This window comes from Strongylocentrotus purpuratus, unplaced genomic scaffold, assembly GCF_000002235.5.
Source record: "Strongylocentrotus purpuratus isolate Spur 01 unplaced genomic scaffold, Spur_5.0 spur5_scaffold_4, whole genome shotgun sequence".
Classification (NCBI taxonomy): domain Eukaryota; kingdom Metazoa; phylum Echinodermata; class Echinoidea; order Camarodonta; family Strongylocentrotidae; genus Strongylocentrotus; species Strongylocentrotus purpuratus.
Genome location: NW_022145610.1, coordinates 7,263,327 through 7,407,505, shown reverse-complemented (window position 1 = coordinate 7,407,505; position 144,179 = coordinate 7,263,327). Strand labels below are relative to the sequence as shown.

At 37.1% G+C, this 144,179-nt stretch overlaps 3 protein-coding genes across 6 annotated transcripts in view; 2 read left to right on the top strand and 1 right to left on the bottom strand.

Moving 5' to 3' along the window:
• Positions 1–27,756: 27,756 nt before the first annotated feature.
• On the bottom strand, positions 27,757–90,753 carry LOC762398 (laminin subunit beta-1). 2 transcript variants are annotated; one of them, XM_030998051.1, is made up of 36 exons: positions 90,594–90,753; positions 88,950–89,672; positions 86,945–87,145; positions 86,058–86,178; positions 84,866–85,033; positions 83,066–83,104; positions 81,465–81,620; positions 79,307–79,419; positions 76,922–77,140; positions 76,045–76,191; positions 74,970–75,111; positions 74,478–74,587; positions 73,335–73,515; positions 71,528–71,677; positions 70,400–70,531; positions 68,813–68,936; positions 65,397–65,536; positions 64,225–64,453; positions 62,580–62,835; positions 61,937–62,059; positions 61,231–61,356; positions 59,939–60,155; positions 55,939–56,099; positions 54,352–54,508; positions 52,964–53,160; positions 52,110–52,203; positions 51,153–51,296; positions 50,505–50,537; positions 49,374–49,478; positions 46,335–46,486; positions 44,465–45,097; positions 43,920–44,200; positions 42,144–42,285; positions 35,585–35,761; positions 34,507–34,669; positions 27,757–29,778 (listed from the first exon to the last, which is right to left on the bottom strand). In XM_030998051.1, exons 1-36 carry the CDS (start codon positions 90,612–90,614, stop codon positions 29,639–29,641), a joined length of 6,417 nt encoding a protein of 2,138 aa, XP_030853911.1. In that variant the 5' UTR covers positions 90,615–90,753; the 3' UTR covers positions 27,757–29,638. The 2 variants fall into 2 exon arrangements, with proteins under 2 accessions (XP_030853911.1, XP_030853912.1); XM_030998052.1 differs by lacking the exon at positions 83,066–83,104 and having other exon boundaries at positions 90,594–90,752.
• Positions 90,754–93,208: 2,455 nt separating this feature from the next.
• LOC588438 (laminin subunit alpha-2) lies at positions 93,209–128,515 on the top strand. 3 transcript variants are annotated; one of them, XM_030998190.1, is made up of 26 exons: positions 93,209–93,339; positions 98,165–98,770; positions 102,802–103,430; positions 103,872–104,056; positions 105,115–105,282; positions 106,143–106,328; positions 106,841–106,989; positions 107,457–107,608; positions 108,420–108,569; positions 109,323–109,648; positions 110,791–110,922; positions 111,763–111,909; positions 112,251–112,572; positions 113,029–113,271; positions 113,491–113,861; positions 114,291–114,470; positions 116,027–116,287; positions 116,832–116,975; positions 117,288–117,463; positions 118,557–118,779; positions 119,368–119,549; positions 120,251–120,520; positions 121,299–121,536; positions 122,027–122,205; positions 123,086–123,275; positions 124,022–128,515. In XM_030998190.1, exons 2-26 carry the CDS (start codon positions 98,453–98,455, stop codon positions 124,309–124,311), a joined length of 5,811 nt encoding a protein of 1,936 aa, XP_030854050.1. In that variant the 5' UTR covers positions 93,209–93,339; positions 98,165–98,452; the 3' UTR covers positions 124,312–128,515. The 3 variants fall into 3 exon arrangements, with proteins under 3 accessions (XP_030854050.1, XP_030854052.1, XP_030854051.1); XM_030998192.1 differs by lacking the exon at positions 93,209–93,339 and adding an exon at positions 93,438–93,614; XM_030998191.1 differs by lacking the exon at positions 93,209–93,339 and adding an exon at positions 93,438–93,652.
• Positions 128,516–141,558: 13,043 nt separating this feature from the next.
• The window catches only part of LOC100890536 (kinetochore-associated protein DSN1 homolog), a 15,030-nt gene continuing 12,409 nt past the window's right edge, over positions 141,559–144,179 (top strand). Inside the window, exons 1-3 of the mRNA XM_030997819.1 lie at positions 141,559–141,732; positions 143,219–143,258; positions 144,118–144,179. The exon at positions 144,118–144,179 is cut by the window's right edge and continues 44 nt beyond it. Of these exons, the coding sequence (XP_030853679.1) occupies positions 141,707–141,732; positions 143,219–143,258; positions 144,118–144,179 (128 nt within the window). The 5' untranslated portion in view covers positions 141,559–141,706. The remainder of the gene's footprint in view (positions 141,733–143,218; positions 143,259–144,117) is intronic.

The window sequence follows — 144,179 nt, the reverse complement described above, 5'->3', positions numbered from 1 at the left end:
ATAAATCATGAAATAAGCTGATTTGCATATGTTAATAATAAGTGAATCCATATTCAGGTAGGTATTAGAACACACCAAAGTTTCTAACAGTATCAGATGGGGTTATGGTAAACTCGCCAACTGATACTACGCAACCTGAATTTAGAAACCTGGCGTGGAGTACCAATGACCAAAATTTCTGTTCGTTATCATTTAACACATAATGCTAAATATATTACTCATTGCGGATGTAGTATCGAAAATAATATTGCTAGTAAGATTCGTTTGTCTCGCAATGTGGTCAATAAGGGATCTAAAGATCACGACGTTTCGTGCGCCGCTGCAACACTTCGTCAGGTTTCTAATTCAGAAATACAATGATCCTCAGCCGGTGTGCTAGGACAGCGTCCTACCTAGAACAACTAGTCCTAGTCCCACATCCAATTTCCAGTATGTCTAGTAGGTCCTCAAACAACTGGTTCCATACACACTCAATTGCTATTACATCTAGGTGGTCCTCCAAATAGTCATACATCCCATTATGATTATGATCGATGGCTCTTCTTGGTTCTAAGTCCAATTAGTTATATGTATTGTATTATCATAAACTAATGTCACATCCCTATAGTCCTGCGTCCAGTAGATATCGGTCCCAATAAAAAAAAATAAAAAGAAACATTAACCTCCCAGAATCCTACATGGCTGGAAGAAAAGGTTTCTGAGCCGCTACCACATAACAAACGTGGACAGACGCAACTTCGGATTCAATTGCCAACACGTTTGTTGCAGAATCAACAAAAATGCCATGAATGTCCTCTCGTGCTCTAGATTTTGAGATTTTGGTGAAAAGAAAGTCGAACAAATTATAAATTAATGACATTTTGGGATTTCCCCTTTTGGACAATAAGTAGGGAAAGTAATAATAGCGATTATACTATTTGAGGATATTTATACAAATGAGAAATAAAATGATATCTTGTGCTTTGTGACAGAAAGTGGTGTAAAGTTTTCCAAGGGAAATGTAGGTCACCTTTTATATGTTAATGATATCCTTTAGTACCAGTACAAAAGAAAATGTTTGTCAGAAGCCTACTCTGTAATCTTACGCTATAAATCACAGGGAATTACACCTTTTCTAAGTGCTTTACAATCCATCATAATCCATTCCTCCCGGTGTGCTTAACCGAAAGCGTTATTTTCATATAGCAGCGGCTCTATAAAAATAAAACATGTATAGGCAAAAAGGTTTCCAAACTCTCAGTTTTCCATTTGATTACCCTTCGACAATGTGTTTGGATATTCATGGGGAGGTACTTTATTGATAATTTATATTTATCATTAGCTATATTTATACCTGATTTAGAAATTGAGTCGATTCATGAAATACGATGACTAAATGTTGTTTCGTCATCTTCATCATATTCATTATCATTAATTGGCAGGTATGTAACAACATCGGCGGTCATGGCCCTCCATTCCTGTTCATTTCTGTCTAGTACCTGCTATTCTTAAAATTGCTAAGTTCAGTTTTGGTTGCCCAATTGTTCAGGCTTTGCAAATATGTGAGGCGTTACCTTCCCCTGCGTCTCTTTCCAGCAACCTTCCCTTCCTTGTTTTCCTAGATTATCATTTCTGCACACGTGACCAACAATTGCATTTGCCCTTTTGGTATTGTGTTTATGAGTGATGGTCTTACTCCTCCTTTTCTTCATTTGTTATCTTAGCTCTCAATGAAATATTCATCATTTTTCTCAAGAACCAGGTCTCTATAGCCTCTAATCTTCTTTCAAGCCTTTTTGCTTACTGTCCAACAGCCTCACAGCCGTAGAGAACGACTGACCAGATATATGACTTTAAGACACGGATTTCGGTATGCTTATTAATGTTCTTATTTTTTGTTACAGGTTTCTTCTGAGTAGATGTATCCCATGCCATTCCATTTATTTTCTTTTTCTCATGAACAATTTCCCATTTAATGATTTAGTATAAACCCAAGATATTTAAAAGGGTGAGTTTGCTTTATTGTTTCTCTTGTTTTATATACAGATAGCGTGGGGGTGTCTCAGTCTTTAAACAAAATCAAACACTCTATTTTCGTGTTGTTTAAATCTAAGCCTATATTCATAATGTATTTTGATACCACATACAAAATGGCGATCTTTTTTGGATTCTTTGCATAGCGAAGGTTGTATATATTCGGTCCTCCAACCTTAAAGGGTACTCGGTAACATTGCCTCAGATTCTGAAACAGAATCCTGGATTTAGCTCATGCTGCAATCATAATAAGCCTTTAGGTCAGTCAGGAATCACATGACTTTTATAAGCCGATCACCTGTCTGATTAATCAAGATAATTATGTATGATTGGATACCGACATTTTATTTTTCGTGTTTCTAACGTTTTTCAATTGGGGAAAGGAGTATGGTAAAAATCGGTCACTCAAAGATTTTCACTTTTTTGAGGCACTTCATGATCATTTTGAAGCGCATTTTTTTAGGGCTTCCAGTATAGTATACCATATTACAGACAAGTAAATGTTAAAGAGATCTGGTGACAACACAAAACCATCAAACTGTGTCGTTTACTTTCACACAAAAATAGCATAGGCTAGCTTATTCAAGATGCTCCTGAAAATCCATGGCAAATGGGTTACGTATTTGACCACATCACGGGATCGAACCCATAACCACGCGCATGAGAATCTTAATCAATATGTCACACTTTTCCCACGACTTTGCAGTGGCTTTAAATTTCAATATTGACTGTGAAATCGTGTATTAAAGTAGGCGAGAATCAAGGCCGCCAACAAATTTAGTTAAGTGTATATCGCAGAAGTGTTGTATTCGAGTAGTTAAACACTTGATTGGGGATTCGAAGGTCATGGGGTCCCCTCAGATCTCGGTAACCGAAACTCCGATCCACTCCAAATTTGGCATGGTGATAAATGTCCATGAGATCTATAATATTGCATAGTCAAAATGTTTTTGTAATTTGGATATGCTAATTAGAGCTAATTAATTATGCCAACAAAACATTTTGTATTTTTCATGTACTCGAGAGGATGTGAATGACAATGTGGTTTGATGAGCGTGATGCACGTCTATCATATAGCGCTTGGCCGACCACCGGAGTATTACTCTTAGGTGTATTCTTAAAGCGTTTGGAGTCATTGCACTGTAGATCTAACGCAGTACCAATATACAGTTAACAACTAAATTATTCATACCCTGACCAACTTTAGTAAATATTTTTATGAGCATATGAACATTAAAACTATGCAACAGGAGGCTCTAATTCAACCAGTCCATCTTTCATTCTTGAGCTACGAAAAATAAAAACAAAACATCAATTTTAGAAGTGGTATGGATGATTTAGTTTTTAACTGCACTTATTACCCATGTGTCGCAGGAGCTTCAGATCGGGCACGGTATATGTTTATTGAGTCAGATATAACGAGAGTGAGCAAGTGAGATTACGTGTGAATAATATATACTCAGTTGAGACAAGTTTGGATTCATCCTCCAGGCTCCCAATAACGATTGTCAAAGCGGAAAATAAACAGATTAAAGTGAAATGTAACCAGAGATACATGTAGTGTGGTTAAAAAATAACCATGAATTACCGTTTTGATCGATATGAAAATAGCATGTTCCACAAAGGGGTAGTAAAATGTTTATGGGTGGGGGGGTGCCGATAAGTTTCCCGAAAGCTCAACTAGCCGTAAAGATGTTCGGATCTGCGACAGGGGTAACTAGTAAACGCGTAAACAAGCAAGCAAGAAAAAGCAAAATAAAAGAAACCTAAAAACACGCAAAAAACTAAACATCGGTTCAAAGTATGTCCACAGTTCTACTCATAAAAAAGAGTAAAAAGGGGTCTTTAAATATCTTCAAAATCCGCCCTCATTTTCATTTTTTGCAGCAAAGTTGAAAATGTCCTTGAATATATTAAGCATGCTAGAAAGTAAGCAAACAATAAAAGGCGAGAATAAAGCAAAGACAAAAGCACAAACTACTCAAAATATATGTCCCGAGTTCTATTTGTTCAAACATGGGTAATAGGTCCTAATAAAATGCTTATCATGGGTAAAAGTTTCGATCCGAAAGGTACGCAAAAGATATGAATCAGATTTTCTTCGGAGAGTATCCCAAAATCAAAATGTTAACAATCCTGGTTTCCCCCCTTGTATGGATGTAAATCGTGTTTTTACTCTTACCAAACTAGGCGGAAAAAACTCTACTCGCTGAAGGAAATGGTTGAAACAACATAGTACTTGGGCAAAGCATATCAAATTTACCCTATACAGAGAAAATAATCTGGTTCAGTGAATCTTTTACTCAAGCTCAATTTCATCGTAAGGGCGTGGATGATTGAATCGACCGTCACCTTTCTCCAAACTGTCAGCTAAAAATGTTCACTCTCTCTCTCTCTCTCTCTCTCTCTCTCTCTCTCTCTCTCAATTATAAGTGGGTATTATCATAACAGGGTATATTCTCATGTTAGAAAATCACAAAGTCATGGGGAAAAGAGTGGAATGGAAGTGGCGGTATTTATTTTTCTTCTTGCTTTGTTTCTCCTGTCTTTTGCATCTATTAAAAGCGATTTATTTTTGGAGTGGACTTGGCCTTAAAAGTCTGCATCCTAACTTACAATATGAGCACCATAAGGGGTAAATTTTCTGGGTTCAGTTTAGGGTTCAACTGTTTCATGTGACCTTTAAAGATGCACGTTTGTATCTCACGATGCTCACTCATGGTTAAGTTTTCACGTCATTAGAAGCAACCCAAAATACAAAATTGTAAGAAGAAAAAAAAAACATCATTGAAACATCTAATCGTATATTGTCAGAAGATATATTATCACGAAACTGTATAAATGTATGATAGTATGAAATGAAGAAGGATAAAAAAATATTTAAAAAACGCAAAAGGGTACCAAAACACAATTCCAGAATTTAGTTTGGACAATCCAATTGCTCCTAGTCCTCTCCTCCACTGATGGAGAGCTAGTGGTTATTTTAGGAGTAAAAAAAGTCTGAGGAAAAAAATGACATTGGCAAAAATCTGTCGATAACAAGCAATTTGCAACCAGCCTCCCTCCCCTCATTTCCAATCGTCTATCCTTTTGACGTTTCTAATCTTGCATGGTATTAAAAGGCAATTAAAATACTAACCCACCAACACGGCTTAAACCCACATTTAACTTGCTCCTTTTGAAATGAAAAGGGAGCTAGTCATTACCCCTGCAGGTTTGGACAGATCCTAATACTTAGTGATTGTATCCTGGAGCACCTTTATATGGCCAGTGAACCACCGAGTGTTTGTATCTTATTATTTTTCCTGTATGCGCTTTCTACTCCAATTTTGGGGGGAAAGGAAAGAAAGGGAACATTTATTGGAAAGTGTCCTTCATGCTATTAATTCCGCACGAAATAATAATGGAATCTAAAAGGTCTATTTAAAATAATTTTCATTTAATTACAATGCAATGCGCTTGTTCCCAAATCCCTATATAGGAGAAACTCAAATGATTACCAATATAAAACGAGCATAAAGGGAAGAAATATCATACAATAAGACCCACAAGGACCTCGGAGTTATCTTCCGTTTTATATCCACTCGCAATCGGTGTCACCCTTTAAAGGTTTCAATGTTGTCATCCATCTTGTAATATCTCTTTACCGAGGCAAAATTCGAGGCTTATCTTCTCCAGTATGGTGTTTCGATTCAGGGCAAATATGTATTTGGTGTTTGGTGCCAGCAAGTATATCATGACTTGAACTGGGTTAATTGGGTTTATATTAATCTAAAAATTTGCATGATGATGATGGCACCAAATCAACGTATCAGAAAAGAAAGTGGCATTTTTTAGAGATTTATAAACAGGGGCGGAATACTCTTGGGCGGTAGGGACAAAAGCGCTAGGGGTCTAGGGTCAAACATTCCGATACCCCTTTTCAAAGAAAATATTAAGGCGAACTTCTTCCTCTGTGCCAGATATAGCAAAGTAAAATACAGACAAACAGACAAAATGATTTGTCTGAGGGAAAGCAAACGGTGTATTTTGGCATGAAGCAGTCCGTCATTTACGACAGGTGTTGTGGTGAAGTTGATAAGTTTTCTGGCCTGTGAACCACCACGAAGAATGCTTCGAAGCCAAGTCGTGCAGCCGTGTTCAAGCCGAGGTAGCGCTAGGACTGATCACGTCTTACAAGAACCCATCATACACTGTTGCTCATAACGGTGGAATATTTTTTTTTATCCCAATTTACGGAATTATTTTAAAAATAATTTAAAAATACTAGATCTAGATAATAGTATACAGTCTCAGATTTTATTGAATAATAATTTGCCAATATGTGTTTTGCGTGACTGCTAAAGCATGTATATTATGCTACTATGTTTATCAACTAGGGGACCTATGCCCTTAAGTCATAAATGACAGTAATGAGGATTAATGCCTCACAAAAGGGCTCTGATATAGCACATCGACACGGTGTTGATCCTGGGGCCTCACAGTTACGAGGCCATTGCTTTGTCACTGAACCATGACTGTACGCAGCGGGGGCTAGGGTAGGGGGCAGTTTCCATAAATTAAAAAAAAAACAGAAAATGCAATAAATATTCAATAATTTATTGCATTCTACCCCGGTCCCCAACATAAAAAAAGTCCTCTGGACGGCTATGCATTATGGCTCAAGGCATGGGCACACAGAAGATTTTTTTATGTTGGGGACCGGGGTAGAATGCAATAAATTATTGAAAATTTATTGCATTTTCTGTTTTTTTTTTAATTGATGGAAACTGCCCCCTACCATAGCCCCCGCTGCGTACAGTCATGGTTCAGTGACAAAGCAATGGCCTCGTAACTGTGAGGCCCCAGGATCAACACCGTGTCGATGTGCTATATTAGTGCCCTTTTGTGAGGCATTAATCCTCATTACTGTCATTTATGACTTAAGGGCATAGGTCCCCTAGTTGATAAACATAGTAGCATAATATACATGCTTTAGCAGTCACGCAAAACACATATTGGCAAATTATTATTCAATAAAATCTGAGACTGTATACTATTATCTAGATCTAGTATTTTTAAATTATTTTTAAAATAATTCCATAAATTGGGATAAAAAAAAATATTCCACCGTTATGAGCAACAGTGTATTATTATTATTGTACTATTACATCATTTTTGTATGGAGACAATTAACAATGTTACGATTTGGAGGGCAGGGTAGCAATTAGGAAGATGACGCAATAAGGTTGAAAAGTCACCATACACACAAGCCAATTAATTGGTGGCATGCTCTTATTATTACTCAATAGTGTACAATCAGTAATCCTTGCATCTCAAGTCCAAACAAATTGATGTACTGTATACACGTATAAAATGAATCCATTGAATTTTCAAGAAATCAATTCAAATGAACTTTCGATACCCTTTTCTATTGCCTGTATAGAAATCATGTCAGGATGATGTAATATGTGTGACTAATATTCGTATAGCCCATACGGTCAAGCACGGGGGTATCGGAATTGCTCTCATCGGAAGTACATGGGAAAGCAATAACTTTGTTTCGTTTTTCTCTTATTAACGCACTTTGAAAGCATTAATAACAACAATAATAATAATAATAATAATAATGATAAAAGTGGGCTCTTGTATAGCGCTCATGTCTGTCATACGTGACACTCCTGGCGCTCCCAATTATTACCCTAGCTTTAGTGTATTTGAGGGGGCAAAACGGGTCCATGCCACCGGCCTTCCTTCGAACCCCAATCATGCATACCTTATCTGCACACACAAAAAATGTACCCCTCTGTTTGTCCTTGTCAGATTGTTTTTGTGCTGTTGTTGTTGTTGTTGTTGTGTGTGTGTGTTTTTTTTTTGTTTTTTTTTTTTGGAGGGGGGGGGGGGGGCAGGGGGGAGGGCTGTATTAGTATTTTGAAAAGTAAATACCCCCTGTTTAGTTTCTTGTTAAAGAATTTTCAAAATTGTATCCCCACCCCCCCCCCCCTCCCTCCCCCTCATAACAAAATCCTGAATTCGCCCCTGCTTTAAGGTGTCGCGTAGGCGATTGTAGCGTATGTCGATGACGAACAATTAAATGTTATTTTCTTCCCGCGTGTCTCTGGCTTCTGAGGTTAAGTTTCAGCGGAAAGCGAAGAGTACGTGGATTTATATGACAACTGCCGTGGGCTAGACAGAAATACCAGCTAATGGTTTGTCCACAGGCGAAGCAAAGACACGACGTGTCAATCGGAATCTTTCAGATTTTATTTTACGATCCCATTGGAGTTCCTCTTTTCCTCTTTTTCTTGTTTGCTCTTATGTGTTTTCACCCTGTTATGCTTATTCTATAGCCTTCCATTCCCTTTAGTAATCTGTTTCTAAATCTCATGAATATAAAAACGTATTACTTATATTACTGTTTTATTAGCAGTAGTTTGTTTGTTTGTTTGGTTTAATTTCTGAGTTAAAAAAGATACAAATGCGAACTCAAATTACAAAAATTCGAACAATAACAATTACAATTAATAAAATGTTTACAAAAGTAATTTAATAAATAATCATGCACAATAATATCATACAATAAACATATACGAAGCATGCAAATATATAGTTAATTGTTTTCAATAAATTAGAGAGCTGATTTAGAACACAGGAGACAACTGTCGTAAGTATTATTATTGTAATTATAATTATTATTATCATTATTATTGTCATCATCATCATCAATATTATAATCATGCTCGTCATCTTTATTATTTGGGATTATATAAATATAACGAAATTAAATATATCTCTTTTCTATCATTTCAGTTTCATGTTTCCCTTTCTTTCAACCTAACTGTTTATCATTCTTTTCCAATAGTCTTTATCTGTTTATTTTAGTCTCATTTAAACAAGGTTTATTGCTCTTTCCAATAACTACTCTGCAAATATTGCATGGAATTTCCTTTAACTTCTAGACATTTGAATTGTACTCTAAGGGATTTTCTCATGATTAATTTAATGGCTCTATTCAAGACATCAACTGATATATTAGTACTGCATTGAGCTTTCTTATTCTCCCCCATAGTTGGGAATACTTAACATCCTGCTGTATAATGTCGAATAATCAGTTACACTCGGATTATTAGGGTAAAAACAAGCTATAAATAACATATGGTCTTACTGGAAACAGAAATTAATTAACGTCTTTGTTCTGTGTAAAGAAAACATAAAGCGGTTTTGTGTTAGCGCGAGCTAGAGGCGAACTAAGTTAAGTTGGGAAAAGGGAAATAATCATATTTCCGTGGCTTTTCTTGTATATTTGAGATATTCCAGAATTCTGAATGATTTTTCCTAACGCAAATTTTGACCAAGGTTTGAGAAATGTTGAAAGTAAATATTATACAGTAGAAGAATTTAATTCTAGTTTTAACGATCCTGACTTCAGCCTATTTCACGTTAATAGTAGAAGTATGAATAAGAATTTTGAGTCCGTACAAGAACTTTTTTTTACAATTAAATAACTTCCAGTTTTCCATAATAGGCTTATCTGAAACTTGGCTCCATAAAAATTCCCCACCTCTATTTAATATACCAAACTATCACATGTTTCGTTCTGATCGTGACCATGGTAGAGGGGGCGGAGTAGCGCTATACATACATAATAATTTTAAAACTAAAGTTAGGTCTGACTTACACACTGCAGGTGCTGAAGATTTATATATTGAAATATTAAATGATAAAACCGAAAACATAATAGTTGGCATAATGTATAGACCCCCTAATCATAATGTGGACATTTTCTTGGACAATTTTGATAGATGTCTTGATACTGTTTCCCAAGAAAATAAAGAAGTTTATATAATGGGCCATTTTAACATTAATCTTTTAAATTCTGATGATAACCACATTGTGAAATTTAGTAGTACACTGCAATCTTACGCATTTAACTCACATATCGATAAACCAACAAGAATTTCATGTATTTCTCAAACTCTCATTGACAATATTTTTTCGAATGTAGCTCATAACTTGTTTACAAATGGTCTGTTATATTACGATATTTCAGACCATTTACCGATATTTATTAATTCTAAAGTTCACCTTGTTAAAAAAATGACTAAAAATAATTGTGCAATGCATAGAAAACAAACAAAACATAATATTGTATCATTAAACTTTGATTTAGCCAAAGAAGAATGGGTCGAGGTATTAAGTGCATCTGACGTAAATGTAGCATATGAAAAATTTCTAGAAATTGTATTACATTATTATCATAAGAATAAACCCCTTGTCAAAATAAAAAAAAGGTAAAAAGGCCAAACAACCATTGATTACTAAGGGTATTTTGCGTTCCATAGTCGCCCGTAATAAGTTGTATAAGGAAGCCCTTACAAGTCAATGTAACGACAAGCTTAAGAAGTATAAAACGTATAGAAATCATCTTACATCTCTTATACGATTGTCCAAGAAGTTATATTATTCTAACAACATAGAAAGTAATAAAAGTAACAATAATTTATTATGGAAAACTGTAAAGGAACTCTTAGGCAAGACAAATACAGAAAGTAACAAATGTTTCTTAATCAATTAACAACAAATAACAGATCCAATTAAAATTTCAAAAGCTTTTAATGAGTATTATATAGATGTAGGCCCTAATTTAGCAGCTAATATTGATTCAGGTGACATGGACTACAATAAGTCCTTGAATTTTCCACGTGAAAATTCATTATTTCTTACTCCAACCAATGATTATGAAATTATTAATGTAGTTCAACACCTTAATTCTACAAACTCGAGTGTCCATGATAGTATAAGTGTTCACTTATTGAAACAAATAATCTTTAATATCGTAACCCCCCTGACATATATATTTAATTTATCAATTTCAACGGGTGTATGCCCACATTTGCTTAAAATCGCTAAAGTGATTCCTATTTACAAAAAGGACGATTCCTCAGTAATAAGTAATTATAGGCCAATTTCATTATTACCAAGTATCTCTAAAATTCTCGAAAAAATAATATATAAAAGACTTAACACTTTATTACAAAAAATATAATTCATTGATTCCTAACAAGTTCGGATTAAGAATTGGTCATTCTACCGATTACGCAATTTTGCATATGTATGATAAAATAATTGAGGCTTTTGCGAACAGTGAACATATTGTTGGAGTATTTATGGACTTGTCAGAAGCTTTTGATACGATTGATCATAAAATATTAATTCATAAATTACAATACTATGGCGTAAGAGGTCAAGCTCTTTCATGGTTTACTAATTATTTACAAGACAGACAACAATATGTATCTTTCCAAAATCATGAATCAACAAAATTAACTATTAAATGTGGAGTACCGCAAGGATCTATATTGGGTCCATTGCTTTTTATTATTTATATAAATGATATTATTGAAACCTCTTCACTTTTAAATTGTATCATCTTTGCTGATGATAAGAGTATTTCTTATTCCCATAAAAACTTTGATACGCTCATAACGCGGTTAAACTGTGAATTAATGAAAATTTCTAGGTGGTTTAAATCTAATAAATTGTCATCAAATCTTAGTAAAACAAATTTCATTCATTTTAAACTGACCAACGTACATGATATAAGAAATTGTAATATTGAGATTGATGGCTTGCCTCTCATTGAAAAACAATCTGTTAAATTTTTAGGAATCACTATTGACTCTCATCTAAATTTTAATGAGCATATACGTAATATACATAAATCAATATCAAGGAATATTGGAATACTGTACAAGTTAAAAAAAAATCTTTCTGAAAGATCTATGATTATATTATACAATTCTCTAATTTTATCACATGCGATATATTGTAATATTGTATGGGGTAATTGTAGTTTAACAAGAATTAATTCCCCTATATTGCTTCAAAAGAGAGCGATTCGCATGATCACTAACTAACATTATATATCACACACGGAACCTTTATTTCAGCGTTTAAAAACATTAAAAATACAAGATATTCATATTTTTCAGATATGCATTTTTATGTATAAATATTCTCATAATCAACTACCATCCCTATTTCACAATATTTACAGTTTAAACTCAAACATAGCATTAAATGCTATTTTCTGGTCCCATTTATCCTTTCAATGTTAATTAATCATTCACATTTGATTGTTATATTGATGTACTTTTTGTTTTGGATAATAAACTTCAAACTCAAACTCAAACTCAAACTCAAACTCATTCACACATACCCCACCCGTTGTTCAACAAATTATCACTTAGAAAATCCTAAAATACTTTTAGCACAAAAATCAGTAAGACATCATGGACCAGATGTTTGGAACTACTTACCAAATTCAATAAGGCATTCTTCATCTCTCTATTCTTTTAAAGCATCTCTCAAAAAAACTCTTATACCGAAGTATCTACATAACTGATTTCAACAAGCAGTAGGCAATTGACAAATTTTGGTCACATTGCAACTCAGTTTTGCAAATTTTGTTTTCTATTTCGTATTCTTAGTTTCCTTTATTGTAAAGGCTATATTTGTTTCCAATCCACTATACCACACAGAGCTACGTGCACTTCCACTATTCGTTACAAACACATACAAACAAGCACGCTCGCGTGCACACGCACACACACACACACACACACACACACACACACACACATATATATATATATATATATATACACTTGCACAACACACTCACAAACTCATACACAAAGATCATTTGAACACTTTTTCATTTTAAGGTTTACCTTAAGATTTTTTTTATTTTTATTTTTTTTAATTTTTTTTTTGAGGCCGCCATCCTTGTCAAGCTTTGCTTATGATTGCGGTCTCCTGCACTTTTCCAATAGAAAAGTTCGGATAATACTTTAAATTTATGATTATATGTTATGGAAATATTAAGTTTCGTTATCATATGTACATATATTATGTAAAAAAACATTTTTACATGAAGAAATTATTGTTTGTTTATGTTGTATTATACCTTACATTTATATGTTCTTTGTTATTCAGTTATATTTTATATGGAAAAAATGCAGAAATCAAATCAAATCAAATCAAATCAAAATAATAATTCTTATTTTCTTTACACTTACAATACCTGAAGATAGGACTACCATTATATCCATTCCTCAAGGTGTTTCCATACGATTGTATTATTCCAATATAATTCGATATGCTGTATTTTTGGTCAAGAAGTATTGATTTTTAAGTCCTGCATATACCCGTTATTATTCTTTTCTTTACCTGGTCTACTTATGTCTCATGTTTAATCAATTATTTGGTGTTACAACGAATCCTTCCTTTTCTTTAAATTTTGGTTCTGCAGTTCCATAGGGCACGTGTCCTCCCCCCCCCCCCCCCCAATGATCATGGATTTTGATTCGTAGAAGATAGCTCAGAGATGACGGAACCCATTTCAATAATACTCATAATTTAATTTGAAAAATAGATTTGTATATATGAATACAATGTATTACAAAAATCTGGGGGCGTCTTTTCTCCTCCTTTCCCACTTTCAGTATTTTGACTTCCGAATCTCCTCCCACTCTCTTTTGTCTTTCAGCTTACTTCACCCCCCCCCCCTCTCTCTCTCTCTCTCTCTCTCTCTTCCCCTCTCTATCGCTTCTCATTGACTTTATGTCTTCATCTCTATCCCTTATCTTTCCTACTCTCTTGTCTTTTTTTTCTCTCTCTTCCTCTCTCCCACTCTCTTTCTATCTATCTACCTATCTATCTCTCTCTCTGTCTCTCTCTCTCTCTCTTACTCTCTCTCCATGTCCACTCTCCCACCACCCTGATCACTATCTCTCTCTCTCTCTCTCTGTTATTCTCTTTCTCCATCTCCTTGCTATCCGGTGAATTTTGCTTTTGGGTTAAAATCAAATTATCGCGTTGACAAACAGTCACAGGGGTATCGGCTTTTAACTCAATTATCTGCTCCCAGGAAAAGACAAAAAAAATCCCTCTCGTCTAGATCTTAATGGCATCCCGAACAAGAATCCAAATGCAATTCTAAACAAATAAAATATTTACGACATAAGCTTGTAGATTTGTAATGGCGCGTTGCATGACAGTTGAAAGAGTCTTAAAGGTCGAATTGATTTCTGTTTTAAAAAGTGTTGTTGCCTGGTTGGGAGTGAAATTGATGAATCACTCTTCCCCGCTTTCTGTCTTTAATATCGATGAAAATGGCGATGTGCGAACTACTTGATATCCAGATTTTACGCTGATTTAAGCTATTCATCCAGGAATGATCAATCAGAAAATGTTCGCTAAACCTTTTTTTAAATTATTATGACAGAAATACATACACCCACACCAATAAACCCACCCACCATACACTCACCCCACTCGCACAATCTTGCACATACACCTACGTCATTCGTGTTACTAACGCCCACTGCACTGGCATATACACGACGAAGAGAGTCTCTATAAGTGTCCGTGAATGTTTACAAAGGCGAGGAACAATTTGGACCAATTTCAAAGTTTCTGAAATCCCAGATTAAATGTTATTATGAAAAATCCGGAATTGTTGTTTCGACTTCTAGCTAAACAAAGCGCTTGCTTGAGATTTCGCTTGAGAAACCAAGCATAGTCACTTTAATTTTCGCTCCATACCCAGCATCAAACCTTCTCTTTAAGTATTGAGTGATGTGTACAAAATGGAAATCCGATGGCTAGAAATTTACCAAGACGCCATTATGCATAAAAACAATTTAATTTCTGCGGTCAGGACAGCGTGATGAAATTATCTACACGCAACACCCCAATAGAATGACAAACTCGCCATGTTCACACTTGTCTCATCTGAATCGAATATTTATGTGACGTTCATCAAGCATAACAAGGAATAAAGGATTCAGAAAACCGTCAATTATTGTTCATATCACTTCTTTTTGAAGAAGCGTAAATCTTTACAAAGTTTTGAATAAGTATGAATTCATAATCGTTTATTCATATTTACATTGTTAGATTAAATATGAATCCCAATGAAAGGTAATTATAAGGCTTAGATTGATTGTGAGGGTTCGAAAATGGATCATAGCTCACTTATGTTTTGTTTTATTTATGTACTTGTTCCGGACCCCACGGAAGACCAGCTTTCCCATGTCGGGTAAGCTGAATGTGGGTAACCACCGTATCTCATTGTTACTATGTTTTTATACGGAAATAAATACTACTACTACTACTACTACTACTACTACTACTACTACTACTACTACATTTGTTTTCTATATGGGCCTCGCTTAAATTCAATTAAATTCGAGAACATTTTAGTTACGGCGGGCGTTAGTCCCCTCAGCTCCTTCAATCGCTGATGTGCGACTGGCTGCTACGATTCCCAGAGGAATAGAAATTGTAGATTGTATGTGCCGATGTCACGAATAGCAATTCAATCTAATTATCAGGGGAAAATTTGTAATGAAAAACGATCTGCTCAAAAACATTAAAACCGAACGTTATACTTTATCCATTAATATCATTATTATAGCAGGCCATCCCTATAATGTAAAAACCTCGGTCTGTTTAGGTATTACGCCATTTAACAAAGAACATGTTTAACAAACAACATGTTATCGGTATATTCTGTGACCTGAGTCAAGCGTTTGATACGCTCAATCACGCTATCTTACTTTCCAAACTCAGTAATTTTCAGGATTCGGGGTCAATCACTCTTATGGTTTAAAGATTATTTAACAAACAGAAGACAATATGTTGCATTAAATGGATATAATTCTGCTTCCCTATTAGTCAAATGTGGTGTCCCTCAAGGCCCCATTTTGGGCCCTCTTTTATTTCTTCTCTTTGTCAACGACATTATCAATACACCCCTTCTTTTTTTTCCCCTATGTGCTGGCGACACAAATATCTTATGTTCTCACAAAGACCTTAACTCATTAAGCAATATCTTAAATCATGAAATTGATAAAGTAGCAAACGTGTTTAAGTCTAATAAACGTTTTCTTAATATTAAAAAAGAAAAGACTCATTTCATATATTTTAAACATCATTCTCATAATAGGGACCCACCAGGTATATATTAAGATCGATGATATGACAATAGAGAGGAAGACTAAGTCCAAGTTTTGGGGTGTAGTTATAGATGAAGCTTTGACATGGAATGAGCATCTACGCCATGTTACAATGAGCTTTTCCAAAAGCATTGGGAGAATTTCCAGGTTAAAGTTTCTTCTACCCATGCAACCTTATTCTTATTATATAATACGCTAGAAGTCCCATACATAAAATATTGCAACATCGTATGGGCTAATTGCGGTTCGACTAAAATCAATTCAACTTTTCAATTACAAAGAGAGCTATCCGTATTTGTACAGGATCACATTATTTGGCTAACACTGACCCCATATTATATTTTGATTTGAATACTATTCAAGTAGTAGTTATTATGTTCATGTATTTTAATATACAACTTCCACCATCCTTTGATAACATGTTTAGTATCAATAGTTTTGTTCATTCCTACCATACTCGCATATCTAGAAATTTACATCTGACTTACCCAAATTTATTAATAACGCACAAATTCATTAAACATTGTGGTCCGGATATTTGGAATAATTTTCCCGACAACATCAAATCTTGTTCAACTCTCTTTTCCTTGAAAGCCACACTTAAACGAAAAATAATACAATCATGAGTGCCAAACGCTCTATATTACTATAATAGGTTTGTCCGAAACCATGATTAATTATTCCTTTTACTCAACTGCCATCTGCTGCACCCGTACCTGCAATTGCACTGCACCCACAATGATTACTAGGTTTTACCAAGAGAGCTTTCTTGCTATTTTTTTTCTTCTTTTTTTTTCAAGACGCCGCGGCGTCGTGAAGCGCCGCCATTCATTCCAGCCCAACCGCTCACGATGGCGGTCTCCTGCGTTCTGAAAATTATCTCTTTAGTTCAACTAAAAATGATATACAAATATCCGTTATACTTGTTCGTATCCTTTATATTATGGTTATTGTATAATATTATTAGACATGATTTTCTATGTATATAATACTTATGAAAAAATGTATAACCTTAAAAAAAAAAATCAATCAAACAAACATGGGTTCTTCATACATCGATAGCATCGAGATTTCATTCATCTCATCGAGTTTTTCAGGATTTTTTTTTTGTATTTTCGTAACATGTAGTCACTTAAGTACTATGGGACAGTAAAGGTGCCATGGGGAGGGTGGGGGGGGGGGGCAAACCGTTTTTTTAATTTTTTTTTTTATAGACATGGAATGTTGTAAAAGGTTGTTCTATATCAACGTATTTAGGGAACCTCCATGCATAATGGTCTTGGTGGTCTACCTTCGAAATATGCTGCTGAAAAAAAATATGTGAGGTGTCACAATCATGAAAGAGGATGAAATTTCCTCCAAAATTTCATGCAATAGGCTTGATGATTTGCACTACACTGAATTTTGAGCAGAAAATGTGATTTTAACCATTTCCCCCAAAACTATCAATTGCCCCAAAATACATATTTCTCCATATCTATATATACAAATTAGCATTACTAATGACATGATACTCCCTAGAGAACTGCCCATTGGTATGGTTAGTATCGTGTCCCAATTGCAAGTTTATCGTTTTTTCTATTTAAAAACAAACAAACATAAGTGCTTATAAGTTAATACTTGATATGAGCTAAAATGGCAATTTGGGCTGCCTTCTTCTTATCAAGAAGCGAGATGAAAAATTAAATATATCGCTAATAGATGCTGTCATCTAGCAGATTAATATGTTGATATGACGTTTGATGTCAGGTGATACAGTTTCATCATATTTCAATACGTAAATCTCTCTTAGTTACCGCTGATATGGTAACGATATGCATAGCAACCGATGATGTATGCTCAGTAACCACATTTGTCTACCGGTCGAATGATAGATAAAATAAGACCAGGGTCCAGGTACAATACACAATATGTATTCTGCAACACGTACATACTGCACGGTTGGATTCGCAACTTGCACACCACTCATTCCTCTTGTGAAATGCCTACGCCCCTCCCTCAAAATCAAGGGGAAAACGTGGGGGCATTATGCTGTGTCGGGCATGGTTTGTGTTAAAAAAATGCAGCAAATCAGTAAAGGACACATTCCAAGCGCTAGACATGATTTGCAGTCTGAGACATGAAAATAGTGGTGAAATCCCCCTCGTCCATAGACACTAAAGCATTATCGGGTATTCAATAGACAACCCTAGCTACATGCAGAGATAGGCGGGCACACCTACAGGGAGGGAATATTTAACCACAAAAAACACATTGTTATTCCAGAAACCATGAATAAAAAGAAATTGAATTGATATTTTTAATACTTATTTCTTAGAATACTTTATTTTCCCTTGGTTTTAGGTGTTTTTTTTCTTTTTATATGCAAACGATAATTATGTCTTATAAAACAGAGGTAGGCGGGCACACCTGCTGGAGTGAATAGTTTACAACGGAAAACACGTTATGATTCAAAGAAAATCAATGAAAAGAAGGTGAATTGGTATATTTGAAGGAATTCTGTATCTTAGAAGGCTTTTTACATCATTAATACATCTCGGATGTTCAACAAACAACACTATAGCTTCATGGCTTATTACTCTTCCCTCTTCCCACATGTAGAGATAGGCGGGCACACCTACAGGAAGGGAATATTAACCACGAAAACACATTATTATTCTAGAGACCATCAATAAAAAGAAGTTGAATTGATATTTCTAAAAACTAATGTGTATCTTATGAAGTTTTATTAATTGCCCTTGCTTTAAGGTATTCATATACGAACAATAATTATCTGTCTTAAAACACTTCTCTCTCATTGGGCACATGTGGAGATAGGCGGGCACACCTGCAGGCTATAATCCAAAGAAAATCAATGAAAAGAAGTTGAATTAGTATTTTAAAAGAAATCTGTATCTAAGAAAGCTATATTACAACCTTTACATCTCGGTAATTCAATGCACAACACTAGCTATATGTACTATTCCTACAGGGTGGGAGTGTGTAAGTTTACGATTGATCGGGGTACTTTCGATAAAAATGGATTAACCGCAACTCTTAATAAGACACTGCATTGGACTCATGTTACTGTATTGCAATGTAAAATTTAATTCGGATAACAGTTTGTCAGGATTGTGGATCGATTCCAAGGGAGACAATGAAGAAAATATGAAAAGACTCCCTTTTCCCTATTTCGATGCAAAACACCCCATTATGGTAAAATTGTTATTTCTTGGTGGAAATTACACCAGATTAGTTGTATTCAAGCACCTATAGCTACATATCCGGATATTTTGTCTGGGTATGAGGCGACGGTTGGCCGTCTGCACCACCACCTCGACAGCACTGCATTATATCGTACCCTCGGGGTGCCGGGATGCGGATGCGAGTTCTGATTCCAATAGGCGGTTTGGTTTGGTTTCTTAGCACACATCATCGGTTGTTATGCCTATTTCTATTATAGCAACAGAGATTCAGAGGGATTAATATATTAACATATGATGAATTTGCATCATCTTACATCACGCTTCTTATCAAAATAGTCGTCTGCTTGGTGTATTATATTTTTCATCTCGCTATGTAACCGTTGCTATATAAGGAGAATGCAGAATGTTTCTCGCCTACCATTTCAAAAAGCATGGACCGTATTCTTCAGTCCCACTTTTTAATCAGAATAGTCGTCTGCTTGAAGTATACTATTTTTCATCTCACTATATGTTACCGTTGCTAAGGAGAAGGCAAAACTTTCTCGGCTACCTCTGTAGAGAGCATGGACTGCATTCTTTCGTCACTATTCTTATCAAAATAGTCGTCTTCTTAAAGTATTCTATTTTTCATCTCACTATGTTACCGTTGCTAAGGAGAAGGCAGGACTTTCTTTGCTACCTTTGTAGAGAGCATGGACTGCATTATTCCGTCACTATTCTTATCAAAATAGTTGTCTGCTTGAAGTATTCCCTTTTTTCATCTCACTAATATGTTACCGCTGCTAAGGAGAAGGCAGAATCTTTCTCGGCTACCTTTGAAGAAAGCATGCACTGAGTCCCCCGCCAGTACGCTATCGTTATGATACGTATAGATGTGTGATTACGCTTACATCCAGTGTTTGCGCAGACACCTTTTCCATATTTATTCTCACCCTTCTTGGCGTTTATTTACACGTAGAAGAAGTAGAGGAATAATAATAACAATAATAAGAAGAAAGTGAAGATGAAGAAGAAGAAAAAGAAGAAGAAAGAAGAAGAAGAAGATGGGGAAAAAAAGAAGAAGAAAAAGAAAACGCCTAGGTCATAAATTATGTGAACAAACAATCAACAAAGTAGAATTGAGAGGGCGGGTCACATAAGCTCGGATCTAAAATAGATGTACATGTCCCTGTTCATGGTTACATAATTATGTGGGCAGAATAGCAGAAACCAAACAAGAGGGGAGAACAGAAGAAAATTATGAAAATTAATTAGTCTAGTTCGTGCATGTTTCGTGATTGGATTTGTGTGGCTTCATCAATTAAACTGGTATTCGATTTTAAATGCGTGCTCATTCTTTACAGGCGCGGATCCAGGATTTTCCAATGGGGGGGGGGGGGGGGCCGGAAATTTCGAAATTGCGTAGACCTTTTTTTTAAACTCAACATATCAACAAGGTCATATTAGAAGCACCATACCGGTACAATTTTTGACATTTCCATCGGGGGGGGGGGGGGGTTATAGCCTCTTGCCCGAAAAAGTAATTTTCTGGTTTCACAATTCGGCTAGTGAGCGAAGCGATCGAGCAAAAATTTGAGCATAATATGTATATTGTGAAAGGGTTATTTATCACGAAAATAAACGAGAAAAGATATTAAAAAAAATTCATATTTGGGCAGCTCGCTTCCCCCCCCCCCCCCCCCATTACGCGCGAAGCGCAGAAGCTCTGATGTTTCATGAAATTATTAGAGGAGAGGATTCGTTGAACCATTCTCGACTCTAAATCCTTGTTTGAATTTAGTTTCCCCCCCCCCTCTCGCGCGAAGCGCGCGAAAGCTTTGACCTTTCATTAATTATTAGAGAAAGAAGAATATTAGTTGTACTATTCTCTAAATCCTTGTCCAAATTAAGTTCCCCTCCCCCTACTGCGCGAAGCGCGGAAACTTTGACCTTTCATAGTTTAATGAAATTATTAGAGAAAGAATTAGAAGATTCGTTGTTCCATTCTCGACACTTAATCCTTCTCTGAATTCAGTTTCCCCCCTCCCCCTCCCGCGCAAAGCGCAGAAGCTTAACGTTTTATTAAAATATTAGAGAAAGAAGACGATTCGTTGTACCGTTCTCGACTCTCAATCCTTGTCTGAATTCGGTTTCCTCCCCCCCCCCCCTTCCGCGCGAAGCACGGAAGCTTTGATGTTTCATTAAATTATTGGAGAAAGAAGACGATTCGTTGTACCGTTCTCGACTCTTAATACTTGTCTGAATTGAGTTCCCTCCCCCCCCCCCCCCCCCCTCCCGCGAGAAGCGCGGAAACTGTGACGTTTCACTGAATTATTAGAGAAAGAAGATAATGCCTTGTTCCATTCTCGACTCTAAATCCTTGTTTGAATTTAGTTTCCCCCCCCCCCTCTCGCGCGAAGCGCGGAAGCTTTGACCTTTCATTAATTGTTAGAGAAAGAAGATTAGTTGTACCATTCTCGACTCTTATTACTTGTCTGAATTCAGTTCCCTTCCCCCTCCCGCGCAAAGCGCAGAAGCTTAACGTTTTATTAAATTATTAGAGAAAGAAAACGATTTGTTGTACCATTCTCGGAGAAGCGCGGAAACTTTGATCTTTCATAGTTTAAGGAAATTATTAGAGAAAGAATTCGAAGATTCGTTGTTCCATTCTCGACACTTAATCCTTCTCTGAATTTAGTTCCCCCCCCCCCCCCTCCCGCGCAAAGCGCAGAAGCTTAACGTTTTATTAAATTATTAGAGAAAGAAAACGATTTGTTGTACCATTCTCGTCTTCTAATCTTCTTTGAATTCAGTTCCCCCCCCCCCCCCCTCCCGCGCGAAGCGCGGAAGCTTTGACGTTTCATTAAATTATTAGAGAAAGAAGAGAATTTCTTGTTCCATTCTCGACTCTAAATCCTTGTTTAAAATCAGTTTTCACCCTCCCGCGCGAAGCGCGGAAGCTTCGACCTTTCATTACATTATTAGAGAAAGGAGATGATTCGTTGTTCCATTCTCTATTCTAAATGCTTGTCTGAATTGAGTTCCCTTCCCCCCCCCCCCCCCCCTCCCGCGCGAAGCGCGGAAGCTTTGACGTTTCACTAAATTATTAGAGAAAGAAGATAATTCCTTGTTCCATTCTCGACTCTAAATCCTTGTTTGAATTTAGTTTTTCCCCCCCCCCTCTCGCGCGAAGCGCGGAAGCTTTGACCTTTCATTAATTGTTAGAGAAAGAAGATGATTCGTTGAACCGTTTTCGACTCTTAATACTTGTCTGAATTGAGTTTCCCCCCCCCCCCCTCCCGCGCGAAGCGCGTAAGCTGTGACGCCTCATTCAATTATTAGAGAAAGAAGACGATTCGTTGTACCATTCTCGTCTTCTAATCTTCTTTGAATTCAGTTTCCCCCCCCCCCCCCTCCCGCGCGAAGCGCGGAAGCTTTGACGTTTCATTAAATTATTAGAGAAAGAAGAGAATTTCTTGTTCCATTCTCGACTCTAAATCCTTGTTTAAAATCAGTTTTCACCCTCCCGCGCGAAGCGCGGAAGCTTTGACCTTTCATTACATTATTAGAGAAAGAAGATGATTCGTTGTTCCATTCTCTACTCTAAATACTTGTCTGAATTGAGTCCCTCCCCCCCCCCCCCCCTCCCGCGCGAAGCGCGGATGCTTTGACGTTTCACTAATTATTAGAGAAAGAAGATAATTCCTTGTTCCATTCTCGACTCTAAATCCTTGTTCGAATTGAGTTCCCCCCCCCCCTCCCGCGCGAAGCGCGTAAGCTGTGACGCCTCATTCAATTATTAGAGAAAGAAGACGATTCGTTGTACCATTCTCGTCTTCTAATCTTCTTTGAATTCAGTTTCCCCCCCCCCCCCCCCTCCCGCGCGAAGCGCGGAAGCTTTGACGTTTCATTAAATTATTAGAGAAAGAAGAGAATTTCTTGTTCCATTCTCGACTCTAAATCCTTGTTTAAAATCAGTTTTCACCCTCCCGCGCGAAGCGCGGAAGCTTTGACCTTTCATTACATTATTAGAGAAAGAAGATGATTCGTTGTTCCATTCTCTACTCTAAATACTTGTCTGAATTGAGTTCCCTCCCCCCCCCCCCCTCCCGCGCGAAGCGCGGATGCTTTGACGTTTCACTAAATTATTAGAGAAAGAAGATAATTCCTTGTTCCATTCTCGACTCTAAATCCTTGTTCGAATTTAGTTCCCCCCCCCCCCCTCTCGCGCGAAGCGCGGAAGCTTTGACCTTTCATTAATTGTTAGAGAAAGAAGATTAGTTGTACCATTCTCGACTCTTAATCCTTGTCTGAATTCAGTTCCCCCCTCCCAAGCGAAGCGCGGAAGCTATGACATTTCATTCAATTATTAGAGAAAGAAGACGATTCGTTGTACCGTTCTCGACTTGTCAGAATTTCAAAAATATTTCTTTGCTCCTTTTTCGTCCAATGTCCTTTTACTGCCCCTACCGCCCCTGGCTACGCGCCTGCTCTAAAGGGAAAATGAAACAATCATGATTGTGATAGCACACAATTAGGTTAGTAGAAATCAAAGATGTATTACACCAACCATGGATAAATCTTCTTCAAGTTTTACCAACATGAGTTCAAACACAAGCACAAGCGAGTTGAGCTGAATCCAAATGAAGGGCAAAATAAGAGTTGTGAAGCAGCCCTACCGTTAATTTAAAATTTGACTGTTGAGTATATAGCTTCTATTTAAAAGACATCCAAAATATTATGCCCTTTTCAAATTTCTCACTAAAGAGTGGTGACCTTTGTAGCACAGGGGCTGTTTTAAACGTTTAACTTTGAATCCGCGGCTCGATATTTTATGCGGCCGGCCCGGCCCCCTCTATTCAATGACGTTTGCCAAGCCTACTGAAATGACCCCAAATCTCCCGATTACAGTTTTTCCCTTATTCGTCGTTACTGTCACTTGGCGCCATTTCCTTGTCTTCCCCCTTTCTCACCCGACTCCCCCCCCCCCCCCCCCCACCCACTCAGGTCTAGGGTACGCGCATGTATGTTCCCTCTATTTGAAAGCACCCCCTCTTTCTCCGGTGTGTAACGTCAGTAAGGGCCGGATTTTGTTGCGTGAAAAAGTAACCCTTTTTCGGAGATTTTGGGAACACAAATTGGGGTGGGGGGGGGGGGGGCTTTTTTCGTTTTCTTTTCTCCTTTTCTCTCTCTCTCTCTTTTTCTCTTCTTTCTTTTCTCTTCTCTTTTCTCTTCTCCTTTCTTTTCTCTTCTCCTTTTTTTCTTCTCTTCTCCTTTCTTTTTTCTCTTCTTTTCTTCCTCTTTTTTTCCTTTTTTTTGCGCCGCCAATAGGGGGGCCGCAGCCGTTTCGGCCCCCCTGGATCCGCCACTGCTTTATATTTAAGTCATGACGCAATTTGCTAATTCGTTAAGCATTCCATGCAACGTGACGTATGGTTCCCGATACCCCGTATAGATCTATGAAAAACGCTGTACGGCAGAAAGGAGAAAGCACAAACACGAGGTAGATTTCGCAACATTGAAATAAAAATGTATCACATCAAACCTTAATTGGTTCTCAATTTGTCTGATGAATGTCTTGGGGTTTTTTTTAATAAGAAATATATTCCATGTAAACATCGTTTTTATTCGTGCACAGCTGTAGCGATTTTTCTCTGTGGACGAGTTACCATGACAACGTACCTCGTGATTACGCAGACGTTCATTGTAACTTTAAACGATCCCCGCGCTCGTTACCTAGTGTTTGAAAAGAAATGTCACCCCGTGTTTACCTCAGACAGTCGTCTGGTGCGACACCGAGTGACATAGCTCTAAACAGAGTAGAGTATCATGTAATAGCATTTGGAACATAATATTGGTCACGTTTTCAGTTTGTATTAATACTTTGAAAATAAAAGCTGCACGCCCCAATTATTATACCGGTAGGAGAAGAACGAGGGTTACAGCGATTAACTTCGCTTTTAACCTCGCTCCTAGGCACAGGTGACGCAAACTTAAAACAATTATAGATACAATTTAATAATTGTTGCAAGAGACGCACGTACCGGGAGAAAGCTGGTAAATAGTATGTAGACCGATGACAAACATACATTGCCTTGATTTTAGTATGCTGTGTTTCGTATCAGCATGTATATATTGCTGGTACGATACTGTACAGTGTGAGTCATAAAAAAGTTTACACGTAGAATATTGCTAATTAATTTTAAAAATCATCAATGAACAGTAATTTATTATACATATTATGAAAGAGCGTTTTATCCCAAATCATTTGGTATCCTGTTTGTGTGTTATGTTCAGGCGCGTACGCAGGGGGGGGGGGGGGGGGGTTTGGGGGGTTAAACCCCCCCCCCCCTTTCCCCCCCCCCCCCTTTGGAAATTTTTTGTGTGTAAACCCCCCTAAAAAAACCTAAACCCCCCCCCCCCCCCCCCCCCCCCCCCCCCCCCCCCCCCCCTTTTGGATTTTTTTTTTTTTTTTTTTTTTTTAATTATTAAAAAAAAAAAAAAAAAAAAAAAAATTATTCCCATGGCCGACCTAAAAAAGGTGACCTTACCCCCCCCAACGGAGCAAAATGTCAAATTTCCAAATTTCGAGACCAAAAAAAAAAAAAAAGTGTCCTCTTATCAATATTTATAGGTACATGCCTTTGATCCAAATTTCCGAAGTCTGTGCTAAAATATTGCCGAATAATAATTTTTTCAATGATTTCAATCCTTCTGCATCAGTTAACCGTTTTTTTTTTGTTAATTCCTTTCTGTTGCCTCTAGTTTCCCGACCCTTCTACCTTGAATGGTTTTTGTATTTGTTTTGTTTTACGGCGGTCTTCTCTCTCAACTTTCCTCCCCTTTTCTTTAGAAAAAAACCCAAATGTTTTATGTGATAACAGTTAATGGATGTATGTAATTCCCTACATAAATCTGAAAATGATTAAAAGCAGATACATTTATTATTTATCTGTCTTATACAAACATGGTGCATGAACCACCACCATGCACTACATCAAATGTTGAAATAAATGGATTGCAAAATGAAAAGATACAGAATCGTTTTTTAAATAAATGTTTTACTTTTATTCTTCTATCAAAATGGTATTTCAGCAATAATCTCAGTTTATTTACTCACAATAAGACAAATTGAATGCAGCACACTTATCTACATCTTACTACTAATTCATGTATTTAGTATGAAGTACTCAAGTAAAAACACAATTGATATTGCTCCCTATCATGAAGTTCAAATTCTAAATGATTTGATTATCTCGATTGCAAGCAATACCATGATATTTTATACAGCTATATCTTCTCTTTAAATATCTTATCTTCATTCCATGAACATTCAATGAAAAAAAAAATACAAGTAAACTCCCAGCACATATTTTTGCCTATGACCCAAGTTAAAAAAAAAAACAATTACCTAATTGCGTTCTCATGAAGAGAGAAAGACCAAGATAGAGTCAACCGCCTGTGGAATACATTTTGCCGAATGGAAAAAATTACAACTGATCTTAATATCCATGGTGATATGCAATACCACAATATTTTAGATATTTCAGCATGCCAATCATATCACAAACTTACATATTATACAGACTCTTTTATGAAGCTCAAACTATCTAACTGATGTAAAAATGACATAAAATCATAATTCTCAAAATTTCATAGACTTCTGAGCTGAATATGAATTTTAAAAAAGACATTCAAAATTCTTAGTCATTATTAGAGATAGATTTCCTATCATGAACTACACACATTATTCAAATTTATTTCATGAAATGAAGGAAAATTCATACAAATTTGCTGACATTATTTAAAAAACTTAATTCAAAATTAATGTAAAAGGGCAGGAAAGAATGCTACACAGTTGCATCATAAATACTTATTACCTTTACATTCCAATACATACAATTTATGAAAAGACCCTTGACTAAAATAAATATACTTCACCATATATTCCTTGAGACTGTTTAGTTATACATACATGATCAAGTTCATAACAATTCAAGGTGATAAACTCTTTTTAGTTATACATAAATGGTCAAGATGATATATAAAAAGTCAAGGTGATAAAGTTTTATTGAAAGCATCAAAGATATACAAACTAGATGGGTAAACACACACAGCAATAAAAACATCACAACATTAGCACTTATGACATAAGCATGAGAACAAAACACTTCAACAATGAAGGACTGAATTTCACCTATTTTGTAAGATTATAATAAGACCGACAGGTGTTGAAAGTATAAGGAGTAAAGTGGGAAGATAACATAGAAAGAAAGATACAATAAATATGACAATACTGCTGGCTGCCTGCAGGAAGGCCATACATGCTATGTATTGTCAATGGCAGTCATGACCTACTAGCGGGCAGCTGACGATATGGAGAGAAAGAGAAAAGAAAAAGAGATAGATAGATAGAAGGTAAAACTGAAAGAAAAAGAGAGGGGAGGGACAACAAAGGGGAAGAGAGAAAGAGAGAGAGAAGGGGTAGTGGGAGAGAGAGGGAGAGAGGGAGAGAGAGAGAGAGAGAGAGAGAGAAAGAGAAAGAGAAAAAGAGAGAAGGGGGTAGTTGTAGAGGGAGAGAGAGAGTGAAGGGAAGGAGGAAAAGGGCACTCTACCACACACACATAATTAAACAAACAATATATTCATCAAAATATTTCTTGAAAGATGGAAAAGCAAGAGAATAAAGATGGGTGTATTAACAACTACATTTTCTCAAGATACAATAGACACAAAAACAGTATGAAAAAGCAGAAGATGTGCAAACAATCCCTCATCAGTCATAACACTTTAACCAAACTTGATCAAGGTTGGAGATTAATTATTATCACACTTGAACATTATTACAGAAACACCTTATCAAATTTGATACTTGAAGTGTTTACATGTCATTCCTTCTTGGAAGGAATGTGCTCATCAGACACAAAACAATCGATTTGTGGAAAGTAGAGAGCAAAACAAGGGAGGCTACCTGAAATGTCAATTACTTCAAAAATCATTTGTGTACAGCTAGAATGTTTACAAATAACCTGAAAAAATAACTCTACCCAGCAGTTTGTTGGCCAACAAAAACAGGAGTATGAAAAAAGATAAGGAATAAAATAAAAACCTGGCCCAAAGAACCAAAGTCAGACTTTGGGTACCATGCTGACCCTATTTCGGGTGATGACGGAATTTGAAGAAAATAAGGAATAATATAAAACCCACATAGAAACAAAGTCTGACTTTGGATTCCCATAAAAGCACTATTTTGTGTGATTTTGTACGGCTGTGTCAAGTAGTATATTCCCATGTCACTTGTTTGCTGTTAGTTGAGAGTGTATATGCAATTAAACTAGCTGTCTCTCTTTATAAAAGTAATATTTGAAGCCCTATGTTGATTAAAGTATAGCCACATTGAACATCTAACATACATAACAAAATATTTATTGGTTATTGGTACAATTTAAAAGGAACAAGCTACTTATAAGGATCATAGTACTCGTAACAATTGTCACATATGCTACTTAAAACACACTACATAAAACAGTAGTAAGACACAGATTAGAGACTACTCCATGTATCCACCATATATTTGCAAAAAATGTTTGAGCCTAGCATTTCATTTGCAACATTTGATTTCAGAACAGTCCTATCCGCTGGGAAAAAGGAAATGATACAAAATTGCACATGGAAAGATTCAACATTATTTTGGTAAACCATGCTTAAAAATAATCTGGGATTCCTGTCCGTAGGTTATTCAATCTTAAATGGAGAGAAACGGTTTGCAGGCGAAGAAAGTGTACCACTCTTGATTAAACAGCACACTTTGCTTGGGCCTCAGGGTGCATTTCACACAACCCCAAAGACACCTTTGATGGAGATACTTCTCACACATTCACAGTCATGTATCAGAGGTGATCAAGGATGAACAGGGGAAGAATATATATACAGTGTAACTTGCTTTAGAAACAGACCCACCCGTCTATAAAGACATCTGTTGTTTCACTTTAAAATGCTTTCCTAATGAAACCTACACTTAAGGAACCTAGACATGAAGACCACTTTTCTTGTCTCCCTTGAGCGGGCTTCACACACAGATTGGTACATGCACATGCATCTAGCCAGTCCTGCATGCAATGAAGTTCAGGCAAATTGTATTGCTTTTTAGAAAATCACTCCTCCCTTCCTCCTTCCCTCTCTCCTCTTCCCTTGCTATTCCCCTTCCCACTATCCTCATTAATCTTCTATCAGTTGGGTGTTTGGTAATAAAATCACTGTAGCAAGGTTATATAAACAGGATACATGGATGAAAGTACTACCATTCCTACCCCCCCCCCCTCCCCCTCCCTCCTCGGAAGTGTATGTGTGTGGCTTGTGGTCTCCATATCAATCATTGCTTTGAATTTCACCCACACCCTCTTTCCCCACCCACACCCCCTCCTCAGCAGGGTATGTGTGTGGCTTGTGGTCTCCATATTAATCATTGCATTGAATGTCAGCAGTACTGACTCCCTGGAGGTTTCCTAGGATCGCATCCAGACTTGCCTCCATTCTATCCATGTCTGCAGACAGTCGTTCCATCTCCTGTCTCTGGCCGGTGTACTCTACAATTAAATCTGTAAAAAAGAAAACATCATTATGTCAAGGGTAACAGTATTTTAGTTGTTTGTTTGTTTTTTTGTTTTTTTTACCTGACTGCTAAGAAAGCATGTGTATGTAAACAATCAGGGGACCGAACACTTTAATTCCTCTCAGGGTCAACAACTTTATATCACAAAAGCATACTATGGTGAAGGCCCGGCCCCCCACTCCGAGAACGGACGGACCCCATGCGTGTTGCCAAAATGTCCTTTTCGTAACAAAAGAAAAAGGTTGACCCGTATTGACTTTACACACTGGACTTTTGCTGAAAAGGGGGGGGGGGTGCTGAAAAAGGCTCGTATACAAAAGAAAAAGGTCGAGCCGTATTGACTTTACACACCGGACTTTTGCTGAAAAGGGGGGGGGGGGTTGGTTGGAACACGCATATGCGTACCCTAAATAACACTGAGTGGGGGGGTCGGGGGTGAAAGATTGAGAGACCTTAAATGCCGAACAGAAAGACTGAGAAATAGCACTCTTCCTTACATGGTAAGGACTCTGAACGAACATTTTTTCTGATGTCAATAATCTTGTATGTTTGAGATTCACTCTGCTGTAATATAGAGTGAAATGCATCAAACTCTTTGTGGGGAGTATTTGCCATTAATTGTGCAATAGGTATTTAATCATTGAATTTTTTCATCAATTTTCAATTATTTCATATTTAATTGTGATTTAAAATGTATATTAATAGCATTGAATTTTAAAGAATGAGTAATACTTGAATATGAATGAATTCACACAGATCACCTAGTATTTAGCCAGTGCAATGAGAGAGAGAGAGAGACTTGAATTTTTGAATTTTTTCATCAATTTTCAATTATTTCATATTTAATTGTGATTTAAAATGTATATTAATAGCATTGAATTTTAAAGAATGAGTAATACTTGAATATGAATGAATTCACACTGATCACCTAGTATTTAGCCAGTGCAATATGTTTTTAAAAAAAATTAATTATTATCAACAAATTTCAATATTCTTCGCGAATTTGCAATGTAATTCATTTTATTTCTTAGTCCATTATGAAATTCAATTCCAATATTTCCAATATGTTCTACCAATGACACAAAATCAACCCTTCGGCATGCCATATTCTTAATATAGGATTTCCCTGCCAAATTCGCGTGTTGGTCATTCAAATTCATTTACTTTGCATTTAAGTTAGCGCAGATCGGCTTTGCTATGCCAATTATCATTCAATTTTCCAGTTTTTGTATTTAATTTAGGATTTTGGTCGGAGGGTTTCATAGATCTGTCATTCAATTTAGAAACTGCTCAACTAGCATTCAAATTAATATTCACTTGTCGAAGCGTAATTTTTATCATTAAAATTAACACCTGTCATTCGTAATCGTAATATTTGTATTCAAGTTAGGAATGTTAGGGGGAAGAATTGCAACAAACTTTTACAGTTTTTAAATAATGCAGTTAAACTGCATGATTTGCCATTGGGGTCTAAGCTGTTATTCCATTTATTTATTTTCAGGACAATGCAGATGGGTGTAGTCAGACATAAAGTAAAGAAGGGGCAAAACCAAGGGATATGGCATTTTTGCACGGACATGTTCATATACCCGGGAAAGGTGGGGGTACCCTCAATCCCCCTTTCTACTACAGACTCAGAATTTTACTAAAGTAATTCACATCGTCTCTTATACCCAGCACACCCCTCTGTTTTTCTTAAAGAGTTTCATAGTTTACTTGCCCGCCAGCAGATCGATGGCTAAAGACATGGCTAAATAATGAATCATGTTCAAATTGTTGACTCTACTCCCTACCCCAGTCACAATATTGTACCCTTCTTCCTTAATGAAATTATGATGAAATTATGATAAATTTATGATGAAACATAAGACAAACAACTTCCTTACATGAACATTTACGAAAATATTGAGACCACGAGGTCCGTAGATGGAAGTCGTTTTTTTTTTCTTCTTAACAATCAAACTTAAATGCTGATGAATATCAGATAAATCTAATAAGTATAAGTGTATAAATGCAAAAAAATGAAATATGATGAAATACACATGAAAAAACAATCTTGAAAGAAAAAGAATGAGCTATTAAAAGTGTGTAATTAATGAGAAATGTATATTGACCATCAATTTAAGTGCACAAAGTGCTAATTTGAATGCTACAAATGAAATTGAATGCTAATAGTACACCGTCGCGTTGTCAGAAAATCGTGTTGCGCCAAATCGAATGACCAAATAGCGAAAGAAGCACATTGTTCATTAATTTGAACAAAACATACGTAGATTCTAATGAAAATTCCATAGATTTGAAAACAAGAAAAGGGAATATAAACCCGAGATATACCTGACTGCACTAAAACCGTCGAATTTGAATGCAAGACAAATTAATTTGAATGACAAACTCGCGAATTTGGCTGGGAAATCCTATAGTAATGGTTTTAATGATTAATTCCATAGTATATTTTTAGAATGTTTCAGTTAAGATTTTCATTGCTTATTAATTGAAATTAATGATAGTTGCTATTATAATTGTTATTTGATCACTTTTATTTGAATTTCAATGTTGATTGCCTAGACTGTTTTAACATATTGTTGTATAGTTGCTTTTATCATATACATTGTAAACTGTTGTAACCATTGCAATTCAGTCTTTGGACAGCAAGAATGGATAATTATCAATAAAATACTTTAATCATGCATGATAAGCAATACTTTTTAAGTATTTGAAACAATGTTACTGCTTACAACAATTCTAAAATTATAACTTGGATGCATGTGTAAGGAATTACATTCACAACATCCATTCATGTTGTACATTGTTGTCCCTTACCTTTCTATCAATTCTTAATTCTTTCTAAAAATACATACCATCTACATTTATACCATGTCCTCAATGCTAGGAATATATCCTTCTGTAATTATGTAAACATCTTTCGTGAGGGAACAAAATTGGCAAAATTCAGGTAGGATGTGCATTATTTACTACTAAATTTCAATGTTATAACATTTATTTTTGAAATACATATTGTCAAAGCTGACCATGTCTTAAAAAAAGAACCAAACAAATTCATGTTCTTCTAAGGATTCTCTAATCCGGTCAGTATCGTTCATGGGGGATCGAATTGGCAGCATTCAGTCAACAATATTGTTCATTAATATATAATTCTTTCCTGAAATACACACCCTCTAATTTTGTCCATGTCCTCGATGGTGAGGAGATCTATTTTAAAGGAATCTGTAATCCTGTCAATATCATAAAGTTTTAAGAGGGACCAAATTGGCAACATTTATCTAGATTGTACATTGTTAAGTGCTACATTTCAATATTATAAATTTTATTCTTGAAACATATACCTACTCATGTCTTCAAAGACAAGATCATCTACTAGGGATTCAGTAATCATGTCAACCCCCCTCAAAAGGAATCAAATTAGCCACATCTAGTTAATTATATCCTTCGTTCAGGTAGATTAATTGGGCAAAAAGAATTTCCGTTTTGGTTTAATAAAACTTGCAGTGGACTATTATTATTATTCTTTCTTAAAATACATAACCTCTAATATGACCATGTCCTCGATGGTGAAGAGATCTATTTTAAAGAAAGCTGTAATCCTATCAATATCTTAAAGTTTAAAGAGGGACCAAATTGGGAACATTGATCTAGACCGTACATTGTTAAAGAGAAGGTTGAGTTCTGGGAAGAGGTGAAAAATAATTTGTGAACGTTACTCATTCTTATTATGCAAGTGTGGAAGAACATCAGTAAAGACATGTTCCCTGAAAAGCATGGCTCTTCAAATGCCTTCATATTCTAAATATGCATGTAACATCTTAAAAATTGGGGGGCCGGCTTTTTAACCCCATGTGTTTGTGTAGTCCCATATACATCTTTCTGTGTACAGTGTTTGTAACTTTACCAAGACTTGGCCAAATTTCTTATCATTTTGATGATTCCAGAACCTTGCAATACACACAAATTCTTATATGCTAGATGATCAACCTTTTCTGGTCGGTTCCACACCGTTTCTTTCACAATGCAATCGCATGACCAGAACTCAACTTCATCTTTAAGAGCTTCATTTCATGATTATTAGAAGTTTTATGTATTCTAATCTAATCACGTCTTCAATGACAAGATCATCTCCTAGGGATTTAGTAATCGTGTCAACCTCCTTCATTAAAAGATCAAATTGGCATCATTCAGTCGATTATTTTGTTCATTGGAATATAATTCTTTCCTGAAATACACCTCCACTAATTTGACCATGTCCTTGATGCTGAGGAGATCTATTTCAAATGAAACTGTAATCCTTTCAACATCTTTCAAGAGGTACAAAATTGGCAACATTAAGCTAGACTCTACATATATCAAGTGCTACCTTTCAATATTATATGCTTGAAATACATACTGGTACCTTCTAAGCTGATCAAGTTTTTAAATGAGAAGATCATCTTCTTAGGGATTCAGTAATCATGTCAACCTTACTCATAAGTCATCAAAATTGGCAACATTTAGTCAATCATATCATTCAGTAATATAAGATTATTTAAAAAAAATACATATCATGTAGGTCGACTATGTCCTCAATGCCAAAACAATTTCATTTTAAGGATTCTGTAATCACAAACAACTTTTATGGGATATAAAACTGGCAATATTCAGTAGAAGTGTAAACATGTGTCTCTCTTTCATATACAACCCTTTTTTGTGTGTGCATACATACCGTCTAAATTGGCCATGTCTTCAATGCTGATTAGGGCTCTTTCTAAGGTTTCCGTAATCATATCAACTTCTTTTACAAGGTTTTGATTAACGATGGCTTCATCCTCAGAATCAGTTATCCCCGTTGCCGATTCTTCCACACTAGAAAGAACAAGATTCAGCTCCTGAAAGGGATAAGGAAAAAAAAAATACAAATATGTTTATATGTGTATCCAAAACATGTGTCATGTAAGTACCACAAATTTTCATTGTTAAATGGGCAATAACAATGAACCTTCTGAACCGCAAGAAAGAACATAGTTTTTCTTTAAATAGATGTTTCCATGACATTTATCCTTCCTGTTTATAATTTTGCTACGAAAATACAGTGTATTGCTGCAAAACCATCAACTTCCGGGAGCATCAAATGTCCCTGGATTTTGTGATTGGTTTAGATTTGCAAAAGTTTCATGCCACAAAATAATTATTTCAGCGTTTGAAATATCAATTCTAAATTCTTTGCATTTCGCGATATTTTCTTGCTATGAAAAAGGCCGTCCTTAACGATTCCCAAAAGTTTCATGTTGTGTTAGTTACTGGTTTAACAGTCCCTTATGCTCATGATGACTTAACAAGACAATATAGTAACCTTTAAAGTATTGAATAAAGATGATTTTATTAAAGAAAAAAAAAGAACCTTTAAAGTAAAAGAGAAAACTTACAAGATTATATTATAGAAAACACACCTGACATTTAGTTTCAAATATAAAAACACAACTTTTTTTCAGACTGATATGGATTAAACAAGAAAGGTCAAAGGAAATAAACAAACATTGTACGAAGAAGCGAAACAAACATTTCTAAAAGAAACATACTGTAAACGGTCATTCAGTTAAAAACAAAAGATAATAATAACAATAATTCTGCCCCCTACAGTTAAGGGTTGGCAGAAGCTTCACTACATGATATGATTACCCAAACCTAACCAATCAAAGTTTTCTGGAGACTACATGTACTGTGATGGTGCAAAAATATAATAGGAGGAAAAAGAATAATAAGTTAACTAAAATAAAAACAAAATTTGTATGTCAAAGTCCAACCTGTTGTGTAGCTTCTACATCTTGTTTTGCACTGTCGATTCTACGACCTGCATCCTGCACTTGGGCCCTTTTAGCGCTGAAGCACTCCTGACCATCTACAGCCTCTATTGATAAGTCTCGTACGAGGGCAGAGGTAGCCTGAGCATCACTGGACTTTGTCTCGGACTGAGTCTGGACCTGGAACAGAGAAACAATAAGAGATGGATGTATATCTATCAAGAAGGTAGTAAGAATTATAAAATGGAGATTTACATGTAGAACCTATAATTAAATGATTGGCTGGGAACATACACGTGACCAGGTATTTATTATTCCTAAGAGGAAGTGTCACCTAATATATTATTTACATATACTGTTGTATTTTTAAAATGTGAATATCTCTATTCTGTATCCTGTTTACCTGTCACGGCTACATATCCTCTCTTTTCTCTTCTCTTGTTTATCTATCTTTATATTAATTCTCTCCCCCTCTCTTTCTTTCTTTCTCTTCCTCCCTCTTCTTTTCCTTCTTTGATTTCATCTCTCTTTCCATTTCCTTTCTCCTCTTCTGCCTTTTCCCCCCTTGACTCTACCCAGTGTTATTTTTTTATATTTCTACCCTGGCTCTATACACTTCAATTTATTTGTTTCTCTTTGATACTTTTCTAGTACTAGGAAGTTCCCATTTTCATCAGCTAGGACAGACTCAAATCTAAATTTGACTTGGACTTCACTGTTACACTGATCTAACTTCATAACGTCAGTAAGACTCAGTATAGGTTTGATCTTGGATCTACACATACCTTGACTAGAACTAGTTCATAAATACTGTATGTAATATTTTTAGTAGCTATCTGAGATTGAGACGTTTTAATTTAAGGATGGAAGTGCAGTTCATGTAACTGCAATTGGTACCTGTATATATGTCGTCTCGTGTACATGCAAACAAGCCTTTTGTTAAGTCAAAGCAGACCGGGAGCGAAATATCTGAAAAAGGGGCTCCCGGTCCTTAAATATTTGAGAGAACCAGGAGCCGTTTTTCCAGGTCCAGGAGCCAATTCCAAAATTAATGAAAATATGTATTGTTTTAAATTATTTGGTAACCGTTACCTTTTATTTATTCATTATTCATTGTCATTAGTCTATCAGTACACTATAAAGTAACCCTGTAAGTTGGGGCTTTGATCGGATCGGAAGACTGATCGGAGCGACACCCTAGCTCGAACCTTTGATCGGTATCGGCAAAAAGTATTAGGCCTAGTTCAAATTATTCTTTTTAAAATATAGTTTCTAGACCTACTTCAAATTTTGAGCACTCTAATACCTAAAATCACTCATACCTTGAATAAATCTTTCATTTATAGTTGTTGTAGTTCATGATTAAAACTATTTTCATGCCATTATGTCAAAAAATGGTAAAATGATCGGAATAATCTGTAGAAAAAAAAATTGTAATTTTTTATTATTTTTTTTAATTAGAAAAATGTTCAAGTTTTGGGCTATCAAATAATATAATTGCAAAGCTTGGATTATTTTGTCATTTTGGAGTTGTTGTAGACCATGTTTGTTGATATTAAGTGCCTTTTCATAACTTTGAAATTAAAGATATTAGTCTATGAGAAGATGCAAAACATGCCAGCCTCCATCTTGGATTATAATGACAATGAAAACAAATGTGTGCCTTACATTATAATCCAAATGGCGGCTCTCATGTTTTACCTCTTCTCTTAGACTAATATTGAATTGAATTGAATTGAATTTATTTATTCATCACCATTGAAAACATTGAAACAAAATATAAAGGCACAATGACAATGTCAATATAACATAAATGCATGACATGAATTATAAAAAATACATGTTCTACAGCGATATACATGTACATTATGACAAATATAAAATAAACTTTGCTTTAAGAGTAAGACAATAAATGACTATTCACAATGAGTTTGTGATCGATGGTAAAATAGAGTAAAAAATAGCACATATGCTAGTCGAGTCTGACTCTCGTTATCTAAAGCCTAAAATAAAGTTAATTGAAAAATACATGATGGGTTTCCAAATCTTATAAATAAGATTTGTGTATAATATTAAAATGAGATTGGTTACTATATACAACTATATAGATACAAAGTCATGATTCATGGTTTTCACTTAAGAGTAATTTTGTAAGTTTTTTACGAAAAGATGTTCTTGACCTCTCAATTCTTAGATCAGTAGGAAGCATATTCCAAAAATTACTTCCAACAAACGAAACAGAAAACTTTCCTTGGTCTGTTTTGAATAAAGGAAGACGTAATTGTCGACCAGTTTTTTGTCTTGTGGAATATTCGTGTTGTTTCATACTGCAATAATGTTTAAGGAATGAGGTTATTGTTCATTTATCAAATCAAACACAAAAGTACAAATAGATAATTCATGCAATTTAAAAACATTCAACAATTTGAGGTCATGAAACAGTGCATTAGTATGAGAACAATGTGGCTTGAAAGTTATAGCACGTACAGCCATCTTTTGAGTATAAAATATACAATTCAAGTGTGATTTATAAGTACAAGGTGTACTACCCCAAACCTCGATGACATATGTAATATGTGGCTGTATAAGAGCTTTATACAACAGTATCAATATATGTTTAGGGACAAAGTGCCGTAATTTAAAGAGGATACCGACCTTTCTCCGTATACAGTCATTAACAGATTTTATATGTGAATTCCATGTTAAATGTCTGTCAATGGTAATGCCAACAAATGTCGCTTCCTCCACTTCTCTTAATTCTGCCCCAGATATTTTTAATCTCCCTTTAAGCACAGCCTTTCTACGACTACTGAAGAACATGAAATTGGTTTTTGACGCATTGATAGTAAGCTTATTTGCAGTGCACCAATTCTGTATTGATTTTAAATTTTCATTTACTTCATGACAATGAAAAAATATGCGTGCCTTACATTATAATCCAAATGGCGGCTCGCATGTTTTACCTCTTCTCTTAGACTAATATCATTAATTTCAAAGTCATGAAAAAATACTTAATATCAACAAACACGGACTACTACAACTCCGAATGACAAAATGATCCCAGCTAGGCATTTTTAAAAGTATTTGATAGCCCAAAACTTGAAAATTTGTGCCTTTTTTTTTAATTTTATTTTTTTAATAATTTTTTCTACCGACTATTTTCCGATCATTTTCATTGATCGGCGATCAGAATTTATTATCCGATTTCACCTGATCGGCCGACGATCAGCCCTGATCCGATCATCGGTTGGGGTTCATACCATTTACGGTTAGGCTCGACGCGACTTCATGCGCAAAACTCTGAAATTGTGATCTATTTCCATCATGATTGCCACAATTTTTATATAGTTTTCAGGAACAGAGTTGTGAAATCAAAGCTTGGATTGTCATTTTTCTGGCCATGTACACTGAATTTTGAGAATCGTTTTTCAAAGTAAAGTTTTCACAAAAAGTCAAACTTTTAGACGGAGTGATAGTGTTGCTCGCGCACTCTCGATCTCCGCTCTCCACGCTTGCTAGCTGCCATAGCGGTGGCGCTAGGCAGGGTTGGCATATTTCCCGCTTCGGAGGCTTATTTCCCGGACGCCGGGAAATAAGCGGTATTTACCACTTTTTACCGGGAAATACCGGGAAATATATTTTTCCACTCACTTGTTCATAGGGATTGTCCAATTTTGAACATAATAACAATGGTGGTGAGTATGGTTGCTCTTGTGTGTACTATTTGTGTGTGTGTGTGTGTGTGTGTGTGTTTGTTCATGTGTTTGTCTATGTCTGTAATTATGTAATGCTGGAAAAAAATACAGGAAAAAAATACCAAATATACACTTAATCTAGATATGATGTTCTTCATTAAAGGGAACCAAAACCTTCATACTAAGTTACTTTTATTGTAAAGTTTAAGATATTTGAATAAAATCAGTGAAAAATTGAACAAAATCGGGCAAGGAATAAGGAAGTTAAAGCTTTTTAAAATGACTAGTCACTAGAGGGCGATATTCAATTTTATTTTTTTTTCCATATTTTTCCCTCCACAGGGATTTTATTGATTTTCATTTGAAACACATACAAAAATATATATTCAAGGTAATTTACATAATAACATAAATAAGATAAAATTGGCTTTTCAAGATACAAGTATTGTTGAACTGTTGAGTTAACAGAAAACTAACAAATCAATAATTCATTTCTAACACTCATGGAAAGAAAAACAAATACAGAAAAAATATCATTTTAAGTAAACAAATTCCTGAATTGAAACCATTTTCTTGTGAATTTATTATTTTTACAATTCGAATTTGCAATATACTTTTCGTTTTTGAAGTAATTTATAATCGAAACTCTAATACTATCAAAGTCGGGCAATTGTTTCTTTATTTTGCAAGTATACACCATCTGTCGCACCACAATCAGTATACAATTCAATGCTTAATTATTTGAACCTTTTAAACCAAATAATTTATCTTGTAATGAAAATGTTAATTTATTTCCGGTTCCAGTATTAATCCAGTGTTCTAACCTACCCCAGATATTTTTAACATGCGTACAATCACATAGCAGGTGTATAACTGTTTCAATCTGTTCATTACAAAATGTACATTCTTTTCTTGGGACTAAATTCATTTTAAACAGTAGATCGTTCGTATATAATATGCGTTGCAAGACTTTAAACTGAAACAATCGTAAGCCCACATCAATGGTACAATTAAATCCAATAGCACAATATGTTTCCCAACTCTTATATTCAATTTGATGACATCATTTGTGGACAACTCTCCATGCCTTTTGTACATCAAATTTCGCAAGTCTTTCGTTTTTTTCTTATTTATTTGTGTTCTTGATCAGATTTCATAATATGTGAAGTAGAATATCATTTTCCATTCTATTATCTCAATCACAAGAAAGAAGGAAAAACATGAAATTTGATGTACAAAAGGCATGGAGAGTTGTCCACAAATGATTTTATCAAATTTAATATCGCCCTCTAGTGACTAGTCATTTCAAAAAGCTTTAACTTCCTTATTCCTTGCCCGATTTTGTTCAAATTTTCACTGATTTTATTCAAATATACTTAAACTTTACAATAAAAGTAACTTGTATGAAGGTTTTGGTTCCCAGTTGCTAATTACCATATTCATGAATACCTATTAATTAGCATATGCACAAAATGCCATTTGTTTGGGTGTGTACAATTTTGTATGCAGTGAGGATTTTATAAATCTGTTTGTGTGTTCCTACTGTGAGTATTGTGCTGCTAATTATTTCAGAACAATATTTTCAGTTATGAGGCTAAAAACAAGTAAAATTATTAATAAATAGAGAATTAAAATCATATTTCCCGTTTTTTACATATTTACCGGACGCGCATCTTATTTACCGGACGGTATTTACCGGTATTTACCACCGGTATTTACCGCCCAACCCTGGCGCTAGGAGTAGGAGATAGCGGCTGCTCGTAGTCGTGCTGCAATAGTTTCGGGGCGATTTTAGGATTCTCATTGTAACATTATTTGTTAGGGCTAATTCTGTCCATATTTAACTTGTATTAAGTATGTTTTTTTGTCAGATTTGTTAACCCTTACTGTACTGGGCGGGGGGGGGGCTCGACATTTTCGGAGATTGCGCCGCAACCGCTCAAAATTTTGAATTGTCGCATCAAATTTGCATAAACTATCATTATTAATTATATTAAATAACTATTTTGTGTTAGAAAAGAAGTTTTTTATATGAATAAAGAGTTTCAACATTCAAAAAGTGGAGTCTGACAATTTTTGTAATGAGTCTAGTTCCCTATATATATTTCCAGATTTTGATATTCATGAATGCATATTCATAATTTATGCAAATTAACCTATGCATTTTCAAATATCATAAAAATAATGAAACCTCATGAATTTGAGATGAAGGAAACATTTATTCCATACATTTTCGAGATTCTACGGACAAATATGTAGAGTTTTCTGTAAAATGCATAAAATTAGCATTTTGCATAATTAATTATGCTATAACGACAAAAATTTGCATATTAGGAAAAAAACTAATTAAACCATCTTGTTCCTTACGTAAATACCTACAAACACGCAAATTTTTGCGTTCATCAGGCATTCCATGGCCGAGATCATGGGGGGGGGGGGGGCCTCCCAGGCCCCCCCCCCCCCCCCCCCCCAAGTCAGAGAGTGCTCAAAATAGCCCAGCCCAGTACAGTACAGTACTGTAGTGCTGGCCACGTGAAAGTTTCTGAAACAGGAAATGTTAATTCTCCCAGACCGGGCGCCAAAAATAAAAAAAGACCGGGGCTCGGTACTCATTTTCCCTGTCTTACCGGGTGCCAAAAGTCAGGGACAGTTGGGTAAAAATCGCCCAGCGTGAGGTTAATAAAAGGCCTGCGTGCAAATATTGGCTGTGCTTATCAGTGAATGTGATTACCTTCTTTTTTTTTGGCGGGGGGGGGGGGAATTAATATTTATTATGGTCAAGACAACCCATTAGGCATTCAGACTTACTTTTGAGCCTGTTTTTCTCAAAATGGGAATTAAAATAAATTAAATCTTTGCTGCCTTACCTCTGAGGCTATCTGACTGATGTTGGAGACCTTACTCTGTGTGTCAGCGACCCTTTGACCTGTAACCTCTCGAACCCTTTCTGCTTCTAATAAGTCAAACTCTGCGTTGTCAATCTGGGATCTCACAGAAAGTGCATCTTGTCTGTTTTCAGAACATTACAAAAAATGACAGTTATAATGCAAGTAGCGCCAATGGAAGTCAAATGCCAGTATTACATACGGACAATAAATTTGCATCATGTCTGTTTAAGAACATTTTTTTTAAAGACAGTTAAAATGCAAGTTAACCCTATTTTAACTGGGCTATTTCAGACCAGGTTTTTACTGGGGGGGGACCCCCCCCCCCCTAAGATCTCAGCCGTTTCACTGCCGATCGCCAAGAAAATTTGCATACATGTCAAGTGAAGTGTATAGAATATTATGGTAATTTCAATTTTTTGAAAAATTCACTCATTTGCATATTTATGGTAATTTATGCAAATAAGGTCATAAAATTCACATTTTTGCCCATAAATCAGACATTATTCATATTTAAGCATTCTTTTTCACTACATATATTTGTTAGACCATTTGGAATAATAATACAACACAAAAAATTGGAAGAGCCGGGTTATTCCTTATGTTATCTATTGTTTTGATAATTTCTTATGTAATTCATTGTTTTTTTAACTTACATGTATGTATTTTATTGTTTTTGTTGTTTCATTTCATTTATAACTACAATTCAACTATTTTGAACCAAAAACAAACACCTAAACTTTAAACAAGACTAAATAACCAATGTTTTATCTCTTTTTAGGAAAAATTACATTTCCATATGTTTTGTACACAAATCACAAAAATGAGCGATTTTCGGGCTGACATGCGAAGACAAAAGGTCACGGAGTTTCGGAGGTTTCGGAGTAGTCGCGAAATTTCTACAGGGAGGGGTCAAATTGACCCCCCCCCCCCCCCAGTTAACGTAGGGTCAAATGGGGGTCAAAGTCCAGTATGACATATGGACAAGAAAATTTTGTTGATAATGATCAATTATGATGTATCATCTAAAATTGACCTACATGTAGAAATGATTTCTTTTATTACCATTAATCAAGAATGCCAACACAAGTCAAAGATTGAGAGTGAGAGAGAGAGAAGAGAGAGAGAATGAGAAGTCTTTTTCCCACTCAAATAGTCTACCTGCAAATGACAGCAGTATAAGAAAATCAAACAAACACAATTTAGGCTCGACCTATAAACTAATGGCTGCCACAGCCAAATCCAGGGTAATTATTTATAAAAAGCTCTTTGGAAGCACTCGAAGGAAATCTAACCTTGATAGACAAATGACTCTAAACATAAAGCAGAAAAATCAGAGAAGCATACTTTGAACAAAAATGAGGAGGTCATGACTCCCCAATACCGCACTGTGACACTAGAACAAGGATATTCCTGGAAAATGAGGGAAAAGAGAATACCTAGGACACACACATTTATCTTTAACAACAAAAAAATTTCCTCAACCACCCACCCTTGAGTAAAAAAAAAAAAAAGATTCAGGGAAAAAATAATGGCATCTAACAAAATGCCCCCACTTTTTAGTAAGAAAATTGGGGAAAAAATAGGGAAAAATAGGGAAAATTAGGAAAATAGGGGTAAAATCGAAAAGAAAACAAAAAAAATTGGGAAATCAATTTAAATCGGGTAATTATCAGGCCTGTTAATTACAAAAGCACATTCAATAGGCCTTTCAAAATGGAGTCATTGTCATGGCAATAAGAGTTCATTGACACTTACAAGGATAGTCTAGCCTTCTCCAAGCTGCCTGTTGCTTCCTCCAAGGTTGCAGTGGAGTTCTGTAGCAGCGGCAGCACGGCATCATCGGACAGGCCTGTCGCGTTGATCTGCCTCACCAGATCCTGCATGTCGCTTGATGCCCTGACGGCCATGTTGAGTGTTGCCTGGGACGCTGTGTTTGCCTCTTGGCTGTTGACTTGGGCAGCATTCAGTTGAGAGAGCTGGTCGAGGGTGTCCAAGTAGGCTTGGGTGATGTTTGCTTTGGTCTCCAGCGCTATATCCTAGAGTCACAAGTTCAAGATTTGGAATGTCAGAGAGATCCACATAACAATAAAAAACATAATTGAAAAGAAATATGTTTGTTTCAGGCCAAATGTTTATCAAACTAATCATTTTGCTATAGTTCCCTTCAGCCCCTTAAACCTCTGAAAAAGCCCAGTCTCTTTTCAGTTTAATCCTTACTTAACCTTTTAACAAGCTCTAAAGATTTTACTGAGACATTTCACAAACTAACCACATTTATGTTACAGTACAGTCAGTCATACCTTGTAATTTGCTGCTGCTGAGATTGCATTAGCCGCTGCCGCTGTTGCACCTGTAGCATTGAAGCGTGCCACCTCACTCCTGTATGCCCTCTCTTCAGACAACGTCCTCTCGCTCACCGCTTGCTGATAGGCACTTCTCGCTGTCTGGTTAGCCTGCTGCACCAGTCTCTGTGCAGCTGAAGCATTCTGGGCAGCCACCTCCAGTGGATAACCAGCCTGCGTGGAGTCTATCAGACCCAGTCGCTGGGCATTCACCTCCATCTCAGCTGCCCGGGTAGGCTCGGCCAAAATGTCTTCAACCGTGATCCGTTGCTGCGATGCGCCCTCCACATCAACTGCTAGGGAGCCGACTTCCACTATCAGCTGCTGAGCCTGGGCCTGGAAGTCCAGGACTGTTTGGTAGAGGGTCTGCACTGACTCCCAGTTCCCTTCCGCTTCAGTAACAATGTTATCTATCGTGTTAGTTACAGCCGACAACTCTTGGTTAAGTCTCTCTGAATCTCTTCTCACATCGGTCTCCACCTCAACCGTACCGTCAAAGCCAGAAGACTCAGACAGGAGCGACGTGATGTTACCCTCTAGAGCTGATACAGAATCTAAGAGGACCGTCTTGTTTTCAATAGACTCTGATATCTATATTTGAATAGTTAAAAGATAAAATACAAACCAAGGATTGAATATGGATAGAATGTCAAAAAGAGTGAAAAAAATGTAGAAAGGCATGATGAAGATAAGCAACTGAGTGTAACAGTTAATGGGCATTGAGGATACAGAAAAATACACTAATAAAGCACAATTTTCCTCCAAAAGCTCTCCACCCCAAAAATCTTCATATAGCCGTTCATCTTTGCAAATTAACAGGATACAGAAAAATACACTAATAAAGCACAACATTCCTCTAAAAGCTCTCCACCCCTAAAATTTTCATATAGCCGTTCATCTTTGCAAATTAACATAATACATGGGATGTCCCAACAATGTCCTATGAGACAATTTCTCCACGATTTAATTCATCAAAGATACAGTGCTAGGGCTTGGATGACAACTGGATTTTAATTTGGTGTAGGGTTATGTTCAGCATCTGAGACCATGCTTGCAAAAACTTTCAGGCAATTTGTAAGTCAAGGGCAATTCAGTGCCTACCCTATTGTATTATACAAAATCATGTTAAGATTATGTGATAGGCAACGTACAGTGTACAAGGCCTTTGCCTTAATTGCCATTAATTTGCAAAAGATTTATTGTTTTATAAGTCTTTGCGATCCAATAAGGGTCAGATATGATCTCAGGTCCAGAATTGAAGTTAGGATTGTATTAATGTTATAAATTAACCATAGAGTTATGGTTGCTGGAGCATAAAATAAACCAACAATATGTTTTTTTCTGGTTTAAAGATGAAGTTGAGTTCTGGTCATGTGATTGCATTGTGAAAGAAACGGTGTGGAATCGATCAGAAAAGGTTGATCATCCAGCATATAAGTATTTGTGTGTATTGCAAGGTTCTGGAATCATCAAAATGATGAGAAATTTGGCCAAGCCTTGGTAAAATTACAAGCACTGTACACAAAAATATGTACATGGGACTACACAAACACGTGGCATAAAAATTTGTCCCAATTTTTACGATGTTACATGCCGTATTTAGAATATGAAGGCATTTGAAGAGCCATGCTTTTCAGGGAACATGTTTTATCGGATGTTCTTCCACACTTGCATAATAACAATGATAGCGCTCACAAGTTAGTTTACACCTCTTCCCAGAACTCAACCTTCTCTTTAACTCTGCCACAACATGACAATGGACAACACACAAAGCAAAACGATCATGGCTTGCTCAGACATAGTGGGACAGGGGCTTGACTCAACTCACCGCCAAAAAGGAGTTTTGGATGTTCACAAGATCCTGTGTTTGCTGAGTGCCCTGCTCAATAACCTGTTCAGCCAAAGTGAGATTACTCTGTATGGCACTGATCAGCATCCCAACGTCATCCTCCGTCATGTTACCATAGTTACCAAGAAGCCCTAGATCAAAGATGGTATCATTGTAGGAGTGGATTAATGAGGAGTGAAGCTGTACAACATAGGGCGAATATACAATTGTAATTAATTTTTTAATTACCCCAATCACATGTTTGCATTCTGCCTGTTACTGTTGTAGTATGTTTGTTAGAAAGTTATGTTACTATGTTAAAGGTACTATGTCCCTTTTGCAGCCAACCTCAAATTCTGTAGAACTGTTTAGGAATTATAAATATGTCATATAATGTCCTATCTGTGAAATTTAAACGTTAGCAGTGTCCTCATATTCAAATTATGCAAGGAAACCCGTTTACTTGCTAGACTTCACTGTCAGACACTATTGAGTGACTGACTGGCTTTTTTCATCTTTGGTAATAACATACATGAAAAGAGTTGTAAATGGTACATGAGCATTTGTCTACATCAATAACCCACTTCTTGTGATGGCCAAGATTAAACTGATTGAATCTTTGCGCAGCATAAAACGTATGACAATTTGGTACAATTGTCTGAAAATCAAGACTATTTCTTTTGGGCTCTATAGCCCTAAAGTCGATTTGACAACTAAAAGTCGTTATTTTCCCACTTTTTAGACAAGTTCTAAATTAGTATTATCTTTCAAATGCAGTTGGAATTTAACTTTTTTATTTTTTGGGCCTGCAAATGGGACATAGTACCTTTAAGGACTATGTATATTTTTCTTTGTACCTGGGTAATGTATTTTTCTTTCATGTCTACATATTATGGTATTCTATTCAATGTCATTTCAACCATTCTTTTGAGCTTATAAGTACCGGTATGTTTCTTGTTATTTTTACATAATGTTTTTCTTACTTTAAAAACTATGCACAATTCAACATTATGTCGTGACACACGATTGCTTTTTTAACTAGATGGAACTTCGACTGCACGCAGTCGAAAATGATGCCTCCGTCATAGAGCAATTTTACAAACCAAAACAGAAGAAATTTTTCAAATTCAAGTTAGAATGTAATCCATTAACAGGTTCTCAGAATATCGTGATAACAAGCTATTTCTCATATACATGTACATGTATGACCCTTTGATCTTTGACCTCATGACCTCAAAATCTACTCAGTTCATTGGCTCTGCAAAATACATACACGTCTTGAGTTTGATGGTAATCCATCCATCGGTTCTAATGATAATGCGATCACAAGCTATTTTTGCATACATAATGAGCCCCATGACCTTTGACCTCATGGCACCAAAATCTAATCAGTTCATTGCCTCAGCAAGATATATACATGTCCTGAGTTTCAAGGGAATCTGTCCATCTATTCTAATGATTATGTGATCACAAGCTATTTTTGCATACATAATGATCCCTGTGACTTTTGACCTTGTGACCCCAAAATCTAATCAATTAATTGGCTCTGCAAGATACATACATAACATAAGTTTGGCCGGAATCCATTAATCAGTTCTTGTGATAACGCGATCACAAGCTATTTTTGCATACATAATGAGCCCTGCGACCTTTGACCTTTGGCGTCGTAACCCCAAAATCTGATCAACCCATTGGCTCTGCAAGATACATACATGAACTAAGTAGAGCAGGAATCCATCAATCGGTTCTTGAGATAACGCGATCACAAGCTATTTTGAATATGCATACATAATGAGCCCTGTGACCTTTGACCTTTGACCCAGTGACCCCCAAATCTAATCAGTTCATTGGCTCTGCAAGTTACATAAATGACCAAAGTTTGGTACGAATCCATCAGTCGGTTCTTGAGATAACGCGATCACGAGAACGGGACGCACGGACGGGACGCACGTACGTACGGACGGACAACCTGAAAACATAATGCCTCCGGCTACTTCGTAACGGAGGCATAAAAATAAATATTGTTTTGAATTAAACCGTTTGCCTCATGCCCAAGCTCCCTCGATCACATTACATTTCCAAATTCATGTGCATGCATGTAAGGTGCATTGCCATCCCCTGAAAATTGTGAGGTGTTCAAGACCTGTCTGAATTCAAACACATGTTTTCTAATCTGTCTTAAGACTTGTTCAGATATGGTGCGGTGAATCGCTGCAAAAAGGTGTAAATGAATCGCAACTGCGCCCAACAAAGGACTTACACGTATTTACTGAGCTCTGTACTATAAGATTCGTTCGTTCGTGTCTCCTTAGATCAAGATCAGTGTATCTTGATCTTCGGAGTAGTGGCACAGAAAGATACAGAAATATGAAGCACATTATACTTTACGTCATCATGTACCAAATGCTGAACAAGCCTTTAATATTGCTTGTTGTTTTAAATTAGAGTAATTTTATTCATATCATACTGATTTCTTTCTTTCTTTGAAGGTATTTCTGATGAATGCTTTTTTTTATCTCATGAAAAGGCGCTTTATAAATTATATATATTTTCATTATTATATTTATTATTATTACGTATTATAGGTACATCTAGCTATGTATTGACCAATTGGCTGATTAGAGGTACAATGCACATACACTATACATGTACATCTACGTACAAGTATCACTATCTTGTATTGGTGCATGTAATTCTTTTCATGGGTTTCAGTAGCAGTTTTGCATACATTATTTTTTATTTCTAAGGTCTGGACTAAGACAGGACTTGACCCTCTTCAGCAGTTATAATAATAATAATAGGCCCATTTATATAGCGCAACTACTACATGTATATGAATGCACTCTACTCCGCTTCATACAAGGGATCATATTACCACCCAGGCTGTAACCTAGTTGCCATACGCACTAAAGCATTTAAGGAATATTGGCAAATGTAGATGAATGTCTGGTCAAAGGACATTTATAGCGCCGCGGCGGGACTCGAACCGCAAACCACTATAGTCCAGTGACCTATGGGGTACAAGATATCTTGACTTACCGAGTAAACGTCGCCTTTCTTCTCCCAACATCTCTCCCAAAATCTCAAGTTCCTCCCTCCAATTTTGGAAGCACTCTGGGCATGGCTCGCAGTTTGGAAAATTACCTGCAACAAATACCCCAACACAAAGTAATATCATCCATCAATAAATGTATACACGATCAAAATTAGTAAAAGGCACAAAGTTACATACTCAGATATGGAACAATGAGTTTAAAGATAAAGGTGAGTTCTGGTTATGCGATTGCATTGTGAAAGAAAAGGTGTGGAATGGATCAGAAACAGTTGATCATGTAGCATGTAAGTATTGGTGTGCACTGCAAGGTTCTGGAGTCATCAAAATCATAATAAATTTGGCCGAGTCTTGGTAAAGTAACAAGCACTGTACACAGAAAGCTATATATGGGACAACACACATGGTGTCGGGGCTAGTACTCCCTTCATTTCCTTGTCTTTTTATGCTCATTACTCAGCCAGTATACATTTTCATCCAAAATTGTTTGGCACATGTCATTTATTTGTAATCTTGAACATTCAGTGTAAGTTTTGTTTGATTCTGTGAGAATTAATTTTCTTTTTTTTACCAGAACTGGAGTTTATCTTTAATTGGTTGGGGCTACTATTCTGATGATTTCAAATTTCTTTGCTAATTTTTCAGATTTTATCTTCTATTTGTCTTGAACATTCAAGGTACATTTTTTCAAATTTATTGAGGATTTTGATTCTTGCTGTCAGTTTTGAGACCTAAATTTTCTGTGAAGATCCTTCCATATTCAAGCACTATGCAGTTCTTGTTAATATGAACCTGGGTGTTTTATATAGTCTGGAATCTTATTGTGGAAATATCATATTGCAATTCAAGTAATATTCAGACTAACCTTATTATCCAATATGTGATAAATATCACAGCATCTTTATTTACATGTAAGCCGTATTTTGATATTTGCTGAAATGTCAAAGATCATCTTGTAATTGTGATGGCAAATCATCATTAAATCCCACTCCAAATTTTGTTTAATGATATTGACGATAATTGAAATTGCATTTCTCATCGTTACATCATAGTGTTGGAAATGGCAAAGCATCATGAAGCCATACTCTGACATTTGCTTAATTGCAATTTTTACTTACCAACAAAAATTTCCTGTACAACTTGAACTGTGCCTGAGAAAGATAGTAAAAATAAATGTATCTGTTCACTGTACTGCACTGGTATTGCATGCACTCTTTCATCATCCATTTTACATTATGACACCATTAAATACAATTTGAATAGTAATTTTAGAGACCATAACTTCCAAAATGACTCCTCTACGAAAACATTATCTACAAATGCCATGCTTCATGTTATCCTCTTTTTATTTTTATTTTTTGTTCTTTTTCTTTTGTTTTGGTTTTGTTTAGCTATTTCAGAAGTGGTGTTGGTTTGAACATACAAAGATTAATATCTTTAAAACATTACAATTTCTTAAGGCTTTGGGCACAGATTGGAATCATTTTGTATTATCATTAATATGTCTCGTACAACAAAATAATAACCCCACATGAAAAAAGATATGCAATAGTTGTATTGCCTCTATTTCAAACTTTTTAAAAATCATTAATAAATCTCAGGATTACATCTAATCATGCTTCACGTGATTTTGAACGTGTCATTTGTCTTCAAATCAATGACATTACCTTGAAAGTACACATACATTTTAATCCATTCTTTTATGGATTCTATGTCGCATGACACAGAATAATACAAGCAGCTTCTTTCTGTCGTCATGTCCTTACCTCGATCCAGTCGACCACAACGGTCACATGTCTGGCCACCGATTGTTGCCAATTTGCAGTCACACTGTCCGGTAACAAGATCACAGCTACAGAGATCACTGGAGCATGTCGTTGGGTGTGTGCCATTGAGATCGCAGTTGCATGCTGTCAGATATAGAAACATAAAACATTTCTTTCTATTACCAGAGATGCTAGGATAGCGGCAGTAAGATCCTCAAACTGAATATACCCATGGCCGATGCTGCCCTCAATGGCCAGATACTGTAGTTGCGGTAGCCAAAATTAAAAATATTGTTTCCAATACATATTTGAGAATTTTTCAACAACAATTCAACTTTATTCAATTATACAAACTATAAAATATATCTGATTCAGTTTTGTTTTGCTTTTTTGAAGAAATAATCCCCCTTTAGCTTTTTAATACCTCTATCTATGATGAGTAATGTTTTTTTCTGCTTTTTAATAATGTGTCTTCATTGAAGAACTTCAACAGCCCATTTTCGTAATGTAACCAAACTTAATGCATATGTCTTTGTAAAGTGCATTGATGAAAATTATTTCATTCACCCGTGGCAATAATTGCATTTCAATAGTCAGAATCAAATTACATACATTAGTTGTTGCTAGGTAGGACAAACAAAATGGCTTGCCCTATTAAACAACATGTAGTATATATATGCTATATCTACTTGCATATCTACTATTGAATTACAATTATTTTTAACAGGTGAATGAAATAATTTGTATTGAGGAACTTAACAAAGACGCCTGCATTAAATTTTGATACATTATGGAAATGGCCAATTGCAAGTTCTACCATCCAAGTTGGTGTATCACACTGCAACATCAAGCTACATGTAACAGTCACTCTTATGATGTGGCTCGATAAAGACACTACATGGCCCTTTTGGCTGAGCTTTACCCAACAGTGCAACGGCAGCATTACAAAAATCTTACCGATACATTCCTGATCCACGTCATAGTATCCCATCATGCAACCATCACATTTCTGGCCCGTAACCAACGCTTTGCAGTTACACTGGCCAGTGACCTACATATTTTTAGAAAGAGAATGTAGGAAAGAGGATTAATTAAGACCCATCACAACTTTTTGAAGCTGATGATAGTACAAAGTGTTATTTTTTAGTGGATGTATCAGTCAAAGAGACTACTGTATTTGCAGGTATACCTGTACTGCACTCACACTCAAACTATTACTCACGCATATAATCTGATTTGACCCCCCCCCCCCCCCCCCCCCCCCCCCAAAAAAAAAAAAAAAAAAAAAAAAAAAAGTTATTTGATTTCTTTACTTTTACATGTCATTGTTAATCCAATAGTATCATGAATAATTAGCTTAGGGATGGACATAATGTCATGTACAGACTACAATAAATACATACATGAGATAATTTATGATCAGTTTTATATATACATAAATACATGTAGTGTACATATACATGTAGCACCAGGACATACTTATGACAATAGACAAGTTTACTAACATAATCAAATTTTATTCATACTTTTTAAATTAAGTTAATTAGTTCGTGAAAACCTGAAAGTTTGCCTGATGCTTGTCCGACATAGCAACAAGTAATATATGCGGACTGTATTCCAAGTAGTGTAGATCTTTCATTAATAACAAGTAGATGGAATAACAAGTCACTAGGAAAGAAACATCCATAAAATTGAATATGTTAGTAAACCGGTCTATTACATGGCCCAATGAACGTGAACCCCCTCCCATCCCCCCCCCCCCCAAAAAAAAAAAGAAAAGAAAAGAAAGTGGGATAGTAACAACTACTCACCAAATCACACTGGGTCTGCTGATCAACAGATCCAACAGGATGACAGTCACACTCCGTACAGCCCAGCCCACTGTCGAAGCCCCAGGTGTCAGGGGCACACTCCGTGCACTCGTTCCCCACTACGTTGGGGTAGCAGTAGCAGACACCGGTGTCTTGGGTGCAGTTTCCGTACCCTCCTGTCTGGTTACAGGTGCATTCTACAAAACATGTTAAAAAATGATGATTAAATAAGTAATTCTTTGAGACTTTTTCAGACATGACATGGCAAACCGCAAAGAATGAAAATAAAGAATAAATAAATCTGTGACAAAATCTAATGAATTTTAAAGCACAGAGCACGTAACATTGCTGGGTATAAAAATGCACAGATGAGAATACACATACATGTAGGTTGCAAGACTGTCCCCAAGTTGAGGCAAATTTGGTTTTTGTTTGACCACAATAATATAGGAGTCAGAACACTTCAATATCTCTTTAGATTAATACTTGGCAATAAAAAATGGCAAAAAGTAACCTTACAGAATTCTGGAATATTTACATGATTTTGATATATAATGACTGCTTCCAAAATCAAGTAGCAGTCAGATTGTTTGGGGGGGGGGGGTTGGATACTTTTCCAACAGACTGTTTACCAACATAAATGTGGTCTAATTTCCATATGGTCTAATCTCCAATTAGAGCGACTGGCAATTAATCCAAATGGTCAATAGACCAAATGATAAGTAGACAAAACGATTTTTAGACCATGGATAGTAGACGAACTGGTTGAAGACCAAACAGCTATAAACCCATTGTACATGTACATAACAGACTATTTGAGAACAGTTACATGCTCAGTTCCAGGAAGTTTTCATGGACAGTCAAAGTAAGAATAGATTTCACTTAATACTACACAAGGATCCAAACAATAATAATAATATCAATAGGTAAAATTTACAGTTTAGAGTAGTGCAAAATTCAATGTGGGAGGAAAAGTCAAATCAGCTTCGCATCTTCGTGACGTCAGACCAACATTTGCAAATGCCGATGTTTTAGAAGCAGATTTAACCTTCACTTAAATTTGAAGTCTTGAAATAAACCAGCATTGTTTTGTTTTCTTTGTTTTTGTGTACATTTCATTATTCCAAACCTCAAACAGAACGATTACATTAGTTTCAATTTTCATAGCTAGAGCAACAGTAATTTCTTTGAACTTGGACTGCAGTCAGATCACAAAGTGTGCAATGGCTTCTAGGAACAAATAAAACAAAGCTCTTTTTGTTAAAAAAGAATTTAGCTACAACATCATACTCTATGAAGTTCAAACAACCTACAGCAGTGAAAGGGTTAGGCTTCTTTGGATTATAAAGCAAGTTCCAAGATACATGTATGTGAATCGATTCTCTCACCTTGGCAACTATTGATGTCTCCCCAGTAGCCGAATTGGCAAACCTCGCACTCCAGTCCATCTGTATTCCCTGTGCAGTTTTCACACTGTCCGGTCGTGCTGTCGCATACTGCTGGGCTCAGATTGCAGAAGCAAGGCTGACAACGACCTCCGTTATTCTGCAGTAGAAATCGTCATTTTAATAGTCAACCCTCATGTGCGAGATGTTATTATTATTATTATTTGGCAGTAAAGAAATCCATAAGAAATCAGAAAACAGACAATTGAACATATATAGATAAAAGATGATACAACCACTGGATCACCAGAGACAAAAAAGCTAACCTAATAACTGTGGCATAAAGCCTTCTGTCCCAGTCCGAGTGGTTGTAATAATAAAGTACTTTTTACCAAAAATATTCATGATGAAAACAAAAACCTTATGTTATCTTAAAATGAATACAAAATTTCAAATAAAAATGCTTTTTTACAATAATGCTGTAGATTATTAAAACATGTAAGTGTATAATCCATCAACCAATTCTCAAAAAAAAAAATCACACAAAAAAATAGTATTTCTATGTCTGACCGGGCCGACACCCATGACGAAAACTCGTCGTTTAAAATTGAAACCCCCAATTGACTTTCACTACTCCTAGAGCTAAGCCTAAAGTAAACACTAGCGCTAGACAATGTAATCCCCCTGCCGAGGCCTTGGCGAGATGATAGAGAGATAAGCACGAAAGAGGGAGAGAGGAAGGGAGAAAGAGTGCTAATTTTCACAATTAAAATTGTTGTTATATCGCCAATTCTGGGTCATTTTGCTTCGTTTGAACTTTCATTATGGTCTTCATCTAAATTATAAGTGACTTTTGGACATGAAAATATCTTAAAACAAGTAAAATATTTATTTCCTACTTCTCATTTCCTTTCAGAACAGTTTCATAACTGAAGTGGCTACCCTGGGTAAATAAAAGTTATTATTTATTATTATTATTATTATTATTATTATTATTTCAGGCAGAGCCCCAGTGAGAGTTTGTTTACACTATTCTGTAAGATGATGAAGAGTACAGCTGCCATCTCTCACGCAGAGCTGCAAGGCTCTGTCCAAGTTTTAAAGAGAGAAGTGAAATTGGGGTAGGGATACCCCACCTGATTTACATTGGTTCCTTTGTTATAGTGGTGGGGTATAGTTTTAACGAGAGCTTTTCGTAATGGATATCACATTGATCTTGATCAATCGCATATCCACGACGTCATCCATGTTATAGTGCTATGGTATTGGCACTATACCATGGATGATGTCACAGTATAGCACATTTTTCTTATCGGTAACATCATAGCAATGTTATGTTTGGTCACATGATGCAATGTTGACCAATCACTGAACAGGATTTTGTTGATCAAAAATATAATACTTTATTTTCATAATAGTATATTGAATAAATATTAAGTTTGTTACTATATGTATGTATGTAAATCACATTTTGACATGAATTTATTATTGTTTGCATATTTTTATTATACCTAATGTTTACATGTTCTTTCTTAATTAGATATTTTCTTTGGAAAAGTGCAGAAAAATGCAGGAAGAAAAAAATCTCACCTCAGGATCTGAAGGCACCCCATAGTACCCTTCAAGACAGTATTCGCAGGAGTCCCCACTGTGTCCCTCCGCACAGTCTATGCACAGGCCGGTACTGTCACAGGTAGCAGCGAACGAGTTGGAACCAGGCACTCCAGGGCATCTGCACGGAATGCAGTCATCTTAAAAACCATGACAAGAAAAAAGTGATGTCAATGATAGTCTTGATATTGGGTAATAACTGAATTAAAATCTCACAGATTCAACCAAACATACACAGACTGTTCAGTATTACAAATCAATGATACCTGCAAAATGCTTGAGGTTAAAAATACAGGAAAAAAGACTGGTTACAGCACATAAAAAAAGCAAGAACAGAAAAGGTAAGAATGTTAGAATGAGATAAGTTTTCCTGATCACGTATCAGAAAAAAGTACACATGGTTTCAGAAATTCCCTCAAGGAGATTTTCACTGTGTTTCTGGTAGATAATTTATATTTTGCCAATCCAAACCAATGATCTTCACCATGATAAATAATTCAGAATTACTGTTTGACTGCAATTTCTCTAAAAAATGCAGTTTGATTACCAGAACTCAGGATTAGTTTCAAATATGAACTTGTGGAGGTGGGATGGCTAGGGTCTGTAGAGCATCTATCTTTTTGGTCATTGTCTTGTGGGTTCTTTTGTTTTTTTTATTTGTTTTTTTCCTGCGAATTTGCTTTCCATTATATTGTTTTGTGCCCTCTCTCTCTCTTCCTTGCTACAATGTACCTCTGCCCACTCGTGTTTCTATCTCTCTCTCTCTCCACACATTAATTTATTCGTAATTATTCTAATCATTCATAATTCGCATTAAAATTGAACTGTTGGTTTTGTTTTGTTCTTTGCTGTATTTCAAAACTGGAAATGATATATTCTCCATAGGTACAAACTATGAAATGCATAAACTCTCAGCTCATTGTCATTACAAACTATAAATATGAGTTGTTTTGCATGATTTCCTACAGACACCACAAAAAGTCTAAATATATCATTCATGTATGTTCATACTGGCAAGGATGATGCTCATTTCTATAAATACTGTACAACATGTTGTCCCTGATTAATCATAAGCTGTTTTTTAATAGTAGTTCTTAGAACTGTTGAAAACCTGCATGAAAAATAATGAGTAATTCTCAAATACTCATTAATACTTCCCATATTTATAGCGATCTCATCAATATTTCTTAAAATTCCATCCTCATAAACAAGTGCGTGTCCAGGGGGCATAAGGGCATTCCCCCCCCCCCCCCAAAAAAAAGAAGAAGCAGCAATCCAAATCTTACACACCTACATCTAACTACACACATACACACAAACTGGCCACCCTTTATAAATTACAGACCCCCCCAACACAGGGTTCGTACACTTTTTGCCAAAGAAAATTCCATGACTTTCCATGACTTTTGAAGTAAGAATTCCATGACTTTTCATGACTTTTCACAACTTTTCCAGGGGCAAATGTGGCACATATAGTTAAATTTTTGGACGTATATAAGCGGAAGATAAACACTGTAACCGCCATGATTAACGGTGTACAAAAGGGACAGCTTAGCGCGCGCGCCGCTTCGCCCATGTTGCGCCCATTGAACTTACAAGTTACGCTGGCAGACCCTGCACCTAGCTGTTCTTCGGATCGGAGCTTAATTTCCAAATCCATTCCCTGTATGTCGGATTATCCAACCAGGCATCATAAAAATGGCAGTTCCCTGGCATTTTGGATTAAACTGACAATAACTCAAAACATGAAATTTAAGTCGAAAACAGTTGAAACTAACGTCAGTATCGTCGATGTCACGTACGTGCCGCAATATACATAGCATGAAAACAAACCACGTAGACACGTGCTCATAAGGGATGATCTCAAAATAAGTACATCAACTTTTGGGGAAAATGTCAACTCTACCTTACTCTAGTGATTAAATCTTTGTTTCCATGATTAAAACTCACTTCTTTAAAAAATAAAGAAATAGAAAAATAAATAATGTTTTGTTTTGTCTACAAATGATTACACAAACTGTCCCTGTTGGTACCACAACTTTGAGAGTAATTGAGATGATCCCCAAAATACATGTGCTCGGAAAATGCAAGCCATGCCGCGCTGCCAAGCCCCACGCACAGGCATGTACACACAGAGATCACGATCACTCGCACAAATACAATGCAGTTTACGATGCGTTCGTTCACAGAGCTGAGCTGGCGAACAACAATCACGAGTCATAATAAATGTGTTTCAATATGAGAATACAAAAACGAAGAGAAAGGAATCAGAAATAACTTTTATTATTTACACATCTGACAATAAAAGCAAATAAATTTCAATGAATTTTGCAATTCCATGACTTTCCATGACCCTTTTATCAAAACATCATTTTTCCATGACTTTCAAGGCCTGGAAAAAGAGTAAGCCATATTCCATGACTTTCCAGGTTTTCCAGGACCCGTACGAACCCTGCAACAATCCTTAGAATGTGATAGCCTCGTTTCAAAATTGTAACCCCCCTTTTTTTAGAACAATCCCACAGCTGCCTCTGCTCTTGAAAACTTTTTTTCTTTCTTAAGTTATCGCTTTGAATGCGTTGGCCTCTTTTAAGATTCAAGACAACTTTAATTATGGTTTTTAATCTCTCTGCCACATGCTTCCTTTAATCTCTCTAGATCTATCAACATCATGTCATCACACATGTTTTCTTTCTTTCTTTCTCTCTTTCTCATCATCTCCATGTATTTTCCAACTCATTTCCATATCTATTACTTGTTATTATCACCCTTTAAGGACTGAACATTTCTCAGGACCTCATTAATCGTCTTTATCTTCTTTAAATTGGCAGCATTGATTACTTTCTTTGACTGATAAACAGAGTAGACAAATAACATGAAATTTACAAAAACAATCATTACATCCAATAATATGGCTATTTATATAGCGCCGGTATCCGCCAGGCTCTGATGCTGTACATTTTACAATTCTCGAACATATCACTTTCTTAACTAAAATACAGGTAAACTAAAACAACACAAAGTATTACGGTGCGCCAAAATTATAATTGTCCTAATTAAGTAGCACTGTTTAAAAAGAGATGGGTTATGCAAACTCAAGGTCTAGTAAAAAATTTCAGAGTTCAGTCTAATACCCTTTTCTAACTGCACTCAATCGGAGTCACTCCGGTGAAAATACCGATTGAATTTACTTTATGTAAACAAAGGTGAAACCGCAGTTTTCCCCCTGTCGGTTTCTAACTGCCAGTAAAATTCACTCGGTTTGGCGAGCCCTTGCCGGAAGTGAAGAATTATTACGTAATTATTAAGCCCGCGCTCCATCTAGCTAGCATGCAGCTTGTTCAACCATAAGTCAACAAACACAGCTGGTTACGGTAAAGCGCGCGTATACTGCGACCTTTGACCATTTTAATCGCTGTTTTAATCGCCCTTTTCTCCCGAACGTTTTCTAACTGCACGTTTCATCGGTGTCACACCGATAGAATGATAATTTCTCCTGCTCTAGAGCAGGAGAATTTAATCGCCTATTTCTCTTCTTTTCATCGGCTATTTAATCGCCTTTTTCTCCTCTGTTGCTTTCTAACTGGCACTTTCATCGGATGCGTCCGGATGCATCCGATGAAAATCGGTGCAGTTAGAAAAGGGTATAACACAATTTATATATAATCCATCTGGAGCCAATATACCTTAACAGAGTTAATGCCTTTTGGATCTTAACAGAGGATCTTGCCTGCTGACAGCCAGAAGGATGCTAACTCTCTGTACAAGTATATGCATATCTACATGTATAGATCAATGCCCTTCTGGCTCTCAGCACAAGCAACTATGCCCACTTCTACCAAAACAGATTTATCATTAGCTAACAGCACAAAGGGCATTAATTCTAGAGAAAAAAATAAAAATTATCCAAGTTCATGCATTAATAAGGCTCGATAGCCATTATCTTGGAACAATTCCAACAATAAAGTCTACAACATACCTGGTGTGCCTCCAAGGGCGTCGCCATAATAACCGTCTAAACAGCGCTGGCAGAAAGCCCCTCCTGTGTTGTCCTGGCAACCGCTGCACATGCCGGTCTCGGGGTCGCAGGGCAGGTCGCTGTGACTGTTGCAATCACAGGGAACACAGGTGGAGAAGGAGCCGTTGCCAGGGGCGGCCCTGCGGTACCCTGCTGCACACTGCTCGCAAAACTGACCCTAAGAAACACAAATGTAAAAACCACATTATGCAGATACATGCAGTGACAGTGACCATCGTTAAATTTACTCAATATGGCTTGAACTGAAATGTGTACATGTTGCTTTCCACATTGTGCAGCCTTGCGGAACCTGCTGCAAAACTGCTGGGGGTGTTTAAAAAGACAGTTTTTGTTAAGCTACTGAAATCCTTGCTTTTGATTGGTTATCAGCAGGTTTGTCACTGAATTATGTTATTTGTCATTGAAAAAAAGGCTTTGTGAAATGCCCTCCTGGTCTTACACAATACAACAAAAACATCAATCACTTTAGAAAAGGATTCCATGCAATCACAGAGTGCTTAAAACTGGGTTTTTCAGCATTTGCAAAATGCAGCAAGTTGTAATTGGATGAAAAGAGCAATATGACTAGCACAGAAGGTATCCAAGAAAACAATAATTACTAAAAATACAAAAAATGGCTAAAGTAGTAATGTCAAAACTTAAGTTTTTTTAAATTCAGAACACAAAAAGTAGTCAAAAGTAAAACCACTTCCCATATCTTATCCATATTTAATGTGAAAAATCATGATATAACGATGTGATGACACATGAGGAAAATACCATGTACATGTACATCCTTATCTCCTGCATAAAATTGGTTCATATTCTGTAATACTATGAAGCAAAATTTATAATTAAGTATTGTTGGAAAATGGGACATTTGCAGGTACATATAAATTTGTATTTGAAATATAGAAAAACTGAATTAATATTAGAGATACAAAGTAGATCTCTTACAATTGATGAATTGAAACTTAGCAAAACTGACTTCTTGGTTCTCTTTAATCTCTGACGAACAGGTCAAAATGCAAAGAAGCTCAAGCAATTTCTTCTTTACTCAATTCTTGATTTTCTTCTATTTCCATAAGCGCTTAGAGCATTAATTGTAATTTGCGCTATATAAAAACGCAGTATTATTGTTATCAATCTGCTCCTTAAGCAAGCAAAACTTTAAAAAATATTCCTTTGTTTTTAATAGCAACATTAACTTCTGCAACATGGTTACAAATGAATACATTTTGTATTAAACTTACTGTGTATTCCGGTGGACAGAAGCAGTCCTCTACATAGTCAACAGGGAGATCACTTGAAGACAATGTGAGATTGTTGCTTGCTTCAGTCAAAGATGCATCATGAAAATAGACTGACTGTCCTGTAATCTGTGATAAAGAGGGGGGAGGGTAGATGTGATTAGGGTAATTACATGTAAACTGGTGCGTCTAGATTCCAGCAGCATTGTTGAGTTAACAAGGATAATTATGTTTATTAGAGTGATTACGATGATGATGATGATGATGATGATGATATTATCCATAATTATATTGTGGTGATGATAAAAATCATATAACGGTAATGATAAAGAAGATGAGGATGACAATAATGATGATGCTAGTAATGATACACAGCTAATGCTATGCTGCTGATGACGACGGTGAAGTATTGATATTGATGATGATGATGATGATGATGATGATGATGGTGATGTAAAAATTATTTAATGGGGCTGTGATAATAATGATGGTAATTACTCCTTGTGAATATAAAAAGTTGGGATTATTATTAGCCTGATGCTGTTATATGGGTATCTCAATGACAGTCATAGTGAGGAGGATGTTACTGTGTTGTAACTGGTATCGATTGCCATAAAACATATCTTTATGCAATATTGTAATGGAGATACATGTACTGATGATGAAAGGAAATTTCAACAAAAAAGTTTGAATAAGAGTAGAAACCTACTGTAGTGTACTTGGCCCTAATCCTGATCCCAGCAATGTCCGCAAGAATCCTCACCACCTGTTGCATTGTGGGTCTAGCCCCGCCTACGCTGCCCAGATTCCAGTAGTTCTCATGCAGCTTGAACTATGCAGGAAAGACAATCACTACATTTTTGTATAGAAATGTTTACTCAAAGAAAGATGCTATGAAAAGAATTTATAGAGTAAGAGTTTAGTTTATCATAGATAGATTTATTGTAAACAACTGTTATATTTTTAATGGTACAGGCATTATAACAATGAGTTACATTTATCATTTGTATTATACATGTACACTGTACATTACATTGATGCAGAGCCAACACTATCATTTCTGTAGGATGAGTGGGAATATGTGCATTTCAAAGGTACTTTAAAACGAGCATGACAATGTTTGAAATGTGCACGCATTTATCTTGAAATGTTCTTTAAAAGGGTGGAGAATTTTAAGGAAACCGACTACTGACAAAAGAGGGAACAACAAATTATTTCCTTTGTTTTTAATGTACAATTTAAAACATTCTGTTAGATGAAGATAATAATCTACAAAGTTCATATATTGAGAAATTATATTTTCTTTTAGACAGAATTTTGAATTACAGGAAAAGTTTCAACTGAGTACAAACCTGATAAAGAGTTGCATTAGTAACAGGGGAGCCAGGAACATAGGGTAGGCTGGCAACTAGAGGCTCGCACAAACCACACGTTCCAAATATATAAACGTCGCCCTCTGTAGACACAGTCTGGTTTTCGGATGTCATTTGGCTGAGCGTAAACTCCAGCACCTGTCCGTACGCAGTGCGGTGGTCACCGAGGTATGAAGCAGGAGCAACGAAGAAGAGGTCGGTTGTGTTACCAGGGTCCACCAGTTCTAGGACGAATCTGCAGAGAGGAGAACAAATTGATACATGGAAGTGAAGTATTGTAAGGTAGCTGCATGAAACCTAGTGTTTGTTTGTTTTTATCTGACTGCTAAAAAAAGCATGTGTATGCTTGTATGTAAGCGACCCGGGGAATGACAGCTTTAAGTCCCCTCTAAGGGACTTGGTAATGAGGATCAATGCTTTACCAAAGGGCAATGACACATCGACTTGGTTTTGAACCCGAGACCTCCTAGTTACGAGACCACCACTCTACCACTGAGCCTCCTTTGTAGTGGATTAAATTTGAATACTATGGCTGGCTCCTGCTTATGCAAAATAAATTTGCATTTTCAGAAAAGTGCCTACTGCATTCCAGGCATAGACTCTCGTTAACAACAAGGGGAGCGTTTCACAAAACTTGTCATCAGTGACAAATGACAGTTTGTGTTATAAGCTACTGAAATCCTTGCTTTTGATTGGTTATCAGCAGATTTGTCATTGAATAAATGCTTTGTGAAATGGGCCCCAGTCATCCTATTTGAATCACTGACAGCTCATCCATAGACCTTGTCCACCCTAACGTGTTGCTCTCTTATCATACATGTACACAAGTATCAGCCTGGAGCAAGACAGAATACCTCCATCTCTCTTTACTTATCGCTCCTCTTTATAACCCAGCAGTTCTTCTCAGGATCACACAGTGAACTGTATACCTGATATATGACCAGTGTGCAGCATATTTTGTTTCAACAAGCTAACAAATTAACAGGAAATTAGTATGTCTTGATGTGCAAACAAGACAGGCATACAACATGGTGAGAAATTCATTGGTGCCCTGCAAAAAGGTATTAACTGGTAAATTAATAGTATACAAATAATGCACTGTGGTGAGTGTGTTAGGGCTGGGCCAGTGCACAAAGTTTAGTCAGTGCACATAGGTGATAATGCACGTGCCCGCAGGGGAAGTGCATTTTTTGATATCACTCTGACTAAACTGAGTGCACTGGAACTGCCATAACACACGAACGAAATAGTGCATTATTTGTTTATAAAATGGGTCCGCAATACTTTCTTACAATATAGTCTAGATCTAGGGTATAGATAGATATTAGATCTAGATCTAGGCCTAGCATATTCTAACTATAGATCTAGATACATGTACATTAGACTACTCTGCAAAAGTAAAAGATTGAATTACGCGAAAGCAATATCGGCAGGTATCGAGCGTGCGTTATCAATTTTTGATGGGAGCTTTTTTGCACGGTGGGAACAAATAATACACGCCCATGTGATATCAATTGACCAATCGAATTGCTTGGATTCTAGAGCCCGTCTTATAATAACTCATATTATAAGAATCCTTTTTCTAACGCCTTTCTGGAGGGCATGTGGTAAAATGTATTCCTACCTTGGATCGCTGATCTCCAGAATAGGCTCGCTGACAATCTCCACTTCTTCTCCATCTCCCAGAATTCCTGTCCACCTCTCTGATACAGCGCCCTCTAAGTTGAGAAGCGAATACTGGCTCTCCAGCTGATTGACGAACCAGCCTGTTGCAGATGTGCAGTTTGTTGTATGAGAGGAGCAGAGACATGCGATGCAACCTTGCTCGCTGTAGGTGCCAAAACCGTACGTTCCTGTGAAAGAAAATATCAAGATTTGTAGTCCTCTACACAGTTTCGCAAAAATTATTTGACTTGCTTTTATGTGTAGCTCAGTGCAAGGTGTTGATATCTAGATCTTATTACTGCCACTTTTTATCTATGTACATATATTTTTTCAAGTTAATATATTTACATGTTACAAAATTTATGTTTGTCATTATTTTGAGGGATCCACATTTTACAAGCTCTGCTTTTCAATGGATCCCTCCATTTCCACAGGTTTATCTTAAAAAAACTTTTTAAAATTGATATAATGGATAGTTACGTGTACTTTCTATTTCATAACTTTAAACCATGTAAAATGCATTATATTATTGAATGTTGAATTATATATCTGATTTCTTGTCAAAATTACTGTTCTGTTAGAAATGAAAAATAAAACTGAAACTGAAAATGAAACTGGGACTGTGATGAGGAAGAGTACATTTCTCCTTCAGTAACACTACTGAATGCATGTTTACACCGATGGTTCACTGAGGTGATGGGAGCAGGCTACTTGGTACCTGGCTGGTTCTTGGTTCCAAACTTTAGATGAATAAAAACTTTAATAAAGAAATAAGTATTATCAAGTCCGTCAGATACAGCATTTGAAGCTGTAGATACCGTGGATGGTTATTAATGTCATATATGAGTACATACATGTACTTAAACATTGATTTGACCTTCTTAACATAATGAACACTAATTAATACACTGCTCAATGAAAACCAAGCATCAAGGGCATAGGAAAAAAACTATTTGGATGTTACAAGGCATGCTAAAATTATCAGCTAGAAATACTATTGCAGGGTAAAACTATCGGAAACTCTTTACCACAACATACATGTATGTACTGAGTTTTGTGTACATCAACATGATATCAGCACCTAGAGAGAAGTGAATTTCACTCCAACAGAAGGGGGTGATGTAAACTAACCTTGAGGGCATTCATCACATTGCAGCCCTGTAGCTGATGAGAGGCAGTTGCACTGGCCTTGGCTGTCACAGCTACCATCCAAACTCCCTATGGTGTTACAATCACACTCTGAACAGCCATTGGTAGTCAAGTTGAAGTATCTGGGTAGGAACCAGTGCAAGGAAGTGTTAATACTTTCTATGTGATACAAACCATGGAGTTTTGTATAGATGAATGTAGTTTAACGGGATCCAGTAACTTTGTCTGAGATTTTGAAACAAAATCATGGATTTAGCTTACGCTGCAATGAAAATTATAAACCTTTAGGTCAGTCAGGAACGGAACCCCATAACTTTTACAAGCCGTTCGCCTGTCTGATTATCAAGACATTTATGATTGGAGATTAAAACCAAATTTTGCGTTTGCCAAACGGTTTTCATAACACTACAGTCTATTGGGGAAAATGAGTATGGTAAAACCGGTCACTCAAAGATTTTTACTTTTTTGAGGCACTTTTGGATAATTTTGAACCACAATTTTTTTTAGGGCTTTAATATTACACCATATCACAGACACTGATAATACGTAGGGCCATGCATCTCAGATTTAACATTGTTAAAAGATGCCTTTAAAGTGTACCAATCACCTGAAGAAAAATTTGCGTACAGCTTCAATGTCTGAATTTAAAAAAATCCTGGCATTCTACAAGTAAACAAGGATAGCATTAAACACTGCATTTAGGGCTCACACAGAATGCAAGTCCTGCTCAAATTCCTGCACCGGTGTGTTGGCTCAGTCAGTAGAGCGTCCGCCTCACAACCGGGAGGTCGCGGGTTCTAACCCCGGCCGCGTCATACCAAAAGACGCTTGCCAAGACGGGAGTTGCTGCTACCTTGTTTGACGTTCAACATTAAGGGATAGAGCAACTTCGATCTGGCGCTGCTCAGTGGCTGCCGGGCTCACGATCAATTGGGTAAAAAGAATTTCCATTTTCGGTTGAACTTAATAAAATTTGGAGTGGACTATAAAAGATTATTATTATTATTATTCCTGTTCTATGCTAGTGCATTAATTAGTCTACTCAACAAGACATTTACTGTTTACTGAGAATGTATTTAAAATCGCAATATTTCTTTGTAGAAGCAATATTTGAAGATCATATTGTGAATACAGTATAGCCACATGGAACCTTTCACATGAAGTACATAACATGCTTTTGAGATTGGTATACTGGTAACAATTGCCCAAGATAAAACCATTTCCTGTCAGTGGCAGTTCTAGGCTTATATATGCTAAAGCCGGGGTAATAATTGTGGAGCGCAAGGAGTGTCAAATCCGACATACTTATACTTCAGGCAGCCAAAAAGAAACACTCACATTTGATTCAAAGGAAGCCTAAAGCACTGCTTCATTTGGTAGAGTATCCAGGAATATACATACAATTTGCTGATGCTTCTACAATTTGTCCACCTCATTCTACTTTTTATATGACTGTGATGGGGTGATCCTAAGTTGAACGTTTCTCTAAGTTGGAAAGCCATTAGCATCTTTGAAAGTATTTTGTAAAAGTTATTTTAAAAAGGCATAAATGTTGATTCAAATCATTCATATTTTCTATTATCAAGGGGATTTCATGTTCTTGATGTGGAAATTATGAAAAATACGTGAATTTTTGCATTTGAATATATTTTATTTTAAGGCTACAAATGGCTCTCCATGATGTTTAAGTCCAACTTAGAGTTAAGTTCGACTTATGATCTTTGTGAAACACCCCCCTGCACCCACTAGGTGGATAATTGTTCTAAGGGTAGTGAGGATACTTGTTTTGGAATGATTAATCACCTCCAAGGTCCTGTCCAACGGGGACTGTCTTCACAAACAATCGTCTTCATGAGAGTCTGGAAGAGTACTTATCTTAGAGGCAGTTGCAGGGTATGTAATTACCAAGAGTTATTTGTGTAGGATAGGTTATTATTCCAGAAAAGGCTGTCTGGTGTTGTTAACTATCCAGGGGGATGTTTCACAAAACTTGTCATCAGTGACAAATGACAGTTGTTGTTATAAGCTACTGAAATCCTTGCTTCTGATTAGTTATCAGCAGATTTGTCACTGATATTTGTCATTTGTCATGAAAAAAGGCTTTGTGAAACGTGTCCCAGTTGTAATCATCCAGGGGCAACTATTTGGGATAAGTATAATATATCTGGTTGTCCTTTTATCTTGAAGAGAGTGTTCTGCAACGAGTTCAATCATAAAGCTGTCTGTTCGGAGCCAGAAGGGATTTTAACTCTGTGTTAAAGATGTTCATGCGTCGTTATATAGTCGTTCGTGAAGTAGGCAACTCAGCAAACACTGAGCCAACAGGTTTTACGCTCCTGTACGGACATATGCATATTCAGGACACTTGTTCGCACAGGATCGTAATACCCGTTGGCTCAGTGTGTTGCCCTCTATATACCCAAGCTTGAGCAACTTTAAAGTATATGAAATAACCCTTACTGTACTGGGCTATTTCGAACACTCTCTGACTGGGGGAAGGGGGGGCCTGGGAGGCCCCCCCCCCCCCCATGATCTCGGCCGTCGAATGTCCGATGAACGCGAAAATTCGCATGTTTGTAGATATTTACGTAAGGAACAAGATGGTATAATTAGTTTTTTCCAAATATGCAAATTTTTGTCGTTAAAGCCTAATTAATTATGCAAAATGCTAATTTTATGCATTTAACAGAAAACTCTACATATTTGTCCCTAGACTTGTGAAGAATCTAGAAAATGTATTGAATAAATGTTTCCTTCATCTCAAATTCCTGAGGTTTCGTTATTTTTATGATATTTAAAAATGCATAGGTAAATTTGCATAAATTATGAATATGCATTCATGAATATCAATCTGGAAATATATATAGGAAACTAGAATCATTTCCAAAATTGTCAGACATTATTCACATGAAACTTCTTTTCTAACACAAAATAATTATAATTTATGCAAATTTTATGCGATTTTCAACTATTTATTTTCTTAGGTATTTTATTGTTTTTTATTTCTTATCATATCTATTGTTTTATTTATAATGTATTCTTTTGTTCTGAAATACATCAAGTTACTTTGAGAAACATATAAAAGCAATTTGATATCAATTCATATCTTCACATTTCTGCTTGTACATGAATATATGCAATTATAGCACTTTTTTTATGACATGCGCATACTAATTGTTATGTAACACCTTACAGGTATATCCAATTTCGACGAAAATGGTATCAAAATGTGCGTAAGACTTGAGGGAAAAAAGTCATGAAACGACAATTCAAAATTCCATGCGGTTGCGGCACAATCTCCGAAAATGTCGAGGGAGGCCTCCTAGGCCCCCCCCCCCCCCCCCCAGTACAGTAAGGGTTTATACCCTTCTGGCTCTAAACTGAGGTGGTGTTCTTACCCTGGGGCACACTGGTCACAGCTGAGGCCTCCGACTCCCGTCTTGCAGGTGCACTGGCCATCGTCGGTGCATGATGTCCCTAAGGAATACTCGGGTGTGCAGTCACACGGGACACAACCATTACCTGTCAAAAGATCCATTGAAAATTAGAAATGTACACTAATGCTAAATATATTACTCATTGCGGATATACACCTGTAGTATAACGTCCGTATCTTTTAGATACCTTGTTGACTATACATTGCGAGACAAACGAATGTCACTAGCGATATTATTTTCGATAGAAATGTACAGTTAGTAACTTAATTATTTACACCCTCACCAAGTTCTGTAATGTTTCAAGTATGTGAATAATTGATTTTCTTTATTCATGTTTCTCAAAAAATATGACATATTTAAACTTACATCTTAAAAGTATTCAACCAGTGTACCTTTCACTCTTGAGTTAGGAAAAATACACACAATTTTTGTTTACAAGGCGTTTGACTAATTATAATAGTTAACTGTAAATGTACAGCAAAAGACCATCCAGGAAAGACATCACATGGTCTTTATCTACAGGTACCCTGTGACACATTTCAATGGGAAGCACTGCTTTAAAAGAAACAAACAAATTTGGTCATAATAATAATAATAAAAATAATCTTTTAGTCCTCTCCAAATTTTATTATTGTAGGTGTACGGTCTTTTTATCCAGGTGTTTGCTAAAGCAACTTTGACTGTTATAAAATGAAAAGGCATTCCACATATTTGGTGCAGTAGACATATTGGGAATTGCTCTTACCTTGCAGGAATATCCTGTACAATTATATTCATGCACTGTTTTCTAGTTGCTTTTTCCCCTTCTAATTCAAAGTAAACGTATAAGCTTTCATCAATCTATTCCTCTCATCCCACATTATCTGCCATCGATGATTTGACATTTACTCTGACATTAAAGGTAATACAATGTTTCTGGACTAAAATCGACCGATTAGCTATTCGTTTGGAAATTATATATTTCAAGCACATATAAATGGGTACCTGGTAGGAATTTATTCCTTGAAATGCTAGAGCACCGCATGGCAGCCGTGCTAAAGCCAGGGTAATAATCGGGAGCGCCAGGAGGGTCATATCTGACTGACATGAGCGCTATACAAGAACCCACTATTATTATTATTATTATTCTGAGATTTTCATGGTCGCAGCTACCATTGTACGAACGTAGGCGCTATTTGAAGTTTATCAACATTTACCGGGAGCACCAGTAAATGTTTATATTTAATTTTTCTCGAAAGCAGAAGTGTTTTAGGGGCTAAATTTTCTGGTGCTTATAATACATCCACAGAGGCATCCAAATATATCAACATTGTAAAGAATCACTATCCACCCAAATTTCAAATTTCCCAAAACTTTGCATTACTTTTAATTGCAATGGGCTTTATTTTGTCCAAAAAAAATAGGGTTAAGCTAAGGTTTGTGGTTGGGGTTACAGTGGGGTATAGGGTTTGGTCCAGTCTGAAAAGTGGAATTTAAAAGAAGTAATTCAGTCAAGATATACTGTTGACTCTAGTTATGGGTGAGTTTTAAAATAGAAGAGCAGTTTACCTGTAGCAAGTCCATAGTGATCTGTGGCACAAGTATCACATTTGTTTCCCTCTACGTTGAGTTTACATTCACAGATCCCAGACGTCTGGTTGCAGGACTGAGTTATTGACCCCTCAACACTACAGCCACAGTCTGAAAAAAAAAGGGATAACAAATATAAAGTAATCTTTTTTCATTTTCATGTTTTTGTTACCCACTGTTTACAGGACAGGGTTATTGACCCCTCAATATTTCAGCCACAATCTGAAAAAAATTCATTATCATGCAGTTCAGTATATACATGAAAACAATTTGTTTTTCTTCACATAACATGATCATGTCATCCTCTTTATTACAATGTATGAAATCATATTTTTATTTTCCTTTTCCTCCTCTTCTTTCTTTTTCTCCTCCTCCTCCTCTTTCCAACTTCTCCTCTGTTCCTCCTCCTCTAGCACCTTAGATATTAGTACAATTTCAGTACAATTTCAAAATTGAGGCTACAAGAAATAACTACCCAATCAGAAACAGTTTTCATTAAGGTAACCCCCTCTCTCAACTAGCAATAAAATAAGCTTCCAGATAATCCTCAAATTTTACCTTCTTTAAAGGGGTTGAGTATCTTGTCTGTATATTCTGAAACAAAATTTAGCTCATGCTGCAATGAGAATAATAGGAACCCATGACTCTTACAAGCCGATTGCCTGTCTGATTATCAAGATATTTATGATTGGAAATCGAAATTTCAAAAATCGTTTTTCCTAACCGTTTTTAAAACACTACAGTCTATACAGGAAATGAGTATGGTAAAACCTTTCACTCAAAATTTATACTATTTTGAGGCACTTCATGATCTTTTTGAAGCATGATTTTTTTTTTAAAGGCTTTTTAAAGGCTTCAATGTATTCATTTACATGTTTGTAATTTGTGTTGAACTATTGCAGGGCCCCCGAGTACAACAGTGTTTTACTCACTGATGGGGTTACCCTGGGTAAATAAAACAAAATAAATAAATAAATAAATATTACACCATATCACAGACACTGATAACAGGTAGGGCCATGCATCTTAGATTTAAGGACAATTTCTTGTTGAATCTTCTAAGAAACAAAATGGAGGGTGTATGTATCATAGGCCCTGTTTCTTTACCTGTGCATCCTGTCCCTGATTCGATACCATAGAAGAATGGTGCGCAGGTGTCACATGACCTGGCCGTGACCCCAGACAGGCAAGGGCATTGACCTCCATAAGATTCACAGATAGGATCAGTGTCTGACCCCAGAGGGCTGCAATCACAAGCTGTAAAAATATACCAAAAAAATAACAATGCCATAATTACTATTATGAGTCGTGAATTTCCAGCAAATACATGGTTTGAAAGAAATCAACAATTTCCAGTCACATTTAGTAATTCAGGTGGAACAGTATATAACTAGATGGAATTTAGACTGTGCGCAGTCGAAAATGATGCCTCCGCCATAGAGTAATTAAAAAAATTCAAGTTTGATTGTAATCCATCTGTCGGTTTTAATGATAATGCACTCACAAGCTATTTATAGGCATACATAATGAGCCCCATGGCATTTGACCTGATGACCCTAAAATCTAATCAGTTCATTGGCTCTGCAAGATGCATATATGACCCAAGTTTGGCAGGAATCTATCGATCTGTTCTTGAGATAACGCGATCTCAAGCTATTTTGAAAACATAATGAGCCCTGTGACCTTTGACCTTGAACCTCGTGACCCCAAAATCCAATCAGCTCATCGGCTCTGTTAGATACATACATGACCGAAGTTTGGCAGGAATCTATTGACCGGTACTTGAGACAACGCGATCACGAGCTATTTTTGCATACATAATGAGCCCTGTGACCTTTGACCTTCAACCTTGTGACCCCAAAATCTACTCAGTTCATTGGCTCTGTGAGATACATACTTGATCCAAGTTTAGAGGGAATACATCCATTGGTTCTTGAGATAACGCGATCACAAGAACGGGACGTACGGACGGACGGCAAACGGACGGATGGACGGACGGACAACCAGAAAACATAATGTCTCCGGCTACTTTGTAGCTGAGGCATAAAAATATATCAAATTGAACATTATTTTCATGACAAAGGAATTTTCAGACATACATATACATTAGCGGGTAAGTGTATGAAAGAAGAGATTTAACATTTAGGAATATGGAAACAGATTCTAATACAAAACTGAATGTTGCTACAAGTCAACATGTCAGTGAAATTCATTTCTTTCGCATAGAAAAAAAACTACAGAGTTAATATGGAGATAAATATATGAACAACCTTGATTATTCATAGCACGAATGAGTTGATTTCCACAAAATAGAATGGGATTGAGGAATGACTTCAGGCTTTGCCAACAAGAGAAATTACACAATTATGCAAGGTTCTACAACACAAACCCAGGCGGCATTTACTCTGATGTCAAATTTGTCCACACTGGATGAACTCTTAACTTCAATTCTAGAGCATTACTAACCCTAAACCGTAAGAAGGGCTAACAAGTTTAGCCCTCACCTAATGCAAAGTAACATAATAATTATTATATTCCGTGTTAATATAACACCCAATACATTGACCATGCCTCTATTACAGATATTTTTCACCCAGTCATCTGATTCAGGTTTGCCTGTACACAATGTAAGCACACTCTCCACTCCCTGGGGAGCATTCCAGCCAGGTATCATTTTTCCAGATGCTCATATCTCACAATGCTGAGCAAACTTCATTAATGTTTGCATCCTACCGGGTACCCATCTAACACCTGGTTGTAGTGTGGTAAATGTAGATCAACGTCTCGCCAAGGGACGTTGGTGCCGGGCTGGGATTTGAACACCTGTCTTCTGGTCTACAGTCCAGTAACTTATCCACTAGACCAAGAACACCTCTACCCCAGTCCTAGTCTTACTGATAACAGACTCCCTTACCTATTGCTCCATCAAACACCTCCGCCATGATGCCGAATTCGATCTCCGAGCAGTTCATTCTGGCTGGGTCCTGGGCCAATAGAGATGCTTCCAAGCAGGCATCCATGCTTTCTTGAAGAGTTCTGCTGGTTAGGTTGGACACGTAGACCTCCAAGCCAGTTAACTCAGGCAGGAGAGCAACCTAAAGTGAAATTATGAAAGGGTGGTCAATATATACTGCGATAGGTGATAACACTATGAACATGACGGACAAAGAAAGAGGACAAAATACACAGTTCCTCATTCTACCCTCAACAATTGCTGTGGTAGACAAAGGAACATCCCTTCACTGCTATTATGTAAAAATGTGTAGAACAGGTGTCACATGCATATTCACCTGTTCTACACATTTTCACATAATAGCAGTGAAGGGATGTTCCTTTGTCTACCACAGCAAATTGTTGAGGGTAGAATGAGGAACTGTATGTTTTGTCCTCTTTCTTTGTCCGTCATGTTGATAGTGTAATGATCATTCTTGTACATGGAGGTTTCCTATTTCATTTTTCTTCTTTTTATATGTATTCCTGCAGTTGTTCACCTAGCTGATAGGCATTTATTTAAATGACTGTAAATCTATATGTTTTCATTGTTGTGGAAAATAAAATAACTTAAACTTGAACTTGAATCTAAGGAAGAAAACATAATATTTGGGGGCCTTCCTGCTTGCGGAAAAGACTCCTCACCATAAAAGATTGTGTTTAGAATACCTGTGCTTGGATTAGCATGTGTGAATGTATTAAATAGGAACTAGAAGGATTTCGCCCAAAATAGTGGAGAATGTGCACTGTAATATGCACTGTATATTTCATTAAACAGGGCAAAAATTGTAACTAAATACAATAATCATTATTTGGTTTCAAAAGAGTCGAAAATTAATCTATACTTACAAGAGGATTCCCAAGACGTTTGCGGAAAATTATGTTCCGAAACAGAACTCAGTGAAGCCCCATTTGCATGTTTTAACGTAACAGGCTCTCTCATACATATTATCTCTGACGATATTACCTGGTATAATAATACATTGTGAGCCCTTTGGTCATTTGATTGTACAAGGTAAAGAGGTATATAAATACAATAATCACTATGTGTATTTTCATATCTTACCAAGTCTAGGAGAAACTCTGCCTGGGGGTCAATGTCAGGTGCCCCTAGGGTGATGATGATATCATAGGGAACGCTGCCAGCTAGGCACAGCCCAGAGATGTTATAAACGCCTGCTCATAACAATGCAAAGAAAAGAAAACATTGTAAATAGTTTTTCTAAAGAATTTGCAAAATGAATCTTTCATGAAGTATTAATGAAGACCATTTATCAGTGAGCAGCCCTTGCAAATTGCATAAATTCCATGCTGTGATTGATTCAATTCTTCTGTGGTGTTCAAATTCACGATTCTCTTACCTCTTGCAAAGTTCTTGAAATTTCTGATCTTTAAAAAAAAAAACATCTTGTCAGATACTAAGCCAAAAGCTTGAATTGCATGAATACCAAAGTTGGCTAAGTATTTTATCTAAGCCCAAAACTAAGTAAAATACTCAAATTTCTAACATAAGAAGTAAATTGAATACTGACCCTTGTCTTAAAAATAGGTACATTACCTTCATTATCTGCTGCAGGAAGGCTGCCCGAGTAAGACGAGGTCCCAGAAATAGGGTTGGATGACCCTTGACATACAAATGTAGCTGGGTTCAGGTTCTGCTGGTTGACTTCTATTGTGACATCACTCCAGTTAGCTGTGGTCTAGGATTAAATAAACACATACAATAATAAATATAATTGCTTATTAAGCGCCTAACACTTACTTTATCATAAGTCTCTAAGCGTTCTACAATAATGCAGCATAACTACCCTGGCTTTAGCAGTGCAGCTGTCACGCGGGCTGCGTTTCAAGGAATAAATTCCTACCAGGTCCCCATTTACTTCACCTGGGTGGAGTGTGGCAAGTGCAGATCATTGTTTTGCCAAAGGACATTAGTGCCGCGACGGGACTCAAACTGCGGATTGACAGTCCGGCAACGGAGCCACTCGACCACAACACCTCTATACTCGATCACATGGCACATGAATACATTCACAAACACACTCAAAAGTCAACTTATTGGAAATTTTAAAACTGTTATTTCACTGCCTAAAGCAACAATGCTCGTAATAAAGACATGGTAGAAGTCACTGCACTTTATCATCAACATCATCGTCATCATCATCATCATCATCATCATCATCTTCATCATCGTCATCATCATCATCATCATCATCTTCATCATCGTCATCTTCATCATCATCATCATCTTCATCATCATCTTCACCACCATTACCATATGGACTTGGTAATGAGGATTAATGCATTACTAAATTAGACCTCCCAACATATGAATTTCAAAATTCCTATTATTTTGCGTGGCTCAGCAAACTTGTGGCACATTGCGCCATGTCTGGCCTATCAAGAAATATGCATCATGCAGCTACCTAACACACATCTTGATGTTGGGCACATTTCCATGTGATTAAGGGAATGTTTCAAGAAGTTTAAAATTGGATTTTGAAATAATTGAATAAAAGAGAAGAAAAACAATCAAAAGAATTAACAGTGCAAGACTAACTCTATAAATGTACTTTTAATGAAATAAGGCCTGGAGCAATCGTTGCCAGAGCAAATGTTAGATCCCCCTTTACCTCGTATCTCACAGCAAGGAAATAATACTCTGTTCGAGGGACAGTCAGGCCACTCAGTGTGATCACTGTCGATGCAGGCACCACCAAATATCCTGGCCCAGTGTGACGGGCGTCCTCGCCAAGAGATCGCTCCTCGATTCTGGAAGGCTGGAGGAAGAAAGAATACATGATGAAACAAAACCACCAGGATATCAAAATGAAAAAAACACTGAAAAAGTCTTGAATACCGTTATCTGTGTATTTTTAAATATTTGGTACATTGTAAAAGATGGATTTTTGTTTGTATGGTTTAGACCTTTTCTGTGGAAATCATGTCATTTCAACATCAGGTTCTGGACTTCAACATATTAAAACCAAGTAGAGCCATTGAAGTGCATCTTTTCTATAACTCCTTGTGCACCTTAGGTGCAGATCTATATGTACAGTGTATTAACAGCAGATATACATGCAAGGTATTCAGGCTTTTTTTCCGAAAACTAAGAAGTCATGGGGGGATCAGTCATTTGCACACGCTGGACCTCACCTAATATGGAATCAATTGCCACAACATATTTGTTATATTTCAAGTGTAGATTGCTTTAAACATGCCCTAAAAACTCATTTGTTCAAAGCGGCTTTCCAGTAGTTTTAGATTCACTTTCACATTGTCGTTGTTCATTTTTGTGTGTATTTTGGTGTGTTCTTTTGTGTACTTATAGTTTTTCTTCTCCATGCACCTCAAACACATTAGTCATGTGGAGTTGGCGCATTACAAATACTCTATATAATTATTATTATTTTGAAAGAATATAAGACCAATGATCAGAGAATCCTTGGGACGGGTGCTAAGGTAAAACAAATATAAGAATGCAAACAACAACACAAACAACCTTTTTACCTGATCAGTAGTGGCCGTTTCACCCTCTATACTAATCCCGTCCAAGCGAGGGACATAGAACCCTGTCATAGTCTCATTACACACGCGACCTATGATGTTTGTCCTGCAGGTACACGCCCCCGTTTCTGGGTCACATGACCCACTAATTGCGGCTCCTGGGTCACAGTCACATGATGTGCAGCCCTCGGGATTGGCTGGGTCGAGATTGAATGTGCCAGCCTACAAGATTCAAAAGAAACATAATTTGCTATTGTGTGAACATGGCTATTAACCTCTTCAGGACAGGATTTATTTTATGGCTAAATTGATGACATATTGTTCTTCAATTAACAATATTTATCTTTTATCTCTACAATTAAAGAATAAAATGCAATGTCTCTGAAAACAATATACATATTCGGGAATGTTGTCAAAATGTTTTAATCAATGGCCTGTTTTGAACGAAATACAATGATTTAAATCTCTCAACCTGTTGCCAATTTAAGGATTTTTCAAACTATTCTCCATTCAAAATACATGTAGCTAGCATCAAATGCATATTTATAGTCATGTAACAAAAATAGATGCAGTATGTGTCAGGTATATCTTGTAGGGCTCTGGATCAAAAGGTATAGAGCAAAACCACAAAATGTGGTATGATAGTCGCGAAAGGGTTAACACCCCTATATTCTTCTTATAATCTCCCGCCCTTTTCCAATGCCAAAGGGCATCTATATCTCCAGGGACACTTTCTTTTGATTGTAAGTTTCACACCCCAGCCTATACAAAGAATAGCTCTCCATTGAAACTGCACATACCCTGTAGGATCAATACCCCTTTAGAAAAGGGTAATAAAAGACTACCACCCCATAATATAGCAATTACATTCATGATCCCCTATTGTTCATTTTATGAATGAGTATGTGGTGGAGTACACTGTGGATGTATTGATCGTGGTTCCTGAGAAATGTGTTGTAAACCACATTTTAGAGTTGATCTAAATGTAAATGTATAGAGGTGTACATCTACATGTACATCTAAGGTTGGTACTGGACAGGAACAATTGGTATGTACGTCCAGACTTCCGTGGCATCGCAAACTGTCATAAAACATCACAACTGAGGGTGCAGAGTTCAAAAAGAAGCATTGGTTGTAGTCAAGTGGTTTAACTGTTGAAAGGAGATGTGAAGTAATTTCATAATCAACCCTGTGATATTAAAGCAGAAGTACATGTAACCCCAAAGAATATGTGTAGGTCTTCTGAAAAACAAGATGAATTCCTGCCTTTTAATGTTCATTAATCTTACAGACGTGTACAAGAGATTTATATAAATGAAGATTTCTTGGCATGAAGTAATGCCTTTTAGCATGACATGGGCGCAACCATTTTCTTGAAAATGTGATCTACCAGACGGAGTTGTGTATGTATCATGCACTAAGCTTTAGTTGGTGATACTTTTCAATTCAATAACAGAACCTTTACTTTTCAATGAGGGAAAATCATAGCCGAGAAGGTGAAAATTAAATTTGGTGGAAAATAAGAGGGTGACAATTGTAACTCATTTATTAAAAAATACTGAAATATAGCGGTTGAAAAATCAATTTCATTTATGCAAAACCTTCACCCAGAACAGCACCAACTTAAATGCAATTTGCGTTCTGGCAATTAGGGTACAAAGAATAATAGCAGGTGAGTTAAATGCTTCAACACCACAAACACCTGGGAAAGATGCATGCATAAAATTTGAATACATTTAGTTGATAAACGACTCCGCAGAGTATGTCATGCAATCAAGCAATGGCGATGCCCATGTCTTGCTGAGAAACTGTACTTTATTCTTGCTTTATGCCTTTCTAATACACTTTGGTGGGGAATTTTGTAGATTGATGGGCAAGAACGCAATCAATCTCTCAGAACAACGAGAGTTATTCTTCGGGCTAGTTCTCCTAAACATAAACAAAATTACAGCATCAATCAGAGAATGAGTTTCTGACCATTCAAACTGTATCCCAAAAAAAGTTACATTGTAATTTCCGTTTATAATCATTTCTATCAGATTTAGTCATATATCATTTGCCATTATAAATACAATACTCAAGCAGGTAAATTATCAACACAAAAGATGTTATATGCATTACCATTTTTCATTTTCTAAACATTTAATCTCATTTGAAACAATATATAAATACATGCTTACGGAATTATATTGTTTCCATGTATCTTTGGAATATATTTGTTCTCCTAATTTTAATAATCATTAAGCCTATGTATTGCAAAAAAATATTAATGTACCATATGAATGAAGTTTTCTTATCAATGCAATCCCAATTGTGAGTGTGAGTAAAATGGCGCCAAGTTTGAATGTTTTTGTTACTCTTGTTGTTGATGTTTGGGGCTCTGCTTACCTTACACTGGTCACAGCGTGTTCCCATGGCATTGTCTTTACAGATGCAGTCCCCTGTCGTCTTGTTACAGAGATTAATGTTTCCAACAGTACCGGTAAAGTCACAGTCGCACTCTGTGGTAAAAGAAACAAGACTTATAAACTGCAAGAACTGCATGTTTAACCATGTAAGGACTTTTCCACTATCTATGGTGGGTTACTTAAATGAAAATTCCTGTTAGCTAACTCTCAATAACATACATGTAGCTGTTTAGTGTTTCTTAAAGTAAAGTTCATTGAGAGGAGCTAAGTATATAGCACCACTTTTCTCTCCCTCTTTCCCTTTCTCTCTACCCACCTTCCTTCCTTCCTTCTTTCCTTTCTCCTCCCTCCCTCTGAAAATAAATGTTCATTTGAATTAGGCTTGAGTCGGTACGGTCGATCACACCGGGACCCGACCGTTGCCGTCGGGTCCCGGTTTCGTTTTTGAGAACCGACGCTCCGAAAAAAATAATGAAACATGTAAGAAATTGCGGTTTTGCACACCACTAAAATCATTCCACCTTAAAACTTAAGTATTTAATTGTTACCAATCATATTCTAGCTCATCCTGAATCAATCCGTACTGCTGATATAGATATGGGTTGCAAAGCAGTTCGCCCCATGGGGTTGTTGCCAGCTGCTAGCTAGCTACTGTACTGGCCGGATCTCTCGGCAGGATAATTAAATCAGGTTGAAAGAAACATTAATGTTTGAATAATAAAACAGCCTTCTAAAAAGTATTTCTTTGCAACATACCGATCGAATAATTTTTAAAAGACAAAATATATATTTTTTCTTTGATTTTGAACACCGCATGCTTCTTTTAAAAGCTGAAAATTACTTAGTAATCACAAGAAGTTTCGATACGGATAGCTGTTGCAAGGCAAGTTCAGACTAGTCTCGGAAAAATGCGCAGTGTTCCTCGTCGTTAGCTGTAATGCGTGCCAGAACGAACCCCCAAAAAAGACATGATCGTAACGAGAAAAAATCATTAAAAACTACGAGAGCACAATTGGAAAGACAACTACTCAAAATTATCGTAAGCAGATACATATCTTGGAGGAAGAATACAATAGTTGTCCAAGAAAAGCCACAGAAACAGTGATATTTAAGGAGTTACTAAAGGTACAATCATTATCGGAATGGGCCTTCTGCTCTGAATTACACGTGTTTAAATTGAACACGAGGCTAGATCGAAAACAAATACCGCCCTCTACGGTAAAAGCAGTATAACAAAGTATTCGAGTATTTGCAGAAGGCCCCTTGCGATAAAAATGTACCCAGTTACTCCTCGATTATCACATTTTCTGTGGCATTTCTTGGGCGATTATTGAATTCTTTGTCCAAGTAATGTATCTGATTATGGTAATTTTGAGCAGTAGTTCTCTTTCCAATTGTGCTCTCGTAGTTTTTAATGATTTTTTGTTACGATCAAGTATATTTGTTTTGGTTCGGTCTGGCACGCATTATAGCTAAGAGGTGCACTGCGCATTTTTCCGTGACTAGTCTGAACTTGCCTTGCAACAGCTGTCCGTATCGAAACTTCTTGTTGTGATTACCAAGTAATTTTCAGCTTTTAAAAAAAAGCATGCAATGTTTAAAATAAAAGATAAATATTTCTTTGTCTTTAACAAATTATTTGATCGGTATGTTGTAAAGAAGAATTTTTTAGAAAGCCGTTTTATTATTCTAACATTCATATTCTTTGACCCGATTTATTCAACCTGCATGAATCAAAATGGCGGCTCGAATGTTGTCTTTATATTTTTGCTCGAGTTTTTTTTATTTTTAGAGGCACGATAATGCCACTAAACATCGCCAATCATTGATGAAAAATAATGTCAAATGGAAGAATATACCAGTCTGTGCCGAGGTATGCATGTGTTGATTTATTTGACTGATAAAAAAGGTCACTTTTAAGGGACATACTGATGATATGCGCTTTATATAGAGGCAAGTGACAAATCCTGCGAGCTGATTTCGGGACACCGGGTCCCGATCGGTGCAAGGCCGTCGGGACCCGGTTTATGAAAATCCCGACATGACTCAGGCCTAATTTGAATTGAATTGAATTCCCTTCCTAACTTGCAGAACACCAAGTCTTCCTGTATGTTTGATCTGTGCTAATGGTCACTCACCCTGGCAGCCCTGGTCATTGGAGACCTGCAGATTGTAGAACGTATCAATGCATTCATCACAAGCCCGTCCCTGGACGTTGGTCTTGCATGCACACTGACCGTTGGTCTCATTGCAGACACTGTTTGGAACAGCTCCCTCTAGAGTGCAATTGCAAGCTGAAAATCAAATGAGAACATTTTTGAAAGCGATTAAATTGTAACAATTTGATAACACTGAATTTGTAAAATAAATCTCTCGTTATATAGACCTAACATGGAAAGAAAAAAAAAGGATTATCATTCATACAATTAAAGGTAATACAAAGTTTTGGGAATTTCTGAAAATTGGGTGGATAGTGATTCTTTACAATTTTTATATATTTGGATGCCCCTGTGGATTTATTATAAGCACTAAAAAATTTAGCCCCTAAAACACTTCTGTTTTCGAGAAAAATTGAATATAAAAATTTACCGGTGCTCCCGATAAATTTTGATAAATTTCAAATAGCGCCTATGGCTGTACAATGGTAGCTGCGACCATGAAAATCTCAGAATATATAGTTGTCATATATTTTTTCCAAACGGGAAGAGCTAATCGGTAGATTTTAGTCAAGAAACATTGTTTCATAGCTAAATTAATAACTTGACCTTGAGAGGGAGCTATACAACATAAAGAGTTTATTATTTATAATTTCATAACTTTAGACTCGATTTCAACCGCGACAACGATCAATGAATATTGTACGAACGCATATGCTTCCAATATGTTAAGTTGAACCAAATTCATGACCCCATACCAAAACTTTGTAATACCTTTAAATGCCATGCTAAACAAATCATGAAATTTTGGCAAAAAAATTGTATATCAAGATAAAATCTAAGGATCAGAGTCTATGAATAATCCTCAAATTTTCAAATATATGAGAGGTTGTACATGCACATTGGTGATTGATGTTTAACTTTTAAAGCAAGAGCATAGAGTACCGAAGCTGTGACATCATAAAAATCTAATTTTAGAATTTCTCAATTTTTTCTTCATTTTCCGAAAGAGCATCAAAAATAATGTCCAAATGTCGAAAACCAATTAAATATGTTATGTATTGGCCGAGATATGACCATCTGAATAAATATATGTTCTATGGGAACTCAGTGTTATAGTGCTCTGCTTCCTAATATTACTGTCTCCATATTAGATAATAACAAATTGATGTTAGATAAATTAGCTTAAATCCCCTCTAATAAAGTCTTGGGAGCTCCAGATTCGCCCCAAATTTGATGGCATAATTTTACTTAAATTGTATCATAATGTGAAAGAGAATGTTATCTAAGACACACTCCTGCAAAGATTCCCCCCCCCCCAAAAAAAAAAAAAAAAAATGAAAATGAAAATCCTTGCAGAAATGTGTCTTAAATGATATCCTCGTTCACATCACGATACAATTTAAGTGAAATGTTGCCATCAAATTTTTGAGGCTCCCAACTATAAGGATATTTTAGACGAAAATAACACTGCTTCATATTTTAACAATATTATTTACTAAGTACAATTAATGTGCATACCATATCAAAAACCAACAACGTTCCACAAAAAGAATGAATGATGTCATATTAGCTGTACTTACGCCAGCAATATTGTATACAAGGGTAAGGGGCTTCCAAATCTGTTATGGTAATAAGCAAATATACAGAGTATATATATATATATATGAAGCTTTCAGTTAGTAGTGAGATACATGTAAATTGTTACATAATATATGTGAAATATGATCATGGCAAAATGAATCATTGGGGTAGAGTCATTGACAACAAGATGAAATGTGCAGGTTTGAGATCATAGTAATAGAAATTGAAATCAATTTAAAGTTAATTCATTGCCTATGGGAACCGGCTTGCCCTGTTTTAACCCCATGGCAAAAAGAGGATTTAGTATACAAAGGGTTAAAGAAAGAACGTACTATACACAAAATAAGACATTACTTCAGATTTTAAACTCTAAGTGGCTTCATAACAAGAGGCTAAATTTGATTAAATTCAATTGAAGGCTACCGATACTAGCATTTATAATACAGTTTTTAATTGTTTTTACTGTACTATAGTCTACGTAACTTTTGTTCAACATTTAAAAATTGGTATGAAATTTAATTTGTTTTTTGTGTGTTTTTTTTTGGTGGGGGGGGGGGGGGGATAAATTTGGGGGAGGAAGTAAGAAAAACATCCCTAAGAGTTCAAACTGAATGTTTAGAAAAGGAAAATTAGCATTGATTTTTAATAACAATATTTAAATCATCATCAAAAGGAAAAAACGGCAAATGGAAAGAAATTAAAATCCACCATTGCCATTCATATACATGTAAGCTTGCTTCCCACCACCTTTTGAGTTTAATTTTGTTACCCTTCACCTTCAAATGTTAGTTTCTAGAATTAATGACTCGGCCCTTACGACTCCAACATCAAAGCAACCCAATTTAGTGGAATAGGCCATGATTTTCATAATGTAATCAGATTCAATGAATACATTTTTTTTAAATGCCTTGTCACAAATCATTTCTTACACCCGTTACGAATAAATGAATCTCAATAGTCAGAATTCAAATAGCGTACATTAGTTGTTGCTAGGTAGGACAAATATTATGGCTTGCCCTACCTAACAACACACAATTTATGCAATTTGCATTCTGTCTATCGAAATTTGTAACAGATGAAAGAAATAATTTGTAGCAAGGCACTTAACAAAGATCTGTGCATTAAATTTGATTACATTATGAAAATGGTTTATAAAATGAGTTCACTCAGTTGCTGATGCTAATTTAGGCAAATTAATTAATAAAGAAGGGTTAGTAGGTAAGCATAATTTGCAAAACTTCAAAAAAGTCATCCATCTTATGATACTAACATTTCAAATGTCATATTTTTATATCATTATTTACAATAAAATGCACTGGTTATTATTTGATATTGGCTTTAAAATAAAGACCAATCTCGAAGTAACTGAGAAGAAAATACAAATTCTGTAAGAAGGCATGAGTAATCCTTTTGTATTGTAAACTTTCTCAAAACATCCTACGTTTTGTTACAGAAAAATAATTTCCTCATTTAATACGATTTCCCATAGTAGACTTATTTGTTAATACTGAAAGTGAAATATGCACATTATATCTGTACATGTGCTGTACATGTTGCTGGCTCAAAATTAATGAGAGCAAGAGCAAACTAAGAATATGACAAAAGAAAATGTTAAAAATTGTTTTAGGATCATTCTCTTTTGTGCCAGATGAAATACAGAAAACACAAATAAAACCCAGTTCGTTAATGATTAATCTTCCAACACATGATGATTAGGCATGTAGCACACACATGGTTAAAATTATAACCAGACAACATGAACGCTGCACGTTAGTCAAACATTTTAAGTAGCATCATACCAATACAAGTTTCATTGAAGGCAAGGTTGGTGTAAGGATTGCGATAGTAGTCTGCTAAGCAGACCTCACACTTGTCCCCAGACGTGTTCTCCCGACAGTCCTGGCAGACACCGTAACCTTTGACTTCATCGTATACGCAGTCGTCCGCTCTTCCACTGCAACCACAATCTGTGAAATAAAGAGAAGGAAACAGCAACAAAATGTTATCCTAAACATGCTACGATGCATTGGTCTGAGAGCCTCTCAAGGGCAGTCTGCAATGTCTTGTTGATACAGACTGACTACATCACACCAAGCTGGGACTTGAACCCTAGGTACACCACTGTCCCATTAACCAAACCACTACAACTCTTATTGATGACCTTACCTTCCATAGCTTGTTTTTGCCGTTTACATTACAATGCTGCAGTTGGGACTTGAACCCTAGACCTTCCAATGTTACAGTAACCAAACCACTACGGCTTTGAAGACCTTACTTTCACATGCATTGGTCTCTGAGCCTACAACGACCTGCCATGGTTTGTTTTTGCCATTTACATTACAATGCTGCAGTTGAGACTTGAACCCTAGACCTTCCAATGTTACAGTAACCAAACCACTACACCTCAATTAGACATTACCTTCGCATGCACTAGTCTCGGAGCCTAAAGCTGCCTGCCATGGTCTTTTGTTGCCGTTAACATTACAATGCTGCAGTTAGGACGTGAACCCTAGACCTTCCAATGTTACAGTAACCAAACCCCTACAGCTCTGAATACCTTACCTTCACATGCATTAGTCTCAGAGCCTAAAGCTGCCTGCCACAGTTTGTTTTTGCCGTTTACATTACAATGCTGCAGTTGGGACTTGAACCCTAGACCTTCCAATGTTACAGTAACCAAACCACTATGGCTCTGAAGACCTTACCTTCACATGCATTAGTCTCTGAGCCTACAGGTTCTTGCCAAAGTTTGTTTTTGCCGTTTACATTACAATGCTGCAGTTGGGACTTGAACCCTAGACATTCCAATGTTACAGTAACCAAACCACTACACCTCTGAAGACTTTACCTTCACATGCATTAGTCTCGGAGCCCACAGCTGCCTGCCATGTTATTTGTTGCCGTTTACATTACAATACTACAGTTGGGACTTGAACCCTAGACCTTCCAATGTTACATCAACCAAACCACTACACCTCAATAAGACCTTACCTTCACATGCATTAGTCTCGGAGCCTACAGCTGCCTGCCATAGTTTGTTGTTGTAAAGAGGAAGGCATGAATCACAGTGGGTTCCTGCTGTGTTGTGTTGGCACTCGCATTCTGCTTCATTCTTCAGTGTGATTGAGTCAATATTACAAAATAGAAAGTAAAAAGGAATTTAGGTTGAAATCATACAGTATATTTGAATTACATTACAGCATTAACCATTTCCATAAGTTTTTTTTTTTTTCTATAACTGCTATTTTGAATTGACATTGCATCACCACAGGACAAAAAAATCACATTATGCTTTGATAAAAAGCAACGACATATTTTAATGTTTTAATTAGCTTAAATAATTTTGTTTTGGGCAATGTGTTTGTTAAGAAATTAATACAATTGTAGATGCTTTATAGTGAAATTGTTCAATTCCCCATTTTATTGATATACTAAACAGCAACAGCACAAAACAGTTGGCAATTATTTACTATGTGTCTTGAAAATTGATTGGAAATGGAACCCCACCCGATCCCCACTCCAGATCCACCACCGGCAGGACAAATCATTATAAAACAATAATACCTGTAGTCACATTTGCATAGTTTCTACTAAAGCATTTTACATTGTAAATATTATTACCCTGGTCATTGGATTCAAGTGCTAATCCACAAATGATAGTATACAAGCTTCGCTCCCTGGACAGTATTCCGTCAAACGCCATTTTACAAGCACACACATGCCAATCCAATACAATTAACCTGCACATCCTACCAGGTTACTCCGGGTACCCATTTAACACCTGGTTGGAGAGTGGCAGATGTACAATGTACATGTAGATTAATGTCTTACTAAAGGATTATAGTGAACTACATGTACATGTACTGATCAGGCCTTACCGAGCCTACGCACGTGGCAGCATGGCCGTAGCAAAGGCACTGTCCCTGTACATTCCAGTCTGCTACTGCAAAGAAGCTACGGAGAGGATCCTGCCTGCCAGGCTGAACTAGCGTGATTCGCAGCCCAGTGAGAGCAAAGTAACGCTGGTTGTCGTATTCAAAGTATGCCTGTTCTAGCTCTTGGACTGGATTGTAAATCAACTGTAAAGAAAGCAAACAATACACATTACACAAGTTATTGAGAAATTTAACTATTATTTTGGTTATACTGTACTCATACATGTATGCTCTGGCAACAATTGTTTGATGGTCAAAATAATCCAAGCTATGAATTTTTTTAAAGCATTTGATAGCCAAAAACTTGAAAATACTCGGCATTTAAAAAAATTAAAATAAATATTTTTTAAATTATAAAAAAATCAGCTGATTTTTATTGATCGGCGACCCTGATCGGCTCAAGATCAGCCCCCGATCCGATGATATGTTACAGGCCTTCCAATAGATCTGTTATCCTTTACAAAAACCTTCATTATGGTTTTTAAGTTACGGTTACCATATACCATTATTGAACATTACATAATAATTTGTGCCTATCATAAAACATGAAAATCTCAAATTTTTTCAATTTAAAAAGTCACTTTATACACAAAAACATAAGGATAGTTCTTCACATATACTGTAGTATGCAAGTGCAGTATAAGTGAAATGGAAAACTAGTAAAATTAAAAACCTCATCTGTGATTAGAGAAATGACTCATAATAATTCATTAAATACTTCCCTTTGTGTCTATTGCTAAGGGCTACTTTTGGTGGAATATGGAAGGGGCAGAAAAATCAATTTCCCAAAACAAGGTGAAAATGAACCCACAGCTGTTGCCAAAGGAAAGTCAACAATAAGATTCACTGTGTGTACAAAGAAATCACCCACTTCATTCATTGTTTACACAAAATCTTGACTGACTGAACAAACAGCAGATGGGTAGAGATCAATTCTCTCCAGATTAATAGAAAAACAAAAATGTTGCAGAGAGTTCCATTCTTCGATGTGAAACTAGAGCGATTTGTTTAAGGTTTAACACAGGACTAATAAATTAATGTATTCCTATTCAAAATCTTGCCCTTATTTCTTCATCATTTAAGTTTGGAGTTTGAACAATTGTACAGTAAATAGTTGTTAACACCGTTTTTCATATGATGACAAATCTTTTACTAAAGGTATTGCATTCCTCCCCACTTTCTATGAATGCTCCAAACCTTCTTAACTCCTAGGAAATGTCTCCTGCCCTCTCTCCCTTCGCCCTATCAGAGAGCCCATTAGGCCTACGGTAAAACAGGCTTTAGCGACCACCTGCCTTGAATGATGCTTCTCATTAAAACATACATGTAAATGGAACTTACTTAAGATGTATAAAGACAACCTGCCTACATCATGTACATGTACAGTATCATACATTGTTTGCTTGTTTGTTTGTCTGCTAAGAAAACTGTACTTATTATATGTAGGCAACCGATGGCTTTAAGTCCTCTCCGAGGGACTTGGTATTGAGGATTAATGCCTTACCAAAGGGCACAAGCTCATCAACTTAGTTTTGAAGTAATTTGATCCCAAGGCCTCCTGAATACAAGACCACTGCTCTATCACTGAGCCATCGCGCCTCTAGTAGTAGTAGTAGATATCTCCAGCTGATATTTATTTCATATCTCGAGACAGCTACTTAGCTTTTCAAGAAATGTCTGTAACTATTCTTTTCATCTGGCGAATACTATCAGTTGCTGCCCAAAAATACTCACACTATGCCCAACTGGAACCAGGGGGCATTTCTCGAAACCGTAACAATTCTAAAACTTCTTGGACATCCCCTTTAAGCTTGTGTTATAGAATTAACAGGCATTTCTTTTTTATGTCAACAAACTTAGAGGAACTGGCCCCTGGTGGTTCCTGTAATGGGGAATATAATAATTAAGTTGTACATGGGTTAATAATTAAAATTGTCTTGATACAAACCCTTTGAATATCCTCTCCATCTACTTCTGTCATGCTGTGTCCAAAAACATACTCCTCTGTGCAGTCCGCCTCAGAGTTGAACGCACTGGAAACAGGGACATTTGGGAACGTTGAGGCACAGTTGATGGCATAGTATCTCAATGGACTCCAATTCGAACCCCCAACGACCGACTTCTCGATGATCAAACTTGCCGGCCTGTAACTCCGAAACGAGATCACCGTCTGTTGGAACAGAAACTCGTCCCCGAGGTTCAAGGTCAGGTGAACGTCAGAGGCTGCGTTCTCCGACTGCCACCACGTGTCAAACTGAGGCGAGGTGAACACCATACCGAGTATTGTAAATGAATTGAAATCATACGCAGCCTCGATAGGATAAGATGTATCCGGGTTAGATGCATCACAGGTCTCTATCGTGAAAGTGTCGCCTGTACTGCTGGCAACATGGAGTTCATATTGGGCTGGGGGGCTTCCGCATGTCGAGTCTGTTGCGACTGATCTGCTGGGATTGTCTACAATCAGATTTACAAATTGAGGATAGCATGCTCTGTTGCATGATCCCTGACCATTCACAAGGCAAGTTGGTGAGGCAAGAAATAAGAGTATCACGGTTAACAGGCTCCTCATTGTGAATGCTAGCTTTCTAGTCCTTTCAAAGAAGTTTATTTCCATTGTTGAGTTTGAAGACTTCATGACAGTAATACTAATCGGCTGTAGAGTGTAGGCCTAGAATAGATGAAATGAAAACATTAAAATCATTGATTATTTCTACAAATTTTATCATATCACCTCAAAGCCCAGTTTAAATGGCAAGATAGGACCGTGAAAATATTTATCTAATACTAGGTCTAGTATTAATAGCAATGAAATTGATTTCACTTTCCTTGTCAAAGGTTTATACTAACTTTATTGTTTAATATCACATTTACAACTGAAACTAAGTGATGAACTGACTAAATATCAAAACTTAAGTTAAGTTAAGATTCACATAGTCTATAATCTAGATTATCTATGCTGGCGACTTGTAATCAAATAATGTTTGACCCCTCATGCCCCTAACTTGTTAGGCCCTACAATAGAAAAGACCTACCGGTAGATTAAACAGTGTTGAGTGATCAAAATCTTTCAAACATTCAACTTTCTTACGATAAACAAGATTAGTCTATAGACTCTAAGCATAGGCCTAGGCCTATAACTTATTATTAAGTAAAAAAAAATTAAAAATTAAAATTAAAATCGAAAGTCACATCATGCAACAAACAGTGCAAGCAAATTATGAAGCAGAGTTGGATTGCCTTCTATGTAATCTGATATAGTCTTGATCTAGGCCTACACAATAGTCTAGATCTAGTGCCATTAAAACTATATTTAAAATTTAGTCAACCGTTAGCTCTCCAACAAGTCTAAGCTAGTATAAGTCTAACAAACTCTATCTAACCCAGGCCCATGGTTTCGGGAATTTAGCCCACACTGGACGCCGTAACTTCGGGCACGAGTGAATACTCCCTTGCTCGTCCCACCGCGCCGGTACCTAGCGCTAGCTTCGCCTCGGATGCGACGGGAAAGTAGACTCTAGAGTCTAATTCTATCTATGAAAATAGTCTTGACTTAAGATATGAAACAAGAAATACAAAACGTAAACATTACCTTATTTCTCTTAATGTCCATATCATCCTGTTAAAATTGGCATCGTTCTTCCAGCCATCCTTCGACTTTCAGTTAGTCTATTTGATATTTCTACCACAACAATTTCGCTGATTATGGATTGAGGGAGGAGGCGCAAATGTTGGGAGAATTTGTATTTGAATCAGAACAAAAAGACGCGATGCTCAATTTTAATGTCGTGTCCTTATTCGAATGTTGTGTCATAATATAATTCGAATAAGGACACCTGTCTTAAATAATTACAGCACATTAATTTGATAAAAGGCTAAGATTATTTGGCTAAAAATAGGGAGTCTACTTAGATATGTACCGTTACCGTTATAAATTATATTGAAAATTGGGATGAGTTAATTTCATCATCTATAAATGTGAGGACCGCGCGTTTATTGATGAGAGGAAAAGCTAAGCTACTTATCGAAAGCTAGGATAACACACTTATTAAAAAAGAAAAGGAGCACGTGCCAATTACAAAGGGTAATTATCAGAGGTGAAAATATATTAGTGCACAACTTGATTACACCTGAAAAGAGGCACTCACCACTCACCAGGGATGAAAAAAGACTTTTACGGGATGGGCATTCGTTAACAGAAAAGGGGCACTCATGAGCAGATTTTGAAATTAGCATTTATTAGGTGTATAAAGGGGCATTTATGAAAAAGGATAGTTCCTTATTAGAAAGTAAAAGGGGCACTTATCGCACAAAAAGGGGGCTCATGATAAAGAATCATGGTAAACCATGTTTTGGGGGGTCTTATATCATTCATGGTATCCACGGTTACCAGTTTGACAATAATACCATCAATACCATGGTTTTTTTTTTATAAGGTGTACATTTATATATGACCAGATATGAGAGGGGGCACTTATAATAAAGGAAATGTGCATTTAATAAAAGAAAAGGGGCACCGATCAGATTTTAATAGGGGACTTTATCGGAGGTGAAAGGGGGCTTTCAGGAAAAGGGATAGGCCTAAGTAGGTCTTATTAAAAAGAAAAATAGGCACATGCTAAAATAAATGGGGCAAAGAGAAGGGACGCTTATAAAAAGAAAAAGAGCATTAATTAGAAAGGAAAAGAGGCACGTTTCAAAATAGAAAGGGGCATTTATTAGAAGTGAAAAGGGGCACTCATCATAGATGAAAATAGCACTTAACAGAATGGGAAAGGGGGCTTGTCAAAGTAAAAACGAGCATCCCTCAGAGTAGGAGCAATTTTCAGAGGTGAAGAGGAGTAACTTCTCGTACCTGTAAAGGGTCACTTTTCATAAGTGAAAAAAAGTATTTATGTGAAGGGGAAGGGGCTCTATCATTTTTAAATAGGGCACTTATAATAAGGAAAAGGGGCATAATTATATTCAAATAAAATGCACGCTTATCCAAGTTATAAAGGGTTAGTTATTAAAAGGGGAAGGGGCAATTCTTACAGAGGAAAAGGGGCACTTTTTGTACCAGAAAAGGGCACTTACTAGAGATTATAGAGGGCACTTATGAAAATGGAAAATGGACACATCTCGGGACACACCTAGTACTGCAAAGGATATAGTAATGTTTATCTTCCCCCTTTTATCATGTGCAATATTCTATGTATAGAATTGTTAATTATGTACTGGGAGTAGCATGTGTGGGGACACATTCCTCCGGGCAACAGTGTTGAACTGCACTTGTGTGCACCCTGACCCACTTGCTGCTCCCTTATCTCTTTGCATGTGTTTGTCATTCTTATTATGTACTTGTCTCTTGCCATGCTGTATTGTATTTGTGTTTTTTATATGAATGGTGGAATAAATAATACCAATAATAATATTAAGAAAGTAATAGGGGCACAAGTCAAAGTAAACGGGACACTTCTTACAAACCTAAAGGGGCACGTTACAAAGTAATAGGGGCACTTGTCAATGTAAAATGGGCACTTCTTACAAACAAACGAAGACTAAAATAGAGAGGAAGGGGCACTTTTAGAAAGTAATAGGGGTAATTAATTTTCAAAGTAAAAGGGGCACTTCTTACATAACTAAAGGGGCACGTTACAAAGTAGGGACACTTTTCCTATGTAAATAGGGGCAATTTGGAGGTACTTGAATAAGTTTTTTTGTTTGTTTGTTTGTTTGATCAATTTTATTTCCGGCGTTCAAAGTACAAAAGTTGGGGTACTGTGCCTCCCCCTCCCCAGCCCCCGGGACCACCGCCTCTGTATACAAATTAGGAACCCGTCTGACCAAAGAGGTATCTCTTTGGTCTGACGAGAGAGAAAGAGAGAGAGAGAGAGAGAGAGAGACTAGAGAGAGAGAGAGAGAGAGAGAGAGAGACTAGAGAGAAGAGCGTAACAAAGAACGGTGATGATCGAGTCTCAATTTAATAAACAGAATTGAATCATGATTGTTATAGTGTATAAATAAGTGAAAAGCGAACAAAAAAATATAGCCCATAATCTATGTTTCTTGATTACTTGAGATGTGTTCTTTTGCCTCGGTGATTTCAAGGAACGAATTATAAATATACAAGACCTCCTTGCTGGAACTCCTATTAACCTGATCAAACACAAATTCTCCTAACCTACAAAATGCATACATAATTGCCAATTAGGATATGGGCCAATCACAGCACAATAATATTGAACGCGGTCACACTTGATGGTTTCATCGATCATTAAAATTGTGAAAGGGAAAGGTTGGGTAAAATTACGGTTAAGACGCCTACCCGAACATGGAATGCCTTTAATTTGAAATTGGTGAGATAATGTTCCTTTTTATTAAGTCAACGTAGAATCTACTGTATGTCTCTGGTACTTAGATTTCAAGAGAATACCGAGAAGAGTGATGTTTTGAATGTGCATGCATGCAGAGGTCAAAAGGGTAGCGTCCGTTGCGAGGAGGCGAGACGCTATCTCGTTGGTAATGACATTCCACCCAGCTACAGGGCCATGAGTCACTCTCTATCGACTCGAAGTTTCGCTGCTTTTCAGCGGATCAGTAGGATGCGATGACGCCGGTACTGTAGGCGCAGGTAGTGAGAACGATATGCTTGGTTGTGCTACTGATTTGGTAAGAGGGAGCATGCAGGAAATGAATGAGATGTGAGAGGCTGTGTTTATTTATTAATGTGATGATGATTTGCAGTTGTTGGTTGAACTTGGTTCACGGATGAGAGGAGGTAGGCCTGATCTAGCCTATCATTTGATTTTGATTGTGAATTAGTGTTTCATGGAATTCATGCCAGCAATTTGAATTTACGATTTATTGTGTACCCGTATATGGCGCGCCATATGCCCAATAACCCCGAAAAACATTGTTTATCGCCGATAAACAAGGTTTATCGGCGAAAAACAAGGTTTATCGAGCGAAAAACAAGGTTTATCGAGTGATAAACCTTGTTTATCGTGAGAAACTCTGTATATCGACTGATAAACACAGTTTCCCTCAATAAACAAGGTTTATCGATAAACAAGGTTTATCGAAAAACAAGGTTTATCGAAAAACACGGTTATTCGTATTTCGTCAGGAGAGGGCGCTTTTTAAAGTTGCACCCAGCTCAGAGCACTGCTCCGCACGTGCGCTTTACACCGTAGAATATACCAACACCGTAACATTATTTTGCTCGCGCTCATGACCACGATCGACATTTTCTAATTGTGTGTGTGTGTGTGTATTTGGTTTTTACAGACGTGTATCAATCAGATATGATTATTTACGTCTGGGGACCGACCTTTAAAGAGAAGGTTGAGTTCTGGGAAGAGGTGAAAAATAATTTGTGAGCGTTATCATTCTTATTATGCAAGTGTGGAAGAACATCAGATAAGACATGTTCCCTGAAAAGCATGGCTCTTCAAATGCCTTCATATTCTAAATATGTCATGTTACATCGTAAAACTCGGGGGTAGGATTTTTACGCCACGTGTTCGTGTAGTCCCATATACATCTTTCTGTGTACAGTGTTTGTAAATTTACCAAGACTTTGCCAAATTTCTTATCATTTTGATGATTCCAGAACCTTACAATACACACAAATTCTTATACTAGATGATCAACCTTTTCTGGTCGATTCCACACCCTTTCTAAAACAATGCAATCGCATGACCAGAACTCAACTTCATCTTTAACGTCACCATCCGAAAGACGTGACTCAGTTTCGAACCTGCGTCCTCGGCTAAATCAGTTTGTAACTTCCACTGTTAGCTGGATTACAGGCGCACGCCACAACGCCTAGTTGGAGGTATGGCGAAGTATTCTTAATTCCAGGCTTTTTCCCCAATTTTTGAAATGTTATGTTGATATATCTCTCTCTAACCCTCTCTCTCTTTCAAACTTTCTAGGTTTCCCCTTCTCTTATCTATCTCTTTCTCTCTCCCCCTTTCTTTCTCTCACTCTCTCTTTCTCCTACCCTCTCAATATAACCCTTCTGTCTTTCCCTGTCTTTCTTCTAATTCTCTCTTTCCCTTTCTCTTTCCTTTTTCTTTCTCTGCACTCCCTCTCTGCCTACTCCCCTTTTATCTATTTCCCCCGGTATGAGAAATAGGGTAGAGATAGATGGTTGGAGAGAGAGGAGAGATACAATCAGATAAAGGACAGATAGGGTAGAGATGGATAGATGGAGATAGAGGACAGATAGAGGGAAGATAGAGGAGAGATAGATCAGGAATAGATGGATGGAGATAGATTGAGAGATAGAGGAGAGTTAGGGTAGAGATAGATGGATGGAGAGATAGAGGAGAGATGAATGAGAAATAAAGGAGAGATAGAGCAGGGATAGATAGATGGAGATAAAGGAGATAGAGCAGGGTAGATGGGTGGAGAGAGAGGAGAGATAAAGGAGAGATAGAGGAGAGATAGAGGAGAGATATCGATCTATCCCCGCTCTATCTCTCCTCTATCTCTCCTTTATATCTCTCTATCTCTCCATCTATATCCATCCATCTATCCCTGCTCTATCTCTCCTCTATCTCCTCCATCTCTCATTTATATCTCCTCTCTCTCCATCCATCTATCTCTACCCTATATCTCCTCTTTCTCTATCTCTCTCTCTCCATCCATCTATCCCTGCTCTATCTCTCCTCTATCTCTCCGCTATCTCTCATTCATCTGTCCTCTCTCTCCATCCATCTATCTCTACCCTTTCTCTCCTTTATCTCTCCTCTAATATTCACCATCCATCTTTCCCTGCTCTATCTGTTCTCTCTCTCTCTCTCTCTCTCTCTCTCTCTCTCTCTCTCTCTCTCTCTCTCAAATCTCCATCCATCTATCCCTGCTCTATCTCTCCTCTCTCTCTCTCTCTCTCTCTCTCCATCTATCTCTATCCATCTTTCACCCGCTCGATCTCTCCTCTATCTCTCCTCTATTTATCCTCAATAACCATCCATCTATCCCCGCTCTACCTCTCCTCTATCTTCATCCATCTATCTTTAAAATATCTCTTCTCCATCTCTCCTCTCTCTCTCTCTCTCTCTCTCTCTCTCTCTCTCCATCTATATCCATCCATCTATCCCCGCTCTATCTCTCCTTTTCCCCTGCTCTATCTCTCCTCTATCTCTCATTTATCTCTCCTCTCTCTCCAACCATCTATCTCTACCCTATTTCTCATACCGGGGGAAATAGATAAAAGGGGAGGAGGCAGAGAGGGAGTGCAGAGAAAGAAAAAGGAAAGAGAAAGGGAAAGAGAGAATTAGAAGAAAGACAGGGAAAGACAGAAGGGTTATATTGAGAGGGTAGGAGAAAGAGAGAGTGAGAGAAAGAAAGGGGGAGAGTGAGAGAGATAAGAGAAGGGGAAACCTAGAAAGTTTGAAAGAGAGAGAGGGCTAGAGAGAGAGATATATAAACATAACATTTCAAAAATTGGGGAAAAAGCCTGGAATTAAGAATACTTCGCCATACCTCCACTCAGAAAATGTCGATCGTGTACGTCATGAGCGCGAGCAAAATAATGTTACGGTGTTGGTATATTCTACGGTGTAAAGCGCACGTGTGGAGCAGTGCTCTGAGCTGGGTGCAACTTTAAAAAGCGCCCTCTCCTGACGAAATACGAATAACCGTGTTTTTCGATAAACCTTGTTTTTCGATAAACCTTGTTTATCATCGATAAACCTTGTTTATCGAGGGAAACTGTGTTTATCAGTCGATATACAGAGTTTCTCACGATAAACAAGGTTTATCGCTCGATAAACCTTGTTTTTCGCTCGATAAACCTTGTTTTTCGTCGATAAACCTTTTTTTCGGGGTTATTGGGCATATGGCGCGCCATACCCGTATCTGAATCTGATTCTGAATCACAAACTGGACTGGATCATACATTTATAATATCCAAAGATAAAAGTGATGGCTTAATTTATTTTTGTTAATATGTCCAAATTTAACTCAAATTCCCCTGGCCCTGCCCATAAATTATTATTTTGATTGTGCAGGAAAGGATGGGTGGTATGGAGGTTTGGGGGTGTGACCAAAGTTTGCGCTTGACCTAAGTTCACTATCTCAAAAAATCAGTAAGATTTGAAAAATCTGGTATATCACCAATGGAAAGAGGAACATAAAATTAGCCAGAGATGAAATTTTCTTTGGAATTGGGTACAAAATTGTGAAAATAATGTCAAAAGATTGGCAAATTTTGCAATCTTTTGCGTCCGTTCCGAAAAATTATTCACTTTAATACCGATAAGGGTCTGGAAATCTTTAATTTGAGAGCAGATTTCCTCAAACTTGTAAGTAAAAAGTGTCACTAACTGATTGTATGATATCTTGCCTTGCAAATTATAATTTTTGATGGATCACATTTTTTGATAAATCAACTGTAAACCCCTGTGCGTGAAGTTTAAGTCTCTTTGTTTTTATGACTTTTTTAGATCACAATATCTCTGAAATCCTTTGACGAAAAATTTTCTAGTTTAACCAATCTGTAGTACAAAACTTTGCCGTCCATTTGGGAACAATTGAAATAAATTAATTTGTGTAGAATATGAGAAATCATAGATCAAATAAGACAAATATCACATGTTGTAATATGTTCTAAAATGTCTGCAAACTTTGGTCACCCCTTCATACATGTAGTCACGTTGTACTTTCATGGAAAATTAGCATCAAATAGCACTAATTCAATCCATCATAAATATCTGTCCTGTAGTACTTCTATAATTTAGAATATTGGCAAACATAAGTCTTACAAGATGTATGAATCATAAATATAATTGCTTGTAAACTGTTTGAAGAATCTCCACACCAGGAGGAGGTAGATTTAACCTGAAGAAAAAGAAGAAGAAATAATGAAATCGACTGTCTGGAATTAATAAGCAACCTTTGCAGACAAACGACATGTTTGTAAAGACGATGTGAATGATCTACGTATACATGTCAGACTGTTGAAAATAAACAGGCTCTTTCTTCAAAATAAATGAACAAAGAAAAATCATATTTCAACACTGGCACTAGTTCATGCAGCTGCAGCAGAAAAAAGAAAGAAAAAACAGATTATGAAGAGCCCGAGGTGATCTTTGACCAGATGAATTTTATGTATGACCCTATGACGTATTATTATTCTCTCTCTCTCTCTTCACACTTCTTTTATACGACTAGGATGGCCCATTTGAGATCTGCTTGATGGAGGTCAAAGGTCAGAGTTCATCACCCAACTAAAAAGCAACAGGATGGACAAACTACACAGGAGTATCAAGACCGTACTGTGCAACTAATGTGAGAAAGGGGGAAAAATGTCTACACTTAACACTTCTGTATGTTCAATCTCAAGTTCTCCAATTGAGTAGGCCTACATGATGCAAAGAAGACCAAATAGGGTATATATTTTGTCTCATAGCATTTAGGATTATTTAATTTAAGTTTAACTTCAAAGGCATTAATGCCAGCATGAAAGACTTGACGAGGATGGAAGATTTGTACAAATTCTCACTCATGAGTAGGACACGTAGAACACAGAGAAGAGGTTCTGGGATGCTGGTGCTGGCTTATTTATGGACGCTGTTTTCATTAGCGAGGACTCAGAGCGGGGGAATAAGTTTGAATCAGGAATGCGAAAGAACGCTTTCAGATGGAACCGTAGAATATCTTGCCTGTTCTGCGAGCTCCGAGGCCCTTTCACAGCTGGATTTATCTGTCACTGTGGATCCGGTCAATTCAACGTGTGGACTCAGTCCTGATGTGAGCAGAAAGATCTACAGCACTCTGGTAATTATTTACATTTTAAGTTTACAAAGTCATTTCATTTCTAATTACTCGCTAATCACTTTGCTCTTTGCATGTTTCTCATTGTGTCTTACAACTTTATGTTTCAAAGTCATTTCATTTTCTCATTAATTACTTTTATAAAAATGCATGTTTGTCATTGCGTCTTTCAACTTTTACTGTATGTTTCGAAGTGATGTACAGTATGCAAGAAAACTAGCATGATCTAGGAAAATTACCTTAGCCCTTATTAACCTCCAGAAAAAGTAGAATTAAATACATGTAGGAATAGTACTCACATACATGTAGCTGTATCGCGTACATGTACCGGTAGTTACATTTTGTAAGAGAGGGAGAGAGAGAGAGAGAGAGGGGGGGGGGAAGTATATAGCATGATAGCAGAAGGGTGAGAATTCAAGTGCAAACTTGAAACTTGACAGAAATTTGTTGATGCTGAAGCACACAATCAATTGAACTTGAAAAGAGGAGATCTATTTACAGTTGTAAGTGCAGTCATTAATAGGATGAATTGATGTAAATTTGTCTGAATGTCATTTTATGATCGATTTAATGGACTGGAACCATTAGATGTCATATTCTAGGCCTGCACATTATAATAACAATGTACAATGTAAAACAGTTGAACCTACTTTCCTACATACATGTACATGTACATGTACATGTTATTTGATTACCATGGGACCAATGACATATCTCGTTAGATATCGAAACCTTGTTCAGAGCTTTAAAAAACCCAAGAGAATACAAAGAAATGGAAGCAGCAAAATTACCTTCTCTTTCATAACATTCTGTACAGTGAGTTGCCACTGTTTTTTCTTCTAAATTCTGCTACGTGCGCATCAAGCAAAAGGAAACATAATCAACTTGGTCATTATTGGGTCGATTGAAAGGCTAAAAAGTGACTCCACCCAATGAGAATAGAATGAGTCATAATAGTAAACTACAAAAGTACTTCATTTAATTCCTGGCAGCTGAACATTCTTTTGACTCTAGTGTTTTTGCTGTATCATACCGAGTTAAAGCTTGATCAATACTCTGAATTCAATATGTGCTAATTTTTAGATGTAAAGTGCCTTTAACCCTTACTGTACTGGGCTATTTTGAGCACCCTCTGACTGGGGGGGGGGGGGGGGGGCCTGGGAGGCCCCCCCTCCCCCCCTATGATCTCGGCCGTCGAATGTCCGATGAACACGAACATTTGCATATTTGTAGATATTTACGTAAGGAACAAGATGGTATAATTAGTTTTTTCCTATTATGCAAATTTTTGTCGTTATAGCCTAATTAATTATGCAAAATGCTAATTTTATGCATTTTACAGAAAATGCTACATATTTGTCCGTAGACTTGTGAAGAATCTTGAAAATGTATTGAATAAATGTTTCCTTCATCTCAAATTCATGAGGTTTCATTATTTTTATATTTGAAAATGCATAGGTTAATTTGCATAAATTATGAATATGCCAATTACGCATTCATGAATATCAAATCAGGAACTATATTTAGGGAACTAGAATCATTACAAAAATTGTCAGACTCCACTTTTTGAATGTTGAAACTCATTATTCATATGAAACTTCTTTTCTCACACGAAATAGTTATTTGATGTAATTAATAATGATAATTTATGCAAATTTGAAGCGATTTTCAACTATTTATTTTCTTATGTATTTTATTGTTTTTTATTTCTTATTATATCTATTGTTTTATTTCTAATGTATTCTTTTGTTCTGGAATACATCAAGTTACTCTGAGAAACATATAAAAGCAATTTCATATCATTTCATATCTTCACATTTCTGTTTGTACATGAATATATGCAATTATAGCACTTTTTTGATTGACATGCGCATACTAATTGTTATGTAACACCTTACAGGTATATCCGATTTTGACGAAAATGGTATCAAAATGTGCGCAAGACTTAAGGGAAAAAAGTCATGAAACGACAATTCAAAATTCCAAGCGGTTGCGGCGCGATCTCCGAAAATGTCGAGGGGGGGGGGGCTCCCAGGCCCCCCCCCCCCCCAGTACAGTAAGGGTTAAGTCTTTGTTCTGGAATTGTAATATCTCATGTATTATCTTGCAGTACCGGTACATGTACAATGTATGTAGTTGATAATGATTTTAATAAACTTTTTAATTGATTAACATGCATAATTTTGTTTTACAAAACAAAACATTACTACTTTTATTAAGTGTGATTTCTATTAAATATAGTGTGATTGCTGGAGGCTCGATATTGAAATATGTTCCAACACATATTTTCTTTTGCTAGTCAACAGATTGTACAATAAGTAGTGCATTCATGTAAAAGTATTGAAGTAGTACCATTGTGTATTATGGTTTATATGACTCAAATTTATGATTTTTCAAAGTATAGAAAGTAGGAATGTATGGAAATTATTTTATTTTGACAAGAAATGAAGAAACTTATAAAATTTCAAGTTAAGCAGATCACTGATTATGTTTCATTTTGATATTAGAATAATTGCAAAGCAGTTTTATACTAATTATGCTTACCTTGAGTAAGAAATGAAAATTATCAATAACCAAAGCCTAGATACATACATTTGTAGGCATAATGTTGGGTGCATACAATTTAATTAGTCAAAGTGGTTCCATGGCCATACCTACCATCTGTGACATCAACAACAATGGTTGCCATGGTTACACTCTTTAATATTGATTCTCGGGGGGGGGGGGGTGAATTTCATTAGTTGATGACATTACCCTCAGCAAATTTTGTATTCATACAGATCCAGTATCTGTTTGCTTTGGTTGTATCACTTGTATAAAATCAACAGAGCATTCAATCTTAATTGCATTATCCTTCTATTTATAATGCAGTTTTCAGTTTAATATTTGTTCTAGATTCTATTATCCAAAAATACAATGGATGACTAAATGTACCGGAATAATGTTGCTTGGTGTGGGTACGATTTGAAATTTATGAAAAAAACATTCATGATCTTAATTCCCGCAATATAAATTGAGGAACTTAAATATTTAAATATTTAAAATGATATATCAAATTTCTGGAATGATTGTTTTGAATATTTTACAAATCTTATTATTATTGTAATTATATTATACTTATTAGTATCATCAGCATCATTATTAATATTAATATTATGATTATGATTATTATTATGATTATTATCATTAGTGCTGTAACATCACGGATATCTCCAATTCCGTTTAACCGCCTGTCAAAACCGGACGGTTTTCGGTTAAACGATTTTTTTTTTTTTAAATAAATAAAAAAAAAATTAAAAAAAATCATTTTTTTTTTTTTTTTTTTTTTGGCCGTGTGAAAAAGCAGGAAGGTGATTTAACTGAAGGCGCCGATTTGTGCTTGTGAACTGGTCACAAATAATAGTAACAATGTCGTTTTAGAATAATGTGTAAGATCATTAAAGTAAATTAAAAACTGTAGAGGACCTAGGATAGAACCTTGTGGTACACCATGTGTTAAACTGGGATGAATATATATTGAGATCTATTACAAAGATTACTTTCAAACCAAGATGACAGACAAATTGGAGTGTTGTTCTAGTTTCCAAGTGGTAAGTCATCACACCAATTACTGAGCTGGGAGACATTGCCAGGCATAGTGCCAGGTGGAGGGGCATAAATCGAAACTTTAAAAAAAAAAAAAAAAAAAAAAAATTATAATTTTTTTTTTTTTTTTAAAACGGGAAAACGAAACCGCCCAATTGAAAACGGAATCCGCCATGGGCGGTCGGATACCGGACGGTTAAACGTTTGACTACAGCACTAATTATCATCATCATTGTCATTATTATTGTTCCATTAAATGAAATAACCCATTTGATTTTAGAGCTTCCATATATTTTGGCTTAGAAACTTTTGGCTACTGAATTATCTCATTCCCATAGGCTAAAAAAGAATCCATCTGTCTCCATTAGGCAAGGGTTTAAGCTGTCTTTCAGTTGAAAATATGTCCTCTATTATTGATTTGTTTTGTTTTCCTTCCATATTTTGATCAGGATTACGATGTCTTCGTATGCGATGCCTCCAACTTTTCCCTAGCCCATCCTCCGGAGTACATCATAGACAGTCATGACGGAGATGTACCAACGTGGTGGCAGTCAATATCATGGTACGACTACCCTCTCCCTCTGGAAGTGACCGTTACCCTATCCCTTGACCATGCCTACACCCTAGTGGACAGTATCGACTTGACCTTTCAGTCAGGGCGACCAAAGCAAATGATTCTGGAGAAATCCAGCGACAGAGGGTCCAGCTGGGAAACGCTGCAGTACTATTCTACAGACTGTCTAGAGGATTTCTCATTGGATGATACGAGCCAGTCTGACATTAGAAACGCATCAAAAGTCATCTGCACATCAGAGTACAGCGGAACGTTACCCTACAGCGACGGCCATGTAGTGTACAGCGTGGAGGAACGCTTAGCTCTTTTATTTTCTGATGGTCTTACACCAGAACTTCAGGTTGAGGCATATCAGAACGATACCGCATTTCGTGACCTGTTGACCCTTACAGATCTTAGACTGCGGTTGTTGTATCCTGCAACGGATGGATTAGAGATTACGGGGCAGAGTTTCAGTCTGATCAAGTATTATTATGCCATATCCAACATTGAATCTTACCTCACGTAAGTGTTCTCTACAAACACAATCTTTGACATATTAGTACTAACAAAAATATGTTTCTTAATCAAGGGTTTGTACTCATTTTTAAAAACAGCACTGTATTTACTCTTTCCATGTATTTATACAGGTAGGCTTAACTTCTCTAAAACTTGACTCTCAATATCTTAATTGATACCTACATTATTAAAAAAAAGTGTACTTGGAAAATCAGGCTTCGAACTGCTTCTAAAGACTTCTTTGAAGAAATTCTTGTAGGATACAAATTAAAGAATTATTGATGAAATTTACTCTTACTGAACAGATCAGAAATCACCATTTCATAAGGTGTGAGTATGTGTATGAAATGAATTTTAAATTGATTGGAAGTTCCATTCATTGTCACAAGGACTCTTACCTACAATGAATTATAATAAAATTATAATATGTTCTTGTATTCTTGACAGATGCAACTGCAACCAACATGGCCGCTATTGTGCCCCCTCCCCTCTGAATGGGAACGTTGTCTGCGAGTGCTTCCACAACACCATGGGAACTAATTGTGAGCAGTGTCTGCCGCTCTACAAGAATGTGCCCTGGAAGGCGGGGTCGTTTACCCCTTACCCCTCAGGGACTGCCAATGAGTGTCAGAGTGAGTCATGTTCTTTACCCCTCCCCCTCCTTTAACTGCCCCTCTCCCATAGATGCCTCTCCCCCTTCTTGAGATGCCCCTCCCTCTCTTTTACATTTATATGCCCATCCCCATATAAATAGAGAAAGAAGAGAGGGGCAAGTGGTTGTGATTATTTTTACCTGACTGCTAAGAAATGCTTGTAAGTAAGCGACCAGAGGACCAACGGCTTTAGGTCCTCTCCGAGGGACCTTGTAATGAGGATTAATGCCTTATCAAAGGGCACTAGCGCATCGACTTGGTTTGGCTATGATTTTATGTTTTGAAGGCTGTACAGGAACTATCCAATATTAAAAACTGCATTTCAAAATCATTCAGAATATGTTTGTCCAAGAAAACAAATATTGGAACCTCAATAATGTATTTCCTTCCAATGAAGGAAAGTATTGCACAACATTGTACTCAAATGATGTTATCCCTTTTTCACTCTGTACTGTATGCATTTCATGTAAGTTTTAATTGAGTATTGATTAAATGTCTATACTTTCGCGTTCAGAAATAAATTAGACTTCTAAATGTATATATGCCAACCACTTTACAAGCTGCATTTACACTGCAAGTACAAAGTGTTCATTTTTCTCACATTCCTGTGTTTTGTCTAAAGTTGCTAGACAACTACTGGTAAACATGAACAAAACTCAAATAAACAAAACCCCAACATCTGGAGTGGTTTTTTTTTAAACGCCGGCAGAAATTTCACAGGTCTTTGTAGTATCAATGTCTGCTCTTAAAACATTGGCGATGATACTAGCTTTTTGTCATGTGACTTTCATCGTTTCTGACAATCGCATGCAGAACACCAGAAATTCAGAACGAGCAAACATTTACGTTTTTTAATGGGGTTTTCCATAGTGTAAATGGCAGTAAAAAATACCAGGGGTTCTTCAAAAATGTGTTTTTTTTTTAGCGGTGTAAATGGGCCTGGTGTTTGATTTATCTGGATGGGCTGCCAGAGAAATCTGTGCACCACAATCAATTGCAACCCTACCCCAAGTTCAAACAACTTTTTATTTGCACAGAGTGTATGTGTAACGAACATGCCGACAGCTGCACCTACAATGAGACGCTTGGGTACGGGGTCTGCCAGGACTGCTACGACAACACGGCGGGCGACTTGTGCCACATCTGCATAGATGGCTTCTTCGGCAATGCGTCTCGTGAGAGAAGTGATCCTGATGTTTGTATAGGTGAGGGGTGTAAAAACTGCTATATGAGGGGTGTAAACAGTGCTATATTAAAGTTGTGTTGAAAGATGGTCTCCTTTCATAAAGATCTGAAATTCTGATCTTTAAATTTTAGGAAAATCATTATAATATTAAAAATGTATGTTGTATTAAAAAGTTTTTATTTCGTTTTAATTGTTATGTATTTGATATATACATCCTATAATTAACAAGCAAGATCAATGGTTTTTTGTTTGGGGAGGGGGGTCACTGAAACAGCTAGGAAAACCATTATGATATTAAGAATATATGTTGTAAGTGTTTTTTTAGTTCAATGTGTTTTATTATTATTTGATGTATCCTATAATTAACAAGCAATATCATCAGGGTTTTGGAGGGAGTGGGGAGGAGGGGGGGGGGGGGGTGTCACTGAAAGATGTCATGCATACATGTAGATCTACCCATGTACCCTAATTTGTCTGTCAAACTCTCTAATCATTCTTAGATTTCAGTTTTATCCCTTTGATTGAGAAATTGTACAAATATCAAAGTCTTAAGTCATTCATCAATCTACCTTTTAATGCCTTCACATGTATTTCTTTTTTGTTTTCTCTAACTTCTCATTTCTATATTTATGTGATGTGTATATTTTCTCTCTTTCAGATGAGTCTTGTGTTGTAAACTTGATGTTTAAAGCAAGACTTATAGTGGCCTTCTTGACTGCCCTTTTAGGCTGTCTGTATGTACCTCATTACCTTAAATACTTTCATTTTATTAATTCCATGACTATTATATTATCAAGCAGGTCTACGCACAGTCTGTTTGCTTTCACAAAATTTACTTCCAATTTAAGAAACATGAAAATTATTACAATTTTCTTTCAGAGTGCAACTGTGAGCCTCTGGGAACTGTTGGCAACGGTACAGAGTGTGCTCAGTTTGCCGATGATGTAACAGGCTCTCCTATTGGTCAGTGTGAGTGCAGGGAGAATGTAACTGGAAGAGCATGCGACCAATGCGTGGACAGCTACTATGGACTTCTTCTGGAGCCTGACCCAGGCAAATGTAGAGGTATTTGAAATTAAACTGTTTAAGAAAACATTTAAAAAGGTGCTCAACAGCACATGTAGACGAAAGGAAAAGTGAACAACATCCAGAAGTGTATAATCATTATGCTGTATAATTGGTGTTAACACTATCTTTTCTTTTAAACTTCAAAATTTTGTGATTTCATTTTCATTAAGTTGTTTTTGTATAATGCTTTTTTTGACAAATTATTTTATTTGGGAACATTACATATATCTTTAAAGGTGAGATCCATGTAGATTGTTGTCAAAATGATTTTTAAACATTTGAATTGCAAGTACAAAGGTATCATTATAATTCCAAACATGTTGTAATTCTATTGTTGAAAGAAGCATCCTTTCACCAGTAAACATTTTTATGTCATGATTTTCAATTATTTGGTGATGGCAGGCTCTTTTACTAAACAGGCTTTGGAGAATATTATCCATTTTTATAGATCTCACTTTAGGGCCCTCTAATTGAATCACTTTAAAAAAAAAGTCAACTTCTTTATGCAGAATGTGGCTGCAATGAGCTTGGAACGGTAAATGCCACAGAGTCGTGTGATCAGACCAGCGGCCAGTGCTTCTGCAAGCCTAACATTGACACCAGGATATGTGGAGAATGCAAGGATCAGTTCTATGGCTATCCTACCAATGCAGATATGGTGAGTATACATGTACATGTACACCTGTATGCTGTCCTAAAGGATTTCTCCAAACTCTGGATCAATTTTTCAATTTTAATGATGATAATTGTTTTTAGATACAATGCCTTTCCAGTTATAAGAGAATGAGAGGAATATTCAGCAGAAGTTAAACAAATACAGATTTAAAATAAGAAAGTTTGTGGTTTTTGAAAATGTGATGAATTAAACCTAAATTGGCAACTCTGACGTATCCTGCCAGCTCCCCTCCTATTTGCTCTGTACTAAAAAAAAAAAAATCAGAAATTTGTGTTTTCCCTAAATTTTCGATCACACACCCTAAATATATTTATTGAAATATGTTTCTATACCTGACCTAATATTGTTAGTTTGGATAAGAAAGTGCTTCCAATGAAATTTATGCAACAGCGTTCTGACTGTAGTGTACAGTACTTGCTCAAAATTATTCTTTCTTGTTCTACCCACAGGACTGTTCACCTTGTGGCTGTGACCCTGGAGGTGCTATGTCGTTGACCTGTAACAAGGTCACCGGTCGTTGTGATTGCCGAGGGTTCATCGAAGGGCGGACATGTACAAGTGTGGAGAATGGTTACTACTATCCATATCTAGATGTTAATAGGTAAGAGTACCTCTATGTAATTGATCATGACCAAAAAAAGTTTCTTAATTTTTCAAGCATGAGTGTATAATAAATTGATATCAATATTGTAAATATTAAATGCTCAATATAACAAACTATCTAAATCAGTGTATGCTCTCCAACATAAACCCTATGATGTATAATATATTCTATTTTATGAATTACATATCACATTATGATCTAACAATTATTACCTTGGCTCCAGCTCTGTAAAGTACATTGTCACACAGTGCGTTTTATTTTATACAGCCTTCAAGGTTATTCTTATTGTTAACTTGAATTTGTGGTTCATGTAGTTAACAACAACAACAAATGTACATGTAAGCCCTATAGCCATTAATTTATTTCTATATGAATTATATCCTCCACTGTTGTGTTTATATTGTAATTTCCAATTGGCCACGACCTTCAGTTGATTTATATCCCCGATGTTTGTTTTTCATATTTTAGAGTTATGAATCACTCATGATAATCTTCCTGAGAAGTTATAATATATTTTTGCACATTAATGATCAATGATCCTTTTACCTGACTGCTAAGAAAGCATGTATTGGCTTGTAAGTAAACAACTAGGGGACTGACAGCTTTAAGGCCTCTCCGAGGGACTTGGTAATGAGGATTAATGCCTAAAGGGCATGAGCGTATTGACTTTGTTTTGAATCCGGGACCTCTCAGTTATGAGACCACTGCTCTACCACTGAGCCATTCGCGCCTCCTCATTGAAATAGACAAAGCCTTTTCATAACAAGATGAGCCATCTCTTTCACATTTCCTTTTGTTTCTGTCACAGGTATGATGCTTGGGAGGCCAATTCAACCTGTGTTCATCGATCTGACTTCCCATCTGATGCTTTCTCAGGCCAGGGGTATCTGGAGTGTGATGCAGGAGATAGGATTGTCTTCAATGGCATCAGGGCATATTCCAACGTTACAGAAATGTTGTAAGTAGATGACCTACAATGTAACATCATACATGGGAACGGCCGCTTGGAGTAGAACAGCTAGAGACAGAAGAGAATGGAAATGTTATGAGGAGGGCTTTGTCCAACGTCTGGATGAACTATAGCCTGATAAATAGATAGATAGATGTGCTCTTAAGCAGTAGTACAACACATTATACCCCATACCAAACATAAAATTCCAACTGAACCAAGCCTTAACACAAGCTTTGACAAAATGGTGGCATGAGCAATGTTGGGTCATCTTTAACCTCTCCAGCAAAAGCTAACATGAGGGACATGAATGTTAAATATAAATTTTAAGTATTTTCTTTCTATCTTCCTATGCCTCTTTACAGAATTTCCTAGAATTGGCACTTAACATTCTTTAAGTTTATGGTTTCACCATGTAGTAATTCTTTGATACCTGTATATATATGTTGTGCATAAGTAATTGAAGATAATTCTTTGACACTTCCAAGAATATTTGTTCAGCATTTCTGTTGTACCATATCTTTTTAAATGCTTAAAACAGCATAAATGATGTTCAGTAAATTCTTTTAACTTGCCTTACTCTGCATGGCATCTAATCCATTTTGATTATCTTAGGGATAGGAGAATTGAATATTAAAGTTCCTCCATTGAATATACAGTATATCACAGCAAAGGAACGTGAAGATGGGGTTGGGGATGCAAGCATGATTCAATAAATAACAAATGTTAATCATTTCTTCTTTTGTGTCTTAAATGTCACAGGTCAAACTATGTTGTACTTCGTTACACCTACCTCTCCCAATCCCCCTGGCTCATGGCAGCACTTATCATCACCACAGAAGCTACTGAGGACACCGCCCTCTCTTGCCCATTCCCTCCTGGCACTGACGTTGCAGACCTTGCCTTCTCTCTGGAGCCTGGCGAAGGTGTCACATGGTCTTCGGATGTGTCCCTTGATTTCCATCAAGGTTGCTCTTACTCAGGAGTTTTGGAACTGGACAATGCTGGTCTTGGGACGGACTCCATGGTGATTGACACTCTTGTTCTCTTCCCAGATCCAAGTTCGTTTACTGTGTATCAGATTGCGGGTAAGTACATGACCTGGGGTCAAAAACATGTCTTGTAATGTCAACAGTTGTCTGGTATTTTGGAATTCTACAGTCTTCCCTCTTTCTCTCTCTATTACAAGTCATTCCTCTCTCTCTCTTTATTATATTTCATATATAATACACATGTAGGCTGTTAGTTTAGTTCAGATAAGTTTAGTTTAGTTTAATTAATAATAGTTTAGTTTAATCGAGGGCTGCAAACATTTCAAGCTTCATGCTTACGCTGTATCCCTCCTATATTTCATCTTAATTGTAAAAATGATTAATGTACTCCTATATACTGTCTATGTTCTATACAGTATGAGTATCATGTATTGCACTTTGAAACGTAAATTATATCACACTGGTGGACATTGTGTATGTTTGAAATATGTATGTTTGAAATATGTATGTTTAAAATATGATATAGAAATCAATAAATCAAATCAAATCAAATCGAATCAAGTATAGTTGATTCCCATGGAGATGTGAGTTGGTCGGGCAGTGCGTTCACATAGTGCCTGGTCACAATGGGCAAATTACAATATTTACTTCAAAGTGTGTAAATGTTGGAATAGTATTGTAAAAAATCTTGTAGGCCGAGAGACTACATGTACATTTTAATATATACATTTACATAATAAATCAACAAATTAATAACTGGTATCTCTTTCATTGAATGATGTATAACAAATGTTATATACCTCTCTTTAGAAATCTAGCCATATGATTGGTTGAAATTGGAGTCATAATTTTAGCCATTCCCGTAAAAAAACAAATGATGCCAGTAACGGTGAATAGTACATGAGTGAGATTCCTGAAAGATTCCGGGTACCAGGCAAATAGTAAAATTGTGATGAGATCTCCTTTGGTTTACGTGTTAAAACCAATCTTTACTCAAGAAATGGATAAGGTAAGAATTCTTGGTAGATTTTTGTGTCAATTCAGTATATAAAAGATATATTGACTGCTTTAATATTCGAGGCCTGGCTCTTTCCATACTGGCTCTCAGGGACGTTGCATCCCCTTGAGTCTATAAAAACAGCCAGGTCTCTCATAGCAGTCGATACATCTATAATACTTGTTAGAACTTGGTAGAGCATCTATTCAAAGTATAAATGAGCATGTATTTTTTATTATAGATCTAGCACAAAGAGATTCTCATGATGACTGTCTCAAGATTGTTGCAGCCTACTCAACTCGTTCTCTTGCCCTGGAAGCCTGCCAACCATTTACCTTCTCACTCATGATGGAGATTGTTGGAGAAGCACTCGGTAAGTCAGTTTTAAACTTGGCACTATAGTTCAGCTTGTATTGAAAATGTACCATTCACCAAATAATAAGTAGTTTTGTTTCTTACTAATTCTATGTCATAATGCTTTCAAAAATATGTTGGAGAATCACTCAGTAAGTCAGTTTCAAACTGGCACTATAGTTCAGCTTATATTTAAAATGTAACTATCACTCCCAAAAAATAATTTGTTTTGTATCTTACTAATTCTATGTCATAATGCTTTCAAAAATATGTTGGAGAAGCACTCAGTAAGTTAGTTTCAAATTGGCACTATAGTTCAGTCTGTTTTTAAAATGTAACTATCACTCCCCCCAAATGATTAGTTTTGTATCTTACTAATTCCATGTCATAATGCTTTCAAAATTATGTTAGAGAAGCACTCAGTAAGTCAGTTTCGAATTGACACTATAGTTCAGCTTATATTTAAAATGTACCAATCACCAAATAATTATTTGTCACGAATGTTAGTAGGTCCATCATAATACTATACAAACAGTATTTGCTACAAATGTTACATCTGAATCAAGATTTTGCATGTTAAAGTACACTCTCAAAAGTGACTTGTGGGTGGACTTCTCGATGCTCCTGTACAGGCACTACATGTAGCTTAAAAATAGGTCCCGCATGGGACCCAAGTCTGACTTGGGAAGTCCTAAGGTTCTGCAGCTATTCAAGGAACGATTTCCTAACCATGTAGCCATTTTCTACACCTGGGCTTAGAGTGGCAAATGTATTTAAAGGCAACTTCATTCTTCTCTCTCTCTCTCTTTCTTTCTCTCTCTCTCTCTCTCTCTCTCTCTCTCTCTCTCTCTCTTAACAGAATGCAGCTGTGAGGAAGTAGGCTCCCTTCCACAGACTGTTTGCTCGACCTACGGAGGTTCTTGTCTCTGCAAGCCAGGGGTCGGAGGTCAAAACTGTGATAGGTGTCTGCCTGGCTTCTTCAACTTTACCTCCAACGGTTGTCAAGGTAACCAGTCCTATCATATATCATGTCAATAGAATAAAAAGACTGCATACAGAGACAGTTTTTAGCTTACATTATGGCCAATGTTGTTGATTTTTGATAAATTTAGTGCTCTTTTCAGAAGGATGCAACCACAATTTGTGGTCTGTTTCTAAATTAGGCAGTTATGATTGCTATAGTAATAATATCACTTTAAGCATTTAGTAATGATGTGTAGAGTAAAAAATTTTGTGTAGATGTAGTGGAAACACTGTTTAAACTGTGGAACACGTTTTTTTCAAAATGTACATTTGTTGTTGTTTTCATCCCTTTGTGCCCTTCTGTTTTGATTTCATTTTTCATAGCTTGCAGCTGTGATCAAGACGGATCTATCACCCAAGCTTGTGATTTCATCACCGGTCAATGCCCCTGCAAATCAGGCGTGGCCTTGCAAGACCAGACCAACCACCTTGGCCTTACCAGCGACCTACGATGTAGTGCCTGTCAGGAGAACTTCTTCAATTTTGGCAACCCTGACGGCTGCCGAGCTTGTGGTTGCCATCCCTTGGGCTCTGTGGATCTCCAGTGCAGTGAAGATGGGGTGTGTAGTTGCCTGGATACAGTCGGCGGGGTGAAGTGTGATAGCTGTCTGCCGAGCTTCTTCAATCTTACCTCCGAAGGATGCAGGTATGTTGTCACTTTTGTCTTTACTGTAGTAAAAAAAAAAGGAAAGCCAGCTTCTTCTTTCATATGAGGTAGTAGTATTATATATCAAGTTATTTCTTGAAGCTGGGTAAGCCAGTTGACTTGTGCATCATTTGGGCTTGACAGATCAGTCATCCCGTCAGGAGGTTGGAGAACAGGGCAGTTGTAGATGACATGGTCTGCAATCTGCTCATCTGCACCATAGATGCATGCTGGTGATTCCCAAAGTCCCCAACAGTATTCTTAGAGTTGACTTCTTTGAGAGTATGTATTTAGTTAACTAGTCTACTCATTTTTGGCTTTTACTTCTATTTCAAGTATAATATCTCTATCAAATTTCTAAATTGTTCTTAAACTTATATTTTTAATAGAGTATATGGGCATGGAACTCCAAACATTCCCGTCAAATTTATTTATTCCTTTCCTCCTCATCTCCAGCCCCTGTGAGTGTGACATGGGAGGCTCTCTCACCTCAGAATGTAACAACGTAACTGGGGTCTGCTCTTGCAAGACCAATGTCGAGGGGTCAAAGTGTGACAGATGTCGTCCAGAATTCTTCAACCTAGATAATTCAAATCCCAACGGCTGCCAGCCCTGCTTTTGTTACGGTCACGGGTCAACCTGCAATGCAGCACCAAACTATGTCCAGGATTTTGTGACGTCTGACTTTTCACAGGGAAGGTAGGCATAATTCCTGAAGAAAGGACTTCGTCAGGAGTAAAGTGGTTTATTGTTTGAATCCTAGTCAGCACGGTTATCCTTTGGCACTCCAAAAAATGTAGCAAACACTACACTTTGTGAGATTCATAGATGGAAATGAGCACTTATCAAACTCCCACTATCATCATTATGACCTTTATTACAACAAAAACTAAATGTACATCATCATCTTCCTTACAGTACTAGTGGATGGCGTTCTTCTGACCCATCGTCATTAAACATCAACTCTGCAAACATCCGTGTATCCCACCCACCTGGCCTGGGCAACGGGGCATCTGTGTATCTGATCGCGCCTGAGGAGTACCTTGGTTTCAAGCTCAGCTCCTACGGAGGCTCCTTCACCTTCTCCTCTAAGTTGGATGTCGGTAGCGTGGAAGTGTTCTCCAACAGGTATCTGGTGTTGACTGGCGGGCCGCAGAACATCAGCATCTTTTATTCGGCAGAAGAGTTTGTCCCTACGGACCAGCCGACAGAGTTTACTGCAATGTTCTTTGAAGAACTGTGGAGAACGGGAGAGACGGAGAGTGAGCTTACCGTGCAACAGTTTCAAGGTAATTTATAATAGGATGAAATAGACATCATTGAGCTGCATTTATGAGTATTTTGTAGTTGTGTTTGACTCTCTCTATCTTCTGTTTCTTTTCTTCCTCTCACTTTCTTTCTCTCTTTCTCTCTCTCTCTCTCTCTCTCTCTCTTAAGAGGTAAATGGTTTTGAAATACAGTTACATACATGACTAACTGCCTACAATCTGACTGATATCACAATGTTACTTTAAGCCCGACAACAGACATTATTATATTTACCCTGAATGAATTTAGCATTTTGGAAAAACATTCTCTTTACACTACATTCAACTTTTGATAATGAGTTGTTTTTTTTAATTTTTTAATTTAAAGTAAATTAAGTGGTTGCAGTTTTAAGAAAGTGTGATGTTTATATATTTACATGTGTCTTGTCTTCATTTTTCCTGTCAATGTAGAAATTCTAGCCGACATCACCAGCATTCAAGTTCGGGCGTCATTTGGTCCAGGAACGGTTAGCACGTTCTTTAGTGTTGCCATGGAGATAGCATCGTTGGCTTCAAGTTCTGAAGATGTGAACAATGAGTATGTGACCGTAGTAGAACAGTGTGTCTGTGATACCTCCTCAAATACAATGGGTAAGTAATAAGTCTAGGAGTGTCCCCTGGTCACTTGAGCCAGTCTTCGTTTCAGTAAGTCGGAAATATGAGTATATAGGGACACTGATTTTCCGCGATCACAGAAAACAGACAGAATTCACGGAAATTACCATTTGAAACGGAAAATGCAATTTCGAACGGAAAGTCGCGGAAAACACCTTTCACCTCAAAACTTTTCATTTTTGAAGAAGAAAATCGTAAAACTTAACACTATATTTGTAATTTGTTATGGAATGAAAAAATATCGGGCCTAAAATCACATTTAATATATCCGAATATTTAGCGATATTCGTCAGATTCTTAGGAGACAGGGCGCTGCCATTTTGTTTCCCTGGACCAATAGAGATTGTGACACAAAACACGGTACAAATAGCAGCGAATCGATCGTATTATGCCAGCTAGGCGCCTAGTATATGTAGACGTAATACTAGGCAAACGCGCGCCAGCAGCAGGCGCTAAGTGCTACAGTGCTAAGTGCGGCGAGATTGTATACACGCTGTAGTACAGTTTGAAAAAGGGGCTGGCATGTGCGCCTAAAATTGATCGATCGCTGACATGACAGCCAAGACTGACATGTTATCGTCGACGTCGGTACTACTCAGCCTGTATCTGTGTCTGTATCATTCCGTCAGGAATATGTCGTGTTCTGACACATTCCGCTAACTTCAGTCTGCTTGTCTAGGTTTGAATTTGAAGTTGGTAAATCTAAACATTTGATAATTTTTGTTATATTTTCACTAGTATTTTGCATCAAGTTTATCCAGTCCCGGCCGTATGTTTTTGAGTGGTTATCAGTGGCAAAACAGAATTTCACGGAATTCCAGATTTTCTAAAATGGAAAGAGACATTTTTTAAAACGAAAATCAGTGTCTCTAAGTATAATCTACTCAGTTTTCAGCATAGATAAAATACACAGCCAACGTTGGTATTCAGTTGAAGCTTCTGGCTAAGTATTTTACCCTAAGTTTAAGACAGCTACCTAGCAGGCTTAAGCCAATTATTTTGAGGCCTTGATTGGCAAGCATATGGTTTTCTTACGCAGTATTATAAACTGCGCACAATTATATTAGGGCGCATTTATTGTGGCACATTAATTGCGCATTACTTTTGATTGACCGTGTGATGTCACAATGCTTATCATTAAGTATTTTACTTAGATTTTGTCTCAGGTAAGTACAAGTCTAAAATGCGATTTGAATACGAGTTAGGGTGAACTTCTTAGCTTAGCCATTTACTAAGCAAATTTCGTACTTATTCTAAGAATTGAATTGAATACCGGTCCAGGGCCCTGTATCATACAATTTTTTGATACATCGCAACCTTTTTTGCAATTGATATTGCTAGATCCAGAGGGGAATTAATTGGTATCGGTTTACAAAGATTTGATGCCTCTACAGCTCTCTCACAAAGAATTAAGTTTGGAGATACATAAATGTGGAACAATTGTATGCAACATGGTAGAATATAGTCTGAAGAAGTGAGCAACACATATCACTAGACAAACATTCATGATAGTCGTTAATATTCTGTTTAAGGTCTCTCCTGCAGCAGTTGTTCCAAAGGTACCAAGCGTCTGACTTCCTTTGGACCCCGGACGGACATCTGCGTGCCGTGCTTTTGTAATGGGCGTTCCTCGGCCTGCGACCCTGATTCGGGCGTCTGCATTGGCTGCAGTTCGGGTACAGTGGGGGCGTTCTGCGAGAGCTGTGCGGCGAGTGTCTTGGAGCCAGGCTGTAATCAGTGCATCCCGGATTATTACGGCTTTGGAACTGACCTGTTTGATGGAGCCTGTTCAGGTAATTAGAAGCACTGATCATCTCTTAAAGAAGGCCTAATGTTTGTTTCTCTGTCTGATTGTTTTGTGTATTAAATTTTTGAAATTTTGAGACATATCACTTTGGATGCATACCAAGCTTTTTACTAATTTGTGACAGAAACATAAATGCTTGAAAAAACCAAGATATTCGGTCTTTAGGGACAGGTCTTTAAATACAGACCTCTGTGAAGATACATTGCTGGGTGGGATGTAAAATAATGTTGCATCATTACAGAGAGGTGGTCTTTATAGAAGGGCTTCTGTTAAAAAAACATTGCTCTCAAGGATACACAACAAATTCTTTATTGTACAGAAGTCTTTATAATATACAGACCCCCATGAAATTACAATATTGGGATACAAAATAGCAATGTTACTGACAGTTAGTCTTTATAAACAGGGTGCTGAATGGGATAGAGGGTTGCTTTAGGTGATTTGTACATGTTCTGTACAAATTGCTTCCTGAAAAAAGAAAGAACTGTCCATCCCAAATGTATTCTTATTCATGTTTTTTTCTACCACAGCCTGCAACTGCAACACCACAGGCACTGGAGATGCCACACAGTGTGACAACCAAAGTGGCCAGTGCCCTTGTGTTGGCAACTTTGGTGAACAAGGATGCGATGGATGTGCTTACAACTACTACAACTATGAATCTGGTTGTTTGAGTAAGTGTTTGTTCTACTTGGTATTTTCTGGAGTACTTTTTTTTCTAGGCCCTGCAACAACATCAACAAATCTAACCCAGGCTAAAATAGTCTTTTAGTTTTCCTTTTCAAGACAGTTCTAAATATTGGCATTTCATATGATATTTATAATCGAGACTTGTCAATGTAAACAAAAAAAATCTTCATCTTTTACCTAGAAATGATAAGTCCTGTGTTTCTGATATTGATAATGAGTGCCAGAAGGGCATTAACTTTCATTAATGATATTCTCAGCCGACAAATTTACTTTGATTTCATGAAATATTTATTCAGAATGTGATGTGTGCTACGACGGCATCGAGACCACTCATCTCCAACTACTGACGCTGCAGCGTAACCTGTCCACGTTTGTTTTGGACCTGGAGGAGAGGGATAACTCCTCCCTACCAGCCCCCTTCTATCAGCGTCTACAGGAGACCAACGATCTCCTTGCAGAACTTGTGGATGTGGTAAGTCAAGATTGGCAACTTACTGGCTCTGACTTGAGGCAAATAGTATAATCATACAGTCAAACTTGCTTTACTGACCACATGTCTGCAAATACCACCTGTCTACAAAGACCACATTTCTTGTTGCCTTTAAAAATGGTTTCTCATTGAAACATGCATTTAAGGAACCTGTCTTCAAAGACTTCTTTTTGTATTTCTTGGGCGGTTGCTAAAGACAGGTTTGACTGTATGTCCATTTATTTAGCGCAGCTACTATATGAATATACTATACTGCGCTTAATACAAAGTACCATATTATTACTATGGCTGTAACTTGGCCACCATAATAAGGCGCTAAAGCATACAAGGAACTTCTTTCTATGTACTTCACCTGGCGGAACTGGGTGGAGAGTGGCAAATGTAGTTTAATGGATTACCAATGGACATTAGTGCTGCTCCGGACTCGAACCGTGAAGCATGTATTTCATAGTCCGGTGACGTATCCACTAGATCATGACACCTCTACATTTTTATACATACATTTGTACGTACACGTACCTGTTGGATGTAGAATTTTATTAGGGGATGCTTGTTGGAGTTTAGCTGAAAATAGGGAATGCATGCCTTTAGCAGGCAAATCTTCAAACCTGCATTTCATAGTAGTTGCCTTAAAAGACGGGGACTCAAGCCTTCTGTGGTTCCGTTGGATTTGACAGCAGAATAATAATTTGAATAATTCTAACCACATACTCTAATCGATTCTTTTTCATTCCAATATTGAAATTTTACGTAATCTGTCTCAGACCACTTTTTATCTGAGTATAGATCAGTTTCATTTGATTGTAGAGTAATGCAATTTTTGAATGAATTTTTCATTTAAATGTTTGGTAAAACCCTTATAAAGGCTTGGATAGGTTTTATTCACAAAAAAATTATGTAACTTATAATTCAATTTTTAATTTGAATGTTTTGGATTACTCTACTGAAGGTTTGGGCAGATTTCATTTACAAAAATATCCCTCCTAAAGGACAAAACATCCATCTTTTTATTATACGTCCGGTATATATACATGTTTAAGACCTTTCCTATTCTTTTGTTTTCACCTTTCATTAGACAAGCTCAACTGTCCAGGAAGGGTCCAATCTAGAGAGCACCATCGCTGCACTCAACAGTGCCATGGAAGCATTATTGGCAACACTAGAGGGCACTGTTCAAAACGACATCATGTTCGCCCAAGGAAATGCCACCCTTACAGAGGAGAATGCTCGTCTTGCCATAGAGGCCATTGATGTGGTTAACGCTGACATTACCCTGGCTTATGAAACCCTTACTAGTGGTGCGTACAGTATATATGGATTGTATTGTTAACATAATGGATTTATTTATTTATATGGAAATATACAAGAGTAGAGTTACAGTAATAATAAAAATAATAATACAAAAGGTTTATACAGTGATTCATGACATAAAAGTTTCAAAGCGCTGTACACAAATCAAGATTTCTCTGTAGTTTCAATCGGTTGAATAAAAATTTAGATTTATGTGGGTTATGCACAATACAAAATTATTAACAGTGCCCCTGAGGGGTTAAGAAACGTGCTTTGGTCAACTGACCCCACTGTTATGTGGAAGATGAAATTGGTGTTCTTGGGTTTTGATTTGATTGCGAATTTGATACTGACCCTTTTATGAAAAGGGACTTGTCATCATCACTTATTCAAGTCAGCATGTTCCCTCTTACGGGGGAATTACTGCATTTTGCGCATGATGACACTCCCTCCCTCCACTTCTTCATGTCTTCTTAGCATCCTCCTCATTTAGACCAACCTTACTGCTTTCTTTCTTCACCATAAAATGTTTCCATAAACAGCTTCAGGTTGATTTGTGTAATTTGGTTTTGCCTTGTTGGTACTATTACATGTAGGTGATTTCCAAGCAGCCCAGAGCGTGCTTGAAGGGCTGAGAGATGACCTCATGAGACAAGCTGTCCGATTGGAGGAAGTGAGGCAACAGACAGCCAATCAGACGGCCGCGTTGGAGCAGGATGTCCAACACATCAGGGAACGGACCCAAGACACATTACTAGCCGCAGATAATGTTTTGCAGGTAAGGGGTTGTGTAACTGTTTTTAAAGAAGTTTTTTTTCTTCAATCAGATAATTATACTGATTATTAGATCAATTCAAATCTCTGTTTAATACCTTATCATCTGCTTTTATTGTCAACGTTATCAAAGATAAAATCCCTATTGTGCGTGATTAGTGAACAAACTGATGGATGTATGAAAATTGTGGATCCATTGGAGCACACCCCACATTGGTGAAAAAGTAATCAAGTAGTGATGAAATGAGTTGGCCTGCCAGGCATCCCACAGTAAAATATATGAAGTTAAAGGTAATACAAAGTTTTGGTACGGGGTCCTACAATATTCAGTGATTGTTGTCGCGGTTAAAATCGAGTCTAAAGTGATGAAATTGGAAATAATAAACTATTTATGTTGTATAGCGCCCTCTCAAGGTCAAGATATTAATTAAGCTATAAAACCATGTTATTTGACTAAAATCGACTGATTTGCTATTACCTTTTGGAATATATATATCACAACTGCATATTCTGAGATTGTCATGGTCGCAGCTACCATCGTACGGCCGTATGTGCTATCCAGATTATGAGTCCCTTCGATCATCTGCTGAGAAGCGGAAGGCATTTAAGTTTAATCATTTACAGAGTCAACACCTCTTAGCAGAATAAAAGTTATTTTGGGTGATCCAGGGAAGCATTAATTCCTTTATGTCTTCCACCATGCAGACCGCTCAAATGGTTCAGGTTGTCCACGACAACACAACTTCAAGAACAGCCACAGAGGTCACTCATGCCAACAATGTTGCGACCCTAGCCCAGCAGACCTTGGACGACGTAGAAGCATTACTTGAAAGAGCTCAGGAGCTAGACTCCTCCTCCAGGCAAAAAGTGGCAGATGTTGAAGCGGCGCGCACGTCTGTGGATGATAACAGGATCAATCTTGTGATGACAGATGCTGCCCAGAAGACTAGTCAAGCAGAGTCTGTGGCCGCACAGGTTAGTTGAATCAACCGAGGATCCTATTTTTTCAGGAAGTTTCTGGTAGGGTTGGGTTGGGTTGAGTTGAACAGAAGCAGCAGGGGATAACCATAGGGAAACAATTTGATAATGAAAATGTTAACATTATGATTGAAAATGATTTGCGAACTTATGCAAAGCAAAGTATCATAATAACTGATTTGCAAAATGCAAAGTAAAAGGAACACTATACATGATTTTTAAAAGTACTGCACCATCAAAAATTCGAGAACATGCAGTTCATATGAATAAGCCATCTTGGTAGTGTACTTAATCTTCCGCTTGGATTTTCAACGGCACTTGCTCTTAGGAGCTCAAAATTTTGTCAGTGTTTTCTCTGACCTAGCAAGATATATAACCCACATGGATGTGAATTGTTATCATATTCTCTGTACTTATATTAGCATGTACACATAGAGGTTGGTTTGTTAAACTAGTGACAAATTTTCTCTGGCCGATTTGTTTGCAGATGTCCTGTAAGTTTAAATTTCATTTTTATTCCACTCATAAAAATAGCAATGACAAAAACATGGAAGTTTAAGTTAAAACACATGCACATGCATGTTAATGTGTACATGTACAAAAGTGAATGAAAAGGAAATTGAAAGGGAGTAGATGAAGCCAACGAAGACTAACTCTGTGATTAAGTTACAGATATATCGTGTTTAAACATCAGAAACAGCATAAAAAGGATTATGAATTTTAAAAAAGGAAGAACATTAACATATTTGTTGTCTATATTTTTCACTAATGACAGGCAAACTCAAAGTTATCCGGTGCCCAGAACACCATCAACACAATCGAGAACGCCCGCATCACGACGGAGAACACTCAGATAGATGTTGATGCCACGGTAACCGAGGTCATGGGACGGAGAGATAGAGCAGCAGAAGCCAACCAGGGTTCCGCTAGCTCCGTCAGGCTTTCTCAAGATACATTTGATGCTGCTGGAGAAATGCTGGCAGTCACTTTAAACTTTGATGCCCAGGCATCTGGTGAGTGAAGTTTTTGAATTACCTTGCAAGTACAAAGTTAGTTACATTCTGGTACATTTGAATCAAGGGAGTTAACCCCCCCCCCCCCCCCCCCAAAAAAAAAAAAAAAAAAAAATTCCAATTCTTGTTCTACAAAATTTGGCACCAAAAAGTACCAGAAGGGCCAAAATTAATGCTATTAGAAGTAAAAGTATTTTCTTTTAATGCATGGATTCACGGCACTTCCTTGTAGATGCTGTTTCTTGATAATATGATGTCACGATACATGTACATGTACATTTTTTTTTTATCAAGGATGATTTAGGCTTTATTATTTCACATTTATCATACACATTTAGAATCCTTGACAGGATTCGGTATCCATGGCATGGGAGGGGTTAAAAACAATTTAGTTTATACCCTAGTGAAATATTGGTCCTTTATGTGGGTGGCTCAAAAGTCATCTTTTATTAGATTTGACTAATTTGTTTCTTGCTCGTCTTTGATATAGGTGCACAATCCGCGGCTTTTACTTCAATAGAACTGGTTCCAGGAATAAACCAGCTAGCAGACGAGAACTTGGCACAGTCTGGACAGTTGAGGGCTCAAGTCGGTGGAGTGGCGAGCACAGCAAGCGAAGGGTCAACAGTAGCCACTGATGCATTAACTATTACGAACAACGAAGGACAGGTGTGGATATGGTTCTATAGAAATATTAACTGTATTGTCTTGTAAATAGAGAAGATATTGTCATTTCAATGTAATATCACATGTGCATTGCACAATGTTTGTTAGAAATGGAACAAGTATATCATGATAGTTATTATGAAATGGATGCATAAAACAGAGATAATATGCTGGTAAGAATAAGATCTATACATGCAAAAGGCCAAGATCTGTAAATCAACGATTGGAATTTCTCAGTTGTAAGAAAAATGTCTCTAAATAAGTCAAAACTAAGATCTCTACTAGTCCAAGGACAACAACTCTAACAAAATTCAGAGCAAATTATTATTAGATGTTGGAAGAGTATTAATTTCCTATAAGTTGATATACAGTGCGTCCCAGATAAAAAAGAAACCGAGAAATATCGATGTTTTTTTCATAACTTAATCACAATTATAATTAATAAATGACACATATTTGGAAAGCTTAGATCCTCTTCTTTCATTTGATGCAACTCATATGATTCATATCTCACGCATGAGTGATTAAATGCAATTTGAAGAGAGGAAACCAAAAAATAATTTGGCAGGCAGTATCTGAATTTTAAAGAGAAAATCACATTTCTAGAAAGACCTGATGCATGGCTGATCTTCAACGAAACAGAGTTAAGTCTTTTTAAACTGTGTTTGTTGCTACGGCAGGCAGCCAGTGAAAACAAACTCGTTTTATCAAATTATGGAAATGCAAGCATTACTTTAAACAAACAGAACTTTGTTATTCCTGGCTCATTTTTCATGATTGAGGTGTCATATGAAAAGGGCAGGGAATTGAACTTACCGTTACCACTGTTATTGTAAAATACTGTCTTATTGCACTTTTTATACTTCCATGTTGTTTTTCACAGTCTGTGAGGCCAATCCATGAGAGAGCAGAACAACTATACACAGAAGCGGCTAACCAGCTCACAGACACAGACCTGATAACCGAGTCTGTGAACCAGCTAGACCAGGACCGGATCCAGCCTTCGCTAAAGGCCTGTGATGCGTTCCAACCAGACATAGATGATCTGGAGGCATCGTACACACTAGCTACAGGTAAGTGAATGCATGGGTAGGAATTTGTATTTTATTGGTAATTGTCCTGGTGATATTGATGATGATGCTGCCTGCTGACAATGATGATGATGACCATGATAGTGATGACAATGATGACAGTAATTATAATGATGATATTGTTAGTAATAATAATAATTTTGATATGATATTACTCATTATGATAAAAATGTAATAATTTTCCCTGTTATTTTATTGAGTTTTATAATGATAATGAAAAAATTACAGACAAAAAGGATAAAGATGATTGATAATTAGTCCCACATGGAGCCAGAAGGGCATTAACTATGGGTTAACAGCCTTTTGGCTCCAAACAGAAGATATATACATACATGTTATACAAGGTAGGCAAATTGATAGACATCTATGTAAATTAAGAAACACTTACAGAATTTGTACCGGAGTGTTGGCTCAGTCACTCAGTAGAACGTCCGCCTCACAACCGGGAGGTCGTGGGTTCGAACCCTGGCCGCGTCATACCAAAAGCTGTTAAAAGATGGGAGTTGTTGCTACCTTGTTTGGCGTTCAACAATAAGGGATAGAGCAACGTCGATCTGGCGCTGCTCAGTGGCTGCAGGGCTCACGATCAATTGGGCAAAAAGAATTTCTGTTTCGGTTTAATAAAATTTGGAGTGGACTATTAGTCTATTATTATTATTATAATTTGTTGTAGAGATCATATTGTATGAATATTCTACCACCTTGTTATTTCATTTTCTCCTCATCAGCCAAAGCAGAAGAATCGGCCTCATCCACATCGGCCAATCAGGAAAGACTTGACGCTCTCCTGCAGGAGCTCATGAATATTCAACAGGTGGATACCAGCCAGTTACCGGATCTCCAAGCGAGGCTTCAGACGTCGAGGGCGCTCTTCTCCACGCGAGAGTACGCTGTGATAATCGGAGCACTTCAGCAGGGATTGGCCGAGCAGGAAACTTGGCTGGAGGAAACGAGAACTGGTATTTCAGAGCTGCAAGGACAAATCGATGCCTTGGAGAGCTTCAATGTAAATCCATAGGGTCATCGTCCTTTCCACCCCCCCCCCCCCCCCCCCCCCCTCCACCCCACTGCCATGGTTATTCAAATGTAAAGACTTACTGCTGCCTATATTCCCTTTATGTTATCTCCTGGTAAGTCTATTGGTTTGTGTGCTTCTTTCATCCAGGATTATTTTAGAATATCTGCAGGGCTCATTTTGTTTGTTTGTATTCAACACGTTCAATACCATAGTTGATTCATCTAACCAAAATTATAGTACACTTTTTATCTCAGAAAATTTACTTTAGATTTGTTGTTAGACATCATAGAACACTGTATTATGTTAATTAGCTTTTTTTTTTTAAACTAGCCATGAATAACGTCTGTCTCATTAAAATTTGGTGTCACCACTAGGGTTATGTACATTTGTATTACCATGCATTCTCCTTTGTCATTCAGAAATACTTAAATTTGTTTCAACAATCTGTTTTACATATCGATTTTACAATAAAGACTTATTCAAACTTCATGAAAGAAATATATCTTATTATAAGTTTACAGCTATGTAATGTGCTAATTTGCGTCAGTTGGAAATATATTTAAATCAAAGTTTGCTACAATTTTTTTTTTAATGAGACCTACATGTAATACCAATTTCAGTATTGATCTTGAATGCATGATTATCAAACCTTTTCTTCTTGGTAGCCCTGTGATCAAATTTAAATCCGGGAAGTATTTTTGATATTGTATGAATCTCATATCATGAAAAGAATTAATCTTATTTCCTGGTTTCAGTAGTGTTATTAAATTTTGTATACATGTTATTGAAAATGAAAATTTGAAAGCAGAAGATTATTTTGTGGTGGAACTGATTCCCAATTTCGAAGTGCTGTGTACATTTATTGTAAACTTAAACATTGTATTTTGATGCCATCTTTCTTGCAGTCTTTGAACATACATGGATGTACATGCCATGTGTACATGTATACACCAATATTATGATTGGTTGTCCAATAGTCTTTTTTTTTTTAATTAGGAAAACAATTTTAAGTGTATATTCAGGTTAGTAAATTTATAGATTTGGAGCTTTAAAGTACTGTGATATACACTATTTGCTTTCTATGTACTTTAATGAGGATAAGTTTCAACTTGAATATTGCGTACATTTGAAGAAGAAAAATGTCTTGATTTGTTTTATGGTGTATCCAGTCATTAACATATTTGTAATGCACATATATTTATGCTTTATTTCCTGCTGTGAAGTAGATTGTTTGCACTGTTGAGATGAAAAGTTAATACATATTTTAAGCAAGCAAAATATCAAACTTTTTTTAATGTGTATTTATTGTTATTTACAAATTGTTTTTGCTTAAATTGGTTGTGTGTGTACATTATATATTTCACTCAGTGTTATACTTGTAGTGTGTGTGAAGAATATACCTGAAAGTCTTAGAGTTTGCCTAATGCGTAATTGAGCATGTACTGGTCAATCATGGACATATTATTTTATTTCCATCAACAAATTATAATGTGTTGAATAATTGTTTGCTGTCATAATGTTTTGAAATTGTGAGATTATAATTCTATGAAATAATTAATTAATATAGAAGCAATAACAAGTCTTGTCATGAATTTCCAAAGGTTTCTTGCCTGCTTTACTTATGGTATATTTCCATGTTTGGTCAGGAATCATTTTAATGTAGAATATATAATATTAGATAGCTCTTACAGATGAAAAGTTATGATTGGTCGAAAGCTTGTCACATGATAATTATGAGGATCATGATTAGCTTTTCACTCCCGGTCAATTTTCGATGTTATCACCTGGGCCCTGTCCTACAAAGAGTTACGATCAATCGCAAGTTTGCAGTCTCCTATCTCTTATGTACATAGTTGCAATTGCTATCAACACTTTGTAAGACGGGGCCCAGGTCAAATGAGTAAAGTTTTGCATCACACCATATCCAAGCAACCCTGCAGGCACTAGCGCGTACGTATCGTTTGCATTTGATGCTGAAGGCTGACCGGCTCCAGAAACAAAAAAGACATGAGATGGCAATTATTCTTGATTTCATATTAACAACGTGACACATATATTGTCTGGTAGGATGTGAAACATTACATTTTTGGACCACACAGGAGATATACTTTCCCTTGAGATCAAGGAATTATATTGTCACTTCATGAAAATATAACCCCTTGTGAAAATTATAGCTCCCTTCAGCAGTTCAAAAAAAAAAAGTTATATAAACACTTTACCAGTCGAAATATCTATATAATTCTGCTTCATGTAATTTTATTTTGCAAAGAGCTCCATGCCAGTATCATGCATGCAAACAAATTTAGCTTTGACAGATATTGTAACAAAATCATTGAATTGATTATTATTTAATGTTTGAATCTTAATTTTAATCATGATTACTATCTGATTTTGATAATTGTATGCGAGTGTCTCGTTGTGCCAGTTCTGTGTTCATATGCTTCAGTTCTGTATAATGTGTTTAAATGATGTACACTTATAAATATATTCTAGTATAGACATGTAAAGACATGTCAGAAACAGATAGCAGATGTACAGTAAGTGATAAGACACATAATCTATGATAAGAATTTGAGTATTCTCAGCTCATTTCTAAAAATGAACATTTGAATCTTATCCTTTCAATTAGTAATTGAAGATAATTCTCTCATTAAGTAAATGACATTATTTTTAATGCAGTTGTTGGATAAAAATTTCCAGTATTTGTACATAATGTGTACTTGTCTTTCACCTGTATAAAAGCTGAATTAGATATTAGTACTCCCGTACTAAAGATTTTATAGATAGGTATTTCTATTTAATGCTGCAACCGAAAATTGTCATTATACATAAACTTCTGCTTTATAGAAATTGTATTTTTGTCCCTAACTGTATAGCGTTGTATGATATAATTAAGTATTGTATACTGTACCTGTGGATGCTTATTTATCACTGTACTACTTTTTTGCTGATGTTCATGCAGCTACAATATTAAACAAGCCAACTGCAATAATAATGAACTGAATTATTGAAGAAACAAAATGTTATGGGTGCTAACTACCTTGTAATCAGATTGTGATGAAAGAAATGTTTTTCATCACAGACTTTTCTAATTCGATAAGTAAAAATGATTGTATACCCTCATTTGTAAGGATCGTTTTAATTATGCAGTATACGTAATAGTTTCCACTGGTAGATATGCATATGAAGAACAATAGTTGTTTATATTGGAATCAGTGTGTTCTACTTTCTAGTTAACAAAAGACATTCTTAGATATTACTAGAAGTCTGTAAGATGTCTTCAAAAAGTGGATGCTACCAAGCTAATTCATAATGCATTTTCATATCAAAATAATATGTACTCTTTCAATGCATAATCCCAGCATATATTTCAACATGAATTTCTCTGAGATATATAAAGTACTTCATTTACCAGTACTCCTTGCGAGATCGTGGAAAATGTAATTTCCCCTTAGTTTCTTTCAGCTATTTAAAAAAAAGTATTGGGTCTTTCAATTGCATCCAAATAAACTATTCAAGTTTTAAATTGTCTTCTTTAATGAATTATGCATATATATGGGAATTTGAAGGGAAAAATATTTCCAGCTTCCTTTTTATTGAGTGGTTTGCTTTTAATTGTTTTTATTTGGTTACTTTTGTCTCTTCTGTTTGGGAAGAACAGTGAGACAGCATGAAACCTGATATAATTATGTACAAATTTTCTTTTCTTTTCTTTTCCATTACAAAAATGTTGTTTGGCATTTCCTGTGGTACGTGTTGTTACCACACACAATACCACATGGGTATCATTTTCTCCCCTATTATATGTCAATATGTACTGTTTAATGCTAGAGTATCACCTTGAATCAATTTTGCTTTATGAAATTTAGATATTAGATACTTTATATGTCAACAATGGGGGTAATTTCAAATGGATCTTGATATTATTATAGCCTATTGATAATCTATTTCATTAAGAAACTGATAGCTGCATTTTGTACAAGTGTACTGTAAATGTACATCTTTTTCATTGAATGTTCAAAATGTAAGTTTTCCATAGCAGTACTGAAATTAGAGTTCTCTCATTGAAATTATACAAACTTGGTTGTCTTCCCATGATCTTGTATTCGTTTTAATAAAATTTCATAGGAAATACATGTACTTGAAATGTACATTTCATCACCTTGAATAAAATCCTGATTAAAACAGATTGTGATGAATAAAAGTGCCATCATTGTGAATTTGTCATGGATTTGTGTTTTGAGAATATATAGTATGTACATTATATATATATACTGTAGGCTATATGTACAATATACATCAAGAATTAATCAATTTAGCTAAGAGATGTATTATGCAGTGGCGGATCCAGGGGGGCCGAAACGGCCGCGGCCCCCCCCCCCCCCCTATTGGCGGCGCAAAAAAAGAGGAAAAAAAAGAAAGGAGAAGAGAAGAAAAAAAGGAGAAGAGAAAAGAAAGGAGAAGAGAAAAGAAAAGAGAAGAGAAAAGAAAGAAGAGAGAGAGAGAGAGAGAGAGAGAGAGAGAAAGAAAAAAAAAGGAGAAGAACCCCCCCCCCCCCCCCGCCCCACCTCACTCCCACTTCGGGGTCGGAGGGACCGATTTTGTGTTTCCAAAATTTCTGATAAAGGGTTACTTTTCACGCAACGAAGTCCGGCCCGTAATACACACAAATCCGGCCCGCACTGACTTTACACACCGAATATAAAGGGGTGCTTTCAAACTAAGAGAGGGAACATACATGCGCGTACCCTAGATAACACTGAGTGGGTGGGGGGGGGGGGGGGAAGAGAAAAGTCGGGTGAGAAAGGGGGAAAGACAAGGAAATGGCGCTAAGTGACAGTAACGACGAATAAGGGAAAAACTGTAATCGGGGGATTTGGGGTCATTCCAGAAGGCTTGGGAAACGTTATTGAATAGAGGGGGCCGGGCCGGCCGCATAAAATCTCGAGCCACGGATTCAAAGTTAAACGTTACAAACAGCCCCTGCTTTTTGAAAAAAATTGAAAAGGGCACAATATTTTGGATGTCTTTCAAATAGAAGCTATATACTAAGCAGCCAAATTTTAAATTAACGGTAGGGCCGCTTCACAACTCTTATTTTGCCCTTCATTTGGATTCAGCTCATACCAACTCGCCTGTGCTTATATTTGAACTCATGTTGGTAGTGATAATGGACAGCGGCGGCGATCCTGGGCCCGATAGAGGGACACGTCCCCCGGAAATTTAGATATAAAGCTAGAAAGAAATATACATGTAGCGGAAAGAACGTACATATTGGACTAAAGGATTCTCTAGAATGCATAATTTCAGCATTCTACTTGGAAAAATCTCGCTTGCATGGTCGCTACGCCCCGGCCCTCGCCCGATAACACAAAACTAAGATTATGACGCTCCCGGTCGCGATTATTTCATGGTTGGTATATAAAAAGATTTTTTTTCCCCTTTCATTTCTACTGACCTAATTGTATGCTATCGCAATCATGATTGTTTCATTTTCCCTTTAAAGCATGCGTAGCTAGGGGCGGTAGGGGCAGTAAGGGGACATAGGACGAAAAAAGGAGCAGACAAAGAAACATTTTTGACAAGTCTAAAACGGTACAACAAATCATCTTCTTTCTCTATTAACTTAATGAAACGTTAAGCTTCTGCGCTTTGCGCTGGAGGGGGAAACTGAATTCAGAGAAGGATTAAGAGTCGGGAATAGAACAACGAATTATATTCTTTCTCTAATAATGTCATTAAACTATGAAAGGTCAAAGCTTCTGCGCCTCGCGCGGAAGGGGGAAAATGAATTCAAACAAGGATTAAGAATCGAGAATGGGACAACGAATCATCTTCTTTCTCTCATAATTTAATGAAGCGTCAGAAGCTTACGCGCTACGCGCGGGAGGAGGAAAACTGAATTCAGACAAGGATTTAGAGTCGAGAATGGAACAACGAATCATCGTCTTTCTCTAATGATTCAATGAAACGTCAAAGCTTCCGCGCTTCGCGAGGGAGGGGGTATAGAAACTGAATTCAGACAATGATTAAGAATCGAGAACGGTACAACGAATCGTCTTCTTTCTCTAATAATTTAATGAAACGTTAAGCTTCTGCGCTTCGCGCGGAGGGGGGGGGAACTGAATTCAGACAATGATTAAGAACCGAGAACGGAACAACGAATCGTCTTCTTTCTCTAATAATTTAATGAAACGTCAAAGCTTCCGCGCTTCGCGCGGGAGAGGGAAAGGGGGGATTCAATTCAGACAAGGATTAAGAGTCGAGAATGGTACTCTGTCTCTAATGATTTAATGAAACGTCAAAGCTTCCTCGCTTCGCGCGGGAGGGGGTATGGAAACTGAATTCAGACAATGATTAAGAATCGAGAACGGTACAACGAATCGTCTTCTTTCTCTAATAATTTAATGAAACGTTAAGCTTCTGCGCTTCGCGCGGAGGGGGGAAACTGAATTCAGACAATGATTAAGAACTGAGAACGGAACAACAAATCGTCTTCTTTCTCTAATAATTTGATGAAACGTCAAAGCTTCCGCACTTCGCGCGAGAGAGGGGGAACTCAATTCAGACAAGGATTAAGAGTCGAGAACGGTACTCTTTCTCTAATGATTTGATGAAACGTCAAAGCTTCCGCGCTTCGCGCGGGAGAGGGAATGGAAACTGAATTCAGACAATGATTAAGAATCGAGAACGGTACAACGAATCGTCTTCTTTCTCTAATAATTTAATGAAACGTCAAAGCTTCCGCGCTTCGCGCGGGAGAGGGGGGGGGGGGGGAATTCAATTCAGACAAGGATTAAGAGTCGAGAACGGTACTCTTTCTCTAATGATTTAATGAAACGTCAAAGCTTCCTCGCTTCGCGCGGGAGGGGGTATGGAAACTGAATTCAGACAATGATTAAGGATCGTGAACGGTACAACGAATCGTCTTCTTTCTCTAATAATTTAATGAAACGTTAAGCTTCTGCGCTTTGCGCTGGAGGGGGGAATCTGAATTCAGAGAAGGATTGAGGGTCGAGAATGGAACAACGAATTATCTTCTTTCTCTAATAATTTCATTAAACTATGAAAGGTCAATGCTTCAGCGCTTCGCGCGGGAGGGGAAAAACTGAATTCAGACAAGGATTAAGAGTCGAGAACGGTACTCATTCTTTAATGATTTAATGAAACGTCAAAACTTCCACGAATCCTCTTCTTTCTCTAATAATTTCATGAAACATTAAAGCTTCTGCGCTTCGCGCGTAATGGGGGAGGGGAGAGGAACAGCGAGCTGCCCGAATATGAATTTGTTATATCTTTTCTCGTATATTTTGGTGATAAATAACACTTTCACAAAATACATATTATCCTCAAATCCGCTTCACAACTCTTATTTTGCCCTTCATTTGGATTCAGCTCATACCAACTCGCCTGTGCTTATATTTGAACTCATGTTGGTAGTGATAATGGACAGCGGCGGCGATCCTGGGCCCGATAGAGGGACACGTCCCCCGGAAATTTAGATATAAAGCTAGAAAGAAATATACATGTAGCGGAAAGAACGTACATATTGGACTAAAGGATTCTCTAGAATGCATAATTTCAGCATTCTACTTGGAAAAATCTCGCTTGCATGGTCGCTACGCCCCGGCCCTCGCCCGATAACACAAAACTAAGATTATGACGCTCCCGGTCGCGATTATTTCATGGTTGGTATATAAAAAGATTTTTTTTCCCCTTTCATTTCTACTGACCTAATTGTATGCTATCGCAATCATGATTGTTTCATTTTCCCTTTAAAGCATGCGTAGCTAGGGGCGGTAGGGGCAGTAAGGGGACATAGGACGAAAAAAGGAGCAGACAAAGAAACATTTTTGACAAGTCTAAAACGGTACAACAAATCATCTTCTTTCTCTATTAACTTAATGAAACGTTAAGCTTCTGCGCTTTGCGCTGGAGGGGGAAACTGAATTCAGAGAAGGATTAAGAGTCGGGAATAGAACAACGAATTATATTCTTTCTCTAATAATGTCATTAAACTATGAAAGGTCAAAGCTTCTGCGCCTCGCGCGGAAGGGGGAAAATGAATTCAAACAAGGATTAAGAATCGAGAATGGGACAACGAATCATCTTCTTTCTCTCATAATTTAATGAAGCGTCAGAAGCTTACGCGCTACGCGCGGGAGGAGGAAAACTGAATTCAGACAAGGATTTAGAGTCGAGAATGGAACAACGAATCATCGTCTTTCTCTAATGATTCAATGAAACGTCAAAGCTTCCGCGCTTCGCGCGGGAGGGGGTATAGAAACTGAATTCAGACAATGATTAAGAATCGAGAACGGTACAACGAATCGTCTTCTTTCTCTAATAATTTAATGAAACGTTAAGCTTCTGCGCTTCGCGCGGAGGGGGAACTGAATTCAGACAATGATTAAGAACCGAGAACGGAACAACGAATCGTCTTCTTTCTCTAATAATTTAATGAAACGTCAAAGCTTCCGCGCTTCGCGCGGGAGAGGGAAAGGGGGGATTCAATTCAGACAAGGATTAAGAGTCGAGAATGGTACTCTGTCTCTAATGATTTAATGAAACGTCAAAGCTTCCTCGCTTCGCGCGGGAGGGGGTATGGAAACTGAATTCAGACAATGATTAAGAATCGAGAACGGTACAACGAATCGTCTTCTTTCTCTAATAATTTAATGAAACGTTAAGCTTCTGCGCTTCGCGCGGAGGGGGGAAACTGAATTCAGACAATGATTAAGAACTGAGAACGGAACAACAAATCGTCTTCTTTCTCTAATAATTTGATGAAACGTCAAAGCTTCCGCACTTCGCGCGAGAGAGGGGGAACTCAATTCAGACAAGGATTAAGAGTCGAGAACGGTACTCTTTCTCTAATGATTTGATGAAACGTCAAAGCTTCCGCGCTTCGCGCGGGAGAGGGAATGGAAACTGAATTCAGACAATGATTAAGAATCGAGAACGGTACAACGAATCGTCTTCTTTCTCTAATAATTTAATGAAACGTCAAAGCTTCCGCGCTTCGCGCGGGAGAGGGGGGGGGGGGGAATTCAATTCAGACAAGGATTAAGAGTCGAGAACGGTACTCTTTCTCTAATGATTTAATGAAACGTCAAAACTTCCACGAATCCTCTTCTTTCTCTAATAATTTCATGAAACATTAAAGCTTCTGCGCTTCGCGCGTAATGGGGGAGGGGAGAGGAACAGCGAGCTGCCCGAATATGAATTTGTTATATCTTTTCTCGTATATTTTGGTGATAAATAACACTTTCACAAAATACATATTATCCTCAAATCCGCTTCACAACTCTTATTTTGCCCTTCATTTGGATTCAGCTCATACCAACTCGCCTGTGCTTATATTTGAACTCATGTTGGTAGTGATAATGGACAGCGGCGGCGATCCTGGGCCCGATAGAGGGACACGTCCCCCGGAAATTTAGATATAAAGCTAGAAAGAAATATACATGTAGCGGAAAGAACGTACATATTGGACTAAAGGATTCTCTAGAATGCATAATTTCAGCATTCTACTTGGAAAAATCTCGCTTGCATGGTCGCTACGCCCCGGCCCTCGCCCGATAACACAAAACTAAGATTATGACGCTCCCGGTCGCGATTATTTCATGGTTGGTATATAAAAAGATTTTTTTTCCCCTTTCATTTCTACTGACCTAATTGTATGCTATCACAATCATGATTGTTTCATTTTCCCTTTAAAGCATGCGTAGCTAGGGGCGGTAGGGGCAGTAAGGGGACATAGGACGAAAAAAGGAGCAGACAAAGAAACATTTTTGACAAGTCTAAAACGGTACAACAAATCATCTTCTTTCTCTATTAACTTAATGAAACGTTAAGCTTCTGCGCTTTGCGCTGGAGGGGGAAACTGAATTCAGAGAAGGATTAAGAGTCGGGAATAGAACAACGAATTATATTCTTTCTCTAATAATGTCATTAAACTATGAAAGGTCAAAGCTTCTGCGCCTCGCGCGGAAGGGGGAAAATGAATTCAAACAAGGATTAAGAATCGAGAATGGGACAACGAATCATCTTCTTTCTCTCATAATTTAATGAAGCGTCAGAAGCTTACGCGCTACGCGCGGGAGGAGGAAAACTGAATTCAGACAAGGATTTAGAGTCGAGAATGGAACAACGAATCATCGTCTTTCTCTAATGATTCAATGAAACGTCAAAGCTTCCGCGCTTCGCGCGGGAGGGGGTATAGAAACTGAATTCAGACAATGATTAAGAATCGAGAACGGTACAACGAATCGTCTTCTTTCTCTAATAATTTAATGAAACGTTAAGCTTCTGCGCTTCGCGCGGAGGGGGGAACTGAATTCAGACAATGATTAAGAACCGAGAACGGAACAACGAATCGTCTTCTTTCTCTAATAATTTAATGAAACGTCAAAGCTTCCGCGCTTCGCGCGGGAGAGGGAAAGGGGGGATTCAATTCAGACAAGGATTAAGAGTCGAGAATGGTACTCTGTCTCTAATGATTTAATGAAACGTCAAAGCTTCCTCGCTTCGCGCGGGAGGGGGTATGGAAACTGAATTCAGACAATGATTAAGAATCGAGAACGGTACAACGAATCGTCTTCTTTCTCTAATAATTTAATGAAACGTTAAGCTTCTGCGCTTCGCGCGGAGGGGGAAACTGAATTCAGACAATGATTAAGAACTGAGAACGGAACAACAAATCGTCTTCTTTCTCTAATAATTTGATGAAACGTCAAAGCTTCCGCACTTCGCGCGAGAGAGGGGGAACTCAATTCAGACAAGGATTAAGAGTCGAGAACGGTACTCTTTCTCTAATGATTTGATGAAACGTCAAAGCTTCCGCGCTTCGCGCGGGAGAGGGAATGGAAACTGAATTCAGACAATGATTAAGAATCGAGAACGGTACAACGAATCGTCTTCTTTCTCTAATAATTTAATGAAACGTCAAAGCTTCCGCGCTTCGCGCGGGAGAGGGGGGGGGGGAATTCAATTCAGACAAGGATTAAGAGTCGAGAACGGTACTCTTTCTCTAATGATTTAATGAAACGTCAAAGCTTCCTCGCTTCGCGCGGGAGGGGGTATGGAAACTGAATTCAGACAATGATTAAGGATCGTGAACGGTACAACGAATCGTCTTCTTTCTCTAATAATTTAATGAAACGTTAAGCTTCTGCGCTTTGCGCTGGAGGGGGGAATCTGAATTCAGAGAAGGATTGAGGGTCGAGAATGGAACAACGAATTATCTTCTTTCTCTAATAATTTCATTAAACTATGAAAGGTCAATGCTTCAGCGCTTCGCGCGGGAGGGGAAAAACTGAATTCAGACAAGGATTAAGAGTCGAGAACGGTACTCATTCTTTAATGATTTAATGAAACGTCAAAACTTCCACGAATCCTCTTCTTTCTCTAATAATTTCATGAAACATTAAAGCTTCTGCGCTTCGCGCGTAATGGGGGAGGGGAGAGGAACAGCGAGCTGCCCGAATATGAATTTGTTATATCTTTTCTCGTATATTTTGGTGATAAATAACACTTTCACAAAATACATATTATCCTCAAATCCGCTTCACAACTCTTATTTTGCCCTTCATTTGGATTCAGCTCATACCAACTCGCCTGTGCTTATATTTGAACTCATGTTGGTAGTGATAATGGACAGCGGCGGCGATCCTGGGCCCGATAGAGGGACACGTCCCCCGGAAATTTAGATATAAAGCTAGAAAGAAATATACATGTAGCGGAAAGAACGTACATATTGGACTAAAGGATTCTCTAGAATGCATAATTTCAGCATTCTACTTGGAAAAATCTCGCTTGCATGGTCGCTACGCCCCGGCCCTCGCCCGATAACACAAAACTAAGATTATGACGCTCCCGGTCGCGATTATTTCATGGTTGGTATATAAAAAGATTTTTTTTCCCCTTTCATTTCTACTGACCTAATTGTATGCTATCGCAATCATGATTGTTTCATTTTCCCTTTAAAGCATGCGTAGCTAGGGGCGGTAGGGGCAGTAAGGGGACATAGGACGAAAAAAGGAGCAGACAAAGAAACATTTTTGACAAGTCTAAAACGGTACAACAAATCATCTTCTTTCTCTATTAACTTAATGAAACGTTAAGCTTCTGCGCTTTGCGCTGGAGGGGGAAACTGAATTCAGAGAAGGATTAAGAGTCGGGAATAGAACAACGAATTATATTCTTTCTCTAATAATGTCATTAAACTATGAAAGGTCAAAGCTTCTGCGCCTCGCGCGGAAGGGGGAAAATGAATTCAAACAAGGATTAAGAATCGAGAATGGGACAACGAATCATCTTCTTTCTCTCATAATTTAATGAAGCGTCAGAAGCTTACGCGCTACGCGCGGGAGGAGGAAAACTGAATTCAGACAAGGATTTAGAGTCGAGAATGGAACAACGAATCATCGTCTTTCTCTAATGATTCAATGAAACGTCAAAGCTTCCGCGCTTCGCGAGGGAGGGGGTATAGAAACTGAATTCAGACAATGATTAAGAATCGAGAACGGTACAACGAATCGTCTTCTTTCTCTAATAATTTAATGAAACGTTAAGCTTCTGCGCTTCGCGCGGAGGGGGGGGGGAACTGAATTCAGACAATGATTAAGAACCGAGAACGGAACAACGAATCGTCTTCTTTCTCTAATAATTTAATGAAACGTCAAAGCTTCCGCGCTTCGCGCGGGAGAGGGAAAGGGGGGATTCAATTCAGACAAGGATTAAGAGTCGAGAATGGTACTCTGTCTCTAATGATTTAATGAAACGTCAAAGCTTCCTCGCTTCGCGCGGGAGGGGGTATGGAAACTGAATTCAGACAATGATTAAGAATCGAGAACGGTACAACGAATCGTCTTCTTTCTCTAATAATTTAATGAAACGTTAAGCTTCTGCGCTTCGCGCGGAGGGGGAAACTGAATTCAGACAATGATTAAGAACTGAGAACGGAACAACAAATCGTCTTCTTTCTCTAATAATTTGATGAAACGTCAAAGCTTCCGCACTTCGCGCGAGAGAGGGGAACTCAATTCAGACAAGGATTAAGAGTCGAGAACGGTACTCTTTCTCTAATGATTTGATGAAACGTCAAAGCTTCCGCGCTTCGCGCGGGAGAGGAATGGAAACTGAATTCAGACAATGATTAAGAATCGAGAACGGTACAACGAATCGTCTTCTTTCTCTAATAATTTAATGAAACGTCAAAGCTTCCGCGCTTCGCGCGGGAGAGGGGGGGGGGAATTCAATTCAGACAAGGATTAAGAGTCGAGAACGGTACTCTTTCTCTAATGATTTAATGAAACGTCAAAGCTTCCTCGCTTCGCGCGGGAGGGTATGGAAACTGAATTCAGACAATGATTAAGGATCGTGAACGGTACAACGAATCGTCTTCTTTCTCTAATAATTTAATGAAACGTTAAGCTTCTGCGCTTTGCGCTGGAGGGGGGAATCTGAATTCAGAGAAGGATTGAGGGTCGAGAATGGAACAACGAATTATCTTCTTTCTCTAATAATTTCATTAAACTATGAAAGGTCAATGCTTCAGCGCTTCGCGCGGGAGGGGAAAAACTGAATTCAGACAAGGATTAAGAGTCGAGAACGGTACTCATTCTTTAATGATTTAATGAAACGTCAAAACTTCCACGAATCCTCTTCTTTCTCTAATAATTTCATGAAACATTAAAGCTTCTGCGCTTCTCGCGTAATGGGGGAGGGGAGAGGAACAGCGAGCTGCCCGAATATGAATTTGTTATATCTTTTCTCGTATATTTTGGTGATAAATAACACTTTCACAAAATACATATTATCCTCAAATCCGCTTCACAACTCTTATTTTGCCCTTCATTTGGATTCAGCTCATACCAACTCGCCTGTGCTTACTTTATATTTGAACTCATGTTGGTAGTGATAATGGACAGCGGCGGCGATCCTGGGCCCGATAGAGGGACACGTCCCCCGGAATTTAGATATAAAGCTAGAAAGAAATATACATGTAGCGGAAAGAACGTACATATTGGACTAAAGGATTCTCTAGAATGCATAATTTCAGCATTCTACTTGGAAAAATCTCGCTTGCATGGTCGCTACGCCCCGGCCCTCGCCCGATAACACAAAACTAAGATTATGACGCTCCCGGTCGCGATTATTTCATGGTTGGTATATAAAAAGATTTTTTTTTCCCCTTTCATTTCTACTGACCTAATTGTATGCTATCACAATCATGATTGTTTCATTTTCCCTTTAAAGCATGCGTAGCTAGGGGCGGTAGGGGCAGTAAGGGGACATAGGACGAAAAAAGGAGCAGACAAAGAAACATTTTTGACAAGTCTAAAACGGTACAACAAATCATCTTCTTTCTCTATTAACTTAATGAAACGTTAAGCTTCTGCGCTTTGCGCTGGAGGGGGAAACTGAATTCAGAGAAGGATTAAGAGTCGGGAATAGAACAACGAATTATATTCTTTCTCTAATAATGTCATTAAACTATGAAAGGTCAAAGCTTCTGCGCCTCGCGCGGAAGGGGGAAAATGAATTCAAACAAGGATTAAGAATCGAGAATGGGACAACGAATCATCTTCTTTCTCTCATAATTTAATGAAGCGTCAGAAGCTTACGCGCTACGCGCGGGAGGAGGAAAACTGAATTCAGACAAGGATTTAGAGTCGAGAATGGAACAACGAATCATCGTCTTTCTCTAATGATTCAATGAAACGTCAAAGCTTCCGCGCTTCGCGCGGGAGGGGGTATAGAAACTGAATTCAGACAATGATTAAGAATCGAGAACGGTACAACGAATCGTCTTCTTTCTCTAATAATTTAATGAAACGTTAAGCTTCTGCGCTTCGCGCGGAGGGGGAAACTGAATTCAGACAATGATTAAGAACTGAGAACGGAACAACAAATCGTCTTCTTTCTCTAATAATTTGATGAAACGTCAAAGCTTCCGCACTTCGCGCGAGAGAGGGGGAACTCAATTCAGACAAGGATTAAGAGTCGAGAACGGTACTCTTTCTCTAATGATTTGATGAAACGTCAAAGCTTCCGCGCTTCGCGCGGGAGAGGGAATGGAAACTGAATTCAGACAATGATTAAGAATCGAGAACGGTACAACGAATCGTCTTCTTCTCTAATAATTTAATGAAACGTCAAAGCTTCCGCGCTTCGCGCGGGAGAGGGGGGGGGGGGAATTCAATTCAGACAAGGATTAAGAGTCGAGAACGGTACTCTTTCTCTAATGATTTAATGAAACGTCAAAGCTTCCTCGCTTCGCGCGGGAGGGGGTATGGAAACTGAATTCAGACAATGATTAAGGATCGTGAACGGTACAACGAATCGTCTTCTTTCTCTAATAATTTAATGAAACGTTAAGCTTCTGCGCTTTGCGCTGGAGGGGGGAATCTGAATTCAGAGAAGGATTGAGGGTCGAGAATGGAACAACGAATTATCTTCTTTCTCTAATAATTTCATTAAACTATGAAAGGTCAATGCTTCAGCGCTTCGCGCGGGAGGGGAAAAACTGAATTCAGACAAGGATTAAGAGTCGAGAACGGTACTCATTCTTTAACCCTAATAAGGCCGGGCTATTTGAGGTCTTAGTAGGGCCGGGGGGGGGGGGCCATTATGGCCCCCCCTTAAGATCTCGGCCGCGAAGCGGCCGATCGTTGCGAAAATTTGCACGCATGTCAAGTGAAGTGTATAGAATAATATGATAATTTCAATTTTTTGAAAAATTCACTCATTTGCATATTTATGGTAATTTATGCAAATAAAGTCATAAAAATCACATTTTTACCCATAAATCATATATTATTCATATTTAAGCATTCTTTTTCTCTTACATATATTCATTAGACCATTCTGAATAATAATATGACAAAAAATTTGAAAGAGCCAGCTTATTTCTTATGTTATCCCTTGTTTTGATAATTTCTTATGTATTTCATTGTTTTTTTAACTTATGTATTTCATTGTTTTTGTTGTTTTATTTCATTTCTTATTACAATTCAACTATATTGACTCCAAAACAACCACCTAAACTTTAAACAAGACCAAATAACCCATGTTTGATCTGTTTTTAGGAAAATGACTTTTCCATATGTTTTGTACACAAATCACGAAAATGAGCGATTTTCGGGCTGACATGCAATGACAAAAGGTCACGTGACCTTGTAACCGTAGGTCCAATTTTCAAAAAAATCTTTTAAAAGTTGCGCAAGACTCGAAAGAAAAAAGTCAGCGAGCGGCGGGGGACCATCCATATGCGTTCCCGAGCAATCGGAAAAATCGTGGAGGGGGGGGGGCCATAATGGCCCCCCCGGCCTTATTAGGGTTAATGATTTAATGAAACGTCAAAACTTCCACGAATCCTCTTCTTTCTCTAATAATTTCTTGAAACATTAAAGCTTCTGCGCTTCGCGCGTAATGGGGGAGGGGAGAGGAACAGCGAGCTGCCCGAATATGAATTTGTTATATCTTTTCTCGTATATTTTGGTGATAAATAACACTTTCACAAAATACATATTATCCTCAAATTTTTGCTCGCTCGCTTCGCTCACTAGCCGAATTGTGAAACCAGAAAATTACTTTTTCAGGCAAGAGGCTTCAGCCCCCCTCCCCCCCCCCCCCCCCCGATGAAAATGTCAAAAAAATTACCGGTATGGTGCTTCTAATATGACCTCGTCAGTATTGGCATGTTGAGTTGAAAAACGGTCTGCGCAATTTTCAAATTTCCGGCCCCCCCCCCCCCCCTATTGGAAAATTCTGGATCCGCGCCTGTTAAGTATATAATTTTGTTAGGTTTGAAAAAGAAAACTAGAAAGTGTATCAATAATATCAATTAAGAGAGAGAAGAGGAGGAAAAGAAACGAGTCATTAACAATTGTATGGCTATAATTGCCATCAAATTATAAGGAAGGAAGAAGAAGAAATGGATGATAATTAACTGCAATTGTAGAACTATTTTATCATATTGATAGATTTCAAGTCGGTGGAATCATTTGTGACAAGATCGAGGAGCAAGAACCAAGAGAGAGGAGAGGGGGTATTTTCTTCTAATTAGTTTTCCTTGCTCGATTATGCGAAGTAGGGGGCGGGGTTAATTGCATAAACCTGCAGGCTCATTTGAAACCTCAGAAATGACTAATATGAATTGGCTGTAAACTTCAGACCCAGATCGGCTAAAGAGCTCAAGCCAAACCAAGAGAACGATATATGTCAAATCAGTGTCTTTTAGAATGTTCGTCCGTTCAGAAAGAATAAAGTAGTATGAAAACAAAATGATGGAAAATATTAATTTGTAAGAAGCCACAATTAATACAAGATGGTAAATTCCACCGCGTTCTTGACAAAAGGCTAATTTCGTGGCGCGCTTCATTTCAAAATGGACGTCTCCGCGGTCAATACACGGTGAGCACAGAAAATTTATTGTTTACATTTCTAAATCTTGTTTTAAGTGTAGTGGAAAATATACTTATCGAAGAATATAAAAATCTCCTGGGGATTCGGAATAATCAGTTGATATTCATATTTACTATCTCTGCATTTGTTTTTCGATCATCCATCTAGACGCGAGATCGAGCGGCTAGCTGTTGTAGAAATGTAGTCAGCGGCAGCACGCTCTCACTTCTCCCAACTCTAGCCCTACGTCATGTTGGCGCTGCGCGCTGGTTGACCGTTCAGACTGCAAATTCTCCCCTTTGCTTTGCTTTGCATTTGAGTCGTCGGCGCTCTAACAGTAACACCCTATTCGATGAAAATACAACTTGATATAGATCTAGGCCTAGACCTAGACCTAATAAGAAACCGAATGAATGTAGAATACAAATATGAATAAAGGATTAAAAGTAGACTAGAGTCTAGTCTAGACCTAGAGATCTATTTAGTCTAAGTTTAGGCGTAGATCTAACACTAACAGATCTACCCTTTATTCTTGCACAACAAGTCAAAAGCAAATTAGAACCTCTTTTCTGCACCCCTCCACGAAGAACTTTGCCCATTGCTTGGCATTGAGCGCTGCCTTCCAAATTACGGGTCAACAGCTGGGTCAGATTTGCTGAAGTTACAGCGATGAGACCCAAGCGGTTCACCTATCTACCTGAGGCGATGAGCCCTGCTTAATTAACTTAATAATAATAACTGATTAATGCAAATTAGTCATTCACTCACTATGCGTAGATCTAAGTTAGACCTAGGCCGATCTACTCCACATAAATTCAGAATTTTAAGATGAAAATTGATGTTGATGGCAAGTTTTTAATATATAATTTGGTTGACAACTTGAATTGCTGATTTTCAAAGCTTTTAGATTTTGAGTTTTCACTTTTCAGAGAGCTGATAAATCGAGTGACGATACTCCTCTGACAGCAGAGCTGCGAAGTAGTTCTACATTTTTTACATATTAGATCTAATCCGTTTTTTTTTTTTTGGGGGGGGGATTTGTCTGTACTGCCTGAGAGTTTTGCATTGCTAAAAATAGTAAAATACGTTTTTCAAAAGTTCTGAGTTTCATGCGAACATGGCTAGCGGCTGGCTGTGACAGACATAGTAAAATGGCATTCAATTGATATTATTGTAAATCTATGGCTAGATCTAGACCTATAGTCGATTTCTAAGCTTTCCGTTGATATAGATCTATAATTCATCCATTTATTTTTTTTCAGTTCAGATATTGTCTTTATTACTTTTTAAAGACTTTTTTAAGACTTGTTCTTACATTTGACTTTGTTTATATTGTCTTGGATTGTATCGGATTGTCTTCGTAAACTTAGTTAGAGTTAGACTCTCATACTGTAGTCTAAATCAGTATGGACTAGACTACATGTACAGTATGTCTATGCCTGGTTGGTCTGTCATTTATTTTCATCAATTTTTTTTGTCATTTTATCCAACTTAGGTCTGCAAGAAAACGGAAATCAGATGATGACCAGAATGTGGTAGGTGTATGGGAGATACATGAAGCTTTCTAACATAATAGTACAGTCATTTTGTGAAAAAATAGGCATGACCCTCCCTCTAATTGCAACATACACTGTAAAGAATTGATGTACATGTAAGTTCGGCCACAGTTCTCTGTTACTTAGGCTTCATGTAGCATGCAACTGAACATTTGTTAATGTTAGCCTGACTGAGCTGTGTGTATAATCGGCTCTGTTGATAATGATCTTGATTTTTTTTTTTCTCAACACTTTCCACCACTTGTATTCCTTGTTTCTTTTAATATGCTTCAGCTGTTTCAGGCAGCTCTAGAATTTACTGGAAACATCTTCATTAGAGTTACAGGCAATTACTGTGGATTACCAGCTTTCATAAAAAAATAACATCATGAACAATATTTGTGTGCCTCTTGTATGCCTATCTTATAGTTTTGGTGATCACGAATTAGAATAGGGGTCTTTCACATGAAAAACTATTTATTACTATGTTATGGCATCAACTGTATAAAAATAACATGTATCAAATAATGTCTGAAAATGATCCAGAGGACTTAAAACAACTAACATACCTTTGGTTTTACATTCAAACAAATCAAGCTAAAGAAAAGAAAATTCAAATCAAGGGAAGAGGAAGAGATAAGGATAAAGAAGATTTGTAAATTAATAAAACTGATATTGGCCTAATTTGAGGAAATAGAAATATTTATCCATGAAAAAGTGTGAATTAATCCATTGATATAACATGGCTTTTTCTTTTTGATATACGGTGCGGTTGTATATCCATTGGATATCTGTAATGAAAATACAAACACTGTGTTTGACTTTAAATTATTTTCTTGTTTTCTTTCCTTCCCATCAGGTTATGTCAACGATTACGAAGCATAAGAAGAGACAGAAGCGGCGCTCAAGTTTTATGCGATC

What these genes read in the sequence shown, in the direction of transcription:
- LOC762398 (XM_030998051.1), bottom strand. Translation starts at nt 90,614, where the DNA reads ATGGACATTAAGAGAAATAAG. An exon ending in TCCTTGCTGTGAGATACGAG is followed by an intron (nt 75,112 to 76,044) that starts GTAAAGGGGGAT and finishes ATTTAATCCTAG; the next exon opens with ACCACAGCTAACTGGAGTGA. An exon ending in TCCTGCAGCAGATAATGAAG is followed by an intron (nt 74,588 to 74,969) that starts GTAATGTACCTA and finishes TGTTATGAGCAG; the next exon opens with GCGTTTATAACATCTCTGGG.
- LOC588438 (XM_030998190.1), top strand. Translation starts at nt 98,453, where the DNA reads ATGAAAGACTTGACGAGGATGGAAGATTTGTACAAATTCTCACTCATG. An exon ending in TACCTCCTCAAATACAATGG is followed by an intron (nt 114,471 to 116,026) that starts GTAAGTAATAAG and finishes ATTCTGTTTAAG; the next exon opens with GTCTCTCCTGCAGCAGTTGT. An exon ending in CTATGAATCTGGTTGTTTGA is followed by an intron (nt 116,976 to 117,287) that starts GTAAGTGTTTGT and finishes ATATTTATTCAG; the next exon opens with AATGTGATGTGTGCTACGAC.